Source organism: Salvelinus alpinus, chromosome 4, assembly GCF_045679555.1.
Source record: "Salvelinus alpinus chromosome 4, SLU_Salpinus.1, whole genome shotgun sequence".
NCBI classification, from domain to species: domain Eukaryota; kingdom Metazoa; phylum Chordata; class Actinopteri; order Salmoniformes; family Salmonidae; genus Salvelinus; species Salvelinus alpinus.
Window position 1 is genome coordinate 12676587 of NC_092089.1, and position 144179 is coordinate 12820765.

General features: G+C 44.2%; 3 protein-coding genes and 1 pseudogene across 7 annotated transcripts; 2 read left to right on the forward strand and 2 right to left on the reverse strand.

Moving 5' to 3' along the window:
- Window positions 1-19149: 19149 nt before the first annotated feature.
- On the forward strand, window positions 19150-50499 carry cmc1 (C-x(9)-C motif containing 1). The gene is made up of 4 exons (XM_071395688.1): window positions 19150-19312; window positions 20008-20100; window positions 41218-41308; window positions 49397-50499. The coding sequence occupies exons 1-4, from the start codon at window positions 19294-19296 to the stop codon at window positions 49515-49517; spliced, it is 324 nt and encodes a 107-aa protein (XP_071251789.1). The 5' UTR covers window positions 19150-19293; the 3' UTR covers window positions 49518-50499.
- Window positions 50500-55836: 5337 nt separating this feature from the next.
- On the reverse strand, window positions 55837-80954 carry azi2 (5-azacytidine induced 2). Of its 3 annotated transcripts, XR_011674506.1 has the most exons (9): window positions 80740-80954; window positions 79023-79258; window positions 76389-76505; window positions 75585-75684; window positions 74058-74191; window positions 72876-72925; window positions 69692-69822; window positions 59231-60910; window positions 55837-59178 (listed from the first exon to the last, which is right to left on the reverse strand). XR_011674506.1 is itself a non-coding variant. In XM_071395679.1 (8 exons), exons 2-8 carry the CDS (start codon window positions 79245-79247, stop codon window positions 60471-60473), a joined length of 1197 nt encoding a protein of 398 aa, XP_071251780.1. In that variant the 5' UTR covers window positions 79248-79258; window positions 80740-80954; the 3' UTR covers window positions 55837-60470. The 3 variants fall into 3 exon arrangements, 2 of the variants coding, with proteins under 2 accessions (XP_071251780.1, XP_071251781.1); XM_071395679.1 differs by having other exon boundaries at window positions 55837-60910; XM_071395680.1 differs by having other exon boundaries at window positions 56003-60910; window positions 79023-79254.
- A 194-nt stretch (window positions 80955-81148) lies between these two features.
- LOC139572865 (zinc finger CW-type PWWP domain protein 2-like) lies at window positions 81149-85540 on the forward strand. 3 transcript variants are annotated; one of them, XM_071395685.1, is made up of 6 exons: window positions 81149-81324; window positions 81647-81996; window positions 82333-82495; window positions 82946-83072; window positions 84753-84835; window positions 85023-85540. In XM_071395685.1, the coding sequence occupies exons 2-6, from the start codon at window positions 81683-81685 to the stop codon at window positions 85149-85151; spliced, it is 816 nt and encodes a 271-aa protein (XP_071251786.1). In that variant the 5' UTR covers window positions 81149-81324; window positions 81647-81682; the 3' UTR covers window positions 85152-85540. The 3 variants fall into 3 exon arrangements, with proteins under 3 accessions (XP_071251786.1, XP_071251787.1, XP_071251788.1); XM_071395687.1 differs by having other exon boundaries at window positions 81165-81324; window positions 81699-81996; XM_071395686.1 differs by lacking the exons at window positions 84753-84835; window positions 85023-85540 and adding an exon at window positions 83599-83666 and having other exon boundaries at window positions 81161-81324.
- A 24842-nt stretch (window positions 85541-110382) lies between these two features.
- On the reverse strand, window positions 110383-111781 carry LOC139572420 (probable E3 ubiquitin-protein ligase HERC6; annotated as a pseudogene).
- Between the last annotated feature and the right edge of the window lie 32398 nt (window positions 111782-144179).

The window sequence follows — 144179 nt, forward strand, 5'->3', positions numbered from 1 at the left end:
AGGCTGGGCCTAATATAGTGTATAAGAGGACAGGCTGGGTCTAATATAGTGTATAAGAGGACAGGCTGGGCCTAATATAGTGTATAAGAGGACAGGCTGGGTCTAATATAGTGTATAAGAGGACAGGCTGGGCCTAATATAGTGTATAAGAGGACAGGCTGGGCCTAATATAGTGTATAAGAGGACAGGCTGGGCCTAATATAGTGTATAAGAGGACAGGCTGGGCCTAATATAGTGTATAAGAGGTCATACAATAAGTTTGGTAGTGATTCATATGTTGATGATGTTAAGAATATTTGTTGGTCTGAGGTGTGTAATGAGCAGCAACCAGACGCTGCACTTTTACACATTTATGAAACTACTTATTCCAGTTACTAATAAGACTGCACCGATTAATTAAACAACTGTAAAAACTGTTAAATCTCCTTTGGATTGATGAAACAAATAAAAAATTGTTTGGTTGAGAGGGATGAGGCAAAAGGAATGGCAAATAAGTCTGGCAGCGCAACCGATCGGCAAACACACTGAAAAGTGATAAATCATGTGACTAAACTAAATAAAAATAAACTAAACTATGAAACAAAAAATAAATAATTTAAAGAACGATAGTAAAAAGTTTGGAGCACCTTAAATTACGTTTTGAGCAAAAAGGCAAAATCCGCTCCATCATTCATTGAACCAGATGACTCATTCATCACAAAACCCACTGATATTACCAACTACTTTAATGATTTTGTCATTGGCAAGATTTGCAGACTTAGGCATGAAATATCAACAACAAACACTGACACTACACATCCAGGTATATCTGACCGAATTATGAAAAGACGAGCATTATACTGTTGAATTCCCGTAAAGTGAAGAAGAGGTGAAAATAATGATTGTTGTCTATTAACAATATTAACATGGACAACATGGATGGAGAATTACTGAGGATAGTACAGGACGATATTGCCACTCCTATTGGCCAAATCTTTAAGTTTACTAGAAAAGTCATTCCCACTACCTAAGAATAGTAAAGCCCCCTTTATTGGCTCAAACAGCCGACCAATCAGCTTGTTACAAACCCATAGAAACCTATTGGCCAGATGCGATGCTATTTTAAACAGTAAAGGAGTTGACAACAGACTTTCAGCACGCTTATAGGGAAGGACATTCAACAAACACAGACAGCACTTACACAAATCACGGATGATTGGCTGAGAGAAATTGATGATAAAAAAAAGACTGTGTGGGACTGTTTTGTTAGACTTCAGGGATGCTTTTAACATGATTGATTATAGTCTGCTGCTGGAACAACGTGTGTGTTATGGCTTTACACCCCCCTGCTATAATGTGGATAAAGAGTTACCTGTCTAACAGAACACAGAGGGTGTTATGGCTTTACACCCCCTGCTGTAATGTGGATAAAGAGTTACCTGTCTAACAGAACACAGAGGGTGTTATGGCTTTACACCCCCTGCTATAATGTGGATAAAGAGTTACCTGTCTAACAGAACACATTTACATTACATTTAAGTCATTTAGCAGACGCTCTTATCCAGAGCGACTTACAAAGAACACAGAGGGTGTTCTTTAATGGAAGACTCTCCAACAATATCCAGGTGGAATCAGGAACTTCCCAGGGCAGATGTCTAGGTCCCTTTCAATCTCTACTAACGACATGCACACTGGCTTGCCCCGGATGACTCAACATTATACACGTCAGCTACCACAGCGACTGAAATGACTGCAACACTTAACAAAGAGCTGCATTTCGTTTCAGAATGGTTTGCAAGGGATAAGTTTGTCCTAAAATACTTCTAAAACTAAAAGCATTGTATTTGAAATAAATAATTCACTAAACCCTAAACCTCAAATAAATCTGGTAATGAATCATGTGGAAATTGAACAAGTAGAGTTGACTAAACTGCTTGGAGTAACCCTTGGATTGTAAACTGTCATAGTCAAAACATATTGATACAACAGTAGCTAAGATGGGGAGAAGTCTGTCCATAATAAAGCGATGCTCTACCTTCTTAACAACACTGTCAACAAGGCAGGTCCTACAGGCCCTAGTTTCTACCTTCTTAACAACACTATCAACAAGGCAGGTCCTACAGGCCCTAGTTTCTACCTTCTTAACAACACTGTCAACAAGGCAGGTCCTACAGGCCCTAGTTTCTACCTTCTTAACAACACTATCAACAAGGCAGGTCCTACAGGCCCTAGTTTCTACCTTCTTAACAACACTATCAACAAGGCAGGTCCTACAGGCCCTAGTTTCTACCTTCTTAACAACACTATCAACAAGGCAGGTCCTACAGGCCCTAGTTTCTACCTTCTAAACAACACTATCAACAAGGCAGGTCCTACAGACCCTAGTTTCTACCTTCTTAACAACACTATCAACAAGGCAGGTCCTACAGACCCTAGTTTCTACCTTCTTAACAACACTATCAACCAGGCAGGTCCTACAGGCCCTAGTTTCTGCATTCTTAACAACACTATCAACAAGGCAGGTCCTGCAGGCCCTAGTTTCTACCTTCTTAACAACACTATCAACAAGGCAGGTCCTACAGACCCTAGTTTCTACCTTCTTAACAACACTATCAACAAGGCAGGTCCTACAGACCCTAGTTTCTACCTTCTTAACAACACTATCAACCAGGCAGGTCCTACAGGCCCTAGTTTCTGCCTTCTTAACAACACTATCAACAAGGCAGGTCCTGCAGGCCCTAGTTTCTACCTTCTTAACAACACTATCAACCAGGCAGGTCCTACAGGCCCTAGTTTCTACCTTCTTAACAACACTATCAACAAGGCAGGTCCTACAGGCCCTAGTTTCTACCTTCTTAACAACACTATCAACAAGGCAGGTCCTACAGGCCCTAGTTTCTACCTTCTTAACAACACTATCAACAAGGCAGGTCCTACAGGCCCTAGTTTCTACCTTCTTAACAACACTATCAACAAGGCAGGTCCTACAGGCCCTAGTTTCTACCTTCTTAACAACACTATCAACAAGGCAGGTCCTACAGGCCCTAGTTTCTACCTTCTTAACAACACTATCAACAAGGCAGGTCCTACAGGCCCTAGTTTCTACCTTCTTAACAACACTATCAACAAGGCAGGTCCTACAGGCCCTAGTTTCTACCTTCTTAACAACACTATCAACAAGGCAGGTCCTACAGGCCCTAGTTTCTACCTTCTTAACAACACTATCAACAAGGCAGGTCCTACAGGCCCTAGTTTCTACCTTCTTAACAACACTATCAACAAGGCAGGTCCTACAGGCCCTAGTTTCTACCTTCTTAACAACACTATCAACAAGGCAGGTCCTACAGGCCCTAGTTTCTACCTTCTTAACAACACTATCAACAAGGCAGGTCCTACAGGCCCTAGTTTCTACCTTCTTAACAACACTATCAACAAGGCAGGTCCTACAGGCCCTAGTTTCTACCTTCTTAACAACACTATCAACAAGGCAGGTCCTACAGGCCCTAGTTTCTACCTTCTTAACAACACTATCAACAAGGCAGGTCCTACAGGCCCTAGTTTCTACCTTCTTAACAACACTATCAACAAGGCAGGTCCTACAGGCCCTAGTTTCTACCTTCTTAACAACACTATCAACAAGGCAGGTCCTACAGACCCTAGTTTCTACCTTCTTAACAACACTATCAACAAGGCAGGTCCTACAGACCCTAGTTTCTACCTTCTTAACAACACTATCAACCAGGCAGGTCCTACAGGCCCTAGTTTCTGCCTTCTTAACAACACTATCAACAAGGCAGGTCCTGCAGGCCCTAGTTTCTACCTTCTTAACAACACTATCAACCAGGCAGGTCCTACAGGCCCTAGTTTCTACCTTCTTAACAACACTATCAACAAGGCAGGTCCTACAGGCCCTAGTTTCTACCTTCTTAACAACACTATCAACAAGGCAGGTCCTACAGGCTATCAACAAGGCAGGTCCTACAGGCTATCAACAAGGCAGGTCCTACAGACTATCAACAAGGCAGGTCCTACAGGCTATCAACAAGGCAGGTCCTACAGGCTATCAACAAGGCAGGTCCTACAGGCTATCAACAAGGCAGGTCCTACAGGCTATCAACAAGGCAGGTCCTACAGGCTATCAACAAGGCAGGTCCTACAGGCTATCAACAAGGCAGGTCCTACAGGCTATCAACAAGGCAGGTCCTACAGGCTATCAACAAGGCAGGTCCTACAGGCTATCAACAAGGCAGGTCCTACAGACTATCAACAAGGCAGGTCCTACAGACTATCAACAAGGCAGGTCCTACAGGCTATCAACAAGGCAGGTCCTACAGGCCCTAGTTTTGTCGCTCCTGGAATAATGTTCAGTCATGTGTTCAGGTGCCACAAAGAGGGACTTATGAAAATTACAATTGTCTCAAAACAGGGCAGCACGGCTGGTCCTTAAATGTACACAGAGAGCTAACATTAATGATATGCATGTCAATCTCTCATGGCTCAAAGTGGAAGAGAGATTGACTTCATCACTACTTGTTTTTGTAAGAAGTGTTGACAAGCTGAATGTACCGAGCTGTCTGTTTAAACTACTGGCACACAGCTCAGACACCCATTCATACCCCACAAGACATGCCACCAGAGGTCTGTTTAAACTACTGGCACACAGCTCAGACACCCATCCATACCCCACAAGACATACCACCAGAGGTCTGTTTAAACTACTGGCACAAAGCTCAGACACCCATCCATACCCCACAAGACATGCCACCAGAGGTCTGTTTAAACTACTGGCACACAGCTCAGACACCCATCCATACCCCACAAGACATGCCACCAGAGGTCTGTTTAAACTACTGGCACACAGCTCAGACACCCATCCATACCCCACAAGACATACCACCAGAGGTCTGTTTAAACTACTATCACACAGCTCAGACACCCATCCATACCCCACAAGACATGCCACCAGAGGTCTCGTCACAATCCCCAAGTCCAAAACAGGCGATTGGAGGCCCACAGACTTGCCTTGGCAGCAGCTAATGGGGATCCCTAATGAATACAACAAAAATACTGAATACAATACCTCAGGACTGCTCTCATTCTCCAGTAACGGACAACAACGGACAACACACTGTAATACACCCTCTTATCACAAATCCTCTCTAGTGACAATCTGAGCACTCAGGACAGGACGCTGTCTAAGCTTGGACACACTCTCTCTAGAAGAGTCGATAGATCTGATGTCATCTTCGCTTCTCGCTTGGCTGAGACGAGGGGGGGGGGGCAGTGGTGTTGTGAGTGGGGCACACAGAGTGTTGGTTGGATGAGTAGGGTTCACAGAGGAGTCAGGGGGCATATGGTGGCACTGTGATATGAGAAGTACACCGCTGTCTATTCATGAGCACTCTCAGCCAAGACCCTGGCACCAATATCACCAGGCAACGTGTTAAACAGGCCCTTTACAGCACAAGATTACCTGTCACTCAGGGTCAACCAGGGCCACAGACATTCTATCTCTTCCCTATCCTTCTCTCAGCATGGGCTGAACCGAGCTAGGCTGTAGAGTCACAGAGCTAGGCTGTAGAGTCACAGAGCTAGGCTGTAGAGTCACAGAGCTAGGCTGTAGAGTCACAGAGCTAGGCTGTAGAGTCACAGAGCTAGGCTGTAGAGCCACAGAGCTAGGCTGTAGAGTCACAGAGCTAGGCTGTAGAGTCACAGAGCTAGGCTGTAGAGTCACAGAGCTAGGCTGTAGAGTCACAGAGCTAGGCTGTATAGAGCCACGGAGCTAGGCTGTAGAGCCACAGAGCTAGGCTGTAGAGCCACAGAGCTAGGCTGTTAGAGTCACAGAGCTAGGCTGTTAGAGTCACAGAGCTTGGCTGTAGAGTCACAGAGCTAGGCTGTAGAGTCACAGAGCTAGGCTGTAGAGTCACAGAGCTAGGCTGTAGAGTCACAGAGCTAGGCTGTAGAGTCACAGAGCTAGGCTGTAGAGTCACAGAGCTAGGCGGTAGAGTCACAGAGCTAGGCTGTAGAGTCACAGAGCTAGGCTGTAGAGTCACAGAGCTAGGCTGTAGAGTCACAGAGCTAGGCTGTAGAGTCACAGAGCTAGGCTGTAGAGTCACAGAGCTAGGCTGTAGAGTCACAGAGCTAGGCTGTATAGACAGAGCTAGGCTGTAGAGTCACAGAGCTAGGCTGTAGAGTCACAGAGCTAGGCTGTTAGAGTCACAGAGCTAGGCTGTTAGAGTCACAGAGCTTGGCTGTAGAGTCACAGAGCTAGGCTGTAGAGTCACAGAGCTAGGCTGTAGAGTCACAGAGCTAGGCTGTAGAGTCACAGAGCTAGGCTGTAGAGTCACAGAGCTAGGCTGTAGAGTCACAGAGCTAGGCTGTAGAGTCACAGAGCTAGGCGGTAGAGTCACAGAGCTAGGCTGTAGAGTCACAGAGCTAGGCTGTAGAGTCACAGAGCTAGGCTGTAGAGTCACAGAGCTAGGCTGTAGAGTCACAGAGCTAGGCTGTAGAGTCACAGAGCTAGGCTGTAGAGTCACAGAGCTAGGCTGTAGAGTCACAGAGCTAGGCTGTAGAGTCACAGAGCTAGGCTGTAGCGTCACAGAGCTAGGCGGTAGAGTCACAGAGCTAGGCTGTAGAGTCACAGAGCTAGGCTGTAGAGTCACAGAGCTAGGCTGTAGAGTCACAGAGCTAGGCTGTAGAGTCACAGAGCTAGGCTGTAGAGTCACAGAGCTAGGCTGTAGAGTCACAGAGCTAGGCTGTATAGTCACAGAGCTAGGCTGTAGTCACAGAGCTAGGCTGTAGAGTCACAGAGCTAGGCTGTATAGTCACAGAGCTAGGCTGTAGAGTCACAGAGCTAGGCTGTATAGTCACAGAGCTAGGCTGTAGAGTCACAGAACTAGACTCTTAGAGTCACAGAGCTAGGCTGTATAGTCACAGAGCTAGGCTGTAGAGTCACAGAGCTAGGCTGTATAGTCGCAGAGCTAGGCTGTAGTCACAGAGCTAGGCTGTAGAGTCACAGAGCTAGGCTGTATAGAGCCACATAGAAAGAGAGCCACTGTCAAGTCAACTAGTGGACTCTGACACACTCACACACAATTTCTTCTGAAAGTTTCCCAAAAAAATGAATTACTCTTGACTTTACATTAAAAAATGTCATCCATCAATCTTGATTTTATCTATGGGAGATGGAGATGTTGATCATTTGTCTCTGTGATAAAGGACAGGCTGTTAGCCTATTCTTCATGATATACAGTACAGTAATTATGGATGAGAAAAGTTAAATAGGTTTTCTCTTTTCTTTCTTCCTTTCACATGCCTGCTTTCAGAGGAACTCTCTCTCCTCTCTCTCATCTCTGTATTCTTATTAGAGATGTCTCTCTCTGAAAAGCTCTGTGTGGCTTTTCTCTCTGGCCGTCCACTGTATCTCGCCTTTGTTGGCATTAACAAGCCAACGAACCAAAAAAAGGGTATCTTTTCAACAGGTACAAAGTTTTCCTTCTGGTAATGAACTGTATTCAAGCACTCAGTGGTTTGGCAGAAATGAAGAAGCCAAAAGAAGTAAAACTCCCAGAGAGAAGAGAGGAGAGAGAGAGAGAGAGAGAGAGAGAGAGAAGAGAGAGAGAGAGAGAGAGAGAGAGAGAGAGAGAGAGAGAGAGAGAGAGAAGAGAAAGGTGAAGATGTTCTCTGTGGAGCCGTTTAGTGCTCTTCCTGGATTCTATACGAAGTCCCATTCAAACAACATCTTCATCTCCCTCCTCTTCCTCCTCCCCCATCTTCGTCCTTTTAACACTTTGGAGTGAACAGCACTGTACCTTATAATGAGACAACTCTGGGATAGGTAGGCCGGAGTGTAGACAGACAGACAGACAGACAGACAGACAGACAGACAGACAGACAGACAGACAGACAGACAGACAGACAGACAGACAGACAGACAGACAGACAGACAGACAGACAGACAGACTGTCTTAATGAATAGTTTAAACACTGTACCTTATAATGAGACAACTCTGGGATAGGCAGGTCGGAGTGCAGACAGACAGACAGACAGACAGACAGACAGACAGACAGACAGACAGACAGACAGACAGACAGACAGACAGACAGACAGACAGACTGTCTTAATGAATAGTTTAAGCATGATAGAGAGAGAGGTAGGCTGAATGGTCTGTTTTGTTCCCCATGCCTCGTGCCTCCTGAAGCCCCCCCCCAACCCGCCCCTCAGGTAGGCAGCCCGCCCCCCAGGCAGCCTGTTGAAGAAGAACCATCCGAAGCCGATCTCTTGTTGCAGCCTTGTTAACGGGGTATAAAGCCAGAAAAGCACAAGGCAGGGAAAGTAATTTTCTTCCAGCCATTCTCTTTGTGGCTTCTTCTTCTTCTTCGTCCACTTTTCCTGTGTGCTTCCTGAAGCTCTTTAATTACCTGGGTGAGTGGCCCCTCAAGTGACAACTCAGGAGGTTGCTTTGTACCTTTCTTTCCCCCTCTCTCTCTCCTCTCTCTTCTTCTCTCTCCTCTCTCTTCTTCTTCTCTCCTCTCTCTTCTTCTCTCCTCTCTCTTCTTCTCTCCTCTCTCTTCTTCTCTCCAAGATGGAAGTCATATTAACATTTCTTCTTCTTCTCCACTTTCTCCCCGACGACGCAGTGGCAAAAAAAACAACAGCCATTTTGTCTCACTGCCCCAGTTTCCCTTCTGCCATTTTGTCTTGTTGTACACCGTAACTACACTATATAGCGTACAGATTGGCGACAGTTTTCCAGTTTATCTGCAGATAATGTAGTTGTAGAGTACGAACAATACGAACAGTTAAAGGGGCATTCTGCAGTTGTTATACATTATCTGCAGATAATGTAGTTGTAGAGTACGAACAATACGAACAGTTAAAGGGGCATTCTGCAGTTGTTATACATTATCTGCAGATAATGTAGTTGTAGAGTACGAACATTACGAACAGTTAAAGGGGCATTCTGCAGTTGTTATACATTATCTGCAGATAATGTAGTTGTAGAGTACGAACATTACGAACAGTTAAAGGGGCATTCTGCAGTTGTTATACATTATCTGCAGATAATGTAGTTGTAGAGTACGAACATTACGAACAGTTAAAGGGGCATTCTGCAGTTGTATTACATTATCTGCAGATAATGTAGTTGTAGAGTACGAACAATACGAACAGTTAAAGGGGCATTCTGCAGTTGTTATACATTATCTGCAGATAATGTAGTATGTAGAGTACTGAACAATACCGAACAGTTAAAGGGGCATTCTGCAGTTGTTATACATTATCTGCAGATAATGTAGTTGTAGAGTACGAACAATACGAACAGTTAAAGGGGCATTCTGCAGTTGTTATACATTATCTGCAGATAATGTAGTTGTAGAGTACGAACAATACGAACAGTTAAAGGGGCATTCTGCAGTTGTGGGTTTGGGGAGTAATACATATATGATTTGTACCCATTGATTCTTGAATAATATATTCGTATAAATTCCTGATGAGCTTAGCTCAATTGTCCCCCTGCAATCAGATTCCCAAATATAAGCCTGTTTTACTCCAATGTTTATAAACAAACACTGTATAGCTTCAAAACATGGTTAAAACTATACTTTTTGATATCATGAATAGCCAGTCCTTGCATTCACAGCTCTTGTCTATGAATTTGAGAGTGGTTACATTTCTCCAACCCTAATCCCTCAGCTGTTTACCAATATCCTCTTCTGAAATGGCCGCCAGTATATTTTTCCTTGAGTTTAATGATAAATGGATTCAGTCACCTTCCTAAACCCTTAAAGACACTAACCGTCTCCTCGTCTTTAGGATGACACATTTTCTGTGCTTTGTTCTGTGGAGAAGTTGTGACACAGTCCTGGGAAACGTACCTGCCCCTGTACTGGAGGTTAGAGCAGGTCTGACCCTGGACAGGACCCCGGACGGACAGGACCCCGGACGGACAGGACCCCGGACGGACAGGACCCCGAACGGGCAGGACCCCGGACAATGGTTTCCGGGCAACAGTGTGTGTCTCAGAGCCCAGAGTCTGGCTGTATCTGACAGAGAACTGTCGGGGAACCTCAAGCTGAAATCAGAGAAGCATCTCTGTTTCCTTATGCCCAGGAGTTACGCTATTTATGCAGCTCTCCATCATGTAAACTGACAGTGTGTGTGTGTGTGTGTGTGTGTGTGTGCGTGCGTGTGTGTGTGTGTCTGCATGCCTCTGTGTGTGTGTGTGTGCGTGCGTGCGTGCGTGCGCGTGTGCGTGTGTGTGTGTGTGTGGCGTGCGTGCGCGTGTGCGTGTGTGTGTGTGCGTGCGTGCGTGCGCATGTGTGTGTGTGTGTGTGTCTGCATGCCTCTGTGTGAGTATGTGTGTGTGTGTGCGTGTGTGTGTGTGTGTGTCTGCATGCCTCTGTGTGAGTGTGTGTGTGTGCGTGGCGTGTGTGTGTGTGTGTGTGCGTGTGTGTGTGTCTGTGTGAGTGTGTGTGTGTGTGTGAGTGTGTGTCTGTGTGTGAGTGTGAGTGTGAGTGTGAGTGTGAGTGTGTGTGTGTGTGTGTGTGTGTGTGTGTGTGTGTGTGTGTGTGTGTGTGTGTGTGTGTGTGTGTGTGTGTGTGTGTGTGTGTGTGTGTGTGTGTGTGTGTGTGTGTGTGTGAGTGTGTGTGTGTGAGTGTGTGTGTGTGTGTGTGTGTGTGTGTGTGTGTGTGTGTGTGTGTGTGTGTGTGTGTGTGTGTGTGTGTGTGTGTGTGTGTGTGTGTGTGTGTGTGTGTGTGTGTGTGTGTGTATCTTCCTGCTGGCTCCACCTGAGGGTGAGTCCTCCTTTTAGGAGCCCCTCCGTGGCACTTCCTGCCACCTCCTCGTAACACCTGCCAGACGCTGGTCCTCTCTGTTTATTCATCCCATCTGACACCGTAACAGAGGGCAGAGAGGGGTGCTTAATAACATCAGATCTCCCATGGCCAGCAACACAGTGTTTACGTCCCTAATGGCACCCTATTCCCCATATAGTGCACTACTTTTGACACCCTATTCCCCATATAGTGCACAACTTTTGGCACCATATTCCCTATATAGTGCACCTCTTTTGACACCCTATTCCCCATGTAGTGCACTACTTTTGGCACCCTATTCCCTATATAGTGCACTACTTTGGTACCCTATTCCTTGTATAGTGCACTACTTTAGACACCCTATTGCCTATATAGTGCACTACTTTTGAACAGAGCTGGGCCCTGGTCAAGGGGGACCGAGTGGCGCAGCGGACTAATCAATCAATTGTATTTATAAAGCCCTTCTTACATCAGCTGATGTCACAAAGTGCTGTACAGAAACCCAGCCTAAAACCCCAAACAGCAAGCAATGCAGGTGTAGAAGCACGGTGGCTAGGGAAAAACTCCCTAGAAAGGCCAGAACCTAGGAAGAAACCTAGAGAGGAACCAGGCTATGAGGGGTGGCCAGTCCTCTTCTGGCTGTGCCGGGTGGAGATTATAACAGAACATGGCCAAGATGTTCAAATGTTCATAGATGACCAGCAGGGTCAAATAATTACAATCACAGTGGTTGTCGAGGGTGCAACAAGTCAGCATCTCAGGAGTAAATGTCAGTTGGCTTTTCATAGCCGATCATTCAGAGTATCTCTACCGCTCCTGCAGTCTCTAGAGAGTTGAAAACAGCAGGTCTGGGACAGGTAGCACGTCCGGTGAACAGGTCAGGGTTCCATAGCCGCAGGCAGAACAGTTGAAACTGGAGCAGCAGCAAGGCCAGGTGTCTCTCTCTCAACCGGCCGTGATCAGAAGACCCATTTGGCACAGCGTCATCCGGCTCAGGTGGAGGGTTGGGTAGGCAGCCATTGTATATAAGAATTTCTTCTTAACTGACTTGCCTAGTTAAATAAAGGTTAAATAAAGGTTAAATTAATAAATAAAGGTTAAATGAAGGTTAAATGAAGGTTAAATAAAGGTTAAATTAATAAATAAAGGTTAAATAAAGGTTAAATAAAGGTTAAATTAATAAATAAAGGGAAGAGGGTACCATTTGGGACGAATGTCCAAACATTATACTGGCTCCTTCAGGAGGCTGCTCCTTTAATGCCGGAGCAGGAGGAGATAGCAGAAGGAGATGGCTGGAGGAGATAGCAGGATGCTGGAGGAAATATCAGGAGGCTGGAGGAGATAGCAGGATGCTGGAGGAAATATCAGGAGGCTGGAGGAGATAGCAGGATGCTGGAGGAAATATCAGGAGGCTTGAGGAGATAGCAGGATGCTGGAGGAAATATCAGGAGGCTGGAGGAGATAGCAGGATGCTGGAGGAAATATCAGGAGGCTTGAGGAGATAGCAGGATGCTGGAGGAAATATCAGGAGGCTTGAGGAGATAGCAGGATGCTGGAGGAAATATCAGGAGGCTGGAGGAGATAGCAGGAGGCTGGAGGAGATATCAGGAGGCTGGAGGAGATAGCAGGATGCTGGAGGAATATCAGGAGGCTGGAGGAGATAGCAGGAGGAAGTAGCAGGAGGAAAAGCAGGACGCTGGAAGAGGTAACAGGAGGCTAGAGGAAAAAGCAGGTGGCTGGAGGAGATAGCAGGATGCTGGAGGAAATATCAGGAGGCAGGCAGAGATAGCAGGAGGAAAAAGCAGGAGGCTAGAAAAGATAGCAGGAGGCTTGAGACTTGCAGAAATCTCTGGAACATGCTAACATATCTGACGAGTCTACGATACGTAAAACACAAAACAAGAATGGTGTTCATGGGAGGACACCACGGAAGAAGCCACTGATGTCCAAAAGAAACATTGCTTCATGTCTGAAGTTCGCAAAAGAGCACCTGGATGTTCCACAGCGCTACTGGCAAAATATTCTGTGGACAGATGAGGAGATAGCAGGTGGAAAAAGCAGGAGGCTAGAAAAGATAGCAGGAGGCTTAAGGAGATAGCGGAAGTTTGGAGGAGATAGGAGGCTGGAGGAATTCGCAAGAAGCTGGAGGAGATTTCAGAATGCTGGAGAAGTTTGCAGGAGTACTTAGGAGGCAGGAGGATGGAGGACAAAGCAGGAGGCAGGAGAAGATAGCAAGAGGCTGTTGGAGATAGAGGGATGAAATAGCAAGAGGCTGGAGGAGAAAGCAGGAGGCACGAGGATATAGAAGGAGGCAGTAGGAAATAGCAGGAGGCTGGAGGAGTGGGCATGAGGAGATAGCAGGAGGCAGGAAAGATTGCAGGAGGCTAGAGGAGACAGCAGGAGGCTAGAGGAGATAGCAGGGGGCAGGAGAACTTGCCGGAGGAGATAGCAGGAGGCTGGAGGATTTTGCAGAAGGCTGATCAGATAGCAGAAGGAGTTAGCAGGAGGCGGGAGGAGATAACAGGAGTCTGGAGTAAATAGCAGGAGGCTGGAGGATAGCAGGAGGCTGGATGAGATAGCAGGAGGATATAGCAGGAGGATATAGCAGGAGGAGATAGCAAGAGGCAGGAGATAGCAGGAGGCCGGAGGAAATGGCACAAGGATATACCAGGAGGATATAGCAGGAGGAATTCACAGGATTTGGGAAGAGATAGCAGGAGGCTTCAGGAGATAGCAGGCGACTGTAGGAGATAGCAGGAGGAGATAGCAGGAGGCTGGAGCTCTGAGCATCTGATATGACCCACCAGGCCAATATAAGGAGCAGCAGGTTTCTACCAAGCCACACACACACACACACACACACACACACACACACACACACACACACACGCACACGCACACGCACACGCGCACACACACATCAGGTCAATATGAGGAACAGCAGGTCTCCCTGGCCCTGGCAGAAGGGAGGTTAGAAAAGTTAAACCCTGTTAGACTACACATCACTGACCAGGCCAACTGTGGTCCACTCCAACTGTCTGTCCACGCGTCACTGCCCAGGCCAACTGTGGTCCACTCCAACTGTCTGTCCAGTGACGGCTGGGCAGGAGCACAAGGCCCCTGTCAGAGAGTGTTAAAAGGGTCACTGCGCCCTTGTGCCGCTAAAACCTTACAAAGCCAACTATTAGCCGATCTAGTATCTACCCACCTACCTTCACCGAAGACTAACATTCTCATTGGATGGCTATAGTCCTACAGAGAGTGACATGTCCAAATCTGGTAAGGACAAGAGGCTCATAAGGCCTCTTGTCCGTTTTATGCCAGTCAGTCAGAGCCTCTCCAAAGGCCCCTTCCCCCCCACCGTGTCCCCATCCCTACATCCCCTCCTTGGCCATTCTACCAGGCTGTGAGTGAGGAGGATCTCAGTAATGTCTCAGCAGATGGGGTTGAGATGGGCTTTCCGAGAGGAGAGTGGTTTAGTCTGGGCGCAGGGAGCAGTGGGGGATCCGTTTCAGGGTCGATGGAGAGAAGATAATCCAACCGTTCCAGGTGAAGGGATTACCGACTACCAGAGGACCTCAACTGTTGATTCTATACCAGGGATTTGTCTTAATTTTTTTTTTTTTATCTCTCTTCTTTCCAAAGAGACAATTTAAAGGTTTTTCTCCAAAGTTTTAATGCATGTTCGATATACCTTTGAAAAATAGCTTAATGCTAAACCAAGCAGTGGAGATTCTGTTTAGGCTGGAACATAAATTCAGGAATGTGGCTTTAAACAGTCAGTTAGGAAAGCGCACAACCCTTTTAGTTTTCACCCCCACCCCTCGCCTTCACCCCCCCGCCCACCTTCACCCCCACCCCTGACACTCCACACCTTCTGTGTATCTCCTATTCTACCGCTATATTAATATCGTATTAATTAATTATAATCGCAAGTGACAGTAATATAGGAAAGCACCTTCTCTACCCATGGTGACTATCCTATCCTTCTGACCGTTCCCCGTGGCCAGACCGTTCCCCGTGGCCAGACCGTGCCCCTGTGGCCAGACCGTTCCCCGTGGCCAGACCGTTCCCCGTGGCCAGACCGTTCCCCGGTGGCCAGACCGTTCCCCGTGGCCAGACCGTTCCCCGGTGGCCAGACCGTTCCCCGTGGCCAGACCGTTCCCCGTGGCCAGACCGTTCCCCGGTGGCCAGACCGTTCCCCGGTGGCCAGACCGTTCCCCGGTGGCCAGACCGTTCCCCGTGGCCAGACCGTGCCCTCAGCCCTGTACAGTAGACTGCCTTTTGTTCATGTTGTCGTAGGTCATCCAGGTCACACGGGTTGGTGTCAGGATGTCCTCTCGAACCAAGTGAGGGGGGGGGGGTTACCACAGCGCTGCAATCTGGGCCCACTTCTCAAGCCCACTAAACCCTTTGACACCGCAGTTTTTAATTAAAATTACATTACGAGTAATCAGCCGGAAGAGTTAGCCAGGGAGGGAGGGAGGGAGGGAGGGAGGATGGGAGGGAGGGAGGGAGGGAGGTAGGGAGGCAGGGAAGGAGGGAGGATGGGAGGGAGAGAGGGAGGAGGGGGGGTACACTTCTTGATTACAAACCTGTGACGGATGAGTCTGTTGTCAGCCTGCTAAAGACAAGGGCAGCCTAATGCCAGGTCAGGACTGCCCATGGGATGGGGAGGCTCAGGTCTGGCCATGGGATGGGATGGGGAGGGGAGGCTCAGGTCTGGCCATGGGATGGGGAGGGGGGGCTCAGGTCTGGCCATGGGATGGGATGGGGAGGGGAGGCTCAGGTCTGGCCATGGGATGGGGAGGGGATGGGGAGGCTCAGGTCTGGCCATGGGATGGGATGGGGAGGCTCAGGTCTGGCCATGGGATGGGATGGGGAGGGGAGGCTCAGGTCTGGCCATGGGATGGGGAGGGGATGGGGAGGCTCAGGTCTGGCCATGGGAGGGGATGGGATGGGGATGGGGAGGCTCAGGTCTGGCCATGGGAGGGGATGGGATGGGATGGGGAGGCTCAGGTCTGGCCATGGGATGGGATGGGGAGGGGAGGCTCAGGTCTGGCCATGGGATGGGGAGGGGATGGGAGGCTCAGGTCTGGCCATGGGATGGGATGGGGAGGGGAGGCTCAGGTCTGGCCATGGGAGGGGATGGGATGGGATGGGGAGGCTCAGGTCTGGCCATGGGGAGGGGAGGCTCAGGTCTGGCCATGGGATGGGATGGGGAGGGGAGGCTCAGGTCTGGCCATGGGATGGGATCGGATGGGGATGCTCAGGTCTGGCCATGGGAGGGGGATGGGGAGGGATGGGATGGGATGGGGAGGCTCAGGTCTGGCCATGGGATGGGATCGGATGGGGATGCTCAGGTCTGGCCATGAGAGGGGGATGGGGAGGGATGGGATGGGATGGGGAGGCTCAGGTCTGGCCATGGGATGGGATCGGATGGGGATGCTCAGGTCTGGCCATGGGAGGGGGATGGGGAGGGATGGGATGGGGAGGGGAGGCTCAGGTCTGGTGAGCCATGTTTTCAGCACTTTTATTTCCGTGACTGATCAAAACTCTTTTCTCATGCTCTCTAGTCTCTCTGCAGCAGACATATGGTGAACAATATGTTTTGAACATTGAATTGCAATATCAAATTGCAATACATATAGAATCGTGCATGATACATCATGATACAGTGGCAAGAACAAGTATGTGAACCCTTTGTAATTACCTGGATTTCTGCATAAATTGGACATACAATTTGATCTGATCTTCATCTAAGTCACAGCAATAGACAAACACAGTGTGCTTAAACTAATAACACACAAATTATTGTATTGTTATTGTCAATATTGAATACATAATTTAAACATTCACAGTGTAGGTAGGAAAAAGTATGTGAACCCCTAGGATAATGACTTCTCCAAAAGCTAATTGGAGTCAGGAGTCAGCTAACATGGAGTCCAATCAATGAGACCAGATTGGAGATGTTGGTTAGAGCTGCCCTGCCCGATAAAAAACACTCACAAAATGTGAGTTTGCTATAAGAAGCATCGCCTGATGTGAATCATGTCTTGAACTAAAGAGATGTCTGAAGACCTAAGATTAAGAATTGTTGACTTGCATAAAGCTGGAAAGGGTTATAAAAATATATCTTAAAGCCTTGATGTTCATCAGTCCACGGTAAGACAAATTGTCTATAAATGGAGAAAGTTCAGCACTGTTGCTACTCTCCCTAGGAGTGGCCGTCCTGCAAAGATGACTGCAAGAGCACAGCGCAGAATGCTCAATGAGATTAAGAAGAATCCTAGAGTGTCAGCTAAAGATTTACAGAAATCTCTGGAACATGCTAACATCTCTGTTGACGAGTCTACGATACGTAAAACACTAAACAAGAATGGTGTTCATGGGAGGACACCACGGAAGAAGCCACTGCTGTCCAAAAAAAAACATTCCTGCACGCCTGAAGTTTGCAAAAGTGCACCAGGATGTTCCACAGCGCTACTGGCAAAATATTCTGTGGACAGATGAAACTACAGTTGAGTTGTTTGGAAGGAACACACAACACTATGTGTGTAGAGAAAAAAGGCCCAGCACACCAACATCAAAACCTCATCGCAACTGTAAAGTATAGTGGAAGGAGCATTGTGGTTTGGGGCTGCTTTGCTGCCTCAGGGCCTGGACTGCTTGCTATCGTCGACGGAAAAATGAATTCCCAAGTTTATCAAGACATTTTGCAGGAGAATGTAAGGCTATCTGTCTGCCAATGGAAGCTCAACAGAAGTTGGGCGATGCAACAGGACAATGACCCAAAACACAGAAATAAATCAACAACAGAATGGCATCAACAGAAGAAAATATGCCTTCTGGAGTTTCCCACTCAGAGTCCTGACCTCAACCCGATTGAGATGCTGTGGCATGACCTCAAGAGAGCAGTTCACACCAGACATCCCAAGAATATTGCTGAACTGAAACAGTTTTATAAAGAGGAATGGTCCAAAATTCCTCCTGACTGTTGTGCAGGTCTGATCCGCAACTACAGAAAACATTTGGTTGAGGTTATTGCTGCCAAAGGAGGGTCAACCAGTTATTAAATCTAAGGGTTCACATACTTTTCCCACCCTGCACTGTGAATGTTTACACAATTTATTCAATAAAGACATGAACATGTATAATTGTTTGTGTGTTATTAGTTTAAGCAGACTGTGTTTGTGTATTGTCCTAGATGAAGATCAATTCCAAAGGGTTCATATACTTTTTCTTCCGACTGTATATGTAGAATCGCAATAAATATTGTATCACCACCTAAGTACGGTGATAATATCGTATTGTGAGGTCCTTGCCAATTCCCAGCCGCACACACACACACACACACACACACACACACACACACACACACACACACACACACACACACACACACACACACACACACACACACACACACACACACACACACACACACGCACACGCACACACGATCTCATCAACTCACTGCTCCGCAACCAGGCTGCAGACAAACAACACAAACACAGAGACACACACACACACACACACACACACACACACACACACACTGACACACACATATATACCCATCTACCAGTGGAGGTAACAGACTTGCTGTGGTCCCATTTTGCACCCAGCTCCTTGTCTCATGATCGTCTCAACAAAAAAAAGCAGCTGCAGGTTTCTCTTTGATTTCTCTCTCTGGTATTTTCTTTTGATAGATGGAAGAAGGAGAAGAAGAAAGAAAACCCCTTCTGCCGCACCACCTTTCCTCTTCTAGTGGGCTGAGAGGAGACGTGGCGTTTAACGTTAGAGGACTGGTGTGAGAACTGACGGCAAACAGACAGACAGACAGACGGGTCCTCTGCTTCTATCTGTTGTTGTGGTGGTCCAGGTGTTACATACTTACATATCAGACCTGTCGTAGATAGACCAGACACTGATGCACAAACACCTGTGGGCCTCACATGAATTCCAGACTGACAGTCTAGAGTCTACAATAGGCGCCTACACTTCACAGGGGATTGTGGTCAGCATCCACCATGTGGTACGGCGGCTGTGAGAAGAGACTCCAGCACCATCTTGAATGCAGCTGTGGTCAAAGCTGAAGTATATCTAGGTGAATGTTGTTATTTCTAAGTTGTTTTTGTAAGATGAAAGCCTGTTGGATATCAGGTGAGCTGCCACTGTCAACTCTTCATTTGTTGTTGAAGACAATACATCAACTTATTCACTTTGGTAGATCCAGTCTCATTTAAACAGATACATTGAACCATTCTTTAACTTGACAATTATGCGTGATGGACGATGTAATACACATTTTAAAGTGTACTTTAAAGTGTACAACGCTTCCCAAACCAGGCCTTTGTAGTTCAGAGTTGTGGAGAATTGTGGGGATTGTAGTTCGTTCCGCAGTTGCGTGACGCACCCGGAAGTAACGTGGTAATGAAGAGAGGTCACTTTGATTCAGTTTTGTAATGTTTTGATTCAGCAACACTGCTGATAATTATGGAAGCAACCAAAGCAGGTATTGTATAGACAATATGTTGAGTATCATTTTCCTATGTCGCTCTTACGGCATTGGTATAGTTGTTAAGCATCTATAGAAAAGTGTGTGGTCATACGCACATCTTTAAAAACATAACGTTAGGTTCTGGGCTAACAAAGTCTAGTGAAGAACAAGAAGGCCTGCGCCCCGTTAAAGCTCCCAATTCACCGCTTTACTGACAACGTTTCGATCCGACATGGATCTTCGTCGAATCGAAACGTTGTCAGTAATTGGGAGCTTCAACAGTGTGCGGTGCCTTCTTGTTATTTACTAGTTGTAAAGCATGCTAGCACTAGCAGTTCGACGTCGCTAGCCAGGGCTAGCTAAGCTGGCTTCAGTAGAATCAGCATGCCATTCAATTGGCTAGCTAACTATCATAGTAAGCAAGTGTCGTAGCCGATTAAACTTAATCTTTAAACTGAGTTTATTCATATACAAGTGACGTAGCTGTCAGTTGGATATTTAGCGCGCTAGCTACGTCGATTTATTTAGATTGTTTTCTTTGCGTGCTCAGAAACAACTGGGTTAGCTAGATGTTGTTAGCTCTATAGTTACCCAGCGTCTACTGTGTCTGTTTAGCTAGCTAGCTAGTTTGATGGATATGCTAGCCCTGGTACAGCAGGGTAGCTATGACCGGTGTGTGTGTGTGTGTGTGTTATTGGGTTGTGTTCCAGAGGAGCCTTTCCTGAGGCATGTGGAGACGGATGTACTCATCCCCAAGATGATGAGGGAGAAAGCCAAGGAGCTCTGTGCTGAAAAGGTTACAGGTGAATATCTGAGATTAATAAAAACTTGTGTTAGCTAACCTGAACAAATGCTTAGGCTTTAGGTCAGCGGGCTTACAGTCTTGTGGCACCCGGGATATATGGGCTGGAACCCAAGATGGTCACAGAGATACAGTTGAAGTCAGAGGTTTGCATACACCTTAGACAAATGCATTTAAACTCAGTGTTTCACAATTCCTGACATTTAATCCTAGTAAAAATTCCCTGTCTTAGGTCAGTTAGGATCACCTCTTTATTTTAAGAATGTGACATGTCAGAATAATAGTAGTGATTTATTTCAGCTTTTATTTCTTTCATCACATTCCCAGTGGGTCAGAGGTTTACATACACTTAATTAGTATTTGGTAGCATTGCCTTTACATTGTTTAATTTGGGTCAAACGTTTTGGGTAGCCTTCCATAAGCTTCCCACAATAAGTTGGGTGAATTTGGGCCCATTCCTCCTGACAGTGCTGGTGTAACGGAGTCAGGTTTGTAGGCCTCCTTGCTCGCACACGCTTTTTCAGTTCAACCCACACATTTTCTATAGGATTGAGGTCAGGGCTTTGTGATGGACACTCCAATACCTTGACTTTGTTGCCCTTAAGCCATTTTGCCACAACTTTGGAAGTATGCTTGGGGTCATTGTCCATTTGGAAGACCCATTTTTGACCAAGCTTTAACTTCCTGACTGATGTCTTGAGATGTTGCTTCAATATATCCACATAATTTTCCTCCCTCATGATGCCATCTATTTTGTGAAGTGCACCAGTCCCTCCTGCAGCAAAACACCCCCACAACATGATGCTGCCACCCCCGTGCTTCACGGTTGGGATGGTGTTCTTTGGCTTGCAAGCCTCCCCCTTTTTTCCTCCAAACATAACGATGGTCATTATGGCCAAACAGTTCTATTTTTGTTTCATCAGACCAGAGGACATTTCTCCAAAAAGTACGATCTTTGTCCCCATGTGCAGTTGCAAACCGTAGTGTGGCTTTTTTTATGGCTGTTTTGGAGCAGTGGCTTCTTCCTTGCTGAGCGGCCTTTCAGGTTATGTCGATATGGGAATCGTTTTACAGTGGCTATAGATACTTTTGTACCTGTTTCCTTCAGCATCTTCACAAGGTCCTTTGCTGTTGTTCTGGGATTGATTTCCACTTTTCGCTCCAAAGTACGTTCATCTCTAGGAGACAGAACGCGTCTCCTTCCTGAGCGGTATGACGGCTGCGTGTCCCATGGTGTTTATACTTGCGTTCTATTGTTTGTACAGATGAACGTGGTACCTTCAGGCGTTTGGAAATTGCTCCCAAGGATGAACCAGACTTGTGGAGGTCTACAATTTTTTTTCTGAGGTCTTGACTGATTTCTTTAGATTTTCCCATGATGTCAAGCAAAGAGGCACAGAGTTTGAAGGTAGGCCTTGAAATACATCCACAGGTACACCTCCAATTGACTCAAATGATGTCAATTAGCCTATCAGAAGCTTTTAAAGCCATAACATAATTTTCTGGAATTTTCCAAGCTGTTTAAAGGCACAGTCAACTTAGTGTATGTAAACTGCTGACCCACTGGAATTGTGATACAGTGAATTATAAGTGAAATAATCTGTTTGTGAACAATTGTTGGAAAAATGACTTGTGTCATGCACAAAGTAGATGTCCTAACCGACTTGCCAAAACTAAAGTTTGTTAACAAGAAATTAGTGGAGTGGTTGAAAAACGAGTTTTAATGACTCCAACCTAAGTGTATGTAAACTTCCGGCTTCAACTGTATATCCAAAGTTCACCTCCGCTGTTTACACACATTGTCGGGTTGCTGAGGTTTCTATGCACCTTTTCAGTTACAATCTCAAGCAAAGGCCCTATTAAAGCCCTGAGCCATGACAGAGTATTAATGGATACCTCGCCTGTTGCGTATCTCTGTGTTTTCCTGTTGCGTTGATCTGGCTGTCACGCCCTGTCTGAAAACCAGTCAGAAGTAGATGACCCGATGAAGGGAAAAAGACAGTCAAGGCGTTTTCTATCTCGATCAAACCTGATCTGGTGGTTAAATATGAATATCCCTCTTGATACAATTAACTTCCTCTTTTCTGTCCCCAACGCCCTTTTTTTTTTATAGCAGTGTTTATGCTAACTTTATTATAAGGAGTGTAGACTGTTGATCTGATTGTGTTATAGCTCAACGTGTTGGCCTAACAGAAACTTGGCAAAATGTTCTCTGTTTTACAGGAAGATACTTGTAACAGACTACAGTTAAATGTTGAATGGTAACATCTCTAAATTCACTTTATGTTGCTGGCATCAACGTTTTTATTTATTTTTGAAATCTTACGGAGTCTCCGGCCGCTGCTGTAATGTTGTTGCAGGGCAATTCCACGGCAACGGAATGACACTCCGATTTTTCACTTTAAAATGTGTGTCAAACCCAAAAAAAACAATGATTGTAAAGTTAAACAAACCATACAACTTGATGCATAAAGACTACCTTTAACAATTTACACCAATTTTATTTTTATTTTTACACATTTTCTTGAAGAACAGTCCAGATGCACCGTTTTGGCACCAGCCGCACAAACCATCATTCTGTTTCTGAAATGTACATCTGCACTGGTCAAGTAAATGTGTTTTTTCTGTCAAATGTTCTTTGAAAATTGTTAAAAGTAATTGTGCATAGAGTTGTATTGTTTTAAGTTAGCATTCATTGTTTTTTTTGTTGTTGTCTGGCGTCCATTTTAAAGTGAAAACGTCTCTGCATCATTCTGTTACGGTGGGATTGCCCAACAGCAACTCGTGGTGTTGCATAGGTGCTTTGCTTGTGGTTAGGCCTAAAGCCTGTCCTCTGTTATCCTCTGAGGCTGCACGCCCGCTGCTGCTCGCCCAGAGAGACACAGCCCTCGAGGTGACAGGGCTGTGGAAACCCCCTTCTGGTCTCCTCTCTGCCCCCTCCTTTTCACACCTCCAGCCCTAGCTGCTGTATTGCCTGCATACTACTCTATTTGTATTACTGATGCTTGCAGTGGCTGTTTGCTCTGTCCTGGCTCTGACCTGTCTTTTTGTGCATTAGTGTTTGTTGTGTAATGTTGTTTAGTTAAATGCAGTTCCATAAAACATCTGTCAGAGACGGTGTGTTTTCTTGGTGTTTACTCTGATCAGAGACGGTGTGTTTTCTTGGTGTTTACTCTGATCAGAGACGGTGTGTTTTCTTGGTGTTTACTCTGATCAGAGACGGTGTGTTTTCTTGGTGTTTACTCTGATCAGAGACGGTGTGTTTTCTTGGTGTTTACTCTGATCAGAGACGGTGTGTTTTCTTGGTGTTTACTCTGATCAGAGACGGTGTGTTTTCTTGGTGTTTACTCTGATCAGAGACGGTGTGTTTTCTTGGTGTTTACTCTGATCAGAGACGGTGTGTTTTCTTGGTGTTTACTCTGATCAGAGACGGTGTGTTTACTCTGGTCAGAGACGGTGTGTTTTCTTGGTGTTTATTCTGATCAGAGACGGTGTGTTTTCTTGGTGTTTACTCTGATCAGAGACGGTGTGTTTACTCTGATCAGAGACGGTGTGTTTTCTTGGTGTTTATTCTGATCAGAGACGGTGTGTTTTCTTGGTGTTTATTCTGATCAGAGACGGTGTGTTTACTCTGATCAGAGACGGTGTGTTTTCTTGGTGTTTACTCTGATCAGAGACGGTGTGTTTACTCTGATCAGAGACGGTGTGTTTTCTTGGTGTTTACTCTGATCTGACGACGACCCGTAGTGCAGAAGCTTCTTTCTCCACTAGTCTACCAGAATGACATCACCTCTCCAAACCCATGCCCTGCCCTTTTCTAAGACATGTGTCCTTACTACAGCACTGATTGGATCAGCTACTTCAGAACAGTCACATGTGTCCTTACTACGGCTCTGATTGGATCAGCTACTTCAGAACAGTCACATGTGTCCTTACTACGACACTGATTGGATCAGCTACTTCAGAACAGTCACATGTGTCCTTACTACGACACTGATTGGATCAGCTACTTCAGAACAGTCACATGTGTCCTTACTACGGCACTGATTGGATCAGCTACTTCAGAACAGTCACATGTGTCCTTACTACGACACTGATTGGATCAGCTACTTCAGAACAGTCACATGTGTCCTTACTACGGCCCTGATTGGATCAGCTACTTCAGAACAGTCACATGTGTCCTTACTACGACACTGATTGGATCAGCTACTACAGAACAGTCACATGTGTCCTTACTACGGCCCTGATTGGATCAGCTACTTCAGAACAGTCACATGTGTCCTTACTACGGCCCTGATTGGATCAGCTACTTCAGAACAGTCACATGTGTCCTTACTACGGGCCCTGATTGGATCAGCTACTTCAGAACAGTCACATGTGTCCTTACTACGGCCCTGATTGGATCAGCTACTTCAGAACAGTCACATGTGTCCTTACTACGGGGCCTGATTGGATCAGCTACTTCAGAACAGTCACATGTGTCTTTACTACGGCACTGATTGGATCAGCTACTACAGAACAGTCACATGTGTCCTTACTACGGCACTGATTGGATCAGCTACTTCAGAACAGTCACATGTGTCCTTACTACGGCCCTGATTGGATCAGCTACTTCAGAACAGTCACATGTGTCTTTACTACGGCACTGATTGGATCAGCTACTACAGAACAGTCAGCTCACCGTATCTCATCATCACATAGATGATTATGTAGAGGTGATTGGTCAGTTTTGTCTGGGGACTCAGAATAGGAGATTATAATTTTAGTGGGGGGGGTGTTGGGTTGTGATAATCCCTCACTAGTCCATACCTCCTTCCGAAGGCCCCTTCCTCTCACTACCACGCAGTCTCTAGTGGAGATCACTGGATAATGGGCCGCGTGGCACCCTATTCCCTAATGGGTCCTGGTCTAAAGTAGTGCACTATATAGGGAATAGGGTGCCATTGGGTCCTGGTCTAAAGTAGTGCACTATATAGGGAATAGGGTGTCAGTTGGGAGGCTGCCTCTGAGATCACTTTGTTGGGTGATGGGATACCAGTACCAATGTCAGGCCTCCAGTACAGTCCTCTGAGGTCACTGTCACTGTGTTGGGTTACTACTGATGTGTGATGGGATACCAGAGACAGTGTCAGGCCCCCAGTACAGTCCTCTGAGATCACTGTGTTGGGTGATGGGATACCAGAGACAGTGTCAGGCCCCCAGTACAGTCCTCTGAGATCACTGTGTTGGGTGATGGGATACCAGAGACAGTGTCAGGCCTCCAGTACAGTCCTCTGAGATCACTGTGTTGGGTGATGGGATACCAGAGAGAGTGTCAGGCCCCCAGTACAGTCCTCTGAGATCACTGTGTTGGGTGATGGGATACCAGAGACAGTGTCAGGCCCTCCAGTACAGTCCTCTGAGATCACTGTGTTGGGTGATGGGATACCAGTACCAATGTCAGGCCCCCAGTACAGTCCTCTGAGATCACTGTGTTGGGTGATGGGATACCAGAGACAGTGTCAGGCCCCCAGTACAGTCCTCTGAGATCACTGTGTTGTGTGATGGGATACCAGTACCAATGTCAGGCCCCCAGTACAGTCCTCTGAGATCACTGTGTTGGGTGATGGGATACCAGTAACAATGTCAGGCCTCCAGTACAGTCCTCTGAGATCACTGTCACTGTGTTGGGTGATGGGATACCAGAGACAGTGTCAGGCCTCCAGTACAGTCCTCTGAGATCACTGTGTTGGGTGATGGGATACCAGTATCAATGTCAGGCCTCCAGTACAGTCCTCTGAAATCACTGTCACTGTGTTGGGTGATGGGATACCAGAGACAGTGTCAGGCCTCCAGTACAGTCCTCTGAGATCACTGTGTTGGGTGATGGGATACCAGAGACAGTGTCAGGCCCCCAGTACAGTCCTCTGAGATCACTGTGTTGGGTGATGGGATACCAGAGACAGTGTCAGGCCCCCAGTACAGTCCTCTGAGATCACTGTGTTGGGTGATGGGATACCAGTACCAGTGTCAGGCCTCCAGTACAGTCCTCTGAGATCACTGTGTTGGGTGATGGGGTACCAGAGACAGTGTCAGGCCTCCAGTACAGTCCTCTGAGATCACTGTGTTGGGTGATGGGATACCAGAGACAGTGTCAGGCCCCCCAGTACAGTCCTCTGAGATCACTGTGTTGGGTGATGGGATACCAGAGACAGTGTCAGGCCCCCAGTACAGTCCTCTGAGATCACTGTGTTGGGTGATGGGATACCAGAGACAGTGTCAGGCCCCCCAGTACAGTCCTCTGAGATCACTGTGTTGGGTGATGGGATACCAGAGACAGTGTCAGGCCTCCAGTACAGTCCTCTGAGATCACTGTGTTGGGTGATGGGATACCAGAGGCAGTGTCAGGCCCCCAGTACAGTCCTCTGAGATCACTGTGTTGGGTGATGGGATACCAGAGGCAGTGTCAGGCCCCCAGTACAGTCCTCTGAGATCACTGTGTTGGGTGATGGGATACCAGAGACAGTGTCAGGCCCCCAGTACAGTCCTCTGTGTTTCTGTTCTGCTGATTTACATTAGTCACACTGTTCTGCCTCGTCAAATTGCTTCTGCAGGTTTTTCTGCATTCTGATGAAAGCACGTCGTCGTCGTGGCGATAATCACGCTGATCATAACAGGGAGATTATTAGGATGAGTTTGCATCCCAAACGATGCCCTGTCCTCTATACAGTGTACTGCTGTTGAGCAGGGCCCTGGTCAACAACAAAAAGTAGTGCACTTCGTAGGGGTTAGGATACATTGTCATTTTGGGATGCATTCCATTGTTGTTTATGAGACGCTGGAGACGGGGGACGGGGACGAGGACGGGGGGGGAGAGGCTAATTAAAGTCAGCCAAAGACCTGGCTAACAGCGTGAAGAGACGAGGCCAGGATCCTTCTGCACCTCTTTAGCACCACCAACACAATGGCACCTTTTCATCAACAACACCTTGTTATCAGTTAAAGGATTGACAGGAAATAAATATATATATATATATTTATCTCTGTAGTGTAACGCAGTTAGGCCTAATGGCCAACTCCCTCTCTGTATGATTCACCTTGCACTCAGCTGTTTGGTCAGGGTCTCAACTGCTTGGACAAACATCATGTCTTTTTTTATGAAATGGTTAGAAAATGAGAATCCTTGTTAAGTCGACCATCTCAGTCCTAAATGTGTCTTCTACGGTCTAACTAAAAGAGACACACAGAGTTCTGTATGTTATTCAGAGTTACTATAGACCTCGTTGGTTTACAGAGTTACTATAGACCTCGTTGGTTTACAGAGTTACTATAGACCTCGTTGGTTTACAGAGTTACTATAGACCTCGTTGGTTTACAGAGTTACTATAGACCTCGTTGGTTTACAGAGTAGCTATAGACCTCGTTGGTTTACAGAGTTACTATAGACCTCGTTGGTTTACAGAGTAGCTATAGACCTCGTTGGTTTACAGAGTTCTGTATGTTATTCAGAGTTACTATAGACCTCGTTGGTTTACAGAGTTACTATAGACCTCGTTGGTTTACAGAGTAACTATAGACCTCGTTGGTTTACAGACTAACTATAGACCTCGTTGGTTTACAGAGTTCTGTATGTTATTCAGAGTTACTGTAGACCTCGTTGGTTTACAGACTACCTATAGACCTCGTTGGTTTACAGAGTTCTGTATGTTATTCAGAGTACCTATAGACCTCGTTGGTTTACAGAGTAACTATAGACCTCGTTGGTTTACAGAGTAACTATAGACCTCGTTGGTTTACAGAGTTACTATAGACCTCGTTGGTTTACAGAGTAACTATAGACCTCGTTGGTTTACAGAGTAACTATAGACCTCGTTGGTTTACAGAGTTCTATATGTTATTCAGAGTAACTATAGACCTCGTTGGTTTACAGAGTAACTATAGACCTCGTTGGTTTACAGAGTTCTATATGTTATTCAGAGTAACTATAGACCTCGTTGGTTTACAGACTAACTATAGACCTCGTTGGTTTACAGAGTTACTATAGACCTCGTTGGTTTACAGAGTTACTATAGACCTCGTTGGTTTACAGAGTTACTATAGACCTCGTTGGTTTACAGAGTTACTATAGACCTCGTTGGTTTACAGAGTAGCTATAGACCTCGTTGGTTTACAGTTACTATAGACCTCGTTGGTTTACAGAGTTCTGTATGTTATTCAGAGTTACTATAGACCTCGTTGGTTTACAGAGTTACTATAGACCTCGTTGGGTTACCTATAGACCTCGTTGGTTTACAGAGTTCAGTATGTTATTCAGAGTTACTGTAGACCTCGTTGGTTTACAGAGTTCTGTATGTTATTCAGAGTAACTATAGACCTCGTTGGTTTACAGAGTAACTATAGACCTCGTTGGTTTACAGAGTAACTATAGACCTCGTTGGTTTGCAGAGTAACTATAGACCTCGTTGGTTTACAGAGTTCTGTATGTTATTCAGAGTAACTATAGACCTCGTTGGTTTACAGAGTAACTATAGACCTCGTTGGTTTACAGAGTAACTATAGACCTCGTTGGTTTGCAGAGTAACTATAGACCTCGTTGGTTTGCAGAGTAACTATAGACCTCGTTGGTTTACAGAGTAACTATAGACCTCGTTGGTTTACAGAGTAACTATAGACCTCGTTGGTTTACAGAGTAACTATAGACCTCGTTGGTTTACAGAGTAACTATAGACCTCGTTGGTTTGCAGAGTAACTATAGACCTCGTTGGTTTGCAGAGTAACTATAGACCTCGTTGGTTTACAGAGTAGCTATAGACCTCGTTGGTTTACAGAGTTCTGTATGTTATTCAGAGTAACTATAGACCTCGTTGGTTTACAGAGTAACTATAGACCTCGTTGGTTTACAGAGTAACTATAGACCTCGTTGGTTTACAGAGTAACTATAGACCTCGTTGGTTTGCAGAGTAACTATAGACCTCGTTGGTTTACAGAGTAACTATAGACCTCGTTGGTTTACAGAGTAACTATAGACCTCGTTGGTTTACAGAGTTCTATATGTTATTCAGAGTAACTATAGACCTCGTTGGTTTACAGAGTAACTATAGACCTCGTTGGTTTACAGAGTTCTATATGTTATTCAGAGTAACTATAGACCTCGTTGGTTTACAGACTAACTATAGACCTCGTTGGTTTACAGAGTTACTATAGACCTCGTTGGTTTACAGAGTTCTATATGTTATTCAGAGTAACTATAGACCTCGTTGGTTTACAGAGTTCTATATGTTATTCAGAGTAACTATAGACCTCGTTGGTTTACAGAGTAACTATAGACCTCGTTGGTTTACAGAGTTCTATATGTTATTCAGAGTAACTATAGACCTCGTTGGTTTACAGAGTTACTATAGACCTCGTTGGTTTACAGAGTTACTATAGACCTCGTTGGTTTACAGAGTTCTGTATGTTATTCAGAGTTACTATAGACCTCGTTGGTTTACAGAGTTACTATAGACCTCGTTGGTTTACAGAGTTACTATAGACCTCGTTGGTTTACAGAGTTACTATAGACCTCGTTGGTTTACAGAGTTACTATAGACCTCGTTGGTTTACAGAGTTACTATAGACCTCGTTGGTTTACAGAGTAACTATAGACCTCGTTGGTTTTCAGAGTTCTGTATGTTATTTAGAGTAACTATAGACCTCGTTGGTTTACAGAGTAACTATAGACCTCGTTGGTTTACAGAGTAACTATAGACCTCGTTGGTTTACAGAGTAACTATAGACCTCGTTGGTTTACAGACTAACTATAGACCTCGTTGGTTTACAGAGTTCTGTATGTTATTCAGAGTTACTGTAGACCTCGTTGGTTTACAGAGTTCTGTATGTTATTCAGAGTAACTATAGACCTCGTTGGTTTACAGAGTAACTATAGACCTCGTTGGTTTACAGAGTTACTATAGACCTCGTTGGTTTACAGAGTAACTATAGACCTCGTTGGTTTACAGAGTAACTATAGACCTCGTTGGTTTACAGAGTTCTATATGTTATTCAGAGTAACTATAGACCTCGTTGGTTTACAGAGTAACTATAGACCTCGTTGGTTTACAGAGTTCTATATGTTATTCAGAGTAACTATAGACCTCGTTGGTTTACAGAGTTACTATAGACCTCGTTGGTTTACAGAGTCACTATAGACCTCGTTGGTTTACAGAGTAACTATAGACCTCGTTGGTTTACAGAGTAACTATAGACCTCGTTGGTTTACAGAGTTCTATATGTTATTCAGAGTAACTATAGACCTCGTTGGTTTACAGAGTTACTATAGACCTCGTTGGTTTACAGAGTTACTATAGACCTTGTTGGTTTACAGAGTTCTGTATGTTATTCAGAGTTACTATAGACCTCGTTGGTTTACAGAGTTACTATAGACCTCGTTGGTTTACAGAGTTACTATAGACCTCGTTGGTTTACAGAGTTACTATAGACCTCGTTGGTTTACAGAGTTACTATAGACCTCGTTGGTTTACAGAGTTACTATAGACCTTGTTGGTTTACAGAGTTACTATTGACCTCGTTGGTTTACAGAGTAACTATAGACCTCGTTGGTTTACAGAGTTCTGTATGTTATTTAGAGTTACTATAGACCTCGTTGGTTTACAGAGTTACTATAGACCTCGTTGGTTTACAGAGTTCTGTATGTTATTTAGAGTAACTATAGACCTCGTTGGTTTACAGAGTAACTATAGACATCGTTGGTTTACAGACTAACTATAGACCTCGTTGGTTTACAGAGTTCTGTATGTTATTCAGAGTTACTGTAGACCTCGTTGGTTTACAGAGTTCTGTATGTTATTCAGAGTAACTATAGACCTCGTTGGTTTACAGAGTTACTATAGACCTCGTTGGTTTACAGAGTAACTATAGACCTCGTTGGTTTACAGAGTTACTATAGACCTCGTTGGTTTACAGAGTAACTATAGACCTCGTTGGTTTACAGAGTAACTATAGACCTCGTTGGTTTACAGAGTAACTATAGACCTCGTTGGTTTACAGAGTTCTATATGTTATTCAGAGTAACTATAGACCTCGTTGGTTTACAGACTAACTATAGACCTCGTTGGTTTACAGAGTTACTATAGACCTCGTTGGTTTACAGAGTAACTATAGACCTCGTTGGTTTACAGAGTTCTATATGTTATTCAGAGTAACTATAGACCTCGTTGGTTTACAGAGTTACTATAGACCTCATTGGTTTACAGAGTTACTATAGACCTCGTTGGTTTACAGAGTTCTGTATGATATTCAGAGTTACTATAGACCTCGTTGGTGTACAGAGTTACTATAGACCTCGTTGGTTTACAGAGTTACTATAGACCTCGTTGGTTTACAGAGTTACTATAGACCTCGTTGGTTTACAGAGTTACTATAGACCTCGTTGGTTTACAGAGTTACTATATACCTCGTTGGTTTACAGAGTTACTATAGACCTCGTTGGTTTACAGAGTTATATATGTTATTCAGAGTAACTATAGACCTCGTTGGTTTACAGAGTAACTATAGACCTCGTTGGTTTACAGAGTAATTATAGACCTCGTTGGTTTACAGAGTAACTATAGACCTCGTTGGTTTACAGAGTAACTGTAGACCTCGTTGGTTTACAGAGTTACTATAGACCTCATTGGTTTACAGAGTTACTATAGACCTCGTTGGTTTACAGAGTTCTGTATGTTATTCAGAGTTACTATAGACCTCGTTGGTTTACAGAGTTACTATAGACCTCGTTGGTTTACAGAGTTCTATATGTTATTCAGAGTAACTATAGACCTCGTTGGTTTACAGAGTTACTATAGACCTCATTGGTTTACAGAGTTACTATAGACCTCGTTGGTTTACAGAGTTCTGTATGTTATTCAGAGTTACTATAGACCTCGTTGGTTTACAGAGTTACTATAGACCTCGTTGGTTTACAGAGTTACTATAGACCTCGTTGGTTTACAGAGTTACTATAGACCTCGTTGGTTTACAGAGTTACTATATACCTCGTTGGTTTACAGAGTTACTATAGACCTCGTTGGTTTACAGAGTAACTATAGACCTCGTTGGTTTACAGAGTTATATATGTTATTCAGAGTAACTATAGACCTCGTTGGTTTACAGAGTAACTATAGACCTCGTTGGTTTACAGAGTAACTATAGACCTCGTTGGTTTACAGAGTAACTATAGACCTCGTTGGTTTACAGAGTTCTATATGTTATTCAGAGTAACTATAGACCTCGTTGGTTTACAGACTAACTATAGACCTCGTTGGTTTACAGAGTTACTATAGACCTCGTTGGTTTACAGAGTTACTATAGACCTCGTTGGTTTACAGAGTTACTATAGACCTCGTTGGTTTACAGAGTTACTATAGACCTCGTTGGTTTACAGAGTAGCTATAGACCTCGTTGGTTTACAGTTACTATAGACCTCGTTGGTTTACAGAGTTCTGTATGTTATTCAGAGTTACTATAGACCTCGTTGGTTTACAGAGTTACTATAGACCTCGTTGGTTTACAGAGTAACTATAGACCTCGTTGGTTTACAGACTAACTATAGACCTCGTTGGTTTACAGAGTTCTGTATGTTATTCAGAGTTACTGTAGACCTCGTTGGTTTACAGAGTTCTGTATGTTATTCAGAGTAACTATAGACCTCGTTGGTTTACAGAGTAACTATAGACCTCGTTGGTTTACAGAGTAACTATAGACCTCGTTGGTTTGCAGAGTAACTATAGACCTCGTTGGTTTACAGAGTTCTGTATGTTATTCAGAGTAACTATAGACCTCGTTGGTTTACAGAGTAACTATAGACCTCGTTGGTTTACAGAGTAACTATAGACCTCGTTGGTTTGCAGAGTAACTATAGACCTCGTTGGTTTGCAGAGTAACTATAGACCTCGTTGGTTTGCAGAGTAACTATAGACCTCGTTGGTTTACAGAGTAACTATAGACCTCGTTGGTTTACAGAGTAACTATAGACCTCGTTGGTTTACAGAGTAACTATAGACCTCGTTGGTTTGCAGAGTAACTATAGACCTCGTTGGTTTGCAGAGTAACTATAGACCTCGTTGGTTTGCAGAGTAGCTATAGACCTCGTTGGTTTACAGAGTTCTGTATGTTATTCAGAGTAACTATAGACCTCGTTGGTTTACAGAGTAACTATAGACCTCGTTGGTTTACAGAGTAACTATAGACCTCGTTGGTTTGCAGAGTAACTATAGACCTCGTTGGTTTACAGAGTAACTATAGACCTCGTTGGTTTACAGAGTAACTATAGACCTCGTTGGTTTACAGAGTTCTATATGTTATTCAGAGTAACTATAGACCTCGTTGGTTTACAGAGTAACTATAGACCTCGTTGGTTTACAGAGTTCTATATGTTATTCAGAGTAACTATAGACCTCGTTGGTTTACAGACTAACTATAGACCTCGTTGGTTTACAGAGTTACTATAGACCTCGTTGGTTTACAGAGTTCTATATGTTATTCAGAGTAACTATAGACCTCGTTGGTTTACAGAGTTCTATATGTTATTCAGAGTAACTATAGACCTCGTTGGTTTACAGAGTAACTATAGACCTCGTTGGTTTACAGAGTTCTATATGTTATTCAGAGTAACTATAGACCTCGTTGGTTTACAGAGTTACTATAGACCTCGTTGGTTTACAGAGTTACTATAGACCTCGTTGGTTTACAGAGTTCTGTATGTTATTCAGAGTTACTATAGACCTCGTTGGTTTACAGAGTTACTATAGACCTCGTTGGTTTACAGAGTTACTATAGACCTCGTTGGTTTACAGAGTTACTATAGACCTCGTTGGTTTACAGAGTTACTATAGACCTCGTTGGTTTACAGAGTTACTATAGACCTCGTTGGTTTACAGAGTAACTATAGACCTCGTTGGTTTTCAGAGTTCTGTATGTTATTTAGAGTAACTATAGACCTCGTTGGTTTACAGAGTAACTATAGACCTCGTTGGTTTACAGAGTAACTATAGACCTCGTTGGTTTACAGAGTAACTATAGACCTCGTTGGTTTACAGACTAACTATAGACCTCGTTGGTTTACAGAGTTCTGTATGTTATTCAGAGTTACTGTAGACCTCGTTGGTTTACAGAGTTCTGTATGTTATTCAGAGTAACTATAGACCTCGTTGGTTTACAGAGTAACTATAGACCTCGTTGGTTTACAGAGTTACTATAGACCTCGTTGGTTTACAGAGTAACTATAGACCTCGTTGGTTTACAGAGTAACTATAGACCTCGTTGGTTTACAGAGTTCTATATGTTATTCAGAGTAACTATAGACCTCGTTGGTTTACAGAGTAACTATAGACCTCGTTGGTTTACAGAGTTCTATATGTTATTCAGAGTAACTATAGACCTCGTTGGTTTACAGAGTTACTATAGACCTCGTTGGTTTACAGAGTCACTATAGACCTCGTTGGTTTACAGAGTAACTATAGACCTCGTTGGTTTACAGAGTAACTATAGACCTCGTTGGTTTACAGAGTTCTATATGTTATTCAGAGTAACTATAGACCTCGTTGGTTTACAGAGTTACTATAGACCTCGTTGGTTTACAGAGTCACTATAGACCTCGTTGGTTTACAGAGTAACTATAGACCTCGTTGGTTTACAGAGTTACTATAGACCTCGTTGGTTTACAGAGTTACTATAGACCTCGTTGGTTTACAGAGTTACTATAGACCTTGTTGGTTTACAGAGTTCTGTATGTTATTCAGAGTTACTATAGACCTCGTTGGTTTACAGAGTTACTATAGACCTCGTTGGTTTACAGAGTTACTATAGACCTCGTTGGTTTACAGAGTTACTATAGACCTCGTTGGTTTACAGAGTTACTATAGACCTCGTTGGTTTACAGAGTTACTATAGACCTCGTTGGTTTACAGAGTTACTATTGACCTCGTTGGTTTACAGAGTAACTATAGACCTCGTTGGTTTACAGAGTTCTGTATGTTATTTAGAGTTACTATAGACCTCGTTGGTTTACAGAGTTACTATAGACCTCGTTGGTTTACAGAGTTCTGTATGTTATTTAGAGTAACTATAGACCTCGTTGGTTTACAGAGTAACTATAGACATCGTTGGTTTACAGACTAACTATAGACCTCGTTGGTTTACAGAGTTCTGTATGTTATTCAGAGTTACTGTAGACCTCGTTGGTTTACAGAGTTCTGTATGTTATTCAGAGTAACTATAGACCTCGTTGGTTTACAGAGTTACTATAGACCTCGTTGGTTTACAGAGTAACTATAGACCTCGTTGGTTTACAGAGTTACTATAGACCTCGTTGGTTTACAGAGTAACTATAGACCTCGTTGGTTTACAGAGTAACTATAGACCTCGTTGGTTTACAGAGTAACTATAGACCTCGTTGGTTTACAGAGTTCTATATGTTATTCAGAGTAACTATAGACCTCGTTGGTTTACAGACTAACTATAGACCTCGTTGGTTTACAGAGTAACTATAGACCTCGTTGGTTTACAGAGTTACTATAGACCTCGTTGGTTTACAGAGTAACTATAGACCTCGTTGGTTTACAGAGTTCTATATGTTATTCAGAGTAACTATAGACCTCGTTGGTTTACAGAGTTACTATAGACCTCATTGGTTTACAGAGTTACTATAGACCTCGTTGGTTTACAGAGTTCTGTATGTTATTCAGAGTTACTATAGACCTCGTTGGTGTACAGAGTTACTATAGACCTCGTTGGTTTACAGAGTTACTATAGACCTCGTTGGTTTACAGAGTTACTATAGACCTCGTTGGTTTACAGAGTTACTATATACCTCGTTGGTTTACAGAGTTACTATAGACCTCGTTGGTTTACAGAGTAACTATAGACCTCGTTGGTTTACAGAGTTATATATGTTATTCAGAGTAACTATAGACCTCGTTGGTTTACAGAGTAACTATAGACCTCGTTGGTTTACAGAGTAACTATAGACCTCGTTGGTTTACAGAGTAACTATAGACCTCGTTGGTTTACAGAGTAACTGTAGACCTCGTTGGTTTACAGAGTTACTATAGACCTCATTGGTTTACAGAGTTACTATAGACCTCGTTGGTTTACAGAGTTCTGTATGTTATTCAGAGTTACTATAGACCTCGTTGGTTTACAGAGTTACTATAGACCTCGTTGGTTTACAGAGTTACTATAGACCTCGTTGGTTTACAGAGTTCTATATGTTATTCAGAGTAACTATAGACCTCGTTGGTTTACAGAGTTACTATAGACCTCATTGGTTTACAGAGTTACTATAGACCTCGTTGGTTTACAGAGTTCTGTATGTTATTCAGAGTTACTATAGACCTCGTTGGTTTACAGAGTTACTATAGACCTCGTTGGTTTACAGAGTTACTATAGACCTCGTTGGTTTACAGAGTTACTATAGACCTCGTTGGTTTACAGAGTTACTATATACCTCGTTGGTTTACAGAGTTACTATAGACCTCGTTGGTTTACAGAGTAACTATAGACCTCGTTGGTTTACAGAGTTATATATGTTATTCAGAGTAACTATAGACCTCGTTGGTTTACAGAGTAACTATAGACCTCGTTGGTTTACAGAGTAACTATAGACCTCGTTGGTTTACAGAGTAACTATAGACCTCGTTGGTTTACAGAGTTCTATATGTTATTCAGAGTAACTATAGACCTCGTTGGTTTACAGAGTTACTATAGACCTCATTGGTTTACAGAGTTACTATAGACCTCGTTGGTTTACAGAGTTCTGTATGTTATTCAGAGTTACTATAGACCTCGTTGGTTTACAGAGTTACTATAGACCTCGTTGGTTTACAGAGTTACTATAGACCTCGTTGGTTTACAGAGTTACTATAGACCTCGTTGGTTTACAGAGTTACTATAGACCTCGTTGGTTTACAGAGTAACTATAGACCTCGTTGGTTTTCAGAGTTCTGTATGTTATTTAGAGTAACTATAGACCTCGTTGGTTTACAGAGTTACTATAGACCTCGTTGGTTTACAGAGTTACTATAGACCTCGTTGGTTTACAGAGTTACTATAGACCTCGTTGGTTTACAGAGTTACTATAGACCTCGTTGGTTTACAGAGTTCTGTATGTTATTTAGAGTTACTATAGACCTCGTTGGTTTACAGAGTTACTATAGACCTCGTTGGTTTACAGAGTTCTGTATGTTATTTAGAGTAAATATAGACCTCGTTGGTTTACAGAGTTACTATAGACCTTGTTGGTTTACAGAGTTACTATAGACCTCGTTGGTTTACAGAGTAACTGTAGACCTCGTTGGTTTACAGAGTTACTATAGACCTCGTTGGTTTACAGAGTTCTGTATGTTATTTAGAGTAACTATAGACCTCGTTGGTTTACAGAGTTACTATAGACCTCGTTGGTTTACAGAGTTACTATAGACCTCGTTGGTTTACAGAGTTACTATAGACCTCGTTGGTTTACAGAGTTACTATAGACCTCGTTGGTTTACAGAGTTACTATAGACCTCGTTGGTTTACAGAGTTACTATAGACCTCGTTGGTTTACAGAGTAACTGTAGACCTCGTTGGTTTACAGAGTTCTGTATGTTATTCAGAGTAACTATAGACCTCGTTGGTTTACAGAGTTACTATAGACCTCGTTGGTTTACAGAGTTACTATAGACCTCGTTGGTTTACAGAGTTCTGTATGTTATTCAGACTACCTATAGATCATTAGTGTTGAGCGATTAACGTCCATTTCCTATTTCTTCCGGTTATTAAACAACTACTTGACCGATGTCGTTTCAATTACTTGAATTCCATTTAGTTCGTTTTTTTGGGGGAGCCCAAATCATTCATGAGAGAAATCAGAGAAATCAAGTCAATAACGATGTGGGGAAGCGCTGGGTTGAAGGGAGTTGTAGTTTCCATAAGTAAATATTCAACCTAGTTCAGCGCAGAAACGTGATAATGAACTACACTGAACAAAACATATAAGCGCAACATGTACATTTTGTGCAAAAATTGGTTTACATCCCTGTCAGGGAGCATTTCTCCTTTGCCAAGATAATCCGTCCACCTAACAGATGTGGCATATTGTGCTGGGGACAATAAAAGGCCACTCAAAAATGTGCAGTTTTGTCAAACAACACAATGCCATGTTGAGGGAGCACGCAATTGGCATGCTGACTGCAGGAATGTCCACCAGAGCTGTTGCCAGAGGCTTGAATGTTAATTTCTCTACCATAAGCCACCTCCAATGTCGTTTTAGACATTTTGGCAGTTACATCCAACCGGACTAAAAATCACAGACCAGGTGTAACCACTCCATCCCAGGGATCGTCTGAGACCAGACACCGGGACAGCTGATGAAACTCGGGAGTATTTCTGTCTGTCATAAAGCCCTTTTTGGGGGGGGGGGGAAACTCATTCTGATTGGCTGGTTTCCTTATATGAACTGTAACTTGGTTAAAATCTTTAAATTGTTGCGTTTTATATTTTTTGCTCAGTGTATAATGACCATAATCCATTGCACCATTTTTTTATGACACAGAGACGGATCAAAGAGGTGAAGCGAGACGTTTCACTCTTCACTAAAATCTGTCCAAAATGAATCCCAATGCGTTAAAATGATCTTATTTTTGGACCTAAGCTTGTCGCCCGCCTTTGGGACAAACACTCCCATTTTGTTAGGGCAGCAATATGAGTATTACGCCTGCTACGTTAAATACACACAGACCGCATAGACCACATGGGGCGGCAGGGTAGCCTAGTGGTTAGAGCGTTGGACTAGTAACCGAAAGGTCGCAAGATTGAATCCCCAAGCTGACACGGTACAAATCTGTCGTTCTGCCACTGAACAAGGCAGTTAACAGTTAACTAGGCCGTCATTGAAAATAAGAATTAGTTCTTAACTGACTTGCCTAGTTAAATAAAGGTAAATTAAAATGACAGAGGACTGTACACAACTAGGAGAGGGAGTAGAGACAGTTAGTGCTTTATCTTCTGTTGAAGAACTAGTCAAAAGAAATTTACATTTACATTTTAGTCATTTAGCAGACGCTCTTATCCAGAGCGACTTACAGTAGAGTGCATACATTTTATTACATACATTTTTATTACATTTTACATACTGAGACAAGGATATCCCTACCGGCCAAACCCTCCCTAACCCGGACGACGCTATGCCAATTGTGCGTCGCCCCACGGACCTCCCGGTTGCGGCCGGCTGCGACAGAGCCTGGGCGCGAACCCAGAGACTCTGGTGGCGCAGCTAGCACTGCGATGCAGGGCCCTAGACCACTGCGCCACCCGGGAGGTTGGCGCAAATGATTTGAGCAGACCGCTCTGCAGTGTACTTAGGCACGCTAGCTAAATAGGATGACATAGGCCTCTCCTCTGTATGAATAGAAAGCCCTATTGACTCAGCACTATTCTACATGTAATGGCCTCTCCTCTGTATGAATAGAAAGCCCTATTGGCTCAGCACTATTCTACATGTAATGGCCTCTCCTCTGTATGAATAGAAAGCCCTATTGACTCAGTATGGGGAGCACTGGGCGCTAGATGGCCTGGCTGGCTGCTTCTGCATGAGCAGAGATCAGATAACCAACCTCATTAAGCACTATTCTACATGTAATGGCCTCTCCTCTGTATGAATAGAAAGCCCTATTGACTCAGTATGGGGAGCACTGGGCGCTAGATGGCCTGGCTGGCTGCTTCTGCCTGAGCAGAGATCAGATAACCAACCTCATAAAGCACTATTCTACATGTAATGGCCTCTCCTCTGTATGAATAGAAAGCCCTATTGACTCAGCACTATTCTACATGTATGGCCTCTCCTCTGTATGAACAGAAAGCCCTATTGGCTCAGCACTATTCTACATGTATGGCCTCTCCTCTGTATGAATAGAAAGCCCTATTGGCTCAGCACTATTCTACATGTATGGCCTCTCCTCTGTATGAACAGAAAGCCCTATTGGCTCAGCACTATTCTACATGTAATGGCCTCTCCTCTGTATGAACAGAAAGCCCTATTGGCTCAGCACTATTCTACATGTAATGGCCTCTCCTCTGTATGAACAGAAAGCCCTATTGGCTCAGCACTATTCTACATGTAATGGCCTCTCCTCTGTATGAACAGAAAGCCCTATTGGCTCAGCACTATTCTACATGTATGGCCTCTCCTCTGTATGAATAGAAAGCCCTATTGGCTCAGCACTATTCTACATGTAATGGCCTCTCCTCTGTATGAACAGAAAGCCCTATTGGCTCAGCACTATTCTACATGTATGGCCTCTCCTCTGTATGAATAGAAAGCCCTATTGACTCAGCACTATTCTACATGTAATGGCCTCTCCTCTGTATGAATAGAAAGCCCTATTGACTCAGCACTATTCTACATGTATGGCCTCTCCTCTGTACGAATAGAAAGCCCTATTGGCTCAGCACTATTCTACATGTATGGCCTCTCCTCTGTATGAATAGAAAGCCCTATTGGCTCAGCACTATTCTACATGTATGGCCTCTCCTCTGTACGAATAGAAAGCCCTATTGGCTCAGCACTATTCTACATGTAATGGCCTCTCCTCAGTGTGAATAGTTTAGATTGCTGCTCTTTTCCATTCATATTAATAGCCAGATGGGCCTGGTCTGTGTGAAGGACATCGTTATAATGGACCATACCAGCCAGATGGTTACACTGGTGCCAATGTGGACAGAAACACCAACCACAAGTATGAATACATATGATGGAGTCTCTCTTTTTAACTCCAGCCTGGCGGTAGAGGAAGCATTGGTGCTGTGGTAAGATAAGAGGCCTGTCAGTACTCACTACGGTAGTATCTACGTTCACCAGGCTTGTCACCGTGTGGCAGAGATGCCTAGCAGAGGCAGTAGGGTTGGCTGTCCCCTCTCTCTCCTCTCAGCCTGTGGCTACACTCAGATTGGCAGAGAGGGGGACAGATTTGAAAGAGACATGACTTGTTTAGACTGGGGCTGTTACCCTGGCTGCCTTTAAAAAAAAGTCCCTGTCAGTGGTTCCACCACTGCTGTAAAGAGACTGGCTTTCTGATGGTGTTAATTTACTGGTTAAATCTGTCTCCTTCCATCTATCCTGTTTCAGCGTTCAACCACTGCTGTAAAGAGACTGGCTTCCTGATGGTGTTCAAGTGTCGGGATCAGAACGCTGCCCTGAAGGAGTGTCTCACCGTACAGTGAGTCAACTAACTCACACCTCATGTCATCAATAAGGCTTCCTAAAACATGGCTTTTATTTACAGTTTAAAACACATAGATTTCATGTTTTATAACCATTTAACAAATTATATAAAGTACAATACATTTATTTTTTTCTGGTATATTCTTCATACTAGTTCTGACTCGGTGTTCTAATGATAACTGTTCTTCATACTGACTCAGTGTTCTAATGATAACTGTTCTTCATACTGACTCAGTGTTCTAATGATAACTGTTCTTCATACTGACTCAGTGTTCTAATGATAACTGTTCTCCATACTGACTCAGTGTTCTAATGATAACTGTTCTTCATACTAGTTCTGACTCAGTGTTCTAATGATAACTGTTCTTCATACTGACTCAGTGTTCTAATGATAACTGTTCTTCATACTGACTCAGTGTTCTAATGATAACTGTTCTTCATACTGACTCAGTGTTCTAATGATAACTGTTCTTCATACTGACTCAGTGTTCTAATGATAACTGTTCTTCATACTGACTCAGTGTTCTAATGATAACTGTTCTTCATACTGACTCGGTGTTCTAATGATAACTGTTCTTCATACTGACTCAGTGTTCTAATGATAACTGTTCTTCATACTGACTCAGTGTTCTAATGATAACTGTTCTTCATACTGACTCAGTGTTCTAATGATAACTGTTCTTCATACTGACTCAGTGTTCTAATGATAACTGTTCTTCATACTAGTTCTGACTCAGTGTTCTAATGATAACTGTTCTTCATACTGACTCAGTGTTCTAATGATAACTGTTCTTCATACTAGTTCTGACTCAGTGTTCTAATGATAACTGTTCTTCATACTGACTCAGTGTTCTAATGATAACTGTTCTTCATACTAGTTCTGACTCAGTGTTCTAATGATAACTGTTCTTCATACTAGTTCTGACTCAGTGTTCTAATGATAACTGTTCTTCATACTAGTTCTGACTCAGTGTTCTAATGATAACTGTTCTTCATACTAGTTCTGACTCAGTGTTCTAATGATAACTGTTCTTCATACTAGTTCTGACTCAGTGTTCTAATGATAACTGTTCTTCATACTAGTTCTGACTCAGTGTTCTAATGATAACTGTTCTTCATACTAGTTCTGACTCAGTGTTCTAATGATAACTGTTCTTCATACTAGTTCTGACTCAGTGCTCTAATGATAACTGTTCTTCATACTAGTTCTGACTCAGTGATCTAATGATAACTGTTCTTCATACTGACTCAGTGTTCTAATGATAACTGTTCTTCATACTGACTCAGTGTTCTAATGATAACTGTTCTTCATACTAGTTCTGACTCAGTGCTCTAATGATAACTGTTCTTCATACTAGTTCTGACTCAGTGATCTAATGATAACTGTTCTTCATACTGACTCAGTGTTCTAATGATAACTGTTCTTCATACTAGTTCTGACTCAGTGTTCTAATGATAACTGTTCTTCATACTAGTTCTGACTCAGTGCTCTAATGATAACTGTTCTTCATACTGACTCAGTGTTCTAATGATAACTGTTCTTCATACTAGTTCTGACTCAGTGTTCTAATGATAACTGTTCTCCATACTAGTTCTGACTCAGTGCTCTAATGATAACTGTTCTCCATACTAGTTCTGACTCAGTGCTCTAATGATAACTGTTCTTCATACTAGTTCTGACTCAGTGTTCTAATGATAACTGTTCTTCATACTAGTTCTGACTCAGTGATCTAATGATAACTGTTCTTCATACTGACTCAGTGTTCTAATGATAACTGTTCTTCATACTAGTTCTGACTCAGTGTTCTAATGATAACTGTTCTTCATACTAGTTCTGACTCAGTGTTCTAATGATAACTGTTCTGACTCAGTGCTCTAATGATAACTGTTCTTCATACTAGTTCTGACTCAGTGTTCTAATGATAACTGTTCTTCATACTGACTCAGTGTTCTAATGATAACTGTTCTTCATACTAGTTCTGACTCAGTGCTCTAATGATAACTGTTCTCCATACTAGTTCTGACTCAGTGTTCTAATGATAACTGTTCTTCATACTAGTTCTGACTCAGTGTTCTAATGATAACTGTTCTTCATACTGACTCAGTGTTCTAATGATAACTGTTCTTCATACTAGTTCTGACTCAGTGATCTAATGATAACTGTTCTTCATACTGACTCAGTGTTCTAATGATAACTGTTCTTCATACTAGTTCTGACTCAGTGTTCTAATGATAACTGTTCTTCATACTAGTTCTGACTCAGTGCTCTAATGATAACTGTTCTTCATACTGACTCAGTGCTCTAATGATAACTGTTCTTCATACTAGTTCTGACTCAGTGTTCTAATGATAACTGTTCTTCATACTAGTTCTGACTCAGTGTTCTAATGATAACTGTTCTCCATACTGACTCAGTGTTCTAATGATAACTGTTCTTCATACTAGTTCTGACTCAGTGTTCTAATTATAACTGTTCTTCATACTAGTTCTGACTCAGTGCTCTAATGATAACTGTTCTTCATACTAGTTCTGACTCAGTGTTCTAATGATAACTGTTCTCCATACTAGTTCTGACTCAGTGCTCTAATGATAACTGTTCTGACTCAGTGCTCTAATGATAACTGTTCTTCATACTAGTTCTGACTCAGTGTTCTAATGATAACTGTTCTCCATACTAGTTCTGACTCAGTGCTCTAATGATAACTGTTCTTCATACTAGTTCTGACTCAGTGCTCTAATGATAACTGTTCTCCATACTGACTCAGTGTTCTAATGATAACTGTTCTTCATACTGACTCAGTGTTCTAATGATAACTGTTCTGACTCAGTGCTCTAATGATAACTGTTCTTCATACTAGTTCTGACTCAGTGTTCTAATGATAACTGTTCTCCATACTAGTTCTGACTCAGTGCTCTAATGATAACTGTTCTTCATACTAGTTCTGACTCAGTGCTCTAATGATAACTGTTCTCCATACTGACTCAGTGTTCTAATGATAACTGTTCTTCATACTGACTCAGTGTTCTAATGATAACTGTTCTGACTCAGTGCTCTAATGATAACTGTTCTTCATACTAGTTCTGACTCAGTGTTCTAATGATAACTGTTCTTCATACTAGTTCTGACTCAGTGTTCTAATGATAACTGTTCTTCATACTAGTTCTGACTCAGTGCTCTAATGATAACTGTTCTTCATACTAGTTCTGACTCAGTGTTCTAATGATAACTGTTCTTCATACTAGTTCTGACTCAGTGTTCTAATGATAACTGTTCTCCATACTGACTCAGTGTTCTAATGATAACTGTTCTTCATACTGACTCAGTGTTCTAATGATAACTGTTCTGACTCAGTGCTCTAATGATAACTGTTCTTCATACTAGTTCTGACTCAGTGTTCTAATGATAACTGTTCTTCATACTAGTTCTGACTCAGTGTTCTAATGATAACTGTTCTTCATACTAGTTCTGACTCAGTGCTCTAATGATAACTGTTCTTCATACTAGTTCTGACTCAGTGTTCTAATGATAACTGTTCTTCATACTAGTTCTGACTCAGTGTTCTAATGATAACTGTTCTTCATACTAGTTCTGACTCAGTGCTCTAATGATAACTGTTCTTCATACTAGTTCTGACTCAGTGTTCTAATGATAACTGTTCTCCATACTAGTTCTGACTCAGTGCTCTAATGATAACTGTTCTGACTCAGTGCTCTAATGATAACTGTTCTTCATACTAGTTCTGACTCAGTGTTCTAATGATAACTGTTCTCCATACTAGTTCTGACTCAGTGCTCTAATGATAACTGTTCTTCATACTAGTTCTGACTCAGTGCTCTAATGATAACTGTTCTCCATACTGACTCAGTGTTCTAATGATAACTGTTCTTCATACTGACTCAGTGTTCTAATGATAACTGTTCTGACTCAGTGCTCTAATGATAACTGTTCTTCATACTAGTTCTGACTCAGTGTTCTAATGATAACTGTTCTCCATACTAGTTCTGACTCAGTGCTCTAATGATAACTGTTCTTCATACTAGTTCTGACTCAGTGCTCTAATGATAACTGTTCTCCATACTGACTCAGTGTTCTAATGATAACTGTTCTTCATACTGACTCAGTGTTCTAATGATAACTGTTCTGACTCAGTGTTCTAATGATAACTGTTCTGACTCAGTGCTCTAATGATAACTGTTCTTCATACTAGTTCTGACTCAGTGTTCTAATGATAACTGTTCTGACTCAGTGCTCTAATGATAACTGTTCTTCATACTAGTTCTGACTCAGTGTTCTAATGATAACTGTTCTGACTCAGTGCTCTAATGATAACTGTTCTTCATACTAGTTCTGACTCAGTGTTCTAATGATAACTGTTCTGACTCAGTGCTCTAATGATAACTGTTCTTCATACTAGTTCTGACTCAGTGTTCTAATGATAACTGTTCTCCATACTAGTTCTGACTCAGTGCTCTAATGATAACTGTTCTCCATACTAGTTCTGACTCAGTGCTCTAATGATAACTGTTCTTCATACTAGTTCTGACTCAGTGCTCTAATGATAACTGTTCTTCATACTAGTTCTGACTCAGTGTTCTAATGATAACTGTTCTCCATACTCACTCAGTGTTCTAATGATAACTGTTCTCCATACTGACTCAGTGTTCTAATGATAACTGTTCTTCATACTGACTCAGTGTTCTAATGATAACTGTTCTGACTCAGTGATCTAATGATAACTGTTCTTCATACTGACTCAGTGATCTAATGATAACTGTTCTTCATACTGACTCAGTGCTCTAATGATAACTGTTCTTCATACTAGTTCTGACTCAGTGATCTAATGATAACTGTTCTTCATACTGACTCAGTGTTCTAATGATAACTGTTCTTCATACTAGTTCTGACTCAGTGTTCTAATGATAACTGTTCTTCATACTAGTTCTGACTCAGTGCTCTAATGATAACTGTTCTTCATACTAGTTCTGACTCAGTGTTCTAATGATAACTGTTCTTCATACTAGTTCTGACTCAGTGTTCTAATGATAACTGTTCTTCATACTAGTTCTGACTCAGTGCTCTAATGATAACTGTTCTTCATACTAGTTCTGACTCAGTGTTCTAATGATAACTGTTCTCCATACTAGTTCTGACTCAGTGCTCTAATGATAACTGTTCTGACTCAGTGCTCTAATGATAACTGTTCTTCATACTAGTTCTGACTCAGTGTTCTAATGATAACTGTTCTCCATACTAGTTCTGACTCAGTGCTCTAATGATAACTGTTCTTCATACTAGTTCTGACTCAGTGCTCTAATGATAACTGTTCTCCATACTGACTCAGTGTTCTAATGATAACTGTTCTTCATACTGACTCAGTGTTCTAATGATAACTGTTCTGACTCAGTGCTCTAATGATAACTGTTCTTCATACTAGTTCTGACTCAGTGTTCTAATGATAACTGTTCTCCATACTAGTTCTGACTCAGTGCTCTAATGATAACTGTTCTTCATACTAGTTCTGACTCAGTGCTCTAATGATAACTGTTCTCCATACTGACTCAGTGTTCTAATGATAACTGTTCTTCATACTGACTCAGTGTTCTAATGATAACTGTTCTGACTCAGTGCTCTAATGATAACTGTTCTTCATACTAGTTCTGACTCAGTGTTCTAATGATAACTGTTCTTCATACTAGTTCTGACTCAGTGTTCTAATGATAACTGTTCTTCATACTAGTTCTGACTCAGTGCTCTAATGATAACTGTTCTTCATACTAGTTCTGACTCAGTGTTCTAATGATAACTGTTCTTCATACTAGTTCTGACTCAGTGCTCTAATGATAACTGTTCTTCATACTGACTCAGTGTTCTAATGATAACTGTTCTTCATACTAGTTCTGACTCAGTGTTCTAATTATAACTGTTCTTCATACTAGTTCTGACTCAGTGCTCTAATGATAACTGTTCTTCATACTAGTTCTGACTCAGTGCTCTAATGATAACTGTTCTTCATACTGACTCAGTGTTCTAATGATAACTGTTCTTCATACTAGTTCTGACTCAGTGCTCTAATGATAACTGTTCTTCATACTAGTTCTGACTCAGTGTTCTAATGATAACTGTTCTTCATACTAGTTCTGACTCAGTGCTCTAATGATAACTGTTCTTCATACTGACTCAGTGTTCTAATGATAACTGTTCTTCATACTAGTTCTGACTCAGTGCTCTAATGATAACTGTTCTTCATACTAGTTCTGACTCAGTGCTCTAATGATAACTGTTCTTCATACTGACTCAGTGCTCTAATGATAACTGTTCTTCATACTAGTTCTGACTCAGTGCTCTAATGATAACTGTTCTTCATACTAGTTCTGACTCAGTGCTCTAATGATAACTGTTCTTCATACTGACTCAGTGTTCTAATGATAACTGTTCTTCATACTAGTTCTGACTCAGTGTTCTAATGATAACTGTTCTTCATACTAGTTCTGACTCAGTGTTCTAATGATAACTGTTCTTCATACTAGTTCTGACTCAGTGCTCTAATGATAACTGTTCTTCATACTAGTTCTGACTCAGTGCTCTAATGATAACTGTTCTTCATACTGACTCAGTGTTCTAATGATAACTGTTCTTCATACTAGTTCTGACTCAGTGCTCTAATGATAACTGTTCTTCATACTGACTCAGTGTTCTAATGATAACTGTTCTTCATACTAGTTCTGACTCAGTGTTCTAATGATAACTGTTCTTCATACTAGTTCTGACTCAGTGTTCTAATGATAACTGTTCTTCATACTAGTTCTGACTCAGTGTTCTAATGATAACTGTTCTTCATACTAGTTCTGACTCAGTGTTCTAATGATAACTGTTCTTCATACTAGTTCTGACTCAGTGCTCTAATGATAACTGTTCTTCATACTAGTTCTGACTCAGTGTTCTAATGATAACTGTTCTTCATACTAGTTCTGACTCAGTGCTCTAATGATAACTGTTCTTCATACTGACTCAGTGTTCTAATGATAACTGTTCTTCATACTAGTTCTGACTCAGTGCTCTAATGATAACTGTTCTTCATACTGACTCAGTGTTCTAATGATAACTGTTCTTCATACTGACTCAGTGCTCTAATGATAACTGTTCTTCATACTAGTTCTGACTCAGTGTTCTAATAACTGTTCTTCATACTAGTTCTGACTCAGTGCTCTAATGATAACTGTTCTTCATACTAGTTCTGACTCAGTGCTCTAATGATAACTGTTCTTCATACTAGTTCTGACTCAGTGTTCTAATGATAACTGTTCTTCATACTAGTTCTGACTCAGTGATCTAATGATAACTGTTCTTCATACTGACTCAGTGTTCTAATGATAACTGTTCTTCATACTAGTTCTGACTCAGTGTTCTAATGATAACTGTTCTTCATACTAGTTCTGACTCAGTGTTCTAATGATAACTGTTCTTCATACTAGTTCTGACTCAGTGTTCTAATGATAACTGTTCTTCATACTAGTTCTGACTCAGTGCTCTAATGATAACTGTTCTTCATACTAGTTCTGACTCAGTGTTCTAATGATAACTGTTCTTCATACTGACTCAGTGTTCTAATGATAACTGTTCTTCATACTAGTTCTGACTCAGTGTTCTAATGATAACTGTTCTTCATACTAGTTCTGACTCAGTGCTCTAATAACTGTTCTTCATACTAGTTCTGACTCAGTGCTCTAATGATAACTGTTCTCCATACTAGTTCTGACTCAGTGTTCTAATGATAACTGTTCTTCATACTAGTTCTGACTCAGTGTTCTAATGATAACTGTTCTTCATACTGACTCAGTGTTCTAATGATAACTGTTCTTCATACTAACTCAGTGCTCTAATGATAACTGTTCTCCATACTAGTTCTGACTCAGTGTTCTAATGATAACTGTTCTTCATACTGACTCAGTGTTCTAATGATAACTGTTCTTCATACTAGTTCTGACTCAGTGTTCTAATGATAACTGTTCTTCATACTAGTTCTGACTCAGTGCTCTAATGATAACTGTCTTCTGAACACCACTGTCTGTCTCTGTCTCTCAGCTACAGAGACTCAGCATTCTTCGAGGAGTGCAAGCAGGAGTACATCAAGGAGAAGCTGGAGTTCCAGAGGACAGGGGTGGCGGCCAAGAACCGCTCACAAAAACTACCAACCAGCATGTAGAATGCCAATTGACCCCTGACCCCTGAACATGTTGCCATGTTGCTTCCACCTATCCTCTCAGATCTACAGGAGAGGTTAGGTAGCGGGGTTTAGGGGTCACGAGGGTGGCAGGGGGAGTGAGTGCTACTCACAGGGCTTTACAGTGTGTGTATTGTACATCAGGTTGGGATGCTCATTGCCCCAACGGGAGGAACTAGATCAACGAAGGGGCAGGAGACAGGAGGACATCCTAGGCCCTAAGTGACCTGTGTAACGACTACGAGGCAGGTTGGCAAGGTGTGTCTAAAGGCCTCCGTTCACCTGTTTGTAGGGAAAAGGAATCTCTTACAAGATACGTGTCCTCAACAGAGACACTCTGGTTGATCTGATCAAACAGTCAGGATGGATAATCACACTGTTCCTCAACAGAATCCCTCTGGTTGATCTGATCAAACAGCCCTGATGGAAAATCACACTGTTCCTCAACAGAGACACTCTGGTTGATCTGATCAAACAGCCCTGATGGAAAATCAAACTGTTCCTCCTGTTTCAGAATGATCAGTAATGTTTTGTTGTTGATGCTGTCTGTCTGCTCTTCAGTTTGTATATTTATGAAGAATTCTTTCTGTCGATGCTTTGGAAGCGTCTTCATGTTGAGCTTGTTAGCAACCAATACTGTCCAAAGTGAGATTGATTCCAACGATATAAGACCTGTTCAAAGTACATGAATAATATTCAAGGTGTTGACATCCTCCACTATGAGAATGTTCCGGATGGTTCCTAATTATACACAGATTGATACTGCATAGAGGCTTTATCCCATGATTTAGGATTCACCGGTGAGTTGCCGTAACTAGTGGTGTGATGATTTATGGATTTATGATTTTATGATTTATAGGTGAAGCATTATGGACAGAGTTGTTGTAAAAAGGTATAATTATATGACATTTGACTTGACATTGTGTTAAAGTACATATAAATAAAGACAAACAGATGTTCATAACCTCTGTGTGTTGTGACTTTTGCTTTTTAAACCATACAGGTGTCACAACGATGACTTCCTGGTTCACAATCACCCTTTTTCAACGTCCCTTGAAATACCTATTTCAAGTCTTATTACGGACTCACTTAGGCTTGTGACTGTCACACATCCACACAGCCTTGATTTATACTGTTTGTGGTTCACTGACTGTCACCCATATCTCATCTACCTGTTTTATATTACATGTGTTAATCTCTATTCATGTTATTCATACAAGCCTGACGCTGTATGCTACAAGACGGGAATAGCAACACAATGAGACGTGGCAGGGCCATTTCAGTGTTCAGCTGTCAGGCAGTAGTTGCACAAGTGAGACAATTGTTCATGAAATATCACACACACTATCTGCCCATCATAATTATTCACCTCTTGGATTTCTTCACATTTGTGTTAAAAAGTGGGATTAAAATGGATTTAATAGTTTTTTTGTCAATGATATACCCAAAATATTCCGTGAAAGTTTTTTTTTTTTTAAAGGTTAATGAAGAAAACCCTAATATATATATATATATCTTGATTGGATAACTATTCACTGCCCTGAGTCAATACACGTTAGAAACACCTTTAGCAGCGATTACAACTGGGAGTCTTTCTGGGAAAGTCTCTAAAGGTACCGATCTCGATATAGGAATGTATGCCTTTCTTACACACAGTATTTATTTTTCAGTAGCATAACGTGCAGCACTCTGAATACATTTCATTCAACCGCTGAAAACCCTCCTACTTGGTGTCCAATATACTTTTTTTTCTCGTGGATTTTTCAGTACATTTATCTTAGCCACCCTTTTAAATACGGTGTGCAATTTAATTAGAATTTAATTGACAGACACTAGAATACATGGAGAGAATGGGGTCAGAATATAGGAATCAAGGGGAAAAAAATTGCCATCTATGCATATTCGCTTCCGTTTCAGGACCAACCTAGTAGATTTAAAAATACTCTTGATCTTCAAGATTATTTAGGCACATTTTAGGTTTAGGAAAGTATGCATGAATATATATATATATAAAAAACGGTTTGGAGAGCCTTTACGCACGAAATATGTTGATAAATTAAAAAAAATGGTGGTTGAATTTATCCTGAAAGATGTCATAGTCAAGTTTAATCCATCAAATATTGGAAGGTGGTGAAAGAGTACAATAGGGGTTGAACAATAGTCCTATGAATCTACCCTGATCCTCACTAATCATGGAACTGTAATGACCACGGTCCAGTCGTGGTGAACCGTGCGCCAGGCTCCAGGTTTAACCTGCTAGCTACCGGAGTACCATAATGATTCAAATAGGCTACATGTCCCAAATCATTACACAACGTTAGCCTAATATCATCCACTAAAACAACGCCCAGGAACAATTTACAAGGACGTGACAGAGGAAATAAACGTAAACGGAATGGAATGATTTAAAAAAAATAATGTATGTGGGTAATACTGACGTGGCTCTCGATATTCGCAAATTTTTAACATGATACAAATTGTAAAATAAAACGGAGAAAAGCCCGGACACAATCAAGACATTCGAAAGCGCACACACAACTCGGCAGGTTCATCCCTACAGAAGCATATGGCCTGGATGTCCACATTTCATCCACGCAAATGACGAGGGCACACTATAAACATTCTGACTAATGACGAAGGTATTTATTATCCTATTTCACCTGTGTAAAAGGGACCGCAATACACGTGATATGATTTTCAGTTTGGCTTCCATATGGCTGGTTTCACATTCGTCTCCAGGGATTATAAGGAAAACTAATCTAAAACAATTGCTATGTATATTTACAATCGCCTTCTCCAAATGGATTACTCACTTACCTAGGTTTTATCAATAGCTCTTATCAATTTATAAATTATTTATAAATTATGAATGAATTAAGTCAAGGTCAGAATATATATTTTTGTTGCTATCTGTAAAACATACTTCCCGCTACTCTCTGTCACGTTCTGACCATAGTTCTTGTGTGTTTTACTTGTTTAGTGTTGGTCAGGACGTGAGCTGGGTGGGCATTCTATGTTGTGTGTCTAGTTTGTCCGTTTCTATGTTTGGCCTAATATGGTTCTCAATCAGAGGCAGGTGTTTTGTGTTGTCTCTGATTGGGAATCATATTTAGGTGGCTTGTTTTGTGTTGGGATTTTGTGGGTGGTTGTTTCCTGTTTTGTGTTCGTTTCACCAGAGAGGACTGTTTCGGTTTGCCACTTTTGTTATTTGTAAGTGTTCACGTTTTCGTCTCGTCTATTAAAACATGTTGAACACGAGCTACGCTAAGTCTTGGTCCGATCCCTGCTACACCTCCTCTTCAGACGAAGAGGAGGAAGGCTGCCGTTACACTCTCATTTAAATCGCATGCTGTAATCATGCTTAAATTCAAGGTCAGAATATGCATAGAGAGAAAAGGCATAAAAAAGGGAATTGCATTCCATTTAAGAGCTTAACTCGAGTCGGAACAGAATCGGAACTCATGAGTTTTACACACCTGGATTGTGCAATATTTGCCCATTATTCTTTTCAAAATTCTTCAAGCTCTGTCAAGGTGTTGGAGATCATGGTTAGACAGCATTTTATAAGTCTTGCCATATATTTTCAAGCAGGTTTAAATCAAAACTGTAACTTGGCCACTCAGGGACATTCACGTCTTCTTGGTAAGGAACTCCAGTGTAGATTTGGCCTTGTGTTTTAGGTTATTGTCCTGCTGAAAGGTGAATTCATCTCCCAGTGTCTGGTGGACAGCAGACTGAAGCAGGTTTTCCTCTAGGATTTTACCTGTGTTTTAGGTTATTGTCCTGCTGAAAGGTGAATTCATCTCCCAGTGTCTGGTGGACAGCAGACTGAACCAGGTTTTCCTCTAGGATTTTACCTGTGTTTTAGGTTATTGTCCTGCTGAAAGGTGAATTCATCTCCCAGTGTTTGGTGGACAGCAGACTGAAGCAGGTTTTCCTCTAGGATTTTGTCTGTGCTTAGCTCATCCCATTTATTTTTATCCTGAAAAACTCCTGTCTTAGCCGATGTTAAGCATACCCATAACATGATGCAGCCATCACCTTGCTTGAAAATAAGGAGGCAGTTACTCAGTGATGATGTGGATTTCCCCCAAAACATAAGACCAACAACTGTATTCCTTTGTGGAGTCACTACAATGTTGTTGATCCATCCTCAGTTTTCTCCCATCACAGCCATTGAACTCTATAGCTGTTTTTTAAAAATCATATGGGTCACAGAGTCAAGTGTTTTAAAAATCATATGGGTCACAGGGTCAAGTGTTTTGAAAATCGTCACGATGACATCCCTGAGCAGTGTCCTTCGTGTCCTACAGCTCAGAAGGATGACTATCGTTGTGTCTGGGTGACGTAATACATCATCCACAGAATAATGATTCACTTGACCACACTGTGATTTGTTATTGTTACCCATCTACCAATCACTGCCCTTCTCTATGAGGCGTTGGAAAAGCTCCCTGGTCTTTGGAGTTTAATCTGTGCTTGAAATTCAACACTTGACTGAGGTACCTTCCAGAAGTTGTATTACTTCAGACAGAGTGAGTCCATGTCATTTATGGGATTTGTTAAGCCACATTTTACTCCTGTACTAATTGAGGCTTGCCTAAACAAAAGGGGGTGAATACTTAAGCAACTAATATATGTTAGTTATAAAATGTGTATTCATTTGTAAATATATTTGTAGAATTATTTTTACTTTGACATTATGGAGTATTTTGTGTAAAAAAATTAAAAATCACAATTAAATCTGTATTATTAATCCTTCATGGTAACACAACAAAATGGGAAGAAATCCAAGGGGGGGGGGGGGGGGGGGATACTTCTGATACCCACTGTACCTACAACTATGTGAAAAACTGGAAATCACAGCTAGCCAATCAACAGTATCCATGATAGAAGAACAAAGTTAGTGTATCTGAGCCAGTCAGTCTATAACTGGAGATGTGGATGGTGGGGTTCTGATGGGGTTCTGATGGGTTCTGATGGGGTTCTGATGGGGTTCTGATGCCGAGACACAATCTGATCTCATGTCGCTCATGTAAAACAATTGATAGCTGATAAAATGATATGCCCGAATGAGAGATGACCAATATCATGTGATAGCTGATAAAATGATATGCCCGAATGAGAGATGACCAATATCATGCGATAGCCGATAAAATGATATGTCCGAATGAGAGATGACCAATATCATGTGATAGCTGATAAAATGATAAATACCGAATGAGAGATGACCAATATCATGTGATAGCTGATAAAATGATATGCCCGAATGAGAGATGACCAATATCATGTGATAGCTGATAAAATGATATGCCCGAATGAGAGATGACCAATATCATGTGATAGCTGATAAAATGATATTCCCGAATGAGAGATGACCAATATCATGTGATAGCTGATAAAATGATATTCCCGAATGAGAGATGACCAATATCATGTGATAGCTGATAAAATGATATGCCCGAATGAGAGATGACCAATATCATGTGATAGCTGATAAAATGATATGCCCGAATGAGAGATGACCAATATCATGTGATAGCTGATAAAATGATATGCCCGAATGAGAGATGACCAATATCATGTGATAGCTGATAAAATGATATGCCCGAATGAGAGATGACCAATATCATGTGATAGCTGATAAAATGATATGCCCGAATGAGAGATGACCAATATCATGGGACATCGGGTCTACTAGCTACAACTTCATATGAATAATCCGTCTTTAGATTGCACGACTGTTTGACCGGTGAATAAGTAGCGTATTGTTGTCACTTACATATCCACTACCGTACCATCACTCGTTATATTACAGTACTTGGTATAGCTGAAATAGGTCTCAGGGTTGGACTGAAATAACCTAAATAACTACAGTATGTGTGATTGGGGTCACTTCCTGTATTTTATCATATAGATACATTTGCTCGTGCTTTTCCCTGCTCTTCTCGGATGGAACTATTTTAGTCTACGAGACAGAGAGAGAGGGAGGTTCTAACTACAAAGGATATTATCTGAGTGGGTTAACAAAAACGGGCAATTCTCACGTGTGCTGCTCTTCTGGTCGGTCAGTTATCCGTTGCACAAAAATAGATGGGTGAGTGAACGCCTTTATTCACACATTTTTTGGCAAATGGCGTGATCTTTATCCAACCCGTTTCTAACCGGTCAATAAATATTACTACCCGGCAGTCCACAATATTTGTGTATCACAGAAAAAAAAAAAACACAAAAAATGATTTAGAATCTTGTAAAGTTAAGAACACAGGATATGAAGTAGTGAGTTATGAATCAAAAGACATTCACATTCAATCGTTTATTTAATTTAAAATCATATTTACATAAAGCGGTAGGTTCTAAAATATAATCCTTATCTACTGTACATTGCATTGTGGTCTGCAAATCTTTTACAGGAGTGAGTATGAAACAACTGCTGTAAAATAACATTGGTTAAAAAAAATAAAAAATAAATGTAGAAGAAATAATCATTGATCACAATTGTAAGGGACTGAAAGAGAAAATCGAGGTAAGTGAAATCCCTTTTACCAGACAAGACAGGAAGTCACATGACACTTCTATAGGTGATATTTCACTTGGTATCCATGGAGAGGCTTCCTCTATATTAGGACGCCTCTTAAAAACACTGGAGTCAACTCAACTCAGCCCGGCAGAAAACTTCAAAAACATACTATTACGACTCTACATGGATCTCCCAAACGGCACACTATCCCCTACATAGTGAACTACCGGGTAGTGCACTAATATAGAGAATAGGGGGCCAAATCTTGCGTATCCCCACTGACCTAGTGGATTGCCATCTCACAAGAAACAAGACTGTACAGCTACTGCACACCAACTCTCATATGATTACATGTGCTTCCCATAACACCTCTCTCATATATATATGTATATATTATTGTATTGACATGGTTGTGGTGTGAAAGACAAGCCCTACTTCCATTGACTTCAAAGCAGAATAGCTGAACAATAATCATTGGAAAAAAAGTGAGTAATTTGGAAAAAAAAGATTCCTTTTGACGTTTAGATACCAGGTATGGTGTGGGTTTGGGCTGTAAGCCCACCAGAACTTGATACCAGGTATGGTGTGGGTTTGGGCTGTGAGCCCACCAGAACTTGATACCAGGTATGGTGTGGGTTTGGCCTGTAAGCCCACCAGAACTTGATACCAGGTATGGTGTGGGTTTGGCCTGTAAGCCCACCAGAACTTGATACCAGGTATGGTGTGGGTTTGGGCTGTAAGCCCACCAGAACTTGATACCAGGTATGGTGTGGGTTTGGGTTGTAAGCCCTCCAGAACTTGATACCAGGTATGGTGTGGGTTTGGGTTGTAAGCCCACCAGAACTTGATACCAGGTATGGTGTGGATTTGGGCTGTAAGCCCACCAGAACTTGATACCAGGTATGGTGTGGATTTGGGCTGTAAGCCCACCAGAACTTGATACCAGGTATGGTGTGGGTTTGGGCTGTAAGCACACCAGAACTTGATACCAGGTATGGTGTGGGTTTGGGCTGTAAGCCCACCAGAACTTGATACCAGGTATGGTGTGGGTTTGGGCTGTAAGCCCACCAGAACTTGATACCAGGTATGGTGTGGGTTTGGGCTGTAAGCCCACCAGAACTTGATACCAGGTATGGTGTGGATTTGGCCTGTAAGCCCTCCAGAACTTGATACCAGGTATGGTGTGGGTTTGGCCTGTAAGCCCACCAGAACTTGATACCAGGTATGGTGTGGGTTTGGGCTGTAAGCCCACCAGAACTTGATACCAGGTATGGTGTGGGTTTGGGCTGTAAGCCCACCAGAACTTGATACCAGGTATGGTGTGGGTTTGGCCTGTAAGCCCACCAGAACTTGATACCAGGTATAGTGTGGATTTGAGCTGTAAGCCCACCAGAACTTGATACCAGGTATGGTGTGGGTTTGGCCTGTAAGCCCACCAGAACTTGATACCAGGTATAGTGTGGATTTGGCCTGTAAGCCCACCAGAACTTGATACCAGGTATGGTGTGGGTTTGGGCTGTAAGCCCACCAGAACTGGATACCAGGTATAGTGTGGGTTTGAGCTGTAAGCCCACCAGAACTTGATACCAGGTATAGTGTGGGTTTGAGCTGTAAGCCCTCCAGAACTTGTCAGGAGCAGTACTGGGTTAAATGCCTTTATATTTCAGGGGATTTCTGCAACGCTTATTTGACATGATACTCTATATATATACACACAAAAGTTTGAGGACACCCCCTACAAATTAGTGGATTTCAGCAATTTCAGCCACACCCGTTGTTGACAGGTGTATAAAATCGAGCACACAACCATGCAATCTCCATAGACAAACATTGGCAGCAGAATGGGCCTTCATGAAAAACTCGGTGACTTTCAACGTGGCACCGTGACAGGATGCCACCTACCCAACAATTAAGTTAGTAATTTCTGCCCTGCTAAAGCTTCCCCAGGTCAACTGTAAATGCTGTTATTGTGAAGTGGAAACGTGTCTATGAGAAACAACGGCTCAGCCGCGAAGTGGTAGACCACACAAGTTCACAGAACGGGACCGCCGAGTGCTGAACCGCGTAGCGCAACCCTCACTACCGAGTTCCAAACTGCCTCTGGAAGCAAAGTCAGCACAGTAACTGTGCATCGGGAGCTTCATGAAATGGGTTTCCATGGCCGAGCAGCCGCACACAAGCCTAAGATCACCATGCGCAATGCCAAGCGTCGGCTGGAGTGGTGTAAAGCTCGCCGCCATTGGACTCCGGAGCAGTGGAAACGTGTTCTCTGAAGTGATGAATCACGCTTCACCATCTGGCAGTCCGACGGACAAATCTGGGTTTGGCGGATGCAAGGAGAACGTTACCTGTAAAGTTTGGTGGAGGAGGAATAATGGTCTGGGGCTGTTTTTCATGGTTCGTGCCCCTTAGTTCCAGTGAAGGGAAATCTTAATGCTACAGCATACAATGACATTCTAGATGATTCTGTGCTTCCAACTTTGCGGCAACATTTTGGGGAAGGCCTTTTCCTGTTTCAGCATGACAATGCCCCCTTGCAACAAAGCGAGGTCCAGAAAAGAAATGGTTTGTCGAGATCGGTGTGGAAGAACTTGACTGATCTGCACAGAGCCCTGACCTTAACCCCATCGAACACCTTTGGGATGAATTGGAGCGCAGACTGCGAGCCAGGCCTAATCGCCCGACATCAGTGCCCGACTTCACTAATGCTCTTGTGACTGAATGGAAGAAAGTCCCCTCAGCAATGTTACAACCTCTAGTAGGAAAGCCTTCCCAGAAGACTGGAGGCTGTTATAGCAGCAAAGGGGGGACGAACTCCATATTAAATGGCCATAATTTTGGAATGAGACGTTGGAGGAGCAGGTGTCCACATACTGTTGGTAGTGTAATGTAAGTTGTAAACAAATACAATACAAATGATCCATCAGTATCTGAAACAACTGATAGATTAGCCTTGTTAAGGGGTTTAGGACAAGGCAAGCTGTGTGGAGGTTTATACCTTGTCAACCCAGGGATTCGATCCAGCAACCTTCTGGCTACCTGCCCAACGCTCTAACCACTAGGCTACCTGCCCAACGCTCTAACCACTAGGCTACCTGCCCAACGCTCTAACCACTAGGCTACCTGCCCAACGCTCTAAACACTAGGCTGCCCAACGCTCTAACCACTAGGCTACCTGCCCAACGCTCTAACCACTAGGCTACCTGCCCAACGCTCTAAACACTAGGCTACCTGTCCCCCCTACACTCTAACCACTAGGCTACCTGCTAGGCTAGGCTACCTACACTCTAACCACTAGGCTACCTGCCATCCCAACGCTCTAACCACTAGGCTACCTGCCGTCCCAACGCTCTAACCACTAGGCTACCTGCCGTCCCTACACTATAACCACTAGGCTACCTGCCGTCCCTACACTCTAACCACTAGGCTACCTGCCGTCCCTACACTCTAACCACTAGGCTACCTGCCGTCCCTACACTCTAACCGCTAGGCTACCTGCCGTCCCTACACTCTAACCGCTAGGCTACCTGCCGTCCCTACACTCTAACCACTAGGCTACCTGCCGTCCCTACACTCTAACCACTAGGCTACCTGCCGTCCCTACACTCTAACCACTAGGCTACCTGCCGTCCCTACACTCTAACCACTAGGCTACCTGCCGTCCCTACACTCTAACCACAGGGCTACCTGCCGTCCCTACACTCTAACCACAGGGCTACCTGCCGTCCCTACACTCTAACCACAGGGCTACCTGCCGTCCCTACACTCTAACCACAGGGCTACCTGCCGTCCCTACACTCTAACCACAGGGCTACCTGCCGTCCCTACACTCTAACCACAGGGCTACCTGCCTTGTGTTGTGTGATTAAAAACAGCTTTAGGTGCTACTGGGGGGGTATATATACCAGTATCTGTTACAGCGCAGGTTCACCATAACCTCTATATTATTAAGGACAGATAACGTAAGGATGGACTATATACCTTTATAATACATGACAACGGGGAACATGTTAAAGAAGTCACATTAGCGGGGGGGGGGCTAAAATTGAAAAGCATTCAAGACTGGATTAGTTCACTACAGCTTTGAGCTCTAGTAAATACCAGTATAGATACACACATTAAACACAGTCATAATCTGTCTGTCCAGACTTCTCCCATCATCTTTCTCTCTTCGCTGGATGAAACTTCCTTTCTCTGCCACCTGATTCCCAGAGAGGGGGAGTCATCGGTGTGTCTGGGCCGGGTCAGAGGATAGCCCATCAGAATCTTCTCCTGTGGTTTGGTTCTGTGGCTCGTTGAATCGTCCTGGAGCTAGTTCGCCAGGGCTGGAGAGTCCATAGGAGTTGTCTCCTCATCTTAAGGCAGGTTGGGTGTTGCACGGGCAGGGCAGGCTTAGAGCCAGGGAGTCCTCCACCTCAGTAGGGTGGGGGCTTGGCCCAGTCTCCATTAGGGCTCATGGGGGTATTACCCCTGGAGGAGTGGATGGGGCTGCCCTGGCTCAGACCCTGCCTCTGGCCCTCCCAGAAGAGGGCATCGCTGGGTTTGGGCGGGGAGGGGAAGGACCAGGAGGAGTCATCTAGAGAGGCCTGGTTGAGAGGAGGAGGAGGCAAGAGGACAGGGCTGGTACTGTCCAGACCCAAGGCTCCAGGGTAGTGGCTGGACCAGGGACCGTTTGGCCAGTAGTCCTCCCTGAGACCCTCCAGAGCCGGGGGGCCCACGGGGGGCAGGCAGGGCCGGCCAGAGCTGGAGGGGACGGGGGGGGCACTAGGGGCACGGGGCACGGACATGCGGACTGTCCGATGGTTCAGGTTCTTCTCCACGTCGTCCAGACACTGGACAGGGACCGTTGGTGCAGCTAGAGAGAACAAACACAAACACTTTCTTAAACATGACTGATTTAAATCAGGTTGTCAGTTAATTACAATGTTTTACCTGGTTGTGTTCAGTAGACGTCAAACAGGAGGAAACCATTTTGACACTGTTGTTTTGGTACTACCTGAACTGGTACAATGACACTAATTGTGGGTTTTCTTCAGTTGCATAATGTTCTACTACGTTATTCCCTACTGAACAACACCCAGTATTTGGCACCCTCACCCTTGCCACCTACCCCAAAAGCAGCACTCAAGAAAATAAATCCATTTCAAACACACCACATTCAAAACAAAGCAACTCATCACAACTGACTGCTCATGAAGACCAGGGAATATTCATTAGGATTATGTGAATATTCATTAGGATTATGTTCCTTTGTCCATGGAACTCTTAGTATCGCAACACCACACAATTACTTCCACTGTCTTGATGAAGTAATTATGACTGGTTCCAGTAATCATTTCAGTTAGTGTGACTGGTTCTAGTGATCATTTCAGTTAGTGTGACTGGTTCCAGTAATCATTTCAGTTAGTGTGACTGGTTCTAGTAATCATTTCAGTTAGTGTGACTGGTTCCAGTAATCATTTCAGTTAGTGTGACTGGTTCTAGTGATCATTTCAGTTAGTGTGACTGGTTCTAGTAATCATTTCAGTTAGTGTGACTGGTTCTAGTGATCATTTCAGTTAGTGTGACTGGTTCTAGTGATCATTTCAGTTAGTGTGACTGGTTCTAGTAATCATTTCAGTTAGTGTGACTGGTTCTAGTGATCATTTCAGTTAGTGTGACTGGTTCTAGTAATCATTTCAGTTAGTGTGACTGGTTCTAGTAATCATTTCAGTTAGTGTGACTGGTTCTAGTAATCATTTCAGTTAGTGTGACTGGTTCTAGTAATCATTTCAGTTAGTGTGACTGGTTCCAGTAATCATTTCAGTTAGTGTGACTGGTTCTAGTGATCATTTCAGTTAGTGTGACTGGTTCTAGTAATCATTTCAGTAATTATGACTGGTTCTAGTAATCATTTCAGTTAGTGTGACTGGTTCTAGTAATCATGACTGGTTCTAGTAATCATTTCAGTTAGTGTGACTGGTTCTAGTAATCATTTCAGTTAGTGTGACTGGTTCTAGTAATCATTTCAGTTAGTGTGACTGGTTCTAGTAATCATTTCAGTTAGTGTGACTGGTTCCAGTAATCATTTCAGTTAGTGTGACTGGTTCTAGTAATCATTTCAGTTAGTGTGACTGGTTCTAGTGATCATTTCAGTTAGTGTGACTGGTTCTAGTAATCATTTCAGTAATTATGACTGGTTCTAGTAATCATTTCAGTTAGTGTGACTGGTTCTAGTAATCATGACTGGTTCTAGTAATCATTTCAGTTAGTGTGACTGGTTCTAGTAATCATTTCAGTTAGTGTGACTGGTTCTAGTAATCATTTCAGTTAGTGTGACTGGTTCTAGTAATCATTTCAGTTAGTGTGACTGGTTCTAGTAATCATTTCAGTTAGTGTGACTGGTACTAGTAATCATTTCAGTTAGTGTGACTGGTTCCAGTAATCATTTCAGTTAGTGTGACTGGTTCTAGTAATCATTTCAGTTAGTGTGACTGGTTCTAGTGATCATTTCAGTTAGTGTGACTGGTTCTAGTAATCATTTCAGTAATTATGACTCGTTCTAGTAATCATTTCAGTTAGTGTGACTGGTTCCAGTAATCATTTCAGTTAGTGTGACTGGTTCTAGTCATCATTTCAGTTAGTGTGACTGATTCCAGTAATCATTTCAGTTAGTGTGACTGGTTCTAGTAATCATTTCAGTTAGTGTGACTGGTTCTAGTAATCATTTCAGTTAGCGTGACTGGTTCCAGTAATCATTTCAGTTAGCGTGACTGGTTCCAGTAATCATTTCAGTTAGCGTGACTGGTTCTAGTAATCATTTCAGTTAGCGTGACTGGTTCTAGTAATCATTTCAGTTAGCGTGACTGGTTCTAGTCATCATTTCAGTTAGCGTGACTGGTTCCAGTAATCATTTCAGTTAGCGTGACTGGTTCTAGTAATCATTTCAGTTAGCGTGACTGGTTCTAGTAATCATTTCAGTTAGCGCGACTGGTTCTAGTAATCATTTCAGTTAGCGTGACTGGTTCTAGTAATCATTTCAGTTAGCGTGACTGGTTCTAGTAATCATTTCAGTTAGTGTGACTGGTTCTAGTAATCATTTCAGTTAGTGTGACTGGTTCTAGTAATCATTTCAGTTAGTGTGACTGGTTCTAGTAATCATTTCAGTTAGTGTGACTGGTTCTAGTAATCATTTCAGTTAGTGTGACTGGTTCTAGTAATCATTTCAGTTAGTGTGACTGGTTCTAGTAATCATTTCAGTTAGTGTGACTGGTTCTAGTAATCATTTCAGTTAGTGTGACTGGTTCTAGTAATAATTACAGTTAGTGTGACTGGTTCTAGTAATCATTTCAGTTAGTGTGACTGGTTCTAGTAATCATTTCAGTTAGTGTGACTGGTTCTAGTAATCATTTCAGTTAGTGCGACTGGTTCTAGTAATCATTTCAGTTAGTGTGACTGGTTCTAGTAATCATTTCAGTTAGTGCGACTGGTTCTAGTAATCATTTCAGTTAGTGTGACTGGTTCTAGTAATCATTTCAGTTAGTGCGACTGGTTCTAGTAATCATTTCAGTTAGTGTGACTGGTTCTAGTAATCATTTCAGTTAGTGTGACTGGTTCTAGTAATCATTTCAGTTAGTGTGACTGGTTCTAGTAATCATTTCAGTTAGTGTGACTGGCTCCAGTAATCATTTCAGTTAGTGTGACTGGTTCTAGTAATCATTTCAGTTAGTGCGACTGGTTCTAGTAATCATTTCAGTTAGTGTGACTGGTTCTAGTAATCATTTCAGTTAGTGTGATTGGTTCTAGTAATCATTTCAGTTAGTGTGACTGGTTCTAGTAATCATTTCAGTTAGTGTGACTGGTTCTAGTAATCATTTCAGTTAGTGTGACTGGTTCTAGTAATCATTTCAGTTAGTGTGACTGGTTCTAGTAATCATTTCAGTTAGTGCGACTGGTTCTAGTAATCATTTCAGTTAGTGCGACTGGTTCTAGTAATCATTTCAGTTAGTGCGACTGGTTCTAGTAATCATTTTGGCTCAATAATCAACTCTAAATGCTGTTGATTGATATCCATTATCCTCTAAGTTGGATGAATGCCAATAACTAGGCTAATTAATTAAAGATTGTTCCTGTGTACCTTTAGGGATGTGTGATTGGTTGGATGATGCTGACAGAGTGTACCGCTAGGGATATGTGGTTGGGTTGGATGATGCTGAAAAGGAATTAGTAAACAGTGTGTGAATAGAATAGACAAAATATTTATTAAGAAATTATTTATTTATCTTACATTCAGTCAGCATTTTAGTTTAGTTTTCTCCTCTAGAAATCAAAGTGACAGACAGGCAGACAGACAGACAGGCAGGCAGGCGGACATAGCGACGGACAGACATAGCAACGGACAGCCTGGTAGGCAGAGACAGGTAGACAGGCAGACAGGCAGAGCAACAGAAAGCCAGCCAGACAGGCAGAGCGACAGGCAGCCAGCCAGACAGGCAGAGCGACAGACAGCCAGACAGGCAGAGCGACAGACAGCCAGAGCAACAGACGACCAGACAGGCAGAGCGACTGACAGGCAGAGCGACAGACAACCAGATAGGCAGTGACAGACAGGCAGAGCGACAGACAACCAGACAGGCAGAGCGACAGACAGCCAGAGCGACAGACAACCAGACAGGCAGAGCGACAGACAACCAGACAGGCAGAGCGACAGACAGAAGAACAGCCATGCAGACAGGCAGAGCGACAGACAACCAGACAGGCAGAGCGACAGACAGCCAGAGCGACAGACAACCAGACAGGCAGAGCGACAGACAGAAGAACAGCCATGCAGACAGGCAGAGCGACAGACAGGCAGAGGGACAACCAGACAGGCAGAGGGACAGACAGCCAGACACTGTAGTTTCCAGAGGCTGTATAGCTAATTGGGCTGAGTAGTGTGAGGAGAGATGGAGTGAGAATCACACCTCCGACGTTCCCTTCAGAACTAGACAGGCTTCAGAGACACAACACACACACACACACACACACAGGCCTGATTAATGCTTCAGAGACACAACACACACACAACACACACACAGGCCTGATTAAGGCTTCAGAGACACAACACACACACACACACACACACACCTGATTAAGGCTTTTAGAGAGATGCATCCCTCAGAGATAACATGGCTTAGAAAACATATTTAAAGAGAATAGACATTTCTTTCTATGGTAAAGAGAGTCAGAGCAGTTCAGTCAAATGTCTGACACACACACACACACACACACACACACACACACACACACACACACACACACACACACACACACACACACACACACACACACACACACACACACACACACACACACTCTTTAATATGCAGCACAAATGCATGCAACATTAGACACACACATCATTGGTTTTCTATCCAATCATCATGTTGAGCGGATAATAATAAAGTTTAAATGAGAGTTCCTCTGTGTTTGATGGAAGAGCAGGATGGAGAGAGAGAGAAACAGTCTCATGAGAGTTTCCATTTGAATAAAAGTGATTTCGTGGTAAGAACCTCCGACGAATACAGATGCTCAGTGTCTTTGAATAAATACATCTCTCCCCTTTTTCGCTCTCATCTACAAAACAGGATTAGTCTGGGATATTCACTAGAATAAATATATTTGCTCTTTATATTTCATTCTAATTTGCACCTCTTGTTTGGTCCTCTGTTCCACAAAGAGAATAGTAACCTATTAAATCTCTTGTTTGGTCCTCTGTTCCACAAAGAGAATAGTAACCTATTAAATATCTTGTTTGGTCCTCTGTTCCACAAAGAGAATAGTAACCTATTAAATCTCTTGTTTGGTCCTCTGTTCCACAAAGAGAAAAGTAACCTATTAAATCTCGTTTGGTCCTCTGTTCCACAAAGAGAATAGTAACCTATTAAATCTCTTGTTTGGTCCTCTGTTCCACAAAGAGAATAGTAACCTACTAAATATCTTGTTTGGTCTTCTGTTCCACAAAGAGAATAGTAACCTACTAAATATCTTGTTTGGTCTTCTGTTCCACAAAGAGAATAGTAACCTACTAAATATCTTGTTTGGTCCTCTGTTCCACAAAGAGAATAGTAACCTACTAAATATCTTGTTTGGTCCTCTGTTCCACAAAGAGAATAGTAACCTACTAAATATCTTGTTTGGTCTTCTGTTCCACAAAGAGAATAGTAATATACTAAATCTCTTCAGGGGTGAAAAACATCAGAACAGGAAAGAGAGATAGCTTTAATATCATAATATATCCTCTACCATTGTAGTGCTATGATAATAGCTCGGCTGTCTTTCTTCCACCTAGCCTCCAGTAGAATCCCTCTTTCTCCAGCTAGCCTACAGTAGAATCCCTCTTTCTCCACCTAGCCTCCAGTAGAATCCCTCTTTCTCCACCTAGCCTACAGTAGAATTCCTCTTTCTCCAGCTAGCCTACAGTAGAATCCCTCTTTCTCCACCTAGCCTACAGTAGAATCCCTCTTTCTCCACCTAGCCTACAGTAGAATCCCTCTTTCTCCACCTAGCCTACAGTAGAATCCCTTTCTCCACCTAGCCTACAGTAGAATCCCTCTTTCTTCCACCTAGCCTCCAGTAGAATCCCTCTTTCTCCACCTAGCCTACAGTAGAATCCCTCTTTCTCCACCTAGCCTACAGTAGAATCCCTCTTTCTCCACCTAGCCTCCAGTAGAATCCCTCTTTCTCCACCTAGCCTACAGTAGAATCCCTCTTTCTTCCACTTAGCCTCCAGTAGAATCCCTCTTTCTTCCACCTAGCCTACATAGTAGACTCTCTTTCATCAACAACTTTTATTTTGAAAGATTCCTTGTTGATGGCATGTTGTTTTAAGATGTGTGAAAAGACAGGTTGGGTTCAGTTATCACTCAGAGAGAAGGGGGAACTCATGAGATGTTGACAAGGACACTTGAAGAGAAAACATTCATTTCTCTACAATAAATAAGTAGTAGCAGTATGTCAGAAAATCTGCTCTTTGGTCCGAGGCCCTCTCCCTCATACACAGGGATTATTTTAATGAGTAGGGCACATTATCCTGGATTGTTCAGATAGAAATACATTACCTAGAAAATACACACATACATTACCTAGAAAATACACACATCTCTGCCATGTAGTATAGAGGATCTAGCCAGCTCAAGACATTTCTGTCTGCAACCTTCCATAATGTCTGCTGAAAGAGCCCCAGCCAGGACTTACCTCGTCTGTGAGCTGTGGTCTGTAACTCACCTCGTCTGTGAGCTGCTAGCTGTGGTTTATAACTCACCTCGTCTGTTAGCTGCTAGCTGTGGTTTGTAACTCAACTCGTCTGTGAGCTGCTAGCTGTGGTTTGTAACTCACCTCGTCTGTTAGCTGCTAGCTGTGGTTTGTAACTCACCTCGTCTGTTAGCTGCTAGCTGTGGTTTATAACTCACCTCGTCTGTTAGCTGCTAGCTGTGGTTTATAACTCACCTCGTCTGTTAGCTGCTAGCTGTGGTTTGTAACTCACCTCGTCTGTTAGCTGTGGTTTATAACTCACCTCGTCTGTGAGCTGTGGTCTGTAACTCACCTCGTCTGTGAGCTGCTAGCTGTGGTTTATAACTCACCTCGTCTGTTAGCTGCTAGCTGTGGTTTGTAACTCAACTCGTCTGTGAGCTGCTAGCTGTGGTTTGTAACTCACCTCGTCTGTTAGCTGCTAGCTGTGGTTTGTAACTCACCTCGTCTGTTAGCTGCTAGCTGTGGTTTATAACTCACCTCGCCTGTTAGCTGCTAGCTGTGGTTTATAACTCACCTCGTCTGTGAGCTGCTAGCTGTGGTTTGTAACTCACCTCGTCTGTTAGCTGCTAGCTGTGGTTTATAACTCACCTCGTCTGTGAGCTGCTAGTGGGGTTTGTAACTCACCTCGTCTGTTAGCTGCTAGCTGTGGTTTATAACTCACCTCGTCTGTTAGCTGCTAGCTGTGGTTTATAACTCACCTCGTCTGTTAGCTGCGGTTTATAACTCACCTCGTCTGTTAGCTGCTAGCTGTGGTTTATAACTCACCTCGTCTGTTAGCTGCTAGCTGTGGTTTATAACTCACCTCGTCTGTTAGCTGCGGTTTATAACTCACCTCGTCTGTTAGCTGCTAGCTGTGGTTTATAACTCACCTCGTCTGTTAGCTGCTAGCTGTGGTTTATAACTCACCTCGTCTGTTAGCTGCTAGCTGTGGTTTATAACTCACCTCGTCTGTTAGCTGCTAGCTGTGGTTTGTAACTCACCTCGTCTGTTAGCTGCTAGCTGTGGTTTGTAACTCACCTCGTCTGTTAGCTGCTAGCTGTGGTCTGTAACTCACCTCGTCTGTGAGCTGCTAGCTGTGTTTTATAACTCACCTCGTCTGTTAGCTGCTAGCTGTGGTTTATAACTCACCTCGTCTGTTAGCTGCTAGCTGTGGTTTATAACTCACCTCGTCTGTTAGCTGCTAGCTGTGGTTTATAACTCACCTCGTCTGTTAGCTGCTAGCTGTGGTTTGTAACTCACCTCGTCTGTTAGCTGCTAGCTGTGGTTTATAACTCACCTCGTCTGTTAGCTGCTAGCTGTGGTTTATAACTCACCTCGTCTGTTAGCTGCGGTTTATAACTCACCTCGTCTGTTAGCTGCTAGCTGTGGTTTATAACTCACCTCGTCTGTTAGCTGCTAGCTGTGGTTTATAACTCACCTCGTCTGTTAGCTGCTAGCTGTGGTTTATAACTCACCTCGTCTGTTAGCTGCTAGCTGTGGTTTATAACTCACCTCGTCTGTTAGCTGCTAGCTGTGGTTTGTAACTCACCTCGTCTGTTAGCTGCTAGCTGTGGTTTGTAACTCACCTCGTCTGTTAGCTGCTAGCTGTGGTCTGTAACTCACCTCGTCTGTGAGCTGCTAGCTGTGGTTTATAACTCACCTCGTCTGTTAGCTGCTAGCTGTGGTTTATAACTCACCTCGTCTGTTAGCTGCTAGCTGTGGTTTATAACTCACCTCGTCTGTTAGCTGCTAGCTGTGGTTTATAACTCACCTCGTCTGTTAGCTGCTAGCTGTGGTTTGTAACTCACCTCGTCTGTTAGCTGCTAGCTGTGGTCTGTAACTCACCTCGTCTGTGAGCTGCTAGCTGTGGTTTATAACTCACCTCGTCTGTTAGCTGCTAGCTGTGGTTTGTAACTCACCTCGTCTGTTAGCTGCTAGCTGTGGTTTATAACTCACCTCGTCTGTTAGCTGCTAGCTGTGGTTTATAACTCACCTCGTCTGTGAGCTGCTAGCTGTGGTTTGTAACTCACCTCGTCTGTTAGCTGCTAGCTGTGGTTTATAACTCACCTCGTCTGTGAGCTGCTAGCTGTGGTTTGTAACTCACCTCGTCTGTTAGCTGCGGTTTATAACTCACCTCGTCTGTTAGCTGCGGTTTATAACTCACCTCGTCTGTTAGCTGCTAGCTGTGGTTTATAACTCACCTCGTCTGTTAGCTGCTAGCTGTGGTTTATAACTCACCTCGTCTGTTAGCTGCTAGCTGTGGTTTGTAACTCACCTCGTCTGTTAGCTGCTAGCTGTGGTTTGTAACTCACCTCGTCTGTTAGCTGCTAGCTGTGGTTTATAACTCACCTCGTCTGTTAGCTGCTAGCTGTGGTTTGTAACTCACCTCGTCTGTTAGCTGCTAGCTGTGGTTTGTCTCCGAGCTTCTTCACCAGGTCAGACTGTTGTTTCAACACTGAGTGTAGAGAGGAGATCTCAGTGGCCAGGGCCTCGTAGGACTGTAGAACTGCCTTATCGCTGTAAAATAACAAGACTACAATGAGACAAGACTACAGGACAACACTCCTACATTCATCTACAGGACAACACTCCTACAGGACAACACTCCTACATTCATCTACAGGACTATTTACATTTGCACAATACATACTTAATTCAGGACAGGAATACACAGATTTCTTTTTTGTTTTCTTTTTTTACATTTGTGAAAACAGTAATGCTGCCACTTTCCGCTTCTCCAAGCAATTCCAGAATAAGAAAATAAACACATTTATTTAAATAATAATAGAAGAAAAATCCTTCAACATTAACCATTAACGCAAAGACCTAAAGGCATATTTGTGATGATATAGAGTCAAGATGCACAAGATGTTTTGAACATCCTAAAGGGGAGTCAGAAACGTGATGTTGTTGACAGCACCTGTAAGACAGACTTTATAGAGGAGCACAGATCTCATGAACACCTTGACTAAACCGGACGCAGCAGAGAGAGACCCCCCGGGGATTCATTCATCGTCATGTTCCATTCACTTGCTATTGGTTTCACTGAGCTGAATATTTTTCTGCTGTTTTTCTAATTGAACCCGATGTGAAGTGTAATTGCTAAAATTTCTTGGACGTCGCATCTCCCTCTTGATTATTTTGTCTGAAAAACCATATCATGACCAAAACTTGGCATCTATAAGGTCTTATTTATGCATACATTTAAGCAATGAGATGAGATAAATATATATATATATTAGATACACACACAAAACTAGTCAAAAGCTTGTCTGGTACTGATTCTCTACAGAATTATAATATATTTATTTGCCGAGTGCTTTTCAAACGTTACACTTAAAAAAAGATACTCGGCTTAAAAAAATGTCCTCTTGTGAGATTCACAGGATGGAGAAAGAATTGTTTCAGACAGGCACCTGTTCGGTGTGGTTAAAAGGCTTTTACTTTGGTTCTCTGTGAATGAAACTCTGGGTCTGTAGCGCCAACTAGTGGACATCATAATGTACTGGAGGTCTACACCACGTTCCCAAATTAGATCAAATCCCTTTGGTATTTGTCAAAAGCTCCTGATACAACAGCTGTAGTGGACTTTACAGTGAAATGCTACTTTACCAGCCCATTCACCAATCATGCAGAGTTTAAGTAGGAAACATTTACTAAATAAAAAAAAGGAAATAGTAGCACAATAAAAATAACAATAATGAGACTATATACGAGGAGTACAGAGTCACGGTGCAGGGGTACGAGGTAGTAATGAGACTATATACAAGGAGTACAGAGTCACTGTGCAGGGGTACGAGGTAGTAATGAGACTATATACAAGGAGTACAGAGTCACGGTGCAGGGGTACGAGGTAGTAATGAGACTATATACAAGGAGTACAGAGTCACTGTGCAGGGGTATGAGGTAGTAATGAGACTATATACAAGGAGTACAGAGTCACAGTGCAGGGGTACGAGGTAGTAATGAGACTATATACAAGGAGTACAGAGTCACGGTGCAGGGGTACGAGGTAGTAATGAGACTATATACAAGGAGTACAGAGTCACGGTGCAGGGGTACGAGGTAGTAATGAGACTATATACAAGGAGTACAGAGTCACTGTGCAGGGGTACGAGGTAGTAATGAGACTATATACAAGGAGTACAGAGTCACGGTGCAGGGGTACGAGGTAGTAATGAGACTATATACAAGGAGTACAGAGTCACTGTGCAGGGGTATGAGGTAGTAATGAGACTATATACAAGGAGTACAGAGTCACAGTGCAGGGGTACGAGGTAGTAATGAGACTATATACAAGGAGTACAGAGTCACGGTGCAGGGGTACGAGGTAGTAATGAGACTATATACAAGGAGTACAGAGTCACGGTGCAGGGGTACGAGGTAGTAATGAGACTATATACAAGGAGTACAGAGTCACGGTGCAGGGGTACGAGGTAGTAATGAGACTATATACAAGGAGTACAGAGTCACGGTGCAGGGGTACGAGGTAGTAATGAGACTATATACAAGGATTACAGAGTCACGGTGCAGGGGTACGAGGTAGTAATGAGACTATATACAAGGAGTACAGAGTCACGGTGCAGGGGTACGAGGTAGTTGAGGTTATTGAGGTAATATGTACATGTCGGTGAGGGTGAAAGTGTCTTGGCAATCAGGATAGATAATAAACAGAGTAGCAGCAACATATGTGAAGAGTGTGAAAGAGTTTGAGTGTACATAGAGCCAGTGAGTGTATATAGAGCCAGTGAGTGTATATAGAGCCAGTGAGTGTATATAGAGCCAGTGAGTGTATATAGAGCCAGTGAGTGTATATAGAGCCAGTGAGTGTATAGATAGAGCCAGTGAGTGTATATAGAGCCAGTGAGTGTATATAGAGCCAGTGAGTGTATATAGAGCCAGTGAGTGTATATAGAGCCAGTGAGTGTATATAGAGCCAGTGAGTGTATATAGAGTCAGTGAGTGTATATAGAGCCAGTTGGTGTATATAGAGCCAGTGAGTGTATATAGAGCCAGTGATATAGAGCCAGTGGGTGTATATAGAGCCAGTGAGTGTATATAGAGCCAGTGATATAGAGCCAGTGAGTGTATATAGAGCCAGTGATATAGAGCCAGTGATATAGAGCCAGTGAGTGTATATAGAGCCAGTGAGTGTATATAGAGCCAGTGAGTGTATATAGAGCCAGTGAGTGTATATAGAGCCAGTGTAACAGAGATATTAGTGTTCATCAGCATGGGACAACTGGCAGAGTTGGTTGTTGATGCCTTGAATTTCTGTGGCATGTATCCTGTCTATTCTAGTACGATCCGTCTATCTGAGTGGCATGTCCCAGTACTCAGACGAGTTTCTTATTGAAAGTGAACCCTGTTGCTAGGTAAACTACAGACATAGAACTACCTGGCTCTGAGGTAAACAAAGCTTTGTCTCCACCTGGTGGCTGGTGTATGGCATCTACACTATATGACAGGTGTTTCAAAATGGGGCTAGAATTCTGCTTCCAAATTTATTTAGTGAGATTTTCCCTTGGTGTCAAACCTGAAGGAGTATTCTGAGGAGATGAGGGACATACCTGGGGTTAGACTCCACGTGATTCTGGTCACCGTCAGTTCCAGAAGAATCCTAGGAAGAGGAGGTCATCAAAAGAGTTATAAATGAAACGCTAGAATAAGAGCGTAGTTCACAGACCACGTCTGGAAAAGAAAAGCCCGGCAAAACTACACCGGCTTTCTGGTTGCTCCACAATGTGTCTTCATGGACCTCAAAACAAAGGTTTTGGGTCAACCGACCTTCACCGTGTTTTTGGGTCAACAGACCTTCACCGTGTTTTTGGGTCAACAGACCTTCACCGTGTTTTTGGGTCAACAGACCTTCACCGGGTTTTTGGGGTCAACAGACCTTCACCGTGTTTTTGGGGTCAACAGACCTTCACCGTGTTTTTGGGTCAACCGACCTTCACCGTGTTTTTGGGTCAACAGATCTTCACCGTGTTTTTGGGTCAACAGATCTTCACCGTGTTTTTGGGTCAACAGACCTTCACCGTGTTTTTGGGTCAACAGACCTTCACCGGGTTTTTGGGTCAACAGACCTTCACCGGGTTTTTGGGTCAACAGACCTTTACCGTGTTTCTGGGTCAACAGACCTTTACCGTGTTTCTGGGTCAACAGACCTTCACCGGGTTTTTGGGTCAACAGACCTTCACCGTGTTTTTGGGGTCAACAGACCTTCACCGTGTTTTTGGGTCAACAGACCTTCACCGTGTTTTTGGGTCAACAGACCTTCACCGTGTTTTTGGGTCAACAGACCTTCACCGGGTTTTTGGGTCAACAGACCTTCACCGTGTTTTTGGGTCAACAGACCTTCACCGGGTTTTTGGGGTCAACAGACCTTCACCGTGTTTTTGGGTCAACAGACCTTCACCGGGTTTTTGGGGTCAACAGACCTTCACCGTGTTTTTGGGTCAACAGACCTTCACCGGGTTTTTTGGGTCAACAGACCTTCACCGGGTTTTTGGGTCAACAAGACCTTCACCATGTTTTTGGGTCAACAGACCTTCACCGGGTTTCTGGGTCAACAGACCTTCACCGTGTTTTTGGGTCAACAGACCTTCACCGGGTTTTTGGGGTCAACAGACCTTCACCGGGTTTTTGGGTCAACAGACCTTCACCGTGTTTTTGGGTCAACAGACCTTCACCGGGTTTTTGGGTCAACAGACCTTCCCCGTGTTTTTGGGGTCAACAGACCATAGTCTTACCCCACAGGGTTCCTGCAGTCGGTTCTTCTCCAGAGTCATCCTCTTCAACTCTTCCTGCAGAGTATGGAACTTCAGTTCACTGTTGATCCTGTCCACCTGCCAGTAGTCCTGACTACTGGTTAGAGACTTCATCACTACGGAGGGAGAACACACACACACACACAGACACGGCTAGAATACACGTTGTCACTTCTGGGTCATGTGACATCAGTCCCCCCTCTACTTCTTTAACTCTAGCTTGTCTGGGAGAAACATTGAACATCAGGGTAGAGAGGTTTGAACAATGAACACTCTAGCTTGTCTGGGAGAAACATTGAACATCAGGGTAGAGATGGTTGAACAATGAACACTCTGGCTTGTCTGGGAGAAACATTGAACATCAGGCTAGAGAGTTTGAACAATGAACACTCTAGCTTGTCTGGGAGAAACATTGAACATCAGGGTAGAGAGAGTTGAACAATGAACACTCTAGCTTGTCTGAGGGAAACATTGAACATCAGGGTAGAGAGAGTTGAACAATGAACACTCTAGCTTGTCTGGGAGAAACATTGAACATCAGGGTAGAGAGGGTTGAACAATGAACACTCTAGCTTGTCTGGGGGAAACATTGAACATCAGGGTAGAGATGGTTGAACAATGAAAACTCTAGCTTGTCTGGGAGAAACATTGAACATCAGGGTAGAGAGGGTTGAACAATGAACACTCTAGCTTGTCTGGGGGAAACATTGAACATCAGAGTAGAGAGGGTTGAACAATGAACACTCTAGCTTGTCTGGGAGAAACATTGAACATCAGGGTAGAGAGGCTTGAACAATGAACACTCTAGCTTGTCTGTGGGATAGTGGGCACATTGGAAGTTGAGCGTCTAGGCTCAGTGTAAAGTCATGGGCATTAACTGTCCCTTAGCTGGACATTAGGGACAATCCTGGTCATTACATCTTGGCTGAGCGTAAAGGAAAGTCCCTGCCTGGTCATGATGACTCTGCCTGTCAGTCTGTTGGTGAGACTAAGGGGAAAACATGGTAATGATACTGTCCCTTGGCTGAGGTTAAATCCCTGCTCATTAAAGTCCCTTGGCTGAGGTTAAGTCCCTGGTGATTAAAATACCTTGGCTGAGGTTAAGTCCCTGCTCATTAAAGTCCCTTGGCTGAGGTTAAGTCCCTGCTCATTAAAGTCCCTTGGCTGAGGTTAAGTCCCTGCTCATTAAAGTTCCTTGGCTGAGGTTAAGTCCCTGTTCATTAAAGTACCTTGGCTGAGGTTAAGTCCCTGCTCATTAAAGTACCTTGGCTGAGGTTAAGTCCCTGCTCATTAAAGTACCTTGGCTGAGGTTAAGTCCCTGTTCATTAAAGTACCTTGGCTGAGGTTAAGTCCCTGCTCATTAAAGTACCTTGGCTGAGGTTAAGTCCCTGTTCATTAAAGTACCTTGGCTGAGGTTAAGTCCCTGCTCATTAAAGTACCTTGGCTGAGGTTAAGTCCCTGCTCATTAAAGTACCTTGGCTGAGGTTAAGTCCCTGCTCATTAAAGTACCTTGGCTGGTCTCCATCTCAGTCTTTAACTGCAGCAGCTCCATCTCTTTGGCCTGCAGCTGCTCATTCAGGAGCCTCTCAGACTCACTCTTCTCCCTCTTCTAGAGAAACACAGTTAAAGAGAGATATGATGAAGAGTAAAAGATGAAGAGTCAGAGAAGCAGGAGGAGATACTGCTTCTGACCAGCTGGACCTAGTGGACTGTCCACACCAGCTGGACCTAGTGGACTGTCTACACCAGCTGGACCTAGTGGACTGTACACACCAGCTGGACCTAGTGGACTGTACATACCAGCTGGACCTAGTGGACTGTACACACCAGCTGGACCTAGTGGACTGTCTACACCAGCTGGACCTAGTGGACTGTACATATCAGCTGGACCTAGTGGACTGTCTACACCAGCTGGACCTAGTGGACTGTACGTACCAGCTGGACCTAGTGGACTGTCCACACCAGCTGGACCTAGTGGACTGTCCACACCAGCTGGACCTAGTGGACTGTCCACACCAGCTGGACCTAGTGGACTGTCCACACCAGCTGGACCTAGTGGACTGTCCACACCAGCTGGACCTAGTGGACTGTCCACACCAGCTGGAGCTAGTGGACTGTCCACACCAGCTGGACCTAGTGGACTGTCCACACCAGCTGGACCTAGTGGACTGTCCACACCAGCTGGACCTAGTGGACTGTCCACACCAGCTGGACCTAGTGGACTGTCCACACCAGCAAGACCTAGTGGACTGTCCACACCAGCTGGACCTAGTGGACTGTACACACCAGCTGGACCTAGTGGACTGTACATACCAGTTTATTTAGCTCCAGTTGCAGGTCCTCCTTCTCCATGTAGATGCCACGGTAGGCACTGAAGGCCTTGTTGACGTACTGGGGTCCTTCAGGGGAAGGAGCTTCAGGCCTGAACAGCTACAGGTTACAACAACACGTCATCAGTTACAACACAGCTACAACACAGCTACAGGTTACAACACACAGCTACAGGTTACAACACACAGCTACAGGTTACAACACACAGCTACGGGTTACAACACACAGCTACGGGTTACAACACACAGCTACGGGTTACAACCTACAGCTACGGGTTACAACCTACAGCTACAACACACAGCTACAGGTTACAACACACAGCTACAGGTTACAACACACAGCTACAGGTTACAACACACAGCTACAGGTTACAACACACAGCTACAGGTTACAACACAGCTACAGGTTACAACACACAGCTACAGGTTACAACACACAGCTACGGGTTACAACACACAGCTACGGGTTACAACACACAGCTACAGGTTACAACACACAGCTACAGGTTACAACACAGCTACAGGTTACAACACAGCTACAGGTTACAACACAGCTACAGGTTACAACACACAGCTACAGGTTACAACCTACAGCTACAGGTTACAACCACACGTCATCAGTTACAACACAGCTACAGGTTACAACACACAACTACAGGTTACAACACAGCTACATGTTACAACCTACAGCTACAGGTTACAACCTACAGCTACAGGTTACAACACAGCTACAGGTTACAACACAGCTACAGGTTACAACACAGCTACAGGTTACAACACAGCTACAGGTTACAACACACAGCTACAGGTTACAACACACAGCTACAGGTTACAACACACAGCTACAGGTTACAACACACAGCTAACAACACACAGCTACAGGTTACAACACAGCTACAGGTTACAACACACAGCTACAGGTTACAACACACAGCTACAGGTTACAACACAGCTACAAGTTACAACAAAGCTACAGGTTACAACACACAGCTAACAACACACAGCTACAGGTTACAACACACAGCTACAGGTTACAACACCGATACAGGTTACAACACAGCTACAAGTTACAACACAGCTACAAGTTACAACACAGCTACAAGTTACAACAAAGCTACAGGTTACAACACACAGCTAACAACACACAGCTACAGGTTACAACACAGCTACAAGTTACAACAAAGCTACAGGTTACAACACACAGCTAACAACACACAGCTACAGGTTACAACACACAGCTACAGGTTACAACACACAGCTACAGGTTACAACACACAGCTACAGGTTACAACACACAGCTACAGGTTACAACACAGCTACAGGTTACAACACACAGCTAACAACACACAGCTACAGGTTACAACACAGCTACAAGTTACAACACACAGCTACAGCTAACAACACACAGCTACAGCTAACAACACACAGCTACGGGTTACAACACACAGCTACAGGTTACAACACACAGCTACGGGTTACAACACACAGCTACAGGTTACAACACACAGCTACAGGTTACAACACACAGCTACAACACAGCTACAGGTTACAACCACACAGCTACAGGTTACAACCACACAGCTACAGGTTACAACACACAGCTACAGGTTACAACACACAGCTACAGGTTACAACCACACAGCTACAGGTTACAACACACAGCTACAGGTTACAACACACAGCTACAGGTTACAACACACAGCTACAGGTTACAACACACAGCTACAGGTTACAACACAGCTACAGGTTACAACACAGCTACAGGTTACAACACAGCTACAGGTTACAACACACAGCTACAGGTTACAACACACAGCTACAGGTTACAACACACAGCTACAGGTTACAACACACAGCTACAGGTTACAACACACAGCTACAGGTTACAACCACACAGCTACAGGTTACAACCACACAGCTACAGGTTACAACACACAGCTACAGGTTACAACACACAGCTACAGGTTACAACACACAGCTACAGGTTACAACACAGCTACAGGTTACAACACAGCTGCAGGTTACAACACACAGCTACAGGTTACAACACACAGCTACAGGTTACAACACAGCTACAGGTTACAACACCGCTACAGGTTACAACACACAGCTACAGGTTACAACACACAGCTACAGGTTACAACACACAGCTACAGGTTACAACACACAGCTACAGGTTACAACACCGCTACAGGTTACAACACAGCTACAGGTTACAACACAGCTACAGGTTACAACACAGCTACAGGTTACAACACAGCTACAGGTTACAACACAGCTACAGGTTACAACACACAGCTGTTGAATCTCATGATGCAAGCCTCTCCAAGAATAGGATGACCTCAACACATTGATAAGTGACAATGTTTTACTGTGAGAACAACCCCTGACAATACAGCTAGATGTACTTTGACCATCTGAGGGTTTATCTGTCCCCCCCCCCCCCAAAAAAAAAATCAATGACCCTAATCGGGATAATAAAGTTGTATTTTACTGCTACTGCTGAGAACTTACTTGCTGTATCAAGGTATGAAGTTGTTAGAGCAGAGTAGGTTTATTACCAACCTATTTTGGGTGCTGAGTCAGCTGACTGTTGTGTCTTAATGAAAGCCTGTACCTTATCTTCCAGCTGTTTGACTCTCTTCCTCAGCAGTGTGTTCTCTCTCTCCGTGTCTCTCAGCCTCTTCTTGATGTCCTCGTACGCTGTGACCAGGGCAAAGTGGGAGGCTACAGACTCATCCCCGGCACACACGGACACGGGGCTCTCCCCTGCTCCACCGTACGCCGTCTCATGCTTCAGAATGCAGATGTCATCCTCCACTGCCTCCATGCCAAGCTCCATGCCAGGCCTAGCTAGTAGAGAGCAGAGGTAGACCCGAGGAGTCAGTTATACACAACTAAGACAATACAATAATGCCAAGCTCCATGCCAGGCCTAGCTAGTAGAGAGCAGAGGTAGACCCGAGGAGTCAGTTATACACAACTAAGACAATACAATAATGCCAAGCTCCATGCCAGGCCTAGCTAGTAGAGAGCAGAGAGTAGACCCCAGGAGTCAGTTATACACAACTAAGACAATACAATTATGCCAAGCTCCATGCCAGGCCTAGCTAGTAGAGAGCAGAGGTAGACCCCAGGAGTCAGTTATACACAACTAAGACAATACAATAATGCCAAGCTCCATGCCAGGCCTAGCTAGTAGAGAGCAGAGAGTAGACCCGAGGAGACAGTTATACACAACTAAGACAATACAATAATGCCAAGCTCCATACCAGGCCTAGCTAGTAGAGAGCAGAGAGTAGACCCGAGGAGTCATTTATACACAACTAAGACAATACAATAATGCCAAGCTCCATGCCAGGCCTAGCTAGTAGAGAGCAGAGGTAGACCCCAGGAGTCAGTTATACACAACTAAGACAATACAATAATGCCAAGCTCCATGCCAGGCCTAGCTAGTAGAGAGCAGAGGTAGACCCCAGGAGTCAGTTATACACAACTAAGACAATACAATAATGTCATGAGTTTGACATAGAGTTGCATATATTTGGGAACAAATTTATTTATTTCCAGCAAACTTTAGAATGACAATCGTTGTGTGCCATGCCAGTTGTGCTACAAGTCCAGGATTGAGATTCTAGCGATGAGTTGACCTCACTCGTTTGAAAATGCAGAGAAAAGGTCTAGGTACAAAAATAAATAGGAGGAGCCGGTTAAACTCCTCTCTCTTTCTTATCTTAGCCATAACAAGCTGCGTTGGGCTTAGCTGCTTGTGAAAGACACCAAGATAACCAGCTCTGGGACACAACATCGGGAGTCTGTGTATTGGTTGGATTCCCAATACACAGACTCCTGATGTTGTGTCGCAATGTTACACGATAACGGAAGTGAGAGCTAAGGAACTGTTGCGTCAAAAAGAGAAAGCAAAACCAATGTTGTATGTCATGACACTTGTTGAAATCAATATATATATTATTGAAACGATTAGTTAAAACCATAATCCATTATTATCGGTTAAAACAATTAGTAAATATATCAGGTTGTCATAAAATAAACACGTCCCTTTCCACCACACCAGGCAAAATCAAAACATCAGCATTTCGAAGGACGTTAGCATAGCTAGCTAGCAACTCGGGACAGGCCATTATTCAATATGGATCAACCCAAACTAAAGACTGATGTGTTATCTAGCGTGCTAAATTGGTAATCTAGACCTTACAACTGTGAGCCAGTTGGCGATGACAGTCTTATAGCAGTTAGCTGGCAGCTAAACGATACAAGAATACGCAGCCAGCTGATGATCAATTGATACTAGCTAGCCGCGTTAGCTTATTTTACCTTGTTGATCTTGTTCTCGACGATATCACGTTGTGTATCTACCGAGCATGGTTCGGTACCAATTTACAGGACGACTGTGATGCCAAAATATATATCTGTTGTAAATCGTTATTTTATATGTTTTCGATATATAATACATTTGTGAATAACCATGAACCAGGAAACATCCACCGTCATGTGAAATGTCACTTTCAAAACTTCCGGGGTGAAGTGATTTTCAAAATAAAAGCCCCGACGTCATCCTCGACTTTAAAAAACTATTAATCTGGTTGTAGCTAGATATGTTACTCGGATTAATACTATACTATTTGAAAAGCTTCCAAACTCTGGGTTAGAGATTATAGAAACAATATCATGTGTATTCATACTATTTTTTTTATGACATGAACATAATTTCTGGTCTCGGGGTTCTGCTGACCTCTCCCCCGCAAAGTTCGACACTTGATTATTTTGCCTTTGCCCGGTAGCTAGCAAAATGATAAATTGGAGAGCTAGCTTGCTAAATTCGCTAGTAGTAGTGATACACATTAGCAATTCAATCTGTGTAAGGTTATATACATTTATTCGGGGATAGGTAGCCAGCCAGTAAGTACTTATCAATATATCTAGAAACGACTTGAACGATGACGGACGTTAGCTAGGCGCTAATAAGAATAATTTTATCCAAAGCTAGAATGTTGTTAGCCAGCTGGCTAACGTTAGCTAGAATCATGACGATCTAAATGTGTGGATCTGTTAGCAAAGGCCATTCATTCATTGTCTAGCTAGTAGCTCAGTATATTTAAAAATATTTGCAAGCAAGTAGTCTTAGCAAATACATTATAGACCGCTGACACTAATGATTTATTTTCTCTATGACAATATCAGATGGGCTAGCTAGCCAATATGTTTGTGTTTGCTTGTTTAGGTCAGCCAAGATCGCTCAGTTCAGCTGTAAAAAAAAATGAGTCTTCTTCCAGACCTGAATGCCAATGAGGATGAAACATCCTACTATGCAGACAAGACCTGGGTCCAGTGCGAGTCTCCCAGATGCCTGAAGTGGAGACTGGTACCAAAGGGTGATGAAGCGGTGGCTGAGCTGGACCATGACAAGTCCTGGCGCTGTCATATGAACCCAGACCCTCTATTCAGCCACTGCAACATCCCTCAGGGCCCTTTCCCCAACAACTCCCAGTTCAAGGAACATGGCCTGAAGGTGGTGTACTTCCTGCTTCCTGTCGGGAGCCTGGTGCTGGTGAAAGGATGCAACTGGCCATGGTATGGGATGGTTGGCTGTTGGTGCTTATGTGCCCGTTTCCAGGACTCAGATCAAGGCTAGGCCTGAAAGGGCTTTTTAGTCCAGAAGTAGGTTTAATCTAGTTCCATGAAAACAGGCACTAACCCTAGGCCTAAAGGGCTTTTTAGTCCAGAAATATGTTTAATCTAGTTCCATGAAAACAGGCACTAACCCTAGGCCTAAAGGGCTTTTTAGTCCAGAAATAGGTTTCATCTAGTTCCATGAAAACCGTCCCTTAGCTACTACAGTTAATTCTATTGAATTCATCCATACCAGTGTCAGATAAAGCGTTAACTAATCATTGTAGCTCTCTCCAGGTGGCCAGCCATTCTAAGTCCAGACCCCAACGTGGAGGAGTATGTGAGGCTGGACAGCGAGGGTTATGTGGAGCACTACCATGTTGAGTTCCTGGGGAAACCTCACACCAGATACTGGGCTGCTGCCAAGCATGTAGAACTCTACCACACCTCCTCCACTAAAGTATGTATCTTTTTTCTTTGTGTGCCAGTTTAATGTTAGTTAGTGAAGGCCAATAGAGATGAAAGATTCAGTGATATGACGAGACATACTCTTATCTTGGAGGGAATTTAAAAACATCTGAAACGTTTTGAGCTGTTTTTTCCAGACACAGATTTACCTAGGATAGGATAAAGTAATCCTTCTAACCCCCCCCTCCCCCTTAAAAGAGTTAGATGCACTATTGTAAAGTGGTTGTTCCACTGGATATCATAAGGTGAATGCACCAATTTGTAAGTCGCTCTGGATAAGAGCGTCTGCTAAATGACTTAAATGTAAATTTAACCTGGTCCTAAACTAGAATAAAAACCTCTCAATGGAGAACCTCTAATGAAAATTTTGTTTTTTAAATTCCAAAACTAGGCTTAAATCTGTGTCTGAGAAACAAAATAAAAGTTTTTTTTTTCGGCGTAGCCCAAATACAGGAACATGCGAGGTGCTATGAGGAAGTCGTATGAGGTGGCGATGGAGGAGGTGGCTAAGGTCAGGGAGATGGGCTGTGAGGAGAGACTGCAGATCAGCCACTTCCAGCCTCAGGAATGTGAGTAGACTTACATCTGAACAACTGCATGAATAGAGTCTGAGATACTGTCACCTGACCACTGTCTTTTTCAACATGGTGCATTTGTTTGTTAATGGTATTCAGAATTGTCCCAGAATTGGGTTCTAATGTTTCACATATGAAGTAAGTTTCATATTTGAAGTAAGTATCATATTTGAAATATGTTTCATATTTGAAGTCAGTTTCATATTTGAAGTAAGTTTCATATTTGAAGTAAGTATCATATTTGAAATAGGCAGAAAAATAAATTCAGATATATGGAGATGGTGCTATGCTGTTGTCCGAATAGTTCTGTGGTGATTCTGTGTTGCATGATGTGACCCCCTTGTGACTGTGTGTCAGTGTTGAGTCAGGCTCAGAGGTTAATGCATGATGTGACCCCCTTGTGACTGTGTGTCAGTGTTGAGTCAGGCTCAGAGGTTAATGCATGATGTGACCCCCTTGTGACTGTGTGTCAGTGTTGAGTCAGGCTCAGAGGTTAATGCATGATGTGACTGTGTGTCAGTGTTGTTTCAGGCTCAGAGGTTAATGCATGATGTGACTGTGTGTCAGTGTTGAGTCAGGCTCAGAGGTTAATGCATGATGTGACTGTGTGTCAGTGTTGTTTCAGGCTCAGAGGTTAATGCATGATGTGACTGTGTGTCAGTGTTGAGTCAGGCTCAGAGGTTAATGCATGATGTGACTGTGTGTCAGTGTTGTTTCAGGCTCAGAGGTTAATGCATGATGTGACTGTGTGTCAGTGTTGTTTCAGGCTCAGAGGTTAATGCGTGATGTGACTGTGTGTCAGTGTTGTTTCAGGCTCAGAGGTTAATGCATGATGTGACTGTGTGTCAGTGTTGTTTCAGGCTCAGAGGTTAATGCATGATGTGACTGTGTGTCAGTGTTGTTTCAGGCTCAGAGGTTAATGCATGATGTGACTGTGTGTCAGTGTTGTTTCAGGCTCAGAGCTTAATGCATGATGTGACCCCTGTGTGTCAGTGTTGTTTCAGGCTCAGAGGTTAATGCATGATGTGACCCCTGTGTGACTGTGTGTCAGTGTTGTTTCAGGCTCAGAGGTTAATGCATGATGTGACTGTGTGTCAGTGTTGTTTCAGGCTCAGAGGTTAATGCATGATGTGACCCCTGTGTGTCAGTGTTGTTTCAGGCTCAGAGGTTAATGCATGATGTGACTGTGTCAGTGTTGTTTCAGGCTCAGAGGTTAATGCATGATGTGACTGTGTGTCAGTGTTGTTTCAGGCTCAGAGGTTAATGCATGATGTGACTGTGTGTCAGTGTTGTTTCAGGCTCAGAGGTTAATGCATGATGTGACTGTGTGTCAGTGTTGAGTCAGGCTCAGAGGTTAATGCATGATGTGACTGTGTGTCAGTGTTGAGTCAGGCTCAGAGGTTAATGCATGATGTGACTGTGTGTCAGTGTTGTTTCAGGCTCAGAGGTTAATGCATGATGTGACCCCTGTGTGACTGTGTGTCAGTGTTGTTTCAGGCTCAGAGGTTAATGCATGATGTGACTGTGTGTCAGTGTTGTTTCAGGCTCAGAGGTTAATGCATGATGTGACTGTGTGTCAGTGTTGAGTCAGGCTCAGAGGTTAATGCATGATGTGACTGTGTGTCAGTGTTGAGTCAGGCTCAGAGGTTAATGCATGATGTGACTGTGTGTCAGTGTTGTTTCAGGCTCAGAGGTTAATGCATGCTATTGAGAGGATGCTCAGACAATGCTCCAACCAGCAGGACAACGAGGGCAAGGTAGAGACATTTAGGTTCTAGTAACTTCTGTATTTGACTCATGTCCTGGGTATCCAGTATCCACTGCTATTGGGGTGTTTCTGCAGACACGTTACATACATCAATGATTTGACTATTTTCAATGAGATAAATGACGCCGCCGGTTTGTATTTTGCTACATGTTACGTGTGTATGGATGTTGTGACAGCGGGACCAGATGATTAGGATGTGGGATGCCAGCATCGAGGAGGATGGAGACACTCTGATCATAGAAGGTTTCAGGTTTGACAGCGCTACCTGTCTGGAAGACCTGATGACTGCAGGAAACAAGAAATAAGAGATTTTTTAAACAAGATATTTTAACAAGATTTTTTAACAAGATATTTCCAGAGAGTTTTTCTGAAACACATGTTAATTCTTAACCCCTTAAAGTGCTTTGTATTTATGATATTTATTTGAAATGTTATATTTTTCTAAAATATGTGTTACTGTGGTCATTGTTGAAGGAAATAGACATTGTGGTGCCTGGCAGTATACAGAAGCCTTCAACCTCAGTACAGTCTTTTCTGTTTGGCCCGTTTGTTAAATCTCTCACTGTGTTCATTTATTCTCAAGTTGTCATTTTATGTTATTGCTGTATTGTTATTCCAGTGCAATACATGTTGTATTCCTCATGTTTTTTAAAGTTCAGAGAATGTAGGAAATAAACGTTATCAGACAACTAAACCATTGTAGTGCATCGACAATCACTTCTTAATTGCCTCAGGATAATGTACTGTATATAGCAGGATAATGTACTGTATATAGCAGTATGGAGCAGGATAATGTACTGTATACAACAGGATAATGTACTGTATATAGCCACATGGAGCAGGATAATGTACTGTATATAGCCACATGGAGCAGGATAATGTACTGTATATAGCAGTATAGTGCAGGATAATGTACTGTATATAGCAGTATGGAGCAGGATAATGTACTGTATGGAGCAGGATAATGTACTGTATATAGCAGTATGGAGCAGGATAATGTACTGTATATAGCAGTATGGAGCAGGATAATGTACTGTATATAGCAGTATGGAGCAGGATAATGTACTGTATATAACAGTATGGAGCAGGATAATGTACTGTATATAGCAGTATGGAGCAGGATAATGTACTGTATATAACAGTATAGTGCAGGATAATGTACTGTATATAACAGTATAGTGCAGGATAATGTACTGTATATAACAGTATGGAGCAGGATAATGTACTGTATATAGCAGTATGGAGCAGGATAATGTACTGTGTATAGCAGTATGGAGCAGGATAATGTACTGTATATAACAGTATGGAGCAGGATAATGTACTGTATATAACAGTATGGTGCAGGATAATGCACTGTATATAGCAGTATGGAGCAGGATAATGTACTGTATATAGCAGTATGGAGCAGGATAATGTACTGTATATAGCAGTATGGAGCAGGATAATGTACTGTATATAGCAGTATAGTGCAGGATAATGTACTGTATATAACAGTATGGAGCAGGATAATGTACTGTATATATCAGTATGGAGCAGGATAATGTACTGTATATAGCAGTATGGAGCAGGATAATGTACTGTATATAACAGTATGGAGCAGGATAACGTACTGTGTATAGCAGTATGGATCAGGATAATGTACTGTATATAACAGTATGGAGCAGGATAATGTACTGTATATAGCAGTATGGTGCAGGATAATGTACTGTATATAGCAGTATGGAGCAGGATAATGTACTGTATATAACAGTATGGAGCAGGATAATGTACTGTATATAGCAGTATGGAGCAGGATAATGTACTGTATATAGCAGTATAGTGCAGGATAATGTACTGTATATAACAGTATGGAGCAGGATAATGTACTGTATATAGCAGTATGGAGCAGGATAATGTACTGTATATAGCAGTATAGTGCAGGATAATGTACTGTATAGCAGTATGGAGCAGGATAATGTACTGTATATAGCAGTATGGAGCAGGATAATGTACTGTATATAGCAGTATGGAGCAGGATAATGTACTGTATATAGCAGTATAGTGCAGGATAATGTACTGTATATAGCAGTATGGAGCAGGATAATGTACTGTATATAGCAGTATAGTGCAGGATAATGTACTGTATATAGCAGTATAGTGCAGGATAATGTACTGTATATAGCAGTATGGAGCAGGATAATGTACTGTATATAGCAGTATAGTGCAGGATAATGTACTGTATATATCAGTATGATGCAGGATAATGTACTGTATATAGCAGCATGGAGCAGGATAATGTACTGTATATAGCAGTATAGTGCAGGATAATGTACTGTATATAGCGGTATAGTGCAGGATAATGTACTGTATATAGCGGTATAGTGCAGGATAATGTACTGTATATAGCAGTATGGATCAGGATAATGTACTGTATATAGCAGTATGGAGCAGGATAATGTACTGTATATAGCAGTATAGTGCAGGATAATGTACTGTATGTAGCAGTATGGAGCAGGATAATGTACTGTATATAGCGGTATAGTGCAGGATAATGTACTGTATATAGCGGTATAGTGCAGGATAATGTACTGTATATAGCAGTATGGATCAGGATAATGTACTGTATATAGCAGTATGGAGCAGGATAATGTACTGTATATAGCAGTATAGTGTGGGGAAACAGGGTGGGGAGGGACCAAGCCAATACTCCATATCATAACAGACAGGGTGGGGAGGGACCAAGCCAATACTCCATATTATAACAGACAGGGACCAAGCCAATACTCCATATTATAACAGACAGGGTGGGGAGGGACCAAGCCAATACTCCATATTATAACAGACAGGGACCAAGCCAATACTCCATATTATAACAGACAGGGACCAAGCCAATACACCATATCATAACAGACAGGGTGGGGAGGGACCAAGCCAATACTCCATATCATAACAGACAGGGTGGGGAGGGACCAAGCCAATACTCCATATCATAACAGACAGGGACCAAGCCAATACTCCATATCATAACAGACAGGGTGGGGAGGGACCAAGCCAATACACCATATCATAACAGACAGGGTGGGGAGGGACCAAGCCAATACTCCATATCATAACAGACAGGGTGGGGAGGGACCAAGCCAATACTCCATATCATAACAGACAGGGTGGGGAGGGACCAAGCCAATACACCATATCATAACAGACAGGGTGGGGAGGGACCAAGCCAATACTCCATATCATAACAGACAGGGTGGGGAGGGACCAAGCCAATACACCATATCATAACAGACAGGGTGGGGAGGGACCAAGCCAATACTCCATATCATAACAGACAGGGACCAAGCCAATACACCATATCATAACAGACAGGGTGGGGAGGGACCAAGCCAATACACCATATCATAACAGACAGGGTGGGGAGGGACCAAGCCAATACACCATATCATAACAGACAGGGTGGGGAGGGACCAAGCCAATACTCCATATCATAACAGACAGGGACCAAGCCAATACACCATATCATAACAGACAGGGTGGGGAGGGACCAAGCCAATACTCCATATCATAACAGACAGGGTGAGGAGGGACCAAGCCAATACTCCATATTATAACAGACAGGGACCAAGCCAATACTCCATATTATAACAGACAGGGACCAAGCCAATACTCCATATTATAACAGACAGGGTGAGGAGGGACCAAGCCAATACTCCATATTATAACAGACAGGGACCAAGCCAATACTCCATATCATAACAGACAGGGTGGGGAGGGACCAAGCCAATACTCCATATCATAACAGACAGGGTGGGGAGGGACCAAGCCAATACTCCATATCATAACAGACAGGGTGGGGAGGGACCAAGCCAATACTCCATATCATAACAGACAGGGACCAAGCCAATACTCCATATCATAACAGACAGGGTGGGGAGGGACCAAGCCAATACTCCATATTATAACAGACAGGGTGAGGAGGGACCAAGCCAATACTCCATATTATAACAGACAGGGTGGGGAGGGACCAAGCCAATACTCCATATCATAACAGACAGGGTGGGGAGGGACCAAGCCAATACACCATATCATAACAGACAGGGTGGGGAGGGACCAAGCCAATACTCCATATCATAACAGACAGGGTGGGGAGGGACCAAGCCAATACTCCATATCATAACAGACAGGGTGAGGAGGGACCAAGCCAATACTCCATATTATAACAGACAGGGTGGGGAGGGACCAAGCCAATACTCCATATCATAACAGACAGGGTGAGGAGGGACCAAGCCAATACTCCATATCATAACAGACAGGGTGGGGAGGGACCAAGCCAATACTCCATATCATAACAGACAGGGCGGTGTCCCACATGAAACCCTATTCCCTTTATAGTGTACAGCCCTTTGGCCTCTGGTAAAATGTAGGCTTAGTGCACTAGACAGCCATAGTCTGTGGAATTCTCTGGTGTATTGTTGTACACAGTGGCCTGGTCTGTGAATCTTTAGACTGTGGAATTCTCTCCTGTATTGTTGTACACAGTAGACTGGTCTGTGAATCTTTTGAAATGTTCCAGAATGCTTTAAAAAAGCCACATGTCCTTGATAGGTTGACCTCAGAGTGACAGACAGACAGCAGGGGAATGTGATGCTGCAGCCATGGCATTCCTTTTAATTACACTGCAGAGCTGCTACTGAGAGCTCAGCGAGGTGTGTGTGTGTGTGTGTGTGTGTGTGTGTGTGTGTGTGTGTGTGTGTGTGTGTGTGTGTGTGTGTGTGTGTGTGTGTGTGTGTGTGTGCACTGCACCCTACATCTTGGTAGTTGCTGCAGTGCTGCACGACATTGCCTGCTTCAGTCATAAAAGTGTATTGTGAGTTTGTCCCGTACTCTGTAGTAAAATGACACTGCTGATGTTGAATAGGAAAACAGCTAATTGAATAGTAGAGTCTCTGTTTGAAGAAGGACGTGCTCTATGATCTGATACTGCTTTAACACATCCCCACACTTCCTCTGGAAGATCTTATTAACGTTGAGTTGCCTGTTTATCATCAGACTGGCTTTCATACAGTTCTACAGTTCTGCTTTATATCCTGAAGGGGAATTAGTTGAAATAACCAGACTACCTGTAGTGCTTTATATCCTGAAGGGGAATTAGTTGAAATAACCAGACTACCTGTAGTGCTTTATATCCTGAAGGGGAATTAGTTGAAATAACCAGACTACCTGTAGTGCTTTATATCCTGAAGGGGAATTAGTTTAAATAACCAGACTACCTGTAGTGCTTTATACCCTGAAGGGGAATTAGTTTAAATAACCAGACTACCTACTGTGCTTTATACCCCTGAAGGGGAATTAGTTTAAATAACCAGACTACCTACTGTGCTTTATACCCCTGAAGGGGAATTCGTTTAAATAACCAGACTACCTGCTGTGCTTTATACCCCTGAAGGGGAATTCGTTTAAATAACCAGACTACCTGTAGTGCTTTATACCCTGAAGGGGAATTAGTTTAAATAACCAGACTACCTGTAGTGCTTTATATCCTGAAGGGGAACGAGTTGAAATAACCAGACTACCTGCTGTGCTTTATACCCCTGAAGGGGAATTAGTTTAAATAACCAGACTACCTGCTGTGCTTTATATCCTGAAGGGGAATTAGTTTAAATAACCAGACTACCTGCTGTGCTTTATATCCTGAAGGGGAATTAGTTGAAATAACCAGACTACCTGCTGTGCTTTATACCCCTGAAGGGGAATTAGTTTAAATAACCAGACTACCTGCAGTGCTTTATATCCCTGGAGGGGAATTAGTTTAAATAACCAGACTACCTGTAGTGCTTTATACCCTGAAGGGGAATTAGTTTAAATAACCAGACTACCTGCTGTGCTTTATACCCCTGAAGGGGAATTAGTTTAAATAACCAGACTACCTGCTGTGCTTTATACCCCTGAAGGTGAATTAGTTTAAATAACCAGACTACCTACTGTGCTTTATACCCCTGAAGGGGAACGAGTTGAAATAACCAGACTACCTGCTGTGCTTTATACCCCTGAAGGGGAATTAGTTTAAATAACCAGACTACCTGCTGTGCTTTATATCCTGAAGGGGAATTAGTTTAAATAACCAGACTACCTGCTGTGCTTTATATCCTGAAGGGGAATTAGTTTAAATAACCAGACTACCTGCTGTGCTTTATACCCCTGAAGGGGAATTAGTTTAAATAACCAGACTACCTGCAGTGCTTTATATCCCTGGAGGGGAATTAGTTTAAATAACCAGACTACCTGTAGTGCTTTATACCCTGAAGGGGAATTAGTTTAAATAACCAGACTACCTGCTGTGCTTTATATCCCTGAAGGGGAATTAGTTGAAATAACCAGACTACCTGCAGTGCTTTATATCCTGAAGGGGAATGAGTTGAAATAACCAGACTACCTGTAGTGCTTTATATCCCTGAAGGGGAATTAGTTTAAATAACCAGACTACCTGTAGTGCTTTATATCCTGAAGGGGAACGAGTTGAAATAACCAGACTACCTGCTGTGCTTTATATCCCTGAAGGGGAATTAGTTTAAATAACCAGACTACCTGCAGTGCTTTATATCCCTGAAGGGGAATTAGTTTAAATAACCAGACTACCTGCAGTGCTTTATACCCCTGAAGGGGAATTAGTTTAAATAACCAGACTACCTGCAGTGCTTTATATCCCTGAAGGGGAATTAGTTTAAATAACCAGACTACCTGCTGTGCTTTATATCCCTGAAGGGGAATTAGTTTAAATAACCAGACTACCTGCAGTGCTTTATACCCCTGAAGGGGAATTAGTTGAAATAACCAGACTACCTGCAGTGCTTTATATCCTGAAGGGGAATTAGTTGAAATAACCAGACTACCTGCTGTGCTTTATATCCCTGAAGGGGAATTAGTTGAAATAACCAGACTACCTGCTTTGCTTTATATCCCTGAAGGGGAATTAGTTGAAATAACCAGACTACCTGCAGTGCTTTATATCCTGAAGGGGAATTAGTTGAAATAACCAGACTACCTGTAGTGCTTTATATCCTGAAGGGGAATTAGTTTAAATAACCAGACTACCTGTTGTGCTTTATACCCCTGAAGGGGAATTAGTTTAAATAACCAGACTACCTGTTGTGCTTTATACCCCTGAAGGGGAATTAGTTTAAATAACCAGACTACCTGCAGTGCTTTATATCCCTGAAGGGGAATTAGTTTAAATAACCAGACTACCTGCTGTGCTTTATATCCCTGAAGGGGAATTAGTTTAAATAACCAGACTACCTGCAGTGCTTTATACCCCTGAAGGGGAATTAGTTGAAATAACCAGACTACCTGCAGTGCTTTATATCCTGAAGGGGAATTAGTTGAAATAACCAGACTACCTGCTGTGCTTTATATCCCTGAAGGGGAATTAGTTGAAATAACCAGACTACCTGCTGTGCTTTATATCCCTGAAGGGGAATTAGTTGAAATAACCAGACTACCTGCAGTGCTTTATATCCTGAAGGGGAATTAGTTGAAATAACCAGACTACCTGTAGTGCTTTATATCCTGAAGGGGAATTAGTTTAAATAACCAGACTACCTGTTGTGCTTTATACCCCTGAAGGGGAATTAGTTTAAATAACCAGACTACCTGTCGTGCTTTATATCCCTGAAGGGGAATTCGTTGAAATAACCAGACTACCTGCTGTGCTTTATATCCCTGAAGGGGAATTAGTTTAAATAACCAGACTACCTGCTGTGCTTTATATCCCTGAAGGGGAATTAGTTGAAATAACCAGACTACCTGCAGTGCTTTATATCCCTGAAGGGGAATTAGTTTAAATAACCAGACTACCTGCAGTGCTTTATATCCCTGAAGGGGAATTAGTTTAAATAACCAGACTACCTGCAGTGCTTTATACCCCTGAAGGGGAATTAGTTGAAATAACCAGACTACCTGCAGTGCTTTATATCCTGAAGGGGAATTAGTTGAAATAACCAGACTACCTGCTGTGCTTTATATCCCTGAAGGGGAATTAGTTGAAATAACCAGACTACCTGTGTAACGTTCCTGACCTGTTTTATGTTGTTTTTGTATGTGTATATGGTCAGGGCGTGAGTTTTGGGTGGGCAGTCTATGTTTTCTGTTTCTACGTTGGTTTTGGTTGCCTGGTATGGCTCTTAATTAGAGGCAGGTGTTTTGCGTTTTCCTCTAATTGAGAGTCATATTTAGGTAGGGTGTTCTCACTGTTTGTTTGTGGGTGATTGTCTCCTGTGTCGTCGATGTTTGTACCATACGGGACTGTTTGGTTGTTCGTTCGTTTTGATGTAGTCTGTTCCTGTCCGTGAGTTTTACGTTTTAGTTATGTAAGTTCATGTTCAGGTTTTCGTCTACGTCGTTTTCTTGTTTTGTAATTTTGTAAGTGTTTTGTTTTCGTGTGCCGTCGGGTCAAATAAAGAGATGGCATATTTCCCTAATGCTGCGTATTGGTCTACTGATCCTTCTCTCCTCTCCTCATCTGAGGAAGAGGAGGACAACAGCCCTTACAGAATCACCCACCAACCTAGGACCAAGCGGCAAGGGAATGCTCAACAGAGCAACCAGGACTTCTGGACTTGGGAGGAGATCCTGGACGGTAGAGGACCCTGGGCTCAGCCAGGGGAATATCGCCGTCCCAAGGCGGAGTTGGAAGCAGCGAAGGCTGAGAGGCGCTGGTATGAGGAGGCAGCGCGGCGACGCGGTTGGGAGCCCGTGAGTCAGACCCAAAAATTTCTTGGGGGGCACACGAGGAGTGTGGCAAAGCCGGGTAGGATACCTGAGCCAACTCCCCGTGCTTACCGTGGAGGTAGAAGGCGTCGTACTGGTAAGACACCGTGTTATGCGGTAAAGCGCACGGTGTCCCCAGTACGCGTGCTTAGCCCAGTGCGGGCTATTCCACCTTGCCGCACTGGGAGGGTTAAGTTGGGCATCGAGCCGGATGTCATGAAGCCGGCCCAACGCATCTGGCCACCAGTGCGTCTCCTCGGGCCGGCATACATGGCACCAGCCTTACGAATGATGTCCCCGGTTTGCCAGTATAGCCCAGTGCGGGCTATTCCACCTCGCCGCACTGGCAGGGCTACGGGCACCATTCAACCTGGTAAGGTTGGGCAGGCTCGGTGCTCAAGAGCACGTGTCCTCCTTCACGGTCCGGTATACCCGGTGCCACCTCCATGTACCAGTCCTCCGGTGGCAGCCCCCCGTACCAGGCTGTCTCTCCGGGTTCTCTCTCCAGCTGTTTCCTCCTCTCCAGCGCAGCCAGTGCCTAGACCACGCACCAGGCTGTCTCTCCTTCTCCTCCCTACAGAGCCGTCCTGCCATGACCAGCCAGAGCCATCCTGCCATGACCAGCCAGAGCCGTCCTGCCATGACCAGCCAGAGCCGTCCTGCCATGACCAGCCAGAGCCGTCCTGCCATGACCTGCCAGAGCCGTCCTGCCATGACCTGCCAGAGCCGTCCAGCCAGGACCTGCCAGAGCCGTCCAGCCAGGACCTGCCAGAGCCGTCCAGCCAGGACCTGCCAGAGCCGTCCAGCCAGGACCTGCCAGAGCCGTCCAGCCAGGACCTGCCAGAGCCGTCCAGCCAGGACCTGCCAGAGCCGTCCAGCCAGGACCTGCCAGAGCCGTCCAGCCAGGACCTGCCAGAGCCGTCCAGCCAGGACCTGCCAGAGCCGTCCAGCCAGGACCTGCCAGAGCCGTCCAGCCAGGACCTGCCAGGGTTCCTCAGCCAGGACCTGCCAGAGCCGTCCAGCCAGGACCTGCCAGGGTTCCTCAGCCAGGACCTGCCAGAGTCCCTCAGCCGGGACCTGCCAGAGTCCCTCAGCCGGGACCTGCCAGAGTCCCTCAGCCGGGACCTGCCAGAGTCCCTCAGCCGGGACCTGCCAGAGTCCCTCAGCCGGGACCTGCCAGAGTCCCTCAGCCGGGACCTGCCAGAGTCCCTCAGCCGGGATCTGCCAGAGTCTCTCAGCCGGGACCTGCCGCCCCTTATCCCGGTGCTGCCCCTTGTCCCGGTGCTGCCCCTTGTCCCGGTGCTGCCCCTTGTCCCGGTGCTGCCCCTTGTCCCGGTGCTGCCCCTTGTCCCGGTGCTGCCCCTTGTCCCGGTGCTGCCCCTTGTCCCGGTGCTGCCCCTTGTCCCGGTGCTGCCCCTTGTCCCGGTGCTGCCCCTTGTCCCGGTGCTGCCCCTTGTCCCGGTGCTGCCCCTTGTCCCGGTGCTGCCCCTTGTCCCGGTGCTGCCCCTTGTCCCGGTGCTGCCCCTTGTCCCGGTGCTGCCCCTTGTCCCGGTGCTGCCCCTTGTCCCGGTGCTGCCCCTTGTCCCGGTGCTGCCCCTTGTCCCGGTGCTGCCCCTTATCCCGGTGTTGGCTGTTCATTTAGGGGATGTTAGTTTGAGGGTGGTCATTGGGAGGGGAAGACAGAAGCGGGGAGTGACTATGGTGGTCTGGGGACAGCGTCCAGAGCCTGAGCCACCACCGTGGTCAACTGCCCACCCAGACCCTCCCCTGGACTTTGTGCTGGTGCGCCTGGCGTTCGCACCTTGAGGGGGGGGGTTCTGTAACGTTCCTGACCTGTTTTATGTTGTTTTTGTATGTGTATATGGTCAGGGCGTGAGTTTTGGGTGGGCAGTCTATGTTTTCTGTTTCTATGTTGGTTTTGGTTGCCTGGTATGGCTCTTAATTAGAGGCAGGTGTTTTGCGTTTTCCTCTAATTGAGAGTCATATTTAGGTAGGGTGTTCTCACTGTTTGTTTGTGGGTGATTGTCTCCCGTGTCGTCGATGTATGTACCATACGGGACTGTTTGGTTGTTCGTTCGTTTTGATGTAGTCTGTTCCTGTCCGTGAGTTTTACGTTTTAGTTATGTAAGTTCAGGTTTTCGTCTACGTCGTTTTCTTGTTTTGTAATTTTGTAAGTGTTTTGTTTTCGTGTGCCGTCGGGTCAAATAAAGAGATGGCATATTTCCCTAATGCTGCGTATTGGTCTACTGATCCTTCTCTCCTCTCCTCATCTGAGGAAGAGGAGGACAACAGCCCTTACAACCTGCTGTGCTTTATATCCCTGAAGGGGAATTAGTTGAAATAACCAGACTACCTGCAGTGCTTTATATCCTGAAGGGGAATTAGTTGAAATAACCAGACTACCTGTAGTGCTTTATATCCTGAAGGGGAATTAGTTTAAATAACCAGACTACCTGTTGTGCTTTATACCCCTGAAGGGGAATTAGTTTAAATAACCAGACTACCTGTCGTGCTTTATATCCCTGAAGGGGAATTCGTTGAAATAACCAGACTACCTGCTGTGCTTTATATCCCTGAAGGGGAATTAGTTTAAATAACCAGACTACCTGTAGTGCTTTATATCCTGAAGGGGAATGAGTTGAAATAACCAGACTACCTGTAGTGCTTTATATCCCTGAAGGGGAATGAGTTGAAATAACCAGACTAACTGCTGTGCTTTATATCCCTGAAGGGGAATGAGTTGAAATAACCAGACTACCTGTCGTGCTTTATATCCTGAAGGGGAATTAGTTTAAATAACCAGACTACCTGCAGTCCTTTATATCCCTGAAGGGGAATTAGTTTAAATAACCAGACTACCTGTCGTGCTTTATATCCCTGAAGGGGAATTAGTTTAAATAACCAGACTACCTGTCGTGCTTTATACCCCTGAAGGGGAATTAGTTTAAATAACCAGACTACCTGTCGTGCTTTATACCCCTGAAGGGGAATTAGTTTAAATAACCAGACTACCTGCTGTGCTTTATACCCCTGAACGGGAATTAGTTTAAATAACCAGACTACCTGTCGTGCTTTATACCCCTGAAGGGGAATTAGTTTAAATAACCAGACTACCTGCAGTCCTTTATATCCCTGAAGGGGAATTAGTTTAAATAACCAGACTACCTGTCGTGCTTTATACCCCTGAAGGGGAATTAGTTTAAATAACCAGACTACCTGTCGTGCTTTATACCCCTGAAGGGGAATTAGTTTAAATAACCAGACTACCTGTAGTGCTTTATATCCTGAAGGGGAATTAGTTTAAATAACCAGACTACCTGTCGTGCTTTATATCCTGAAGGGGAATTAGTTTAAATAACCAGACTACCTGCAGTGCTTTATACCCCTGAAGGGGAATTAGTTTAAATAACCAGACTACCTGCTGCGCTTTATATCCCTGAAGGGGAATGAGTTGAAATAACCAGACTACCTGTTGTGCTTTATACCCCTGAAGGGGAATTAGTTTAAATAACCAGACTACCTGTCGTGCTTTATATCCCTGAAGGGGAATTCGTTGAAATAACCAGACTACCTGCTGTGCTTTATATCCCTGAAGGGGAATTAGTTTAAATAACCAGACTACCTGTAGTGCTTTATATCCTGAAGGGGAATGAGTTTAAATAACCAGACTACCTGTAGTGCTTTATATCCTGAAGGGGAATGAGTTGAATTAACCAGACTACCTGTAGTGCTTTATATCCTGAAGGGGAATGAGTTGAAATAACCAGACTAACTGCTGTGCTTTATATCCCTGAAGGGGAATGAGTTGAAATAACCAGACTACCTGTCGTGCTTTATATCCCTGAAGGGGAATGAGTTGAAATAACCAGACTACCTGTCGTGCTTTATATCCTGAAGGGGAATTAGTTTAAATAACCAGACTACCTGCAGTCCTTTATATCCCTGAAGGGGAATTAGTTGAAATAACCAGACTACCTGTCGTGCTTTATACCCCTGAAGGGGAATTAGTTGAAATAACCAGACTAACTGCTGTGCTTTATACCCCTGAAGGGGAATTAGTTTAAATAACCAGACTACCTGTCGTGCTTTATACCCCTGAAGGGGAATTAGTTTAAATAACCAGACTACCTGCTGTGCTTTATACCCCTGAAGGGGAATTAGTTTAAATAACCAGACTACCTGTAGTGCTTTATATCCTGAAGGGGAATTCGTTTAAATAACCAGACTACCTGCTGTGCTTTATACCCCTGAAGGGGAATGAGTTGAAATAACCAGACTACCTGTAGTGCTTTATATCCTGAAGGGGAATTAGTTTAAATAACCAGACTACCTGCTGTGCTTTATACCCCTGAAGGGGAATTAGTTTAAATAACCAGACTACCTGCTGTGCTTTATACCCCTGAAGGGGAATGAGTTGAAATAACCAGACTACCTGTCGTGCTTTATATCCCTGAAGGGGAATTAGTTTAAATAACCAGACTACCTGCTGTGCTTTATACCCCTGAAGGGGAATTAGTTTAAATAACCAGACTACCTGCTGTGCTTTATACCCCTGAAGGGGAATTAGTTTAAATAACCAGACTACCTGCACTTCTCCATACTCCGTTTGTACATGTTTTAATGCATCGATGCAAACTGCAACGGAAAGTACGCACAGAAATATGACTCAACCACGTAATAAAATTACATAACATTTCTTGAAATCAATAGCGGCCATTATTTGAGCTGAAGCCAGAGAAAATACACTCTGACTTCGCAATGACATTTTGACTATTCATATCACATATGTTGCCTGACTACAATATTTTATCTTGATACGTTAATAAATACATGCTGTGTTAATTTTAGCATGTTTACCTACCTATGGACCGTATATCACAAGCCCATAATAAGCCCATAATAAGTCCGCAGGTAGTATAACTTTTCATTACATTTCATTACATTTCATTATAGTACAACGGTTTGATTTGTCTAATCTTAGCAATTTCTTCTTAGCTAGCTACATAGCCGTCTTTGTATCAAAGATAATTGCGTAATTATCGTATTTCGTCGTCCTAACGTAGTCTACACTGCTATCTGCCCAGCAGCTAGCCAGCTAGCAAACGTCCACCGTCTACCGAATAGCAGCACTGTAGAAACTATTACACTCAACTGAACGACTTGATTAGTGTAGTGTTAGCTAGCTACATAGTTGTCTTTGCTGTCTTCGTATCCAAGATAATTGTGTAGTTTAGAGTGTGTAGTTTTAGAGTGATTATCTTAATTTACCGAGGTTAGCTAGCCAGCTATTTGTCGTCCTTAACGTAGGAGACACTGCTAGCTAGCCAACAGCTAGCCAACGTCTACCGAATAGAACTTCCGCACTCAACAACCCGGTCGCATTCCGCTTCGCTCCACAGGTAGTATCACATTTTCATTTCATTTCATTACAGTACAACGGTTTGATTTGTTTGATCGTAGCTAGCTACATAGCTAGCTACATAGCCGTCTTTGTATCAAAGATAATTGTGTAGTCTAGAGCGATTTTCTAGGTTAGCTAGCCAGCTATTGTCGTTCTTTTAACGCAACGTAACGTAATCAACACTGCTAGCTAGCCAGCTAGCCCCCGAATAGCAGCACTGTAGAAACTATTACACTCAACGGAACGACTTGATTAGTGTAGTGTCAACAACGCAGCCACTGCCAGCTAGCCTACAAAGTCAACAACGCAGCCACTGCCAGCTAGCCTACTTCAGCAGTACTGTATCATCTTAATCATTTTAGTCAATAAGATTCTTGCTACGTAAGCTTAACTTTCTGAACATTCGAGACGTGTAGTCCACTTGTCATTCCAATCTCCTTTGCATTAGCGTAGTCTCTTCTGTAGCCTGTCAACTATGTGTCTGTCTATCCCTGTTCTCTCCTCTCTGCACAGACCATACAAACGCTCCACACCGCGTGGCCGCGGCCACCCTAATCTGGTGGTCCCAGCGCGCACGACCCACGTGGAGTTCCAGGTCTCCGGTAGCCTCTGGAACTGCCGATCTGCGGCCAACAAGGCAGAGTTCATCTCAGCCTATGCCTCCCTCCAGTCCCTCGACTTCTTGGCACTGACGGAAACATGGATCACCACAGATAACACTGCTACTCCTACTGCTCTCTCTTCGTCCGCCCACGTGTTCTCGCACACCCCGAGAGCTTCTGGTCAGCGGGGTGGTGGCACCGGGATCCTCATCTCTCCCAAGTGGTCATTCTCTCTTTCTCCCCTTACCCATCTGCCTATCGCCTCCTTTGAATTCCATGCTGTCACAGTTACCAGCCCTTTCAAGCTTAACATCCTTATCATTTATCGCCCTCCAGGTTCCCTCCGGAGAGTTCATCAATGAGCTTGATGCCTTGATAAGCTCCTTTCCTGAGGACGGCTCACCTCTCACAGTTCTGGGCGACTTTAACCTCCCCACGTCTACCTTTGACTCATTCCTCTCTGCCTCCTTCTTTCCACTCCTCTCCTCTTTTGACCTCACCCTCTCACCTTCCCCCCCTACTCACAAGGCAGGCAATACGCTCGACCTCATCTTTACTAGATGCTGTTCTTCCACTAACCTCATTGCAACTCCCCTCCAAGTCTCCGACCACTACCTTGTATCCTTTTCCCTCTCGCTCTCATCCAACACTTCCCACACTGCCCCTACTCGGATGGTATCGCGCCGTCCCAACCTTCGCTCTCTCTCCCCCGCTACCCTCTCCTCTTCCATCCTATCATCTCTTCCCTCTGCTCAAACCTTCTCCAACCTATCTCCTGATTCTGCCTCCTCAACCCTCCTCTCCTCCCTTTCTGCATCCTTTGACTCTCTATGTCCCCTATCCTCCAGGCCGGCTCGGTCCTCCCCTCCCGCTCCGTGGCTCGACGACTCATTGCGAGCTCACAGAACAGGGCTCCGGGCAGCCGAGCGGAAATGGAGGAAAACTCGCCTCCCTGCGGACCTGGCATCCTTTCACTCCCTCCTCTCTACATTTTCCTCTTCTGTCTCTGCTGCTAAAGCCACTTTCTACCACTCTAAATTCCAAGCATCTGCCTCTAACCCTAGGAAGCTCTTTGCCACCTTCTCCTCCCTCCTGAATCCTCCTCCCCCTCCCCCCCCTCCTCCCTCTCTGCAGATGACTTCGTCAACCATTTTGAAAAGAAGGTCGACGACATCCGATCCTCGTTTGCTAAGTCAAACGACACCGCTGGTTCTGCTCACACTGCCCTACCCTGTGCTCTGACCTCTTTCTCCCCTCTCTCTCCAGATGAAATCTCGCGTCTTGTGACGGCCGGCCGCCCAACAACCTGCCCGCTTGACCCTATCCCCTCCTCTCTTCTCCAGACCATTTCCGGAGACCTTCTCCCTTACCTCACCTCGCTCATCAACTCATCCCTGACCGCTGGCTACGTCCCTTCTGTCTTCAAGAGAGCGAGAGTTGCACCCCTTCTGAAAAAACCTACACTCGATCCCTCCGATGTCAACAACTACAGACCAGTATCCCTTCTTTCTTTTCTCTCCAAAACTCTTGAACGTGCCGTCCTTGGCCAGCTCTCCCGCTATCTCTCTCAGAATGACCTTCTTGATCCAAATCAGTCAGGTTTCAAGACTAGTCATTCAACTGAGACTGCTCTTCTCTGTATCACGGAGGCGCTCCGCACTGCTAAAGCTAACTCTCTCTCCTCTGCTCTCATCCTTCTAGACCTATCGGCTGCCTTCGATACTGTGAACCATCAGATCCTCCTCTCCACCCTCTCCGAGTTGGGCATCTCCGGCGCGGCCCACGCTTGGATTGCGTCCTACCTGACAGGTCGCTCCTACCAGGTGGCGTGGCGAGAATCTGTCTCCTCACCACGTGCTCTCACCACTGGTGTCCCCCAGGGCTCTGTTCTAGGCCCTCTCCTATTCTCGCTATACACCAAGTCACTTGGCTCTGTCATAACCTCACATGGTCTCTCCTATCATTGCTATGCAGACGACACACAACTAATCTTCTCCTTTCCCCCTTCTGATGACCAGGTGGCGAATCGCATCTCTGCATGTCTGGCAGACATATCAGTGTGGATGACGGATCACCACCTCAAGCTGAACCTCGGCAAGACGGAGCTGCTCTTCCTCCCGGGGAAGGACTGCCCGTTCCATGATCTCGCCATCACGGTTGACAACTCCATTGTGTCCTCCTCCCAGAGCGCTAAGAACCTTGGCGTGATCCTGGACAACACCCTGTCGTTCTCAACTAACATCAAGGCGGTGGCCCGTTCCTGTAGGTTCATGCTCTACAACATCCGCAGAGTACGACCCTGCCTCACACAGGAAGCGGCGCAGGTCCTAATCCAGGCACTTGTCATCTCCCGTCTGGATTACTGCAACTCGCTGTTGGCTGGGCTCCCTGCCTGTGCCATTAAACCCCTACAACTCATCCAGAACGCCGCAGCCCGTCTGGTGTTCAACCTTCCCAAGTTCTCTCACGTCACCCCGCTCCTCCGCTCTCTCCACTGGCTTCCAGTTGAAGCTCGCATCCGCTACAAGACCATGGTGCTTGCCTACGGAGCTGTGAGGGGAACGGCACCTCAGTACCTCCAGGCTCTGATCAGGCCCTACACCCAAACAAGGGCACTGCGTTCATCCACCTCTGGCCTGCTCGCCTCCCTACCACTGAGGAAGTACAGTTCCCGCTCAGCCCAGTCAAAACTGTTCGCTGCTCTGGCCCCCCAATGGTGGAACAAACTCCCTCACGACGCCAGGACAGCGGAGTCAATCACCACCTTCCGGAGACACCTGAAACCCCACCTCTTTAAGGAATACCTAGGATAGGATAAAGTAATCCTTCTCACCCCCCCCCCTTAAAAGATTTAGATGCACTATTGTAAAGTGGCTGTTCCACTGGATGTCATAAGGTGAATGCACCAATTTGTAAGTCGCTCTGGATAAGAGCGTCTGCTAAATGACTTAAATGTAAATGTAAATATAAGTCAATAAGGCTAACTGGCTAGCTACTAGTACTGTTAGCGAGCCAGATAGCCACGGATAATTGTTAGCTAGCTACCAGTATTGTTAGGGCTAACTGGCTAGCTACTAGTACTGTGAGGGCTAACTGGCTAGCTACTAGTACCGTTAGGGCTAACTGGCTAGCTACCAGTACTGTTAGGGCTAACTGGCTAGCTAGTAGTTCTGTTAGGGATAACTGACTAGCTGCTACTACTGTTAGGTCTAACTGGCTAGCTACTGTAATAAATATCATTTATTATAACACAAGCATATTTGCTATTACATTGTTATAACTAACTTCTTTCCAAACAGGGTTTCTCACAAACTCATAAGCAGATACTGAGACCCACACACACCCAGAGACAGATGGCTGACACAGGCCTTTCATAAAGACTGATAAGAAAAGGGTGCCTGGTACTGCATATCACGAGATACTGAGACACACACATACCCAAGGACAGAGGGCTGACGCAAACCTTTCATAAACACTGATAAGACAGGAACATCTACGCACACACAAAATCTCCTCTTCAGTCTGAACATTTTACAGAGACACACAGAAATGTCAAAATAGGAACATCTACGCACACACCTAATCTCCTGTTTTAGCTGAACATTTCTGAAGACAAAGAAATCTACTCAGAGCCAATGAGACAGTGATACTAGCCTGAAGGGGACCTCGCCCAACTCATCAGGACCAACCAGAGGACAAGAACTTCCAGACTCAACCTACTTTCTATCTTTGTATAAAATGTCTATGCACTCTGTTATCTGGGCTTCTTTCGGAGAGTTCCATTTGAGCTTGATGAAAGGGTCCGTGCACGCTATTTCAGATATCTTTACCTCTGAATAAATTGCTTTTAATTAAACCTTATCCACCCTGTCCAGAGTCTCTACTTCGTCTCAGTTCTCCAGTAAACTTGTGATATCAACACTACCAGTACTGTTAGGGCTAACTGGCTAGCTACCAGTACTGTTAGGGCTAACTGGCTAGCTACTAGTACTGTTAGGGCTAACTGGCTAGCTACCAGTACTGTTAGGGCTAACTGGCTAGCTACTAGTACTGTTAGGGCTAACTGGCTAGCTACTAGTACTGTTAGGGCTAACTGGCTAGCTACTACTACTTTTAGGGCTAACTGGCTAGCTACTAGTACTGTTAGGGCTAACTGGCTAGCTACTAGTACTGTGAGGGCTAACTGGCTAGCTACTCGTACTGTTAGGGCTAACTGGCTAGCTACTAGTACTGTTAGGGCTAACTGGCTAGCTACCAGTACTGTTGGGGCTAACTGGCTAGCTACCAGTACTGTTAGGGCTAACTGGCTAGCTACCAGTACTGTTAGGGCTAACTGGCTAGCTACCAGTACCATTAGGGCAAACTTGCTAGCTACAAGTACTGTTAGCGAGCCAGATAGCCACGGATAATTGTTAGCTAGCTACCCACGAATAATTGACATCTTCCTTTCATAACATTAGTTTTAGGTCATTTTTGCCCGTTAAACCAGCTAGGTTAGCTACATTATTACGATTCACGTATATCTAGCAGATAGTTATGAAGTTAAACGTTTTGCTTTGTGTATATCTTGTTGGGTCTCTATTGTTGCCATTATCCTGTCTGGAAGAAGGGTCAGTGAATGGGGACGTGCAGCGTGAGGTAAATACAGTAGGGGGAGTGCTGCTCAAGTGTAATGTTTTATGTGTTCTCTACACTCTCATCCTCACAAGAACGTACTCTGAGAATGCACTCAGAGCATGAGAGCGTGGAGCGCGGTAGTACACGTATTGAGAAACACCCTACGTTTTTGCTGCTTGGCCAATTAGTGAGTGAGATAACATCTGTTAGGAGAGAGAGGACAATGTGGCCCTGTTCAGATCCCCAGCGTCTCTCTCTCTCTCTCTCTCTCAATTCAATTCAATTCAATTCAAGGGGCTTTATTGGCATGGGAAACATGTGTTAACATTGCCAAAGCAAGTGAGGTAGATAATATACTCTCTCTCTCTCTCTCTCTCTCTCTCTCTCTCTCTCTCTCTCTCTCTCTCTCTCTCTCTCTCTCTCTCTCTCTCTCTCTCTCTCTCTTTTTCTCTCTCTTTTTCTCTCTCTCTCTCTTTCTCTTTCTCTCTCTCAAACTAGTTCTTCAGAGGTCGCCTCCACTACCTGCTGGTGTAGAGAGTCATATAAAGTTAGATGAATCTCCTGCGGTGTAAACTTTAGTTGGACGGTACCTGGGCTCCTTGCTGTGAGGGACAGACTGCTCTACCGTATGGTACCATTTATTATGGAGAACATCTCATTAAACCACACATCTTTACAGTGCTGCAGCTCCTCACTGGGTCCTGTCTGTCTGCTCTCCACTGGGTCCTGTCTGTCAGCTCTCCACTGGGTCCTGTCTGTCAGCTCTCCACTGGGTCCTGTCTGTCTGCTCTCCACTGGGTCCTGTCTGTCTGCTCTCCACTGGGTCCTGTCTGTCAGCTCCTCACTGGGTCCTGTCTGTCAGCTCTCCACTGGGTCCTGTCTGTCAGCTCCCCACTGGGTCCTGTCTGTCAGCTCTCCACTGGGTCCTGTCTGTCTGCTCTCCACTGGGTCCTGTCTGTCAGCTCCTCACTGGGTCCTGTCTGTCTGCTCTCCACTGGGTCCTGTCTGTCAGCTCTCCACTGGGTCCTGTCTGTCAGCTCCTCACTGGGTCCTGTCTGTCAGCTCTCCACTGGGTCCTGTCTGTCAGCTCTCCACTGGGTCCTGTCTGTCTGCTCTCCACTGGGTCCTGTCTGTCTGCTCTCCACTGGGTCCTGTCTGTCAGCTCTCCACTGGGTCCTGTCTGTCAGCTCTCCACTGGGTCCTGTCTGTCTGCTCTCCACTGGGTCCTGTCTGTCTGCTCTCCACTGGGTCCTGTCTGTCTGCTCTCCACTGGGTCCTGTCTGTCTGCTCTCCACTGGGTCCTGTCTGTCTGCTCTCCACTGGGTCCTGTCTGTCAGCTCTCCACTGGGTCCTGTCTGTCAGCTCTCCACTGGGTCCTGTCTGTCTGCTCTCCACTGGGTCCTGTCTGTCTGCTCTCCACTGGGTCCTGTCTGTCTGCTCTCCACTGGGTCCTGTCTGTCAGCTCTCCACTGGGTCCTGTCTGTCAGCTCTCCACTGGGTCCTGTCTGTCTGCTCTCCACTGGGTCCTGTCTGTCTGCTCTCCACTGGGTCCTGTCTGTCTGCTCTCCACTGGGTCCTGTCTGTCAGCTCTCCACTGGGTCCTGTCTGTCTGCTCCTCACTGGGTCCTGTCTGTCAGCTCTCCACTGGGTCCTGTCTGTCTGCTCTCCACTGGGTCCTGTCTGTCTGCTCTCCACTGGGTCCTGTCTGTCAGCTCTCCACTGGGTCCTGTCTGTCAGCTCTCCACTGGGTCCTGTCTGTCAGCTCCCCACTGGGTCCTGTCTGTCAGCTCTCCACTGGGTCCTGTCTGTCTGCTCTCCACTGGGTCCTGTCTGTCAGCTCTCCACTGGGTCCTGTCTGTCAGCTCCCCACTGGGTCCTGTCTGTCAGCTCTCCACTGGGTCCTGTCTGTCTGCTCTCCACTGGGTCCTGTCTGTCAGCTCTCCACTGGGTCCTGTCTGTCTGCTCTCCACTGGGTCCTGTCTGTCTGCTCTCCACTGGGTCCTGTCTGTCTGCTCTCCACTGGGTCCTGTCTGTCAGCTCTCCACTGGGTCCTGTCTGTCAGCTCTCCACTGGGTCCTGTCTGTCTGCTCTCCACTGGGTCCTGTCTGTCTGCTCTCCACTGGGTCCTGTCTGTCAGCTCTCCACTGGGTCCTGTCTGTCTGCTCTCCACTGGGTCCTGTCTGTCTGCTCTCCACTGGGTCCTGTCTGTCTGCTCTCCACTGGGTCCTGTCTGTCAGCTCTCCACTGGGTCCTGTCTGTCTGCTCCTCACTGGGTCCTGTCTGTCAGCTCTCCACTGGGTCCTGTCTGTCTGCTCTCCACTGGGTCCTGTCTGTCTGCTCTCCACTGGGTCCTGTCTGTCAGCTCTCCACTGGGTCCTGTCTGTCAGCTCTCCACTGGGTCCTGTCTGTCAGCTCCCCACTGGGTCCTGTCTGTCAGCTCTCCACTGGGTCCTGTCTGTCTGCTCTCCACTGGGTCCTGTCTGTCAGCTCCTCACTGGGTCCTGTCTGTCTGCTCTCCACTGGGTCCTGTCTGTCAGCTCTCCACTGGGTCCTGTCTGTCTGCTCTCCACTGGGTCCTGTCTGTCAGCTCTCCACTGGGTCCTGTCTGTCAGCTCTCCACTGGGTCCTGTCTGTCAGCTCTCCACTGGGTCCTGTCTGTCTGCTCTCCACTGGGTCCTGTCTGTCAGCTCTCCACTGGGTCCTGTCTGTCAGCTCTCCACTGGGTCCTGTCTGTCAGCTCTCCACTGGGTCCTGTCTGTCAGCTCTCCACTGGGTCCTGTCTGTCTGCTCTCCACTGGGTCCTGTCTGTCAGCTCTCCACTGGGTCCTGTCTGTCAGCTCCCCACTGGGTCCTGTCTGTCTGCTCTCCACTGGGTCCTGTCTGTCAGCTCTCCACTGGGTCCTGTCTGTCAGCTCCCCACTGGGTCCTGTCTGTCAGCTCTCCACTGGGTCCTGTCTGTCTGCTCCCCACTGGGTCCTGTCTGTCTGCTCTCCACTGGGTCCTGTCTGTCAGCTCTCCACTGGGTCCTGTCTGTCTGCTCTCCACTGGGTCCTGTCTGTCTGCTCCCCACTGGGTCCTGTCTGTCTGCTCTCCACTGGGTCCTGTCTGTCAGCTCTCCACTGGGTCCTGTCTGTCTGCTCTCCACTGGGTCCTGTCTGTCTGCTCCCCACTGGGTCCTGTCTGTCTGCTCTCCACTGGGTCCTGTCTGTCAGCTCTCCACTGGGTCCTGTCTGTCTGCTCTCCACTGGGTCCTGTCTGTCAGCTCTCCACTGGGTCCTGTCTGTCTGCTCCCCACTGGGTCCTGTCTGTCAGCTCTCCACTGGGTCCTGTCTGTCAGCTCCCCACTGGGTCCTGTCTGTCAGCTCTCCACTGGGTCCTGTCTGTCAGCTCCCCACTGGGTCCTGTCTGTCTGCTCTCCACTGGGTCCTGTCTGTCTGCTCCCCACTGGGTCCTGTCTGTCAGCTCTCCACTGGGTCCTGTCTGTCTGCTCTCCACTGGGTCCTGTCTGTCAGCTCTCCACTGGGTCCTGTCTGTCAGCTCTCCACTGGGTCCTGTCTGTCAGCTCTCCACTGGGTCCTGTCTGTCTGCTCTCCACTGGGTCCTGTCTGTCACCTCTCCACTGGGTCCTGTCTGTCTGCTCTCCACTGGGTCCTGTCTGTCAGCTCTCCACTGGGTCCTGTCTGTCTGCTCTCCACTGGGTCCTGTCTGTCAGCTCTTCACTGGGTCCTGTCTGTCTGCTCTCCACTGGGTCCTGTCTGTCAGCTCTCCACTGGGTCCTGTCTGTCAGCTCTCCACTGGGTCCTGTCTGTCTGCTCTCCACTGGGTCCTGTCTGTCTGCTCTCCACTGGGTCCTGTCTGTCTGCTCTCCACTGGGTCCTGTCTGTCAGCTCTCCACTGGGTCCTGTCTGTCAGCTCTCCACTGGGTCCTGTCTGTCTGCCTGGACGTGACCTGACCTCTAGTCTTCCTCATCCATGCAGACCAGACCAGCAGCACTGCAGATTTAGCAATTTCAGCCAAACCCATTGCTGACAGGTGTATAAAATCGAGCACACAGCCATGCAATCTCCATAGACAAACATTGGCAGTAGAATGGGCCTTACTGAAAAGCTCAGTGACTTTCAACGTGGCACCGTCATAGGATGCCACTTTTCCAACAAGTCAGTTTGTCAACTTTCTGCCCTGCTAGAGCTGCCCCGATCAACTGTAAGTGCTGTTTTTTGGGAAGTGGAAACGTCTAGGAGCAACAACGGCTCAGCCGCGAAGTGGTAGGCCACAAAAGCTCACAGAACAAGGCTGCTGTTTGCGGAAGCGCCCAGCGCGTAAAAATCATTTGTCCTCACTACCGAGTTCCAAGCTGCCTCTGGAAGCAACGTCAGCACACAAGAACTGTTCGTCGGGAGCTTCATGAAATCTGTTTCCATGGCCGAGCAGCCGCACACAAACCTAAAATCACCACGCGCAATACCAAGCGTTGGCTGGAGTGGTGTAAAGCTCACGGCCATTGGGCTCTGGAGCAGTGGAAACACATTCTCTGGAGTGATGAATCACAATTCACCATTTGGCAGTCCAAAGGACGAATCTCGGTTTGGCGGATGCCAGGAGAAAGCTTCCTGCCCGAATGCATAGTGCCAGCTGTAAAGTTTGGTGGAGGAGGAATAATGCTCTGGGACTGTTTTTCATGGTTCAGGCCCCTTAGTTCCAGTGAAGGGAAATCTTAACACTACAGCATTCAATGACATTCTAGACGTTACCTTGTTTCCAACTTTGAGACAACCGTTTGGGGAAGGCCCTTTCCTGTTTCAGCATGACAATGCCCCTGTGCACAAAGCAAGGTCCATACAGAAATGGTTCGTCAAAATTGGTGTGGAAGAACTTGACTGGCCTGCACAGAGCCCTGACCTCAACCCCATCGAACATCTTTGGGATGAATTGGAACGCTGACTGCGAGCCAGAACTAATCGCCCCAACATCAGTGCCCGGCCTCACTAATGCGATTGTGACTGAATGGAAGCAAGTACTCTGAGAAATATTCCAACATCTAGTGGAAAGCCTTCCCAGAAGAGTGGAGGCTGTTATAGCAGCAAAGCGGGGGAACCAACTCCATATTAATGCCCATGATTTTGGAATGAGATGTTCGAGGAGCAGGTGTCCACATACTGTACCTCTACCTCTATATACCTCTACTACTATATACCTCTACCACTATATACCTCTACCACTATATACCTCTACTACTATATACATCTACCACTATATACATCTACCACTATATACCTCTACCACTATATACCTCTACCACTATATACCTCTACCACTATATACCTCTACCACTATATACCTCTACTACTATATACCTCTACCTCTATATACCTCTACTACTATATACCTCTACCACTATATACCTCTACCACTATATACCTCTACTACTATATACATCTACCACTATATACATCTACCACTATATACCTCTACCACTATATACCTCTACCACTATATACCTCTACCACTATATACCTCTACCACTATATACCTCTACCACTATATACCTCTACTACTATATACCTCTACCTCTATATACCTCTACTACTATATACCTCTACCACTATATACCTCTACCACTATATACCTCTACCACTATATACCTCTACCACTATATACCTCTACTACTATATACCTCTACCACTATATACCTCTACCACTATATACCTCTACTACTATATACCTCTACCACTATATACCTCTACTACTATATACCTCTACCACTATATACCTCTACCACTATATACCTCTACTACTATATACCTCTACCACTATATACCTCTACTACTATATACCTCTACCACTATATACCTCTACCACTATATACCTCTTCTACTAAATACAGAACCAGTCAAAAGACTGGACACCTACTCATTCAAGGGTTTTTCTTTATTTTTACTATTTTCTACATTGTAGAATAATAGTGAAGACATCAAAAATATGAAATAACACACATGGAATCAAGTAGTAACCAAAAAAGTGTTAAACAAATAACAATATATTTTATATTTGAGATTCTTCAAAGTAGCCACCCTTTGCCTTCATGACAGCTTTGCACACTCTTGGCATTCTCTCAACCAGCTTCATGAAATAGTCACCTGGAATACTTTTCAATTAACAGGTGTGCCTTCTTAGAAGTTGATTTGTGTATTTTTTTTGAGCCAATCAGTTGTGTTGTGACAAGGTAGGGGTGGTATACAGAAAATAGCCCTCAGGTCCTCCAGTGAGGGCTTGACCACCACCATCTTCTTGAACAGGGCCAGAGGGAAGTACAGGTGTACAATGTTGTGGTTGTACAGGGCCATGTCACACAAGACACCGAAAACAGGAAGTAGCTCTTCTTCTCCACTCTGGGCTTGGTAGGGAACCAGAACAGTGTCTTGGTATCGTTGTACGTTGTACATCTCACACTCTGGTGCCAACAGCTCTTCAAACACCTTGGAGGAAGAAGTCCCTTTTGTTGACGAGTGACAGCTTCATGTCCTCCACAAACTGCACCACAAGTTCTCTCTGGAACTAATTATGATGTGCAGCACCCAGTTGTCTGAAGGTGTCTTCGATGAGTGATGGGCGCCTTAGGTTCATCTGGAAGACTGGAGCAGGGGAAGAGTCTTGGTTGTCTCGGGAACGTTCCAGAAGGACACATCACTGGTCAGCCGGTCGGCGAGTTTGTGAACCTTCTTTGTAAAATGTGCGTTTTTTTTTTTTTTAATCGCCATCTTGTAGATCACATTCAACACAAAATGGGTAACGTCAAAAGATGACTGGCGTCACCTCTGTGTCCTCCCTCGTTGACCAAAAACGGCAAAGCTTCACATCCTCCAATAGAATAACACCATCGTTGATCTCTTCCACATTGAAAGGTACTGGCTGGAACTTCCTGGGTTCTTCCGGACCTTTTGTTTGGTCCGTTGAGGTACTTGAGGGTTTCCAGCAGGAATTTCACTCCGGGGTTGTGGGTAGCCAGAAGACCGTTCCTCAGCATGAATGACAGGGCATTCTTCCACATCAGAATGTGCTTAGTCATGATGTTTATCTCCATTGGAGGACCACCGCTCTTTGTTTTTATGGCCATGTCGTTCAGATGCTCAACGATAACTAAAGCCAAGACCATCTTCATGACGCTGAAGACCTCATGGAGAAGAGGGGGATTATGGGTAGTAGCATAAAGATCTCTGGTGACTTGATGACGGCTGCTGAACTGCAAAGATTGTCCGTCAATGACTCAATATTGACCGATTTCCTAATCCAAGGTCATGTTCAGTAGCTGTTGGAAAACCTGGCTAGCAGCCTCTAGGTCTACCGTCAAAGCCTCGGCTGCTTGGAGAATCTCACTTGGTGAAACTGGCCACAAGACTTGAACTTGTTGAGAACATCAAGGATATTTCTCTTTGCACCTCTGCATGTCCTTGCTCCATCGTCAGCCATTTTTTGCAGCTTGGCTTCATCTAACCTCCCGATTGGCTGTTCTCTTTCAGAACTCTCAGAACTGTAAATGAAGTTTGAATTCCATCCCACTGATATCTTCATGTCTTTTATTTATTCAACTTTTACAGAATGTACATCAGTGTAAGTACCAAGATTTTACCATATCCCTCCCTCCCTCCCTCCCTCCCTCCCAACCACCCACCTTGATCACCTCATATAGCCAACCCATCCACCCTCCCTCCCTCCCTCCTTATGAGATAAATGGTTTCCATTTTCTAACAAACGTATCATTGGAACTTAACGTATCAGAGGATACTTAATTTTCTCAAATGTTCTCTTGAGCCATTGAGAAGTAGCGGGGGGTTGAACGGACTTCCACTGGAGAAGAATTCTACGTCCAGCTAATCAGGAAGTAAAAGCAACAATATGGGCATGTTTGGGGAACAAGTCTTGTGGAATACTAAAAACAGCTATCAAGGGACAAGGCTGCAGGCTAATTTCAAGCACCTCAGAGGAAGTTTTTAAAAGTAGAATCCCAGTCATTTTGTAGTTTAGAGCATTTAATGAACACGTGACTCAGGTCACATGGTGAGACATGACATCTATCACACTCATCATTTACATTTGGATATACACTACCGTTCAAAAGGTTTGGGGTCAATTAGAAATGTCCTTGTTTTTGATTTTTTTGTCCTTGTCTTTGATCTGAAGTACTGTGTAGACATTGTTCATGTTGTAAATGACTATTGTAGCTGGAAATAGCAGATTTATTAATGGATTATATACATAGGCGTACAGAGGCCCATTATCAGCAACCATCGCTCCTGTGTTCCAATGGCACGTTGTGTTAGCTAATCCAAGTTCATCATTTTAAAAGGCTAATTGATCATTAGAAAACCCTTTTGAAATTATGTTAGGACAGCTGAAAACTGTTGTTCTGATTAAAGAAGCAATAAAACTGGCCTTCTTTAGACTAGTTGAGTATCTGGAGCTTTGTGGGTTCGATTACAAGCTCAAAATGGCCAGAAACAAAGAGCATTTCTCTGAAACTCGTCAGTCTATTCTTGTTCTGAGAAATGAAGGCTATTCCATGCGAGAAATTGCCAAGAAACTGAAGATCTCGTACAGTGCTGTGTACTACTCCCTTCACAGAACAGCGCAAACTGTCTCTAACCAGAATAGAAAGAGGCGTGGGAGGCCCCGGTGCACAACTGAGCAAGAGGACAAGTACATTAGTGTCTAGTTTGAGAAACAGACGCTTCACAAGTCCTCAATTAGCAGCTTCATTAAATACTAAATGCAATACACCAGTCTCAACGTCAACAGTGAAGAGGCGACTCCGGGATTCTGGCCTCCTAGACAGAGTTGCAAAGAAAAAGCCATATCTCAGACTGGCCAATAAAAATAAAATATTATGATGGGCAAAAGAACACAGACACTGGACAGAGGAACTGTGCCTAGAAGGCCAGCATCCCGGAGTCGCCTCTTCACTGTTGACCAAGACGAGCACAAGACGTAGTGGACCTCTACTCTATCTATCGCCTCATCCCAACAGTCCTGTGGAAATTCAACACCCATTTCCTGTTCCCAAGCAGATTTCATTTTGTTGGTGGAGTGTTTGTCCAATGACAAAATACACAGATAGATCAAAGAAATTACTGCTTTCTGTCAAGGCAATAGAGTCAATATGCCATCCCAGGATTGGCAAGGGGGTGGAGCCAGGGAAACCAGAACATTTGAAGGAGACAATGCCTAATTTGAAGGTAAAAGAAAAAGTGAGATGGAGGCAGAGTATTTAGAGGCCAGGTTGGGATTCTAGAAAAAAATATATTTACATATACACAGTTGAAGTCTGAAGTTTACATACACTTAGGTTGGAGTCATTAAAACTCGTTGTTCAACCACTCTACAAATTTCTTGTTAACAAACTGCAGTTTTGGCAAGTCAGTTGACACAAGTATGACACAAGTAATTTGTCCAACAATTGTTTACAGACAGATTATTTCACTTATAATTCACTGTATCACAATTCCAGTGGGTCAGAAGTTTACATCCACTAAATTGACTGTGCCTTTAAACAGCTTGGAAAATTCCAGAAAATTATGTCATGGCTTTAGAAGCTTCTGATAGGCTAATTGACATAATTTGAGTCAATTGGAGGTCTACCTGTGGATGTATTTCAAGGCCTACCTTCCAACTCAGTGCCTCAATGCTTGACATCATGGGAAAATCAAAAGAAATCAGCCAAGTCTGGTTCATCCTTGGGAGCAATTTTCAAACGCCTGAAGGTACCACATTCATCTGTACAAACAATAGTACGCAAGTATAAACACCATGGGACCACGCAGCCGTCATACCGCTCAGGAAGGAGACGCGTTCTGTCTCCTAGAGATGAACGTACTTTGGTGCGAAAAGTGCAAATCAATCCCAGAACAACAGCAAAGGACCTTGAAGTTGCTGGAGGAAACGGGTACAAAAGTATCTATAGCCACAGTTAAACGAGTCCTATATCGACATAATCTGAAAGGTCGCTCAGCAAGGAAGAAGCCACTGCTCCAAAACAGCCATAAAAAAGCCAGACTACGGTTTGCAACTACACATGGGGACGAAGGTCGTACTTTTTGGAGAAATTTCCTCTGATCTGATGAAACTAAAATAGAACTGTTTGGCCATAATGACCATCGTTATGTTTGGAGGAAAAAAGGGGGAGGCTTGCAAGCCAAAGAACACCATCCCAACCGTGAAGCACGGGGGTGGCAGCATCATGTTGTTGGGGTGCTTTGCTGCAGGAGGGTCTGGTGCACTTCACAAAATAGATGGCATCATGAGGGAGGAAAATTATGTGGATATATTGAAGCAACATCTCAAGACATCAGTCATGAAGTTAAAGCTTGGTCGCAAATGGGTCTTCCTAATGGACAATGACCCCAAGCATACTTCCAAATATGTGGCAAAATGGCTTAAGGACAACAAAGTCAAGGTATTGCAGTGTCCATCACAAAGTCCTGACCTCAATCCCATAGAAAAATTGTGGACAGAACTGACAAAGCGTGTGCGAGCAAGGAGGCCTACAAATCTGTTACACCACCTCTGTCAGGAGGAATGGGCCAAAATTCACCCAACTTATTGTGGGAAGCTTGTGGAAGGCTACCCGAAACGTTTGACCCAAGTTAAACAATTTAAAGGCAATGCTACCAAATAGGCAGTAGAATCCTTTATGACTGACTAGCTGTAGGAGGTACCAGTGTTGATATACTGTACCCGTATCCTGTAGACAGTAGAACCCTTTATGACTGACTAGCTGTAGGAAGTACCAGTGTTGATATATAGTACCTGTAGACAGTAGAACCCTTTATGACTGACTAGCTGTAGGAAGTACCAGTGTTGATATACTGTACCTGTAGACAGTAGAATCCTTTATGACTGACTAGCTGTAGGAAGTACCAGTGTTGATATACTGTACCCGTATCCTGTAGACAGTAGAACCCTTTATGACTGACTAGCTGTAGGAAGTACCAGTGTTGATATACTGTACCCGTATCCTGTAGACAGTAGAACCCTTTATGACTGACTAGCTGTAGGAAGTACCAGTGTTGATATACTGTACCCGTATCCTGTAGACAGTAGAACCCTTTATGACTGACTAGCTGTAGGAAGTACCAGTGTTGATATACTGTACCTGTAGACAGTAGAACCCTTTATGACTGACTAGCTGTAGGAAGTACCAGTGTTGATATACTGTACCCGTATCCTGTAGACAGTAGAACACTTTATGACTGACTAGCTGTAGGAAGTACCAGTGTTGATATACTGTACCCGTATCCTGTAGACAGTAGAACCCTTTATGACTGACTAGCTGTAGGAAGTACCAGTGTTGATATACTGTACCTGTAGACAGTAGAACCCTTTATGACTGACTAGCTGTAGGAAGTACCAGTGTTGATATACTGTACCTGTAGACAGTAGAACCCTTTATTACTGACTAGCTGTAGGAAGTACCAGTGTTGATATACTGTACCTGTAGACAGTAGAACCCTTTATGACTGACTAGCTGTAGGAAGTACCAGTGTTGATATACTGTACCCGTATCCTGTAGGCAGTAGAACCCTTTATGACTGACTAGCTGTAGGAAATACCAGTGTTGATATACTGTACCCGTATCCTGTAGACAGTAGAACCCTTTATGACTGACTAGCTGTAGGAAGTACCAGTGTTGATATACTGTACCTGTAGACAGTAGACAGTAGAACCCTTTATGACTGACTAGCTGTAGGAAGTACCAGTGTTGATATACTGTACCTGTAGACAGTAGAACCCTTTTTGACTGACTAGCTGTAGGAAGTACCAGTGTTGATATACTGTACCTGTAGACAGTAGAATCCTTTATGACTGACTAGCTGTAGGAAGTACCAGTGTTGATATACTGTACCCGTATCCTGTAGACAGTAGAACCCTTTATGACTGACTAGCTGTAGGAAGTACCAGTGTTGATATACTGTACCTGTAGACAGTAGAACCCTTTATGACTGACTAGCTGTAGGAAGTACCAGTGTTGATATACTGTACCTGTATCCTGTAGACAGTAGAACCCTTTATGACTGACTAGCTGTAGGAAGTACCAGTGTTGATATACTGTACCCGTATCCTGTAGACAGTAGAACCCTTTATGACTGACTAGCTGTAGGAAGTACCAGTGTTGATATACTGTACCTGTAGACAGTAGAACCCTTTATGACTGACTAGCTGTAGGAAGTACCAGTGTTGATATACTGTACCCGTATCCTGTAGACAGTAGAACCCTTTATGACTGACTAGCTGTAGGAAGTACCAGTGTTGATATACTGTACCTGTAGACAGTAGAACCCTTTATGACTGACTAGCTGTAGGAAGTACCAGTGTTGATATACTGTACCTGTAGACAGTAGAACCCTTTATTACTGACTAGCTGTAGGAAGTACCAGTGTTGATATACTGTACCCGTATCCTGTAGACAGTAGAACCCTTTATGACTGACTAGCTGTAGGAAGTACCAGTGTTGATATACTGTACCTGTAGACAGTAGACAGTATAACCCTTTATGACTGACTAGCTGTAGGAAGTACCAGTGTTGATATACTGTACCTGTAGACAGTAGAACCCTTTATGACTGACTAGCTGTAGGAAGTACCAGTGTTGATATACTGTACCTGTAGACAGTAGAACCCTTTATGACTGACTAGCTGTAGGAAGTACCAGTGTTGATATACTGTACCTGTAGACAGTAGAACCCTTTATGACTGACTAGCTGTAGGAAGTACCAGTGTTGATATACTGTACCTGTATCCTGTAGACAGTAGAACCCTTTATGACTGACTAGCTGTAGGAAGTACCAGTGTTGATATACTGTACCTGTAGACAGTAGAACCCTTTATGACTGACTAGCTGTAGGAAGTACCAGTGTTGATATACTGTACCTGTATCCTGTAGACAGTAGAACCCTTTATTACTGACTAGCTGTAGGAAGTACCAGTGTTGATATACTGTACCCGTATCCTGTAGACAGTAGAACCCTTTATGACTGACTAGCTGTAGGAAGTACCAGTGTTGATATACTGTACCCGTATCCTGTAGACAGTAGAACCCTTTATGACTGACTAGCTGTAGGAAGTACCAGTGTTGATATACTGTATCCTGTAGACAGTAGAACCCTTTATGACTGACTAGCTGTAGGAAGTACCAGTGTTGATATACTGTACCTGTATCCTGTAGGCAGTAGAATCCTTTATGACTGACTAGCTGTAGGAAGTACCAGTGTTGATATACTGTACCTGTATCCTGTAGACAGTAGAACCCTTTATGACTGACTAGCTGTAGGAAGTACCTGTGTTGATATACTGTACCTGTATCCTGTAGACAGTAGAATCCTTTATGACTGACTAGCTGTAGGAAGTACCAGTGTTGATATACTGTATCCTGTAGACAGTAGAACCCTTTATGACTGACTAGCTGTAGGAAGTACCAGTGTTGATATACTGTACCTGTAGACAGTAGAACCCTTTATGACTGACTAGCTGTAGGAAGTACCAGTGTTGATATACTGTACCTGTATCCTGTAGACAGTAGAACCCTTTATGACTGACTAGCTGTAGGAAGTACCAGTGTTGATATACTGTACCTGTAGACAGTAGAACCCTTTATGACTGACTAGCTGTAGGAAGTACCAGTGTTGATATACTGTACCTGTATCCTGTAGACAGTAGAACCCTTTATTACTGACTAGCTGTAGGAAGTACCAGTGTTGATATACTGTACCTGTATCCTGTAGACAGTAGAACCCTTTATTACTGACTAGCTGTAGGAAGTACCAGTGTTGATATACTGTACCCGTATCCTGTAGACAGTAGAACCCTTTATGACTGACTAGCTGTAGGAAGTACCAGTGTTGATATACTGTACCCGTATCCTGTAGACAGTAGAACCCTTTATGACTGACTAGCTGTAGGAAGTACCAGTGTTGATATACTGTATCCTGTAGACAGTAGAACCCTTTATGACTGACTAGCTGTAGGAAGTACCAGTGTTGATATACTGTACCTGTATCCTGTAGGCAGTAGAATCCTTTATGACTGACTAGCTGTAGGAAGTACCAGTGTTGATATACTGTACCTGTATCCTGTAGACAGTAGAACCCTTTATGACTGACTAGCTGTAGGAAGTACCTGTGTTGATATACTGTACCTGTATCCTGTAGACAGTAGAATCCTTTATGACTGACTAGCTGTAGGAAGTACCAGTGTTGATATACTGTATCCTGTAGACAGTAGAACCCTTTATGACTGACTAGCTGTAGGAAGTACCAGTGTTGATATACTGTACCTGTAGACAGTAGAACCCTTTATGACTGACTAGCTGTAGGAAGTACCAGTGTTGATATACTGTACCTGTATCCTGTAGACAGTAGAATCCTTTATGACTGACTAGCTGTAGGAAGTACCAGTGTTGATATACTGTACCTGTATCCTGTAGGCAGTAGAACTACATAGCTGGATTTATGGATAGTGGTATGATACCTTCTCTGGTGTTGTGAGGAAGGGGCTTTTACAGCAGTGGAAATTCCCTTCTACATGTAAGGGTGTGTTTTTGTCTTTGTCTTTGTGTGCTGTGTGTGTGTGTGTGTGTGTGTGTGTGTGTGTGTGTGTGTGTGTGTGTGTGTGTGTGTGTGTGTGTGTGTGTGTGTGCGTGCGTGCGTGCGTGCGTGCGTGCGTGCGGTGTGTGGAATTACCCTCCAGGTTACCTAACGCTCTAGACACATGTCATCTCCCTCAGGCATCTAGTCTAACAAACACAGAGAGACAGAGAGAGAGGGAGAGACTCATTGTCTGAACACAACAGAGAGGGAGACTCATTGCTTGAACACAATGACTTCATATACCTCATAAGAGCAACATAGCATAAATGTGCGTCCTAATGTTATCTCCTTTCACCTGAAGTGTACACTCGTTCACTACTTCCCACAAATGTAAAAGCATTGGACTGGTGGAAGCATGGGCTAGGGGGAGTTTCCACCATACTTCTTATACCAGTCATTCCCTTCACTTCCAATGAAGGGAAGTGAACAATTGCACACTTTGGTCGGAAGGAGAGCTAATTGGTACTGTGGGAGAATCTCAATTGCGTACTCCTCACGTCCTCTCTCCTCGCCTCCTTCTCAAAACCCATTGGAGGAGAAGGTCAGAGGGAAGGAACTCTGGCTTTCTCATCCAATCGACAAAGGAGGCGAGGAGAGAGGACGCGAGTAGTATGCAAATTAGATTATCCCATAACCATGGTGGTTGATCATCTCTGTAGATTCTCCCATAACCATGGTGGTAGATAATCTCTGTAGATTCTCCCATAACCACGGTGGTTGATGATCTCTGTAGATTCTCCCATAATCATGGTGGTTGATGATCTCTGTAGATTCTCCCATAACCATGGTGGTAGATAATCTCTGTAGATTCTCCCATAACCATGGTGGTTGAGGATCTCTGTAGATTCTCTCATAACCATGGTGGTTGAGGATCTCTGTAGATTCTCCCATAACCATGGTGGTTGATGATCTCTGTAGATTCTCCCATAACCGTGGTGGTTGATGATCTCTGTAGATTCTCCCATAACCATGGTGGTAGATAATCTCTGTAGATTCTCCCATAACCATGGTGGTTGATGATCTCTGTAGATTCTCCCATAACCATGGTGGTAGAGGATCTCTGTAGATTCTCCCATAACCATGGTGGTTGATGATCTCTGTAGATTCTCCCATAACCATGGTGGTTGATGATCTCTGTAGATTCTCTCATAACCATGGTGGTAGATGATCTCTGTAGATTCTCCCATAACCATGGTGGTTGATGATCTCTGTAGATTCTCTCATAACCATGGTGGTAGAGGATCTCTGTAGATTCTCCCATAACCATGGTGGTTGATGATCTCTGTAGATTCTCCCATAACCATGGTGGTAGATGATCTCTGTAGATTATCCCATAACCATGGTGGTTGATGATCTCTGTAGATTCTCCCATAACCATGGTGGTAGATGATCTCTGTAGATTCTCTCATAACCATGGTGGTTGATGATCTCTGTAGATTCTCCCATAACCATGGTGGTTGATGATCTCTGTAGATTCTCCCATAACCATGGTGGTTGATGATCTCTGTAGATTCTCTCATAACCATGGTGGTTGATGATCTCTGTAGATTCTCCCATAACCATGGTGGTTGATGATCTCTGTAGATTCTCCCATAACCATGGTGGTTGATGATCTCTGTAGATTCTCCCATAACCATGGTGGTTGATGATCTCAGTAATGGTGAGTGGACTGGATTTGTTCCACAGACCTGCAGTTGGACGGAATTGTTTTCAGTTTAAATTCTTGAAGGGAGCAGATAACCTTTGGCAGGACCTTTGATAGTCGTCATGGTAATGGATTGGCATTAGACACCGAGTGCACTTTGCATCTCATTTCGTCTCCACGACTACAACACACAGACAGGTTTGACAGAGACAGAGAGAGTCTGAACCATGTAGCCCCATGTAGCTGGCCTGTCCCAGTCACCATGACACTACTAAACCATGCAGCTGGCCTGTCCCAGTCATCATGACACTACTAAACCATGAAGCTGGCCTGTCCCAGTCATCATGACACTACTAAACCATGAAGCTGGCCTGTCCCAGTCATCATGACACTAATAAACCATGAAGCTGGCCTGTCCCAGTCATCATGACACTACTAAACCATGTAGCTGGCCTGTCCCAGTCATCATGACACTACTAAACCATGAAGCTGGCCTGTCCCAGTCATCATGACACTACTAAACCATGAAGCTGGCCTGTCCCAGTCATCATGACACTAATAAACCAAAATGAACACCAGTCACCTGACAAATACAGGTATATTTTGACATTGGCTGGTAAGATGTCTTGTTCACCAGCCACGTTGTCACGGCGACACAGCGCCAGCATTTCACTCTCATTGGTGAATAGAAATGGTCCATTATGACATCACACTTATAGTACATCACATGTTGCAGTAGCCGTTTAGAACGTTTTCCCCGCCATTTTGTTTCATAGCTGGTAAATGAATCGCACAAATTCAAAGAACTAGGAATCCTATAGCCTGTCCTACCTCGTGGTGCAACACTGCCTGGCTGGGGGCTGTGCGCACAAGAAGAGCGGAGGGAAATAGTCATTTTTTAAAAAGCATTGCGCACAGGCATAAAATTTGGTCTAATTTACTTGAAATGAAAGTTGACTGAAGTCGAACTTTGTTCTTGTGTTTCTTGGCTATTTATACAGAACAAAAACATAAACGCAACATGCAACAAATTTAAAAGATTTTACTGAGTTCCAGTTCATATAAGGAGATAATTCAATTTAAATACATTTATTAGGCCCTAATCTATGGATTTCACATGACTGGGAATACAGATACACATCTGTTGGTCACAGAAACCTTTAAATAATAATAATAATTGGGGCGTGGATCAGAGAACCAGTCAGTATCTGGTGTGACCACCATTTGCCTCATGCAGCGCGACACATCTCCTTCACATAGAGTTGATCGGGCTGTTGATTGTGGCCTGTGGAATGTTGTCCCACTCCTCTTCAATGGCTGTGTGAAGATGCTGGATATTGGCGAGAATTGGAACAAGATGTCGTACACGTAGATCCAGAGCATCCCAAACATGCTCAACGGGTGACATGTCTGGAGAGCATGCAGGCCATGGAAGAACTGGGACATTTTCAGCTTCCAGGAATTGTATACAGATTCATGCGACATGGGGCCGTGCATTATCATGCTGAGACATGAGGTGATGACGGCGGATGAATGGCACGATAATGGGCCTCGGGATCTTGTCACGGTATCTCAGATATCTTGTCTCTTTCTAACCACAGGGAACAAAACAGGGAACAGCATAGATTGGTGGTGTGAAAACATAGTCCTGATGCAGTCTGGGGATGTTGGTTCTCTCTCTTCTTTCCTCAGTCAAAACTTCCACTTTGTTTCCCTCCCCTCCCCTCCCCTCCCCTCCCCATTTATCTCATTGAGCAATCCATCCAAAAGGTATTGGGGTCAGCTTATGGAGATGGCCTGTGAGAAATGTTCTCTCTCTCTCTCTCTCTCTCGCCCCCCCCCACTCATCTCTCCCTCTCCCTCCTCTCTCTCTCTCCCTACCTTCCTCTCTCCCTACGTTCCTCTCCCTGTCTCTCTCCTCACCTTCCTCTCTCTGTCTCTCTCTTCACCTTCCTCTCTCCCTCTCCTTACCTTCCTCTCTCCCCTCTCTCTGTCTCGCTCCCTACCTTCCTCTCCCTCTCTCTCCTCACCTTCCTCTCTCCTCTCTCTCTCCCTCTCCTTACCTTCCTCTCTCCCTCTCTCCCCTCTCTCTGTCTCTCTCTCTCTCCTTACCTTCCTCTCTCCCTCTCTCCCCTCTCCCTCTCTCTCCTCACCTTCCTTTCTGTCCGAGTATCTCATTCCCACAGAGAGCTCTCTCTGTGACAGGGCAGTGTCGTCGTCCATTGGGATTTCATCTCCAGCAGGTCGGGCCGCTGAGTGTCTTTCAGGAGCTTTTTCCCCGTCCTCTTTCTCTCCTCCTATTCTAGTCTGTAAATGTCAGGTCTTACAGATGGAGAACACACACACACACACACACACACACACACACACACACACACACACACACACACACACACACACACACACACACACACACACACACACACACACACACTCACTCACAGTCCATCAGAGATAAGCCATCCTCACACTTACATGGTAGAACTCTTCCCGTCCATTTTGAGGAGCTTTTGAAAAGCAAGCCCGGTGACATTTGACAAATATGCAGTTGGCTTCCAGTGAGAGTTAGTCAAATGAAACCCATCCCATAAATATGTGATGCTTGACATATATTGATGTTAATGGGTAGCTTCACCGTCAAAATAATGACTTATTTCACATTCAGTTTTGGGGAAGAAAATACCTTTGTCAAAAATAAAGGCAATGACCCATAGCAGACTGGTGAAGAGGAAGCACATCCCAGCACAGAGCTGTTACTGGAGGATAATGTCACGTCAGAGAGCTGTTACTGGAGGATAATGTCACGTCAGATATCTGTTACTGGAGGATAATGTCACGTCAGAGAGGTGTTACTGGAGGATAATGTCACGTCAGAGAGGTGTTACTGGAGGATAATGTCACGTCAGAGAGGTGTTACTGGAGGATAATGTCACGTCAGAGAGCTGTTACTGGAGGATAATGTCACATCAGATATCTGTTACTGGAGGATAATGTCACGTCAGAGAGGTGTTACTGGAGGATAATGTCACGTCAGAGATCTGTTACTGGAGGATAATGTCACGTCAGAGAGGTGTTACTGGAGGATAATGTCACGTCAGAGAGCTGTTACTGGAGGATAATGTCACGTCAGAGAGGTGTTCCTGGAGGATAATGTCACGTCAGAGAGCTGTTACTGGAGGATAATGTCACGTCAGAGAGCTGTTACTGGAGGATAATGTCACGTCAGAGAGCTGTTACTGGAGGATAATGTCACGTCAGAGAGGTGTTACTGGAGGATAATGTCACATCAGAGAAGTGTTACTGGAGGATAATGTCACGTCAGAGAGGTGTTACTGGAGGATAATGTCACGTCACAGAGCTGTTACTGGAGGATAATGTCACGTCAGAGAGGTGTTACTGGAGGATAATGTCACGTCAGAGAGCTGTTACTGGAGGATAACGTCACGTCAGAGAGGTGTTACTGGAGGATAATGTCACGTCAGAGAGGTGTTACTGGAGGATAACGTCACGTCAGAGAGGTGTTACTGGAGGATAATGTCACGTCAGAGAGGTGTTACTGGAGGATAATGTCACGTCAGAGAGGTGTTACTGGAGGATAATGTCACGTCACAGAGCTGTTACTGGAGGATAATGTCACGTCAGAGAGGTGTTGCTGGAGGATAATGTCACGTCAGAGAGGTGTTACTGGAGGATAACATCACGTCAGAGAGGTGTTACTGGAGGATAATGTCACGTCAGAGAGGTGTTACTGGAGGATAATGTCACGTCACAGAGCTGTTACTGGAGGATAATGTCACGTCAGAGAGGTGTTGCTGGAGGATAATGTCACGTCAGAGAGCTGTTACTGGAGGATAATGTCACGTCAGAGAGGTGTTACTGGAGGATAACGTCACGTCAGAGAGCTGTTACTGGAGGATAATGTCACGTCAGAGAGCTGTTACTGGAGGATAATGTCACGTCAGAGAGGTGTTACTGGAGGATAACGTCACGTCAGAGAGGTGTTACTGGAGGATAATGTCACGTCAGAGAGGTGTTACTGGAGGATAATGTCACGTCAGAGAGCTGTGTTCGGCTCTGTGCTTATGACAACATGTGGAGAAGAAGGGGGGGGCAACGTGTGTTCCCCACACAATACAGTGATGCAGTGGCGGTTCTAGCTTGTATGTTTCCCTGGGTGATCCCCTCCTTCAGCGCCCCCCCCAACAACAACAACAACAACAAAACACCATTCTGCATTAACTTTAATTTGTATTCAGACATTAGGAACAACACAAATAAAAAATCATAACATTTAAAACTATAGAAATATAAAAATATGTACAAAAATAATAATCATAAATATCAAAAAGAAGTAACAAAGACAAATAAAAAACAAATTTGTGTTGATTTGGCACTCGAGCGTCAATACATTACCCATCCCCCAACACTGTCAACCAAGAGTCAAGACTACATTACCCATCCCCCAACACTGTCAACCAAGAGTCAAGACTACATTACCCATCCCCCAACACTGTCAACCAAGAGTCAAGACTACATTACCCATCCCCCAACACTGTCAACCAAGAGTCAAGACTACATTACCCATCCCCCAACACTGTCAACCAAGAGTCAAGACTACATTACCCATCCCCCAACACTGTCAACCAAGAGTCAAGACTACATTACCCATCCCCCAACACTGTCAACCAAGAGTCAAGGCTACATTACCCATCCCCCAACACTGTCAACCAAGAGTCAAGACTACATTACCCATCCCCCAACACTGTCAACCAAGAGTCAAGACTACATTACCCATCCCCCAACACTGTCAACCAAGAGTCAAGACTACATTACCCATCCCCCAACACTGTCAACCAAGAGTCAAGACTACATTACCCATCCCCCAACACTGTCAACCAAGAGTCAAGACTAAACCCGATTCACCTTGGTGCTGTGTAGACTGGTTTAATATTATTCTGAACGATTTTGAAACAAACCAGAAAAAAATGCAACAATACGTCTGTGAAACTACATATTCACAGTATTATGAATAAATTGTGGTTTATTTGGTAGCATTTCATTGTGTGACTTGTGATTTTACTAATTGCGTTAGTACTGTACAAAGTTATAGGTGCGCTATTTGTTAGATTCCCCCGCCTGGGATGCCTGGGATGGTCTCCCACTCTGAAGTAGGAGATGGGGAGGTTGACCTCACGTCTCCCCACTGGAAGCCCCAGGCAGTAGCCTGCCTAGCAGTGACGCCAACTTAGCAATTTTGTTGCTAGATTTAGCAACTTTTCAGACTACCCTGGCAACGTTGTTTTCCAAACAGCACCTAGCAACGTTGTTTTCCAAACAGCACCTAGCAACGTTGTTTTCCAAACAGCACCTAGCAACGTTGTTTTCCAAACAGCACCTAGCAACGTTGTTTTCCAAACAGCACCTAGCAACGTTGTTTTCCAAACAGCACCTAGCAACGTTGTTTTCCAAACAGCACCTAGCAAACGTTGTTTTCCAAACAGCACCTGGCAACGTTGTTTTCCAAACAGCACCTAGCAACGTTGTTTTCCAAACAGCACCTAGCAACGTTGTTTTCCAAACAGCACCTAGCAACGTTGTTTTCCAAACAGCACCTGGCAACGTTGTTTTCCAAACAGCACCTGGCAACGTTGTTTTCCAAACAGCACCTGGCAACGTTGTTTTCCAAACAGCACCTAGCAACGTTGTTTTCCAAACAGCACCTAGCAACGTTGTTTTCCAAACAGCACCTAGCAACGTTGTTTTCCAAACAGCACCTAGCAACGTTGTTTTCCAAACAGCACCTAGCAACGTTGTTTTCCAAACAGCACCTAGCAACGTTGTTTTCCAAACAGCACCTAGCAACGTTGTTTTCCAAACAGCACCTAGCAACGTTGTTTTCCAAACAGCACCTAGCAACGTTGTTTTCCAAACAGCACCTGGCAACGTTGTTTTCCAAACAGCACCTGGCAACGTTGTTTTCCAAACAGCACCTAGCAACGTGGTTTTCCAAACAGCACCTAGCAACGTTGTTTTCCAAACAGCACCTAGCAACGTTGTTTTCCAAACAGCACCTAGCAACGTTGTTTTCCAAACAGCACCTAGCAACGTTGTTTTCCAAACAGCACCTAGCAACGTTGTTTTCCAAACAGCACCTAGCAACGTTGTTTTCCAAACAGCACCTAGCAACGTTGTTTTCCAAACAGCACCTGGCAACGTTGTTTTCCAAACAGCACCTGGCAACGTTGTTTTCCAAACAGCACCTAGCAACGTTGTTTTCCAAACAGCACCTAGCAACGTTGTTTTCCAAACAGCACCTAGCAACGTTGTTTTCCAAACAGCACCTAGCAACGTTGTTTTCCAAACAGCACCTAGCAACGTTGTTTTCCAAACAGCACCTAGCAACGTTGTTTTCCAAACAGCACCTAGCAACGTTGTTTTCCAAACAGCACCTAGCAACGTTGTTTTCCAAACAGCACCTAGCAACGTTGTTTTCCAAACAGCACCTAGCAACGTTGTTTTCCAAACAGCACCTGGCAACGTTGTTTTCCAAACAGCACCTAGCAACGTTGTTTTCCAAACAGCACCTAGCAACGTTGTTTTCCAAACAGCACCTAGCAACGTTGTTTTCCAAACAGCACCTAGCAACGTTGTTTTCCAAACAGCACCTAGCAACGTTGTTTTCCAAACAGCACCTAGCAACGTTGTTTTCCAAACAGCACCTAGCAACGTTGTTTTCCAAACAGCACCTAGCAACGTTGTTTTCCAAACAGCACCTAGCAACGTTGTTTTCCAAACAGCACCTAGCAACGTTGTTTTCCAAACAGCACCTAGCAACGTTGTTTTCCAAACAGCACCTGGCAACGTTGTTTTCCAAACAGCACCTGGCAACGTTGTTTTCCAAACAGCACCTGGCAACGTTGTTTTCCAAACAGCACCTAGCAACGTTGTTTTCCAAACAGCACCTAGCAACGTTGTTTTCCAAACAGCACCTAGCAACGTTGTTTTCCAAACAGCACCTAGCAACGTTGTTTTCCAAACAGCACCTAGCAACGTTGTTTTCCAAACAGCACCTAGCAACGTTGTTTTCCAAACAGCACCTAGCAACGTTGTTTTCCAAACAGCACCTGGCAACGTTGTTTTCCAAACAGCACCTGGCAACGTTGTTTTCCAAACAGCACCTGGCAACGTTGTTTTCCAAACAGCACCTGGCAACGTTGTTTTCCAAACAGCACCTGGCAACGTTGTTTTCCAAACAGCACCTAGCAACGTTGTTTTCCAAACAGCACCTAGCAACGTTGTTTTCCAAACAGCACCTAGCAACGTTGTTTTCCAAACAGCACCTAGCAACGTTGTTTTCCAAACAGCACCTAGCAACGTTGTTTTCCAAACAGCACCTAGCAACGTTGTTTTCCAAACAGCACCTAGCAACGTTGTTTTCCAAACAGCACCTAGCAACGTTGTTTTCCAAACAGCACCTAGCAACGTTGTTTTCCAAACAGCACCTAGCAACGTTGTTTTCCAAACAGCACCTAGCAACGTTGTTTTCCAAACAGCACCTAGCAACGTTGTTTTCCAAACAGCACCTAGCAACGTTGTTTTCCAAACAGCACCTAGCAACGTTGTTTTCCAAACAGCACCTAGCAACGTTGTTTTCCAAACAGCACCTAGCAACGTTGTTTTCCAAACAGCACCTAGCAACGTTGTTTTCCAAACAGCACCTAGCAACGTTGTTTTCCAAACAGCACCTAGCAACGTTGTTTTCCAAACAGCACCTAGCAACGTTGTTTTCCAAACAGCACCCAGCAACAAATGTAGCGACTTTTAAAAATGCATTTGGAACTTTTACCAACTTTTGAAAAGTGACTCAAAACGCTATAAATGCATTTTCCCTCTAAATGACACAAAAAAACGATTTTCTCTGTCACACACTCAGTCACGACACACGTGCCTGGCTGACAAAGTGCATTGTGAGTGACGTCAGCAGCAGGCCAGCAAATTGCAAATTTGTTTTGCAATTTGTTTAATACACACTTTGAGAAAACACGAGGAGCGCCCACAATGTGTTTTGTGCGGGAGAAGTGCTTAGTAATGAGTCTCTCAAAACGAAACAAATTAAAACGATACGTCCTGAACAAACATCCACAACATGACGGTAAACGCAGGGAGTTCTTTCAGAACAGGGCAGAATGCTTCAGGAAACAGTTTTCAGGAAACAATGCATCAGGAAACAATGCATCAGGAAACAGTGCTTCAGGAAACAGTCCTTCAGGAAACAGTACTTCAGGAAACAGTACTTCAGGAAACAGTACTTCAGGAAACAGTGTTTCAGGAAACAGTGATTCAGGAAACAGTTTTCAGGAAACAGTGCATCAGGAAACAGTGATTCAGGAAACAGTACTTCAGGAAACAGTGCTTCAGGAAACAGTGCTTCAGGAAACAGTCCTTCAGGAAACAGTACTTCAGGAAACAGTACTTCAGGAAACAGTGATTCAGGAAACAGTGATTCAGGAAACAGTTTTCAGGAAACAGTGAATCAGGAAACAGTGCTTCAGGAAACAGTACTTCAGGAAACAGTCCTTCAGGAAACAGTGATTCAGGAAACAATGCTTCAGGAAACAGTACTTCAGGAAACAGTACTTCAGGAAACAGTGATTCAGAAAACAGTGATTCAGGAAACAGTGCTTCAGGAAACAGTACTTCAGGAAACAGTACTTCAGGAAACAGTGATTCAGAAAACAGTGATTCAGGAAACAGTGTTCAGGAAACAGTACTTCAGGAAACAGTACTTCAGGAAACAGTACTTCAGGAAACAGTGTTCAGGAAACAGTGCTTCAACAGTGGAGAAGTAAGTCAGCTAGCAAGCCATTGTTGTCATTTTAGAACAGGTGATAATAAGCACAAATAAGGAAGTACAATATCTCGTAGTAGTAGTCGAGATGAGTTTCTCTTTCAAACAATCCCCCTGTACACAGCTAATAGCTACCGCAGCTAGCCAACGTTAGCCAAAGCAAGCTAGTTAGTGCAACCATCAGTAACAGTACCTAATGAAGATGAAGAATGATCTGCTGTACGTCTGACTGTAGAAACGATTGTTGAAAACAAGTCTAGGTGTGGAGCTGTTGCTGTTAAAATACTAAGTATTAATTTTTTATTCTGAACTGAATAAACTGATTGAAGCAAGATGCTTTTCTTTGAGGCAAACACACTCACACAGTTCTGTGTTTGCTCATCTACAGCAGGAAGAGGTCTCCTACCTCCTGACTGAGAGAAGTTCTGTGTTTGCTCATCTACAGCAGGAAGAGGTCTCCTACCTCCTGACTGAGAGAAGTTCTGTATTTGCTCATTTACAGCAGGAAGAGGTCTCCTGCCTCCTGACTGAGAGACGTTCTGTGTTTGCTCATCTACAGCAGGAAGAGGTCTCCTACCTCCTGACTGAGAGAAGTTCTGTGTTTGCTCATCTACAGCAGGAAGAGGTCTCCTACCTCCTGACTGAGAGAAGTTCTGTGTTTGTTCATCTACAGCAGGAAGAGGTCTCCTACCTCCTGACTGAGAGAAGTTCTGTGTTTGCTCATCTACAGCAGGAAGAGGTCTCCTACCTCCTGACTGAGAGAAGTTCTGTGTTTGTTCATCTACAGCAGGAAGAGATCTCCTACCTCCTGGCTGAGAGAAGTTCTGTGTTTGCTCATCTACAGCAGGAAGAGGTCTCCTACCTCCTGACTGAGAGAAGTTCTGTGTTTGTTCATCTACAGCAGGAAGAGGTCTCCTGCCTCCTGACTGAGAGACGTTCTGTGTTTGCTCATCTACAGCAGGAAGAGGTCTCCTACCTCCTGACTGAGAGAAGTTCTGTTTGTTCATCTACAGCAGGAAGAGGTCTCCTACCTCCTGACTGAGAGAAGTTCTGTGTTTGCTCATCTACAGCAGGAAGAGGTCTCCTACCTCCTGACTGAGATAAATCTGTGTTTGCTCATCTACAGCAGGAAGAGGTCTCCTACCTCCTGACTGAGAGAAGTTCTGTGTTTGCTCATCTACAGCAGGAAGAGGTCTCCTACCTCCTGCCTGAGAGAAGTTCTGTGTTTGCTCATCTACAGCAGGAAGAGGTCTCCTACCTCCTGACTGAGAGAAGTTATGTTTGTTCATCTACAGCAGGAAGAGGTCTCCTACCTCCTGACTGAGAGAAGTTCTGTGTTTGCTCATCTACAGCAGGAAGAGGTCTCCTACCTCCTGACTGAGATAAAATCGGTGTTTGCTCAACTACAGCAGGAAGAGGTCTCCTACCTCCTGACTGAGAGAAGTTCTGTGTTTGTTCATCTACAGCAGGAAGAGGTCTCCTACCTCCTGACTGAGAGAAGTTCTGTGTTTGCTCATCTACAGCAGAAAGAGGTCTCCTACCTCCTGACTGAGATAAAATCTGTGTTTGCTCATCTACAGCAGGAAGAGGTCTCCTACCTCCTGACTGAGAGAAGTTCTGTGTTTGCTCATCTACAGCAGGAAGAGGTCTCCTACCTCCTGACTGAGAGAAGTTCTGTGTTTGCTCATCTACAGCAGGAAGAGGTCTCCTACCTCCTGACTGAGAGAAGTTATGTTTGTTCATCTACAGCAGGAAGAGGTCTCCTACCTCCTGACTGAGAGAAGTTCTGTGTTTGCTCATCTACAGCAGGAAGAGGTCTCCTACCTCCTGACTGAGATAAAATCGGTGTTTGCTCATCTACAGCAGGAAGAGGTCTCCTACCTCCTGACTGAGAGAAGTTCTGTGTTTGTTCATCTACACCAGGAAGAGGTCTCCTACCTCCTGACTGAGAGAAGTTCTGTGTTTGCTCATCTACAGCAGGAAGAGGTCTCCTACCTCCTGCCTGAGAGAAGTTCTGTGTTTGCTCATCTACAGCAGGAAGAGGTCTCCTACCTCCTGACTGAGAGAAGTTCTGTGTTTGCTCATCTACAGCAGGAAGAGGTCTCCTACCTCCTGACTGAGAGAAGTTCTGTTTGTTCATCTACAGCAGGAAGAGGTCTCCTACCTCCTGACTGAGAGAAGTTCTGTGTTTGCTCATCTACAGCAGGAAGAGGTCTCCTACCTCCTGACTGAGATAAAATCTGTGTTTGCTCATCTACAGCAGGAAGAGGTCTCCTACCTCCTGACTGAGAGAAGTTCTGTGTTTGCTCATCTACAGCAGGAAGAGGTCTCCTACCTCCTGCCTGAGAGAAGTTCTGTGTTTGCTCATCTACAGCAGGAAGAGGTCTCCTACCTCCTGACTGAGAGAAGTTATGTTTGTTCATCTACAGCAGGAAGAGGTCTCCTACCTCCTGACTGAGAGAAGTTCTGTGTTTGCTCATCTACAGCAGGAAGAGGTCTCCTACCTCCTGACTGAGATAAAATCGGTGTTTGCTCAACTACAGCAGGAAGAGGTCTCCTACCTCCTGACTGAGAGAAGTTCTGTGTTTGTTCATCTACAGCAGGAAGAGGTCTCCTACCTCCTGACTGAGAGAAGTTCTGTGTTTGCTCATCTACAGCAGAAAGAGGTCTCCTACCTCCTGACTGAGATAAAATCTGTGTTTGCTCATCTACAGCAGGAAGAGGTCTCCTACCTCCTGACTGAGAGAAGTTCTGTGTTTGCTCATCTACAGCAGGAAGAGGTCTCCTACCTCCTGACTGAGAGAAGTTCTGTGTTTGCTCATCTACAGCAGGAAGAGGTCTCCTACCTCCTGACTGAGAGAAGTTATGTTTGTTCATCTACAGCAGGAAGAGGTCTCCTACCTCCTGACTGAGAGAAGTTCTGTGTTTGCTCATCTACAGCAGGAAGAGGTCTCCTACCTCCTGACTGAGATAAAATCGGTGTTTGCTCATCTACAGCAGGAAGAGGTCTCCTACCTCCTGACTGAGAGAAGTTCTGTGTTTGTTCATCTACACCAGGAAGAGGTCTCCTACCTCCTGACTGAGAGAAGTTCTGTGTTTGCTCATCTACAGCAGGAAGAGGTCTCCTACCTCCTGCCTGAGAGAAGTTCTGTGTTTGCTCATCTACAGCAGGAAGAGGTCTCCTACCTCCTGACTGAGAGAAGTTCTGTGTTTGCTCATCTACAGCAGGAAGAGGTCTCCTACCTCCTGACTGAGAGAAGTTCTGTGTTTGCTCATCTACAGCAGGAAGAGGTCTCCTACCTCCTGACTGAGAGAAGTTCTGTGTTTGCTCATCTACAGCAGGAAGAGGTCTCCTACCTCCTGACTGAGAGAAGTTCTGTGTTTGCTCATCTACAGCAGGAAGAGGTCTCCTACCTCCTGCCTGAGAGAAGTTCTGTGTTTGCTCATCTACAGCAGGAAGAGGTCTCCTACCTCCTGACTGAGAGAAGTTCTGTGTTTGCTCATCTACAGCAGGAAGAGGTCTCCTACCTCCTGACTGAGAGAAGTTCTGTGTTTGCTCATCTACAGCAGGAAGAGGTCTCCTACCTCCTGACTGAGAGAAGTTCTGTGTTTGCTCATCTACAGCAGGAAGAGGTCTCCTACCTCCTGCCTGAGAGAAGTTCTGTGTTTGCTCATCTACAGCAGGAAGAGGTCTCCTACCTCCTGACTGAGAGAAGTTCTGTGTTTGCTCATCTACAGCAGGAAGAGGTCTCCTACCTCCTGACTGAGAGAAAGCAGTAGAGGTTCTGGTCCAGTTTGGTTCCACGTTACCGACGTGAGTCGGGCTTCTCAACTCTTGGCTTTACTTTTAAAAGGAAAAACACAAGTACAAAAACAGACATCACGCTGAGCATGACCTCAGGTTTACACTGTCAAAACAAACGGAGCCCAGAATACACCTAACTGTTGAAAACTTCAACCAGTCACACACCTCTTCATTAGGACTGTGTGTGTTTTCTGCTCTGTTTTCTGTGTGATGTAGAGGTACTACAGATCAGTACAGACCACTACATCTGTGTGGTGTATAGTAGAGGTACTACAGAACAGTACAGACCACTACATCTGTGTGATGTATAGTAGAGGTACTACAGAACAGTACAGACCACTACATCTGTGTGATGTATAGTAGAGGTACTACAGATCAGTACAGACCACTACATCTGTGTGATGTATAGTAGAGGTACTACACAACAGTACAGACCACTACATCTGTGTGATGTAGAGGTACTACAGATCAGTACAGACCACTACATCTGTGTGATGTATAGTAGAGGTACTACAGATCAGTACAGACCACTACATCTGTGTGATGTATAGTAGAGGTACTACAGATCAGTACAGACCACTACATCTGTGTGATGTATAGTAGAGGTACTACAGATCAGTACAGACCACTACATCTGTGTGATGTATAGTAGAGGTACTACACAACAGTACAGACCACTACATCTGTGTGATGTATAGTAGAGGTACTACAGATCAGTACAGACCACTACATCTGTGTGATGTATAGTAGAGGTACTACAGAACAGTACAGACCACTACATCTGTGTGATGTATAGTAGAGGTACTACAGATCAGTACAGACCACTACATCTGTGTGATGTATAGTAGAGGTACTACAGATCAGTACAGACCACTACATCTGTGTGATGTAGAGGTACTACAGATCAGTATAGACCACTACATCTGTGTATAGTAGAGGTACTACAGAACAGTACAGACCACTACATCTGTGTGATGTATAGTAGAGGTACTACAGATCAGTACAGACCACTACATCTGTGTGATGTAGAGGTACTACAGATCAGTATAGACCACTACATCTGTGTATAGTAGAGGTACTACAGAACAGTACAGACCACTACATCTGTGTGATGTATAGTAGAGGTACTACACAACAGTACAGACCACTACATCTGTGCGATGTATAGTAGAGGTACTACACAACAGTACAGACCACTACATCTGTGTGATGTATAGTAGAGGTACTACAGAACAGTACAGACCACTACATCTGTGTGATGTATAGTAGAGGTACTACAGAACAGTACAGACCACTACATCTGTGTGATGTATAGTAGAGGTACTACAGAACAGTACAGACCACTACATCTGTGTGATGTATAGTAGAGGTACTACAGATCAGTACAGACCACTACATCTGTGTGATGTATAGTAGAGGTACTACACAACAGTACAGACCACTACATCTGTGTGATGTAGAGGTACTACAGATCAGTACAGACCACTACATCTGTGTGATGTATAGTAGAGGTACTACAGATCAGTACAGACCACTACATCTGTGTGATGTATAGTAGAGGTACTACAGATCAGTACAGACCACTACATCTGTGTGATGTATAGTAGAGGTACTACAGATCAGTACAGACCACTACATCTGTGTGATGTATAGTAGAGGTACTACACAACAGTACAGACCACTACATCTGTGTGATGTATAGTAGAGGTACTACAGATCAGTACAGACCACTACATCTGTGTGATGTATAGTAGAGGTACTACAGAACAGTACAGACCACTACATCTGTGTGATGTATAGTAGAGGTACTACAGATCAGTACAGACCACTACATCTGTGTGATGTATAGTAGAGGTACTACAGATCAGTACAGACCACTACATCTGTGTGATGTAGAGGTACTACAGATCAGTATAGACCACTACATCTGTGTATAGTAGAGGTACTACAGAACAGTACAGACCACTACATCTGTGTGATGTATAGTAGAGGTACTACAGATCAGTACAGACCACTACATCTGTGTGATGTAGAGGTACTACAGATCAGTATAGACCACTACATCTGTGTATAGTAGAGGTACTACAGAACAGTACAGACCACTACATCTGTGTGATGTATAGTAGAGGTACTACACAACAGTACAGACCACTACATCTGTGCGATGTATAGTAGAGGTACTACACAACAGTACAGACCACTACATCTGTGTGATGTATAGTAGAGGTACTACAGAACAGTACAGACCACTACATCTGTGTGATGTATAGTAGAGGTACTACAGAACAGTACAGACCACTACATCTGTGTGATGTATAGTAGAGGTACTACAGATCAGTACAGACCACTACATCTGTGTGATGTATAGTAGAGGTACTACAGAACAGTACAGACCACTACATCTGTGTGATGTATAGTAGAGGTACTACAGATCAGTACAGACCACTACATCTGTGTGGTGTATAGTAGAGGTACTACAGAACAGTACAGACCACTACATCTGTGTGATGTATAGTAGAGGTACTACAGAACAGTACAGACCACTACATCTGTGTGATGTATAGTAGAGGTACTACAGATCAGTACAGACCACTACATCTGTGTGATGTATAGTAGAGGTACTACAGAACAGTACAGACCACTACATCTGTGTGATGTATAGTAGAGGTACTACAGAACAGTACAGACCACTACATCTGTGTGATGTATAGTAGAGGTACTACAGAACAGTACAGACCACTACATCTGTGTGATGTATAGTAGAGGTACTACAGAACAGTACAGACCACTACATCTGTGTGATGTATAGTAGAGGTACTACAGAACAGTACAGACCACTACATCTGTGTGATGTATAGTAGAGGTACTACAGATCAGTACAGACCACTACATCTGTGTGATGTATAGTAGAGGTACTACAGAACAGTACAGACCACTACATCTGTGTGATGTATAGTAGAGGTACTACAGAACAGTACAGACCACTACATCTGTGTGATGTATAGTAGAGGTACTACAGAACAGTACAGACCACTACATCTGTGTGATGTATAGTAGAGGTACTACAGATCAGTACAGACCACTACATCTGTGTGATGTATAGTAGAGGTACTACAGAACAGTACAGACCACTACATCTGTGTGATGTATAGTAGAGGTACTACAGATCAGTACAGACCACTACATCTGTGTGGTGTATAGTAGAGGTACTACAGATCAGTACAGACAACTACATCTGTGTGATGTAGAGGTACTACAGATCAGTACAGACCACTACATCTGTGTGATGTATAGTAGAGGTACTACAGATCAGTACAGACCACTACATCTGTGTATAGTAGAGGTACTACAGAACAGTACAGACCACTACATCTGTGTGATGTATAGTAGAGGTACTACACAACAGTACAGACCACTACATCTGTGTGATGTATAGTAGAGGTACTACACAACAGTACAGACCACTACATCTGTGTGATGTATAGTAGAGGTACTACAGATCAGTACAGACCACTACATCTGTGTGATGTATAGTAGAGGTACTACAGAACAGTACAGACCACTACATCTGTGTGATGTATAGTAGAGGTACTACACAACAGTACAGACCACTACATCTGTGTGATGTATAGTAGAGGTACTACACAACAGTACAGACCACTACATCTGTGTGATGTATAGTAGAGGTACTACACAACAGTACAGACCACTACATCTGTGTGATGTATAGTAGAGGTACTACAGATCAGTACAGACCACTACATCTGTGTGATGTATAGTAGAGGTACTACAGAACAGTACAGACCACTACATCTGTGTGATGTATAGTAGAGGTACTACAGATCAGTACAGACCACTACATCTGTGTGATGTATAGTAGAGGTACTACAGAACAGTACAGACCACTACATCTGTGTATAGTAGAGGTACTACAGAACAGTACAGACCACTACATCTGTGTGATGTATAGTAGAGGTACTACACAACAGTACAGACCACTACATCTGTGTGATGTATAGTAGAGGTACTACACAACAGTACAGACCACTACATCTGTGTGATGTATAGTAGAGGTACTACACAACAGTACAGACCACTACATCTGTGTGATGTATAGTAGAGGTACTACAGATCAGTACAGACCACTACATCTGTGTGATGTATAGTAGAGGTACTACAGAACAGTACAGACCACTACATCTGTGTGATGTATAGTAGAGGTACTACAGAACAGTACAGACCACTACATCTGTGTGATGTATAGTAGAGGTACTACAGATCAGTACAGACCACTACATCTGTGTGATGTATAGTAGAGGTACTACAGAACAGTACAGACCACTACATCTGTGTGATGTATAGTAGAGGTACTACAGAACAGTACAGACCACTACATCTGTGTGATGTATAGTAGAGGTACTACAGAACAGTACAGACCACTACATCTGTGTGATGTATAGTAGAGGTACTACAGAACAGTACAGACCACTACATCTGTGTGGTGTATAGTAGAGGTACTACAGAACAGTACAGACCACTACATCTGTGTGATGTATAGTAGAGGTACTACAGAACAGTACAGACCACTACATCTGTGTGATGTATAGTAGAGGTACTACAGATCAGTACAGACCACTACATCTGTGTGATGTATAGTAGAGGTACTACAGAACAGTACAGACCACTACATCTGTGTGATGTATAGTAGAGGTACTACAGATCAGTACAGACCACTACATCTGTGTGATGTAGAGGTACTACAGATCAGTACAGACCACTACATCTGTGTGATGTATAGTAGAGGTACTACACATCAGTACAGACCACTACATCTGTGTGATGTATAGTAGAGGTACTACACAACAGTACAGACCACTACATCTGTGTGATGTATAGTAGAGGTACTACAGATTCATATAGACCACTACATCTGTGTATAGTAGAGGTACTACACAACAGTACAGACCACTACATCTGTGTGATGTATAGTAGAGGTACTACACAACAGTACAGACCACTACATCTGTGTGATGTATAGTAGAGGTACTACACAACAGTACAGACCACTACATCTGTGTGATGTATAGTAGAGGTACTACAGATCAGTACAGACCACTACATCTGTGTGATGTATAGTAGAGGTACTACAGAACAGTACAGACCACTACATCTGTGTGATGTATAGTAGAGGTACTACAGATCAGTACAGACCACTACATCTGTGTGATGTATAGTAGAGGTACTACAGATCAGTACAGACCACTACATCTGTGTGATGTATAGTAGAGGTACTACAGAACAGTACAGACCACTACATCTGTGTGATGTATAGTAGAGGTACTACAGAACAGTACAGACCACTACATCTGTGTGATGTATAGTAGAGGTACTACAGAACAGTACAGACCACTACATCTGTGTGATGTATAGTAGAGGTACTACAGATCAGTACAGACCACTACATCTGTGTGATGTATAGTAGAGGTACTACACAACAGTACAGACCACTACATCTGTGTGATGTATAGTAGAGGTACTACAGAACAGTACAGACCACTACATCTGTGTGATGTAGAGGTACTACAGATCAGTACAGACCACTACATCTGTGTGATGTATAGTAGAGGTACTACAGAACAGTACAGACCACTACATCTGTGTGATGTATAGTAGAGGTACTACAGATCAGTACAGACCACTACATCTGTGTGGTGTATAGTAGAGGTACTACAGATCAGTACAGACCACTACATCTGTGTGATGTATAGTAGAGGTACTACACATCAGTACAGACCACTACATCTGTGTGATGTATAGTAGAGGTACTACACAACAGTACAGACCACTACATCTGTGTGATGTATAGTAGAGGTACTACAGAACAGTACAGACCACTACATCTGTGTGATGTATAGTAGAGGTACTACACAACAGTACAGACCACTACATCTGTGTGATGTATAGTAGAGGTACTACACATCAGTACAGACCACTACATCTGTGTGATGTATAGTAGAGGTACTACACAACAGTACAGACCACTACATCTGTGTGATGTATAGTAGAGGTACTACAGATCAGTACAGACCACTACATCTGTGTATAGTAGAGGTACTACAGAACAGTACAGACCACTACATCTGTGTGATGTATAGTAGAGGTACTACACAACAGTACAGACCACTACATCTGTGTGATGTATAGTAGAGGTACTACAGATCAGTACAGACCACTACATCTGTGTGATGTATAGTAGAGGTACTACAGATCAGTACAGACCACTACATCTGTGTATAGTAGAGGTACTACAGAACAGTACAGACCACTACATCTGTGTGATGTATAGTAGAGGTACTACAGATCAGTACAGACCACTACATCTGTGTGATGTATAGTAGAGGTACTACAGATCAGTACAGACCACTACATCTGTGTGATGAGAAGAGTAGTTTGTTTACATCTAGAATAAATAGTTGTGGTGGGCTGGGCTTGTGCTCTGGAAGATTCATTCATTGTGTGTGTGTGTGTGTGTGTGTGTGTGTGTGTGTGTGTGTGTGTGTGTGTGTGTGTGTGTGTGTGTGTGTGTGTGTGTGTGTGTGTGTGTGTGTGTGTGTGTGTGTGTGTGTGTGTGTGTGTGTGTGTGTGTGGTGTGTGTGTGTGTGTGTGTGTGTGTGTGTGTGTGTGTGTGTGTGTGTGTGTGTGTGTGTGTGTGTGTGTGTGTGTGTGTGTGTGTGTGTGTGTGTGTGTGTGTGTGTCTGTGTGTGTCTGTGTCTGTGTCTGTGTCTGTGTGTGTGTCTGTGTCTGTGTCTGTGTGTGTGTGGTTGTAAGTAATGATTCCATGATGACTCATTGTAAAGGAGTTATTAGAGACGTGAGTGTTTCTGGGTAGCTCGCATCTTCCTCTGGCTTTTACCTCTTCCTCCTCCTCCTCCTCCTCCTACTCCTTCTCCTCCTCCTCCTCCAAATCATCAACGTTTCGGCCTTGGTCCGACCTTCAATGCATTCAAGGAATACTTATTAATGATTCTCTGAATTTGAATCATACGTTTTTTCTTTTTGCTTATTTTGTCATGCGCTTGTGTTTTTATTGGAGAAAGCCTCATTTCCTCAGAGAACTGTAATGTGTTCTGTGCAAACCTATTGAGTTAAACACCTTGAATATTGTTTCTCTGAACCATGGCACCATGGCATAGCCTGAATAATACCAACGACTGGGCACACTATTTCCTCTGTGATACTTATGAACACATTTATTGTTTTTGTGTTATGGCTTCATTTACAGAGAAAATGCTCTGATGTACACCACCGTTCAACAGTTTGGGGTCACTTAGAAACGTCCTTGTTTTTGAAAGAAAAGCAATTTTTTTCGCCATTAAAATAACATCAAATTGATTAGAAATACAGTGTAGACATTGTTAATGTTGTAAATGACTATTGTAGCTGGGAAACGGCAGATTTTTAATGGAATATCTACATAGGCGTACAGAGGCCCATTATCAGCAACCATCACTCCTGTGTTCCAACGGCACGTTGTGTTAGCTAATCCAAGTTTATCATTTAAAAAAAAACTTTTGCAATTATGTTAGCACAGCTGAAAACTGTTGTTCTGATTAAAGAAACAATAAGACTGGCCTTCTTTAGACTAGTTGAGTATCTGGAGCATCAGCATTTGTGGGTTTGATTACAGGCTCAAAATGGCTAGAAACAAAGAACTTTCTTCTGAAACTCATCAGTCTATTCTTGTTCTGAGAAATGAAGGCTATTCCATGCGAGAAATTGCCAAGAAACTGAAGATCTCGTACAACGCTGTGTACTACTCCCTTCCCAGAACAGCGCAAACTGGCTCTAACCAGAATAGAAAGAGGAGTGGGAGGCCCCGGTGCACAACTGAGCAAGAGGACAAGTACATTAGAGTGTCTTGTTTGAGAAAAAGACACCTCACAAGTCCTCAACTGGCAGCTTCATTAAATATTACCCGCAAAACACCAGTCTCAACGTCAGCAGTGAAGAGGCGACTCCGGGATGCTGGCCTTCTAGGCAGAGTTGCAAAGAAAAAGCCATATCTCAGACTGGCCAATAAAAATAAAAGATTAAGATGGGCAAAAGAACACAGATACTGGACAGAGGAACTCTGCCTAGAAGGCCAGCATCCCGGAGTTGCCTCTTCACTGTTGACGTTGAGGGGTGACTGGGTGAGAATGGGGGAGGCTAGGGGTGACTGGGTGAGAATGGGGGAGACTAGGGGTGACTGGGTGAGAATGGGGGAGGCTAGGGGTGACTGGGTGAGAATGGGGGAGGCTAGGGGTGACTGGGTGAGAATGGGGGAGGCTAGGGGTGACTGGGTGAGAATGGGGGAGGCTAGGGGGGACTGGGTGAGAATGGGGGAGGCTAGGGGGGACTGGGTGAGAATGGGGGAGGCTAGGGGTGACTGGGTGAGAATGGGGGAGGCTAGGGGTGACTGGGTGAGAATGGGGGAGGCTAGGGGTGACTGGGTGAGAATGGGGGAGGCTAGGGGTGACTGGGTGAGAATGGGGAGGCTAGGGGTGACTGGGTGAGAATGGGGGAGGCTAGGGGTGACTGGGTGAGAATGGGGGAGGCTAGGGGTGACTGGGTGAGAATGGGGGAGGCTAGGGGTGACTGGGTGAGAATGGGGGAGGCTAGGGGGGACTGGGTGAGAATGGGGGAGGCTAGGGGTGACTGGGTGAGAATGGGGGAGGCTAGGGGTGACTGGGTGAGAATGGGGAGGCTAGGGGTGACTGGGTGAACGTGGAGGAGGAAGGAAGGAATGGATGAGTGAGGTTCGAGGAGGGTGGTGGAAGTTGAATACCTCAACACACCTATAATCTAAACTGTCCCTCCATCTCTCCATCTGTTCGTTCCTCCCTCCCTCCCTCCCTCCCTCCCTCCCTCCCTTGGGCCCTCAGCCCTGCTTCTCTCTCTCTCTCTCTCTCTCTCTCTCTCTCTCTCTCTCTCTCTCTCTCTCTCTCTCTCTCTCCCTCCCTCCCTCCCTCCCTCCCTCCCTCCCTCCCTCCCTCCCTCCCTCCCTCCCTCCCTCCTCTAGACAGAAGACGTGTGTTTTAACCACCGCTGCTGATAACTGGTCCATTACTACGTACAGCACCGCTTGGCTAATGAAAACACACACGCTGTTCTGAAGTGCTCAGACCCTCCCTAAACCCTCCCTGGGCCCTTTAAATCTAACCCAGCACTGTTTTACATGACAAAGATCTTTTCATATTCAAAGATAACCCTATTGATCAGAAACACAACAGACTCCTGAAAGAAAGACCCACCTCTTTGTGGTGTGTGTTTGTTAGCTTAAGAAGTTGTTTTTTTACCTTGGTCGCTTTCTAATTGAGACAAATTACAGACCGTCCCACATTTCAACATCACTAAGACACTAGATATATTTAACACAGAAAGGCATTCTGTCTGATTTCCAAATGGCACCCTATTCCCTATCTAGTGCACTTCTTTTGGCCAGGGCCCATAGGGCCTAGGGTTCCATTTGGGATACGTTCTTAGTCTGGGAAGTGTTTATGGCCACCTTGTTGTCGTTAGAATATCGCCATCTCTAACCCTCCGTGTTGGTTAGTTTGTCTTTTTGATATCCTGCTTGTGATTGGTGAACAGAACGGCTGTGAAGACAACAGGATGCTGTGTGTTCTCTGAAGGGAAGGGGACGTTCAGCAACTCTTGGACAACAGTGGACGTTGAGGAAAGAGATTCTCTATTGTTAAAGCTACAATATGGGACTTTTTTTGGGGGGGGGGGGGGGGGGCAACCTGACCAAATTCACATAGAAATGTGAGCTATAGATCTGTCATTCGCGTTGAAAGCAATTCTAAGAAACATTACGTCTGTTCAATGTGTCACGCCCTGACCTTAGTTATCTCTGTTTTCTTTATTATTTTGGTCAGGTCAGGGTGTGACGAAGGTGGGTATACTAGTTTTGTATTGTCTAGGGCTTTTTGTAAGTCTAGGGGTTTTAGTAGGTCTAGGTATTTGTATGTCTATGGTGGCCTGATTACGGTTCCCAATCAGAGGCAGCTGTTTCTCGTTGTCTCTGATTGGGGACCATATTTAGGTAGCCATTTTCCCTTTGGTGTTTGTAGGTTCTTGTCTATGTGTAGTTGCCTGTTAGCACTCATTTTGTATAGCGTCACTGTTAGTTTTGTTCAGTGTTCATTCTTATAATACAGAAGAATGTACGCACACTACGCTGCGCCTTGGTCTCCTCCTTTTGACGGCCGTGACACTATGTGTGCCATTTCTGTGCTTAAGTTTAGTTTTTTGCATCTTTTACTTCCTGTTTTGTACACCAGCTGAAAATACAATATTTCTGGTTCTTGAAAAGATATTTCACAGCGATTTCTGCATATTGCACCTTTAAAAGTAAAACATTTTGTGTATGTCTCTCACAGAGCCAGTAGAGTAGAACAGAAGAGCCCTGTCTGCAGTATTTACAGTAACACCTCAGCTCTAACAGAACCCTGTCTGCAGTATTTACAGTAACACCTCAGCTCTTACAGAGCCCTGTCTGCAGTATTTACAGTAACACCTCAGCTCTCACAGAGCCCTGTCTGCAGTATTTACAGTAACACCTCAGCTCTCACAGAGCCCTGTCTGCAGTATTTACAGTAACACCTCAGCTCTTACAGAGCCCTATCTGCAGTCTTTACAGTAACACCTCAGCTCTCACAGAACCCTGTCTGCAGTATTTACAGTAACACCTCAGCTCTTACAGAACCCTGTCTGCAGTATTTACAGTAACACCTCAGCTCTCACAGAGCCCTGTCTGCAGTATTTACAGTAACACCTCAGCTCTTACAGAGCCCTGTCTGCAGTCTTTACAGTAACACCTCAGCTCTCACAGAGCCCTGTCTGCAGTATTTACAGTAACACCTCAGCTCTCAGAGCCCTGTCTGCAGTATTTACAGTAACACCTCAGCTCTTACAGAACCCTGTCTGCAGTATTTACAGTAACACCTCAGCTCTTACAGAGCGCTGTCTGCAGTATTTACAGTAACACCT

Excerpts from the sequence above, each read along its gene's own strand:
- cmc1 (XM_071395688.1), top strand. Across the intron at positions 20,101-41,217 it reads CTGTGCTGAAAAGGTTACAG|CGTTCAACCACTGCTGTAAA; the intron begins GTGAATATCTGA and ends ATCCTGTTTCAG. Across the intron at positions 41,309-49,396 it reads AAGGAGTGTCTCACCGTACA|CTACAGAGACTCAGCATTCT; the intron begins GTGAGTCAACTA and ends TCTGTCTCTCAG.
- azi2 (XM_071395679.1), bottom strand. The coding sequence starts at position 79,247 with ATGGAGCTTGGCATGGAGGCAGTGGAGGATGACATCTGCATTCTGAAG. Across the intron at positions 74,192-75,584 it reads TGAGATGGAGACCAGCCAAG|TGATGAAGTCTCTAACCAGT; the intron begins GTACTTTAATGA and ends CTCCCTCCGTAG. Across the intron at positions 60,911-69,691 it reads GCTAGCAGCTAACAGACGAG|CTGCACCAACGGTCCCTGTC; the intron begins GTGAGTTACAAA and ends TGTTCTCTCTAG.
- LOC139572865 (XM_071395685.1), top strand. The coding sequence starts at position 81,683 with ATGAGTCTTCTTCCAGACCTGAATGCCAATGAGGATGAAACATCCTAC. Across the intron at positions 82,496-82,945 it reads ACCACACCTCCTCCACTAAA|CCCAAATACAGGAACATGCG; the intron begins GTATGTATCTTT and ends TTTTCGGCGTAG. Across the intron at positions 84,836-85,022 it reads AGCAGGACAACGAGGGCAAG|CGGGACCAGATGATTAGGAT; the intron begins GTAGAGACATTT and ends ATGTTGTGACAG.